This window comes from Erythrolamprus reginae, chromosome 1 (assembly GCF_031021105.1).
Source record: "Erythrolamprus reginae isolate rEryReg1 chromosome 1, rEryReg1.hap1, whole genome shotgun sequence".
Classification (NCBI taxonomy): Eukaryota; Metazoa; Chordata; class Lepidosauria; order Squamata; family Dipsadidae; genus Erythrolamprus; species Erythrolamprus reginae.
In genome coordinates this window covers 97408542-97532957 of record NC_091950.1, presented here as the reverse complement: position 1 = coordinate 97532957, position 124416 = coordinate 97408542, and the positions used below count along the sequence as shown (strand labels likewise).

At 39.8% G+C, this 124416-nt stretch overlaps 2 protein-coding genes across 2 annotated transcripts; both read right to left on the bottom strand.

Moving 5' to 3' along the window:
* Window positions 1-23488: 23488 nt before the first annotated feature.
* On the bottom strand, window positions 23489-62947 carry SYT13 (synaptotagmin 13). Its single transcript, XM_070734835.1, has 6 exons — window positions 62765-62947; window positions 50333-50555; window positions 44136-44270; window positions 42571-42884; window positions 28881-29010; window positions 23489-23793 (listed from the first exon to the last, which is right to left on the bottom strand). The coding sequence occupies exons 1-6, from the start codon at window positions 62945-62947 to the stop codon at window positions 23489-23491; spliced, it is 1290 nt and encodes a 429-aa protein (XP_070590936.1).
* A 23418-nt stretch (window positions 62948-86365) lies between these two features.
* LOC139157733 (astacin-like metalloendopeptidase) lies at window positions 86366-118311 on the bottom strand. Its single transcript, XM_070734824.1, has 11 exons — window positions 118176-118311; window positions 118029-118053; window positions 110620-110760; window positions 110039-110156; window positions 108516-108694; window positions 104512-104593; window positions 103400-103527; window positions 94564-94679; window positions 90876-91101; window positions 89569-89687; window positions 86366-86703 (listed from the first exon to the last, which is right to left on the bottom strand). Exons 1-11 carry the CDS (start codon window positions 118245-118247, stop codon window positions 86476-86478), a joined length of 1434 nt encoding a protein of 477 aa, XP_070590925.1. The 5' UTR covers window positions 118248-118311; the 3' UTR covers window positions 86366-86475.
* Between the last annotated feature and the right edge of the window lie 6105 nt (window positions 118312-124416).

Here is a 124416-nt window from a genome sequence, read left to right as displayed (position 1 = left end):
TTTCTGGCATCAATATACTGCCATAATATACATTTCTCCAATTCTTTGCTATTTCTATGGGTCAGACACACATGCACAGAAATACACAGCAAACAGTGTATGCCATCTATTCTGGTTACTGGTTGCTGGGAGACAGAGGCAGATTTGTTTTTTCCTTGTTTTCCTCCCCCAAAACTAAGGTGCTTCTTATACTCTGGTGCATCTTATACTCTGAAAAATACGGTATATAATCATGGTAATTAATACTATGCGTGATCAAAAATGGAGACATCTTATATTTTCTTTTTGGTCATAATTTTTATGCTACAAAAAGGGTTTCCATATCTGGGCTCATGAATTGTCTGTTTTTCTTAAAATCAAAGTCCGGGGTGTTAGAGTTTGGATAAATTGTATGCAGTGTTCCTTTACTGATGTTGTGTTACTTCCAAAATGTAATCATAAGTATGACAGCATCATGAAACTCCCAGTCTCCTGTTAATATCAGGTGAATGATTGTCAATTATTTTGGCTAATTAAGTGGATAAAAGAGTTTCCTAAAATAAAATAATGGTTCGGTTGCAATCAATTCTATTTCACTGCCATCATATATAAGATTTAGTAGCATGAAGATAGATGGACCAAAATATAGGATTCCTTTTCTGTCATATTAAAATTGAAAGCATAATTATTTGGCAAATGTTCTTTTGGAGGAGGATAATATAAGTGATTATTGATTTGTGTGGTGGAACGTGATACAAGGAAGTAATCATCTATCTTTAATCATAGATCATGGGGGAGGGGGGAATCCTATTTAGAATTATTGGGGAGGTGGGGCAAGGGGTGTTTCAGTATCTTTTCATTAAAAATTCTCAGTTATACAAATGTGCATGGTCACATTCTCAAACCATAATAGAGACTGAAATAAGTTGAAGTAAGAAAAAAGAACACTAGAGGGCATCCACGGTTAATATATTGGTGCTTGTCTATTGCAGCTGAAGAGCACAATAATGCTTTACCTACTGATTACAAAAACTATAGATAATGTTAGTAAAATGCTTCTTTTTTTAGTTTTCTCCCTGTAATGAGATAAAGGGATCAAGCTCAGCAAGATCTGGTTCCAAAATCTAAATAGATCTGATAACCTCTTTCGTTTTCATTTTGTGAGGTTGTGATCACATGGGGGGAATGATCAGTATGTGATGAACTAATTATAATCTCAGTGCCTCTGATTATCTTTACGTGCAGGGTGTGGTTTCAGATGTTGCAATTATTAGCCAACTTGGTCTTTTACAGAAGTGATTCCATTAGGCACAAGCATATTAAACCCACATTGATTTGGCATTGAATCCAACCCACTGGTAGTGTATAAAAGCTCCATGACCATCAAACCCGGCACAGCAGTAATGATTAAAATGAATCCAGGCAACAAATTTTCTTCCAATTTTAGAAAAGCACAATGAAGACACATGCATGGGTGATGTGAGCTTGTACTCTAAAGAGATATGATTCTACCACTCTGATTTTGTATGCCGCCCCGAGTTTTCGGAGAGGGGCGGCATACAAATCCAAATAATAAATAAAATAAAATAAATTTTTGTACTGAAGTGCCTGTTCCTTGCACTTTTTGCTCGTACTGGTTCACAAAGAACATTTACGGTATAGATTGACACCACAGCACATATGTGCCCATAACAAAGTATTTCAGGTTATACAGTATTTCTACTACGGCTAATAAACAGGTTAAACAGTATTTCTACTGTTTCTGCTAATAAATTACTGTCAAATTTGCATAGCAGAATGAAAAGGCTCAGTTAGAATCCTTCCTCGGTTTAATAAAATTCCTCTTAAGCACTAGCAATCTGTTCCATAGCCATTGTATCTTACTCCACTAAAATCTATGCAATTCTTATCAACTCTTGCAAGCAAGTAAAATGTATATGTATGAAATTTGGTATATGTCTACACTACCAATTTGTGTGAGGTGCAATCTAAATATATCGGTGGGACCTGAGTCTTGAAAATGCTCTTCTTCTTTTTTTGAGTGGGAATTCAGCGCACTCTTTTCCCTCCAAGATTGCACTCACTGGCCATGTTCCAGATAGTCAAGCACTTTAACATTGTGTTGATCTCAGTGGAAAATTTAAGAATAAGTCTTATAATTATCCGGTTCCCCCGCTGAAATCAATTAAATAAAATACTTCAAACTTTAGCTAGATAACAACAATGCTCTATAAGAGTAACAATCTTGTAACAATCAGTGTAAGAAACAAACCGTCATGCATATATATCACTATATGAATATTCTTTGTCATTCATATGCAGACACATGCGTATGAATAGTTTGTGTGTGTTTGTGAAAGTATATAAAAGCAAACTTTAAAGAGAGAAGCAGCTGCTCTGTCTGTGAGAAATACAGCACTGATCACTGTTTTCGGTCTTAGCATATCTATATTTGTTTATAGTCTTATTTTGGGGGGGGGCTCTTTCTCTTGGGATAACTATTAATTAGAAAGCATTGCTACAGTTTGGTCAGGAAAGAGAACTTTTTGCTACCATAGTTGATAATATGCTAAAGTTCATATAACAGTATCGGGACCATCTTATAATTAATGAAAATGAACCTTACCTCTCCTTGTTACATAGAGTGTACATATATATATTCTCACTTTGGCAAATATATATATATTTGATTGATTTGTGCACTTTCCCCTCTGCTTACCTTGACTTAACGAGTTCAAACATCAGGTTTTTGCTCCCTGATCGACAAAGCATGATTGTTCATTAAATTTGGAATATAGTCCTTGGATTTATCATGCCAAGCCAAATTCCACTGACTTCAGTGGTACACGCTCAGGCGGTTTAGGACAAGAACATTTGTTACCTGAGGACAAGATTAGGGAAAGAAGTGTATGGAGAAGGGATATAACATGAAAGCTTAAGTAGAAAGGCAGGGAATACATAGATAAATAAAGCTCTTGTATGAAAGGGTGAATGGGAGCGTGTGTGCGATGGGCTCACACGCTATCTTGAAGAGCCACGTTGCTTCAGAAAGACTAGTTTCTGCACATAAGGTACACCGACACAAAAACGTGTTTTGCATTGAACCAAGTGGCGTGGTAGCACTTAGAAGGGGAGGAACATTTCTCTTTGTAAAAGTGTTTCACATAAACTTTGAAGCAAAGTACCTCATTGGGGCTTTGCGTGGCTCTATAATATAGGCAAATATATTTAGCTGAGGAGTCATGCTGAAGGCCTTCTCAGTACTGGCAATTGCATTACTGTTACTTAGCTACCTACATACATTCTTTGGGGTTGTTTTTCAAAGCGCAGCTAATTTCCTCATTGCTTATTGAGCAAACTCAGTTGACCATTTAAGTGGTTTTCAAGATGGTCAGCAGGTATGGGTCATCAGACAGAAAATTCTGTATCCGGAACACTGTATTAATTTAGTAATGTTGGCTTAATGCGTCATGATTGAACCACTCCAGTAACATAATGTTAATACGACTCTTTTCGTTTTGGTATGAATGGGAAATATGGGCGGGGGGATGTTGGCAAAGGTGTGCCACCGTTTTCTTCATTGGTGTTTGGGAAACATATGCTCAGAGCTTTATGAGCTACATATCCTCTTTCCTTTGCTCAAACCTGAATAAAGCCATTTGGATTTTTGCAGCTGAAAATCCATTTCTGTTGATAAGGCAGGTATCCTAAGCATTAGTGATGTTCATATGCTCAGTTGCCACATTGAAAGAATGGGGAAATATAACATTTGGACTTCCAATCGTACTGGCACTATATATTACCTTATGCAAGTTTTATTAGTAGCATTATTAGTATTATTATTATTAGGATCTGGAAGGGAGAATGTGGGAACCATTTTTTTCTCCACCATGTGACTGCTTGCACTGGCGTTACGCAGCTTTGATGTTGAGCGAGCTTGTGCTGAACACATCTGATAAAGTTTTGTTACTTTCTTGTACTATGCCACACAACTCTGGAAACTCACCTCAGTTCCAAACCTGGCTGACCTGAAACTCTACAAGTTTCAGAACTGTAAGCCCCTACAGGAATGGCTACCTAAAATCTTTTCCTCAGGACTGAATCTCATGGATAGTTATATTTTCATGGCTACTGGACTTTCTTTCAGCCCATGTGCTGCCAATAAAGCACCCTCACTCTACACCAAAATCTCTCAACGTTGCACCTCTTCCCACCCGACTCAAGAGAGGTGCATCACCCAAACGATTGATCCATTATGGAAATGCAACAAGGAGGTCGGCCAGATCTCTCTCGGGCATTTCCACACAACTCACTTTGCAGATACACGGGGGTGCCTCAGATCTCCTCCTATTTGCCTTTGCCCCTCTTCCCCTCACAGACTCAATTCCAAACGGTTTGATCATGCACATGTATAAATGAGGGTAGGGGGGAGAAACAATCTATAAATCTATTACTGCATATGTATTAAAAATGTTAATATCACACCTTTTCTGACAATGTTTAAAAATGTTATTACTTTGCAGACTATGCTTTATAGTACCTGTGTGAGAAGGGGCTAGGACACTGGATACGAATAGAGCTATGTTGATATATAATAGTATGTACACAAGAACCTTTCATTTTGTCATACATTATACTTGTAATGTAATATGATTAATTAAAAACACTTCAGTTTATTAAAGTGAGTCAGTGTACCTTTATCTGAAGACGTGGGCTGAAGCTTACAGCATATAAATATTTTGTTAGTTTTTAAAGCTGACAAAATAGTATTATTCTTGCTATTGCAAGCTAGTTGGAATAGTGCTTATTGTTTTATAACCTGTTTGTTAAATTCTCCATTAAAATGGAAACAACATGCATTGGAAAGAGATCGCTTCGGTGAGGATTATCTGTTGTTTGCCCTTGTAAATAACTTCTTTTCAATTATGGTTTCAATAGAGCAGTGTTTCCCAACCTTGTCAACTTGAAGATATCTGGACTTCAACTCCCAGAATTCCCTAGCCAGCATTTGCTGGCTGGGGAATTCTGGGAGTTGAAGTCCAGATATCTTCAAGTTTTTTATTGATTGATTGATTGATTGATTGATTGATTGATTGATTGATTGATTGGATTTGTATGCCGCCCCTTTCCATAGACTTGAAGTTGAAAAGGTTGGGAAACACTGCAATAGAGGCACCTTCTCTATTTTCCAAACTATCAATTTTTAGTCACATTTTTGTCAGTTGAAAGCCATGGCAAATGTCAGACATGTTTTTTTCAAGCTGCTGGGCTTTATGATTTTTCTCTCAAGCTTTCAATGTTCTTTATTTTGGGTAAATTGAACATAAACATGATTTAAGATTTTGAAGACCAGAACAAACTTCCCATACTGGACTGAGGATGGAGCAGGAAGGAAAAGAGTTGTTCTATTTGGGCTTCTATCAATAGTGAAGAATAGTGCCACAGTGTTACTGTGTTCAGTTCTGGAGACCTCACCTACAAAAAGATATTGACAAAATTGAACGGGTCCAAAGACGGGCTACAAGAATGGTGGAAGGTCTTAAGCATAAAACGTATCAGGAAAGACTTAATGAACTCAATCTGTATAGTCTGGAGGACAGAAGGGAAAGGGGGGACATGATTGAAACATTTAAATATGTCAAAGGGTTAAATAAGGTTCAGGAGGGAAGTGTTTTTAATAGGAAAGTGAACACAAGAACAAGGGGACACAATCTGAAGTTAGTTGGGGGAAAGATCAAAAGCAACATGAGAAAATATTATTTTACTGAGAGTAGTAGATCCTTGGAACAAACTTCCAGCAGACGTGGTTGGTAAATCCACAGTAACTGAATTTAAACATGCTTGGGATAAACATATATACATCCTAAGATAAAATACAAAAAATAGCATGAGGGCAGACTAGATGGACCATGAGGTCTTTTTCTGCCGTCAGTCTTCTATGTTTCTATGCATCAGAATGATATTTGGTATTAATAATATGTTGTCACCCCATTCATATTAGATTGACTACAAATGTTACAGTAACTGAGGCTAAATAGCCAATTCACAAAAAATAAAATCAGAATATAGTCAAATAACATCACTTTGTAGTGAACAACACTCCTTAATGTCATGCTGGTCAGATGACAGTGGAAATGTCTTTGATCAGTGGCTTTGAAATGGAGAAATACCCCTTTGAATTGCCCCTTATAGTTGGCAGTGATTAATGGAATATATTTTTTTAACTCAATGAAGAAACACCTACTGGTAGCATCAGTCATGTTTGTTGCAAAAGATTGGAATATCAGAGACGCATGTTCTTCAAAGATTTTTTTTCCAGAAGAAAAGGAAAAATGCTTATGTTCTTATGAAAAATTGTCCTTCTTTGTCCATCTGTTCATTCCTGTATGTGTGTGCAAATATATATGATTTACTTAACAATTTGATATTGTTTTATTTATTTTTTTTATAAAAACCAAATACACTACTATGTGTGTATTTGCAGCAGTCATATTTTTTGAAGAAAAATGAAAAGTCTCTTTTGAATCAAGCTGGAATCCATATGACTTTAGAAAGTGGTTTTCCACTGCTGTATTCTGGAGTCTCAATTTAGCCTCTTGGAGCAGACTACACCCTTAGATTTTTCTAACCAAGTGCTAACTTAGTGATATAAAAAAAGATGTTGACACTCTCGAAAGTCTTCAGAAAAGAGCAACAAGATGATTAGAGAACTGGAGGATAAAACCCACAAAGACAGTTGCAGGAATTGAGTATACAGTGGTACCTCTACTTAAGAACTTAATTCGTTCCGTGACCAGGTTCTTCTGTAGAAATGTTCTTAAGTAAAAGCAATTTTCCCCATAGGAATCAATGTAAAAGCAAATAATGCATGCAAACCCATTAGGAAAGAAATAAGAGCTCGGAATTTGGGTGGGAGGAGGAGGAGGAAGAAGAGGAGGAGGAGAGTCGCTGCAGAAGGAAGAAGGTGAGGTGAGGGGAATCAAAAAAATCCAAAACTTTAAGGCTTAAAAAAAAAAGAGGGACTCTGAGGCAGCAAGGAGGAGCATGAAGGAGCTGAAGCTGCCTTGAAAGGCTCCATTCTCTGAAGGAATAAAAACCATTTCCCCCTGTTTCAAAGTACGAAACTTTGTCCCATACACTGGCTGCTGCTGCTGCTACCTGCTGCCTCTTCCTTCCCATTCTGAAGGGCTCCCTTCTCCTCTTGCTCGCTCGCTTTGTAGCCGGCGCCTTTCCTTCGCTGTGGTGACTTCTTGGCTGCTCAGAGCAAAGGGAGCGTTTCTTTTCTCTGGTGCTGGCAGAGGTTTATTCCCTGTCCAAGCGCCCAGAGAAAGGAAAATGCTTCATTTGCTCTGGACTGCCAAAGCCTCTTTAAGCATCACCAAAAGGCTCCTCTGGCAGCCCAGATGGCCAGGATTAAAGGGAAATTTCCTGGGAAATTTTTCCAGGCTTGGGTTCTTAAGTAGAAAATGGTTTTTAAGTAGAGGCAAAAAAAACCCTTGAACACCTTGTTCTTATCTAGAAAGGTTCTTAAGTAGAGGTGTTCTTAAATAGAGGTACCACTGTACTTAGTTCAGTGAAAAGAAGAATTAGGGGAAACGTGATAGCAGTCTTCCAATATTTAAGGGTATGTCCCCAAAAAAGTGGGGGTCAACTATTTTCCAAAGTACCTGAAGGCAGAACAAGGAGCAATGGGTGGAAACTGATCAAGGATATGATCAACCTAGAACTAAGGAGAAGTTTCCTGACAGAACGATTGATCAGTGGAAAGACTGAGCTCCAGAAATGGGTGCTCAATAATTGGAGGATTTTAACCATTTTGTCAGAAAGCTTGTAAGGTTTCCTGCTTGAGTTGTGGGTTGGACTAAAAGACATCCAAGGTTCTTCCAATTCTGTTTTCTGTTATTTTGTTCAGCATATTACAAATATTTGTATTCTTGATCATACAAACCAGCTGTCTGTCCAGTAAGGAGCAGAATCACAAATAATACATATGTAATGTCTTTTCCATTCAACAATTTATCTCAGTGATGACAAACCTATGGCACGGGTGCCACAGGTGGCATGCGGAGCCATATCTGCTGGCATGCAAGCCTTTGCGTAGCTCAGCTCCAACATGCATGTGTGTACTGGCCAGCTGATTTTTGGATTGGCCAGAGGCTCTGGGAGAGCATTTTTGGCTTCTAGAGAAGAGGATGGGTTTTTTTATATCCTCGCCCAGGCTCCAGAGAAGCCTTTGGAGCCTGGGTAGCGTGAAACACAAGCCTATTGGGCCCACCAGAAGTTGGGAAACAGACTGTTTCAGGCCTCCAGGGGGTGGGGGGAGCTGTTTTCACCCACCCCAGGCATTGAATTAAGAGTGATAATATGCACGCACACTCTTTTGGCACCTGAGGAAAAAGAAGTTTTGCTATCACTGATCTATCTGATCCTCACTTTGCTTCTCCTACTTAGATGCTGCTGACCAATACCCAAGATAAAACACAGCAGACTCTCATTTATTTGCTCTCCTCCTGTTCTAGTCCTTTATTCCGTCAAAGCGTTTGGCCCGCCTCCTCATGAAAGTGTCACTGAAACTGTCACACAGAAACAGCTTTTGAATTGCATGCTTCTATACTTTCCTGCTCACTCTAATTATGAGCAAATTGCCTTATGCTGAAGCTGCCTTGAAAGGCTCCATTCTCTGAAGGAATAAAAGAACCGTTTCCCCCTGTTTCAAAGTTCCATTGTGTCTGCCTGATGTGAAAACCACAATGGAAAAGAAACTGGCCTTGGGCTTTAATCAGCTTTTTTGTTTTGTTTTTTCTCGCCCTTCAGCAGTACCAGCATTCCAGTAATGGAAAAGAGGATATGCATATAAATATATATACAGTATATATATATGTATATATATATTTGTATTATTGATCATACAAACCAGCTGTCTGTCCAGTAAGGAGCAGAATCACAAATAATACATATGTAATGTCTTTTCCATTCAACAATTTATCTCAGTGATGATATGGTTTCAGAAACTACATGTTTTCGTAGATTTTCACGGGTATATGTATGTAGATTGTTCTGAGTTCGGGTTTTGCCCCGTGTAATATTTTGTAATATATATATATATATATATATCTGCTGTGAAAGAAATGGATTTTCCACATCCATTTTTATTCAGATGCACTAGTTTCTGAAACCATATAGATATAGTCATAATATCCCATGAGAAGATGTGATTTCTACTTATATTTTTAAGGGAAGTGAGGAAAAATGATTCAAAAGTATGATTTTTTTTTATACTTCTGACTGGTTTCCATGGAGATATTTGCCATCGTATCTATTTCTATTTCCCCACCTCCACTATTTTTTTCTGAAATCCCAGAAAGATAAGCAAGGGACCAGTAAAAAAGATAAAGCAAATGCTTTTATATTTTTATGTCCACCTTAAATATTTCTTAAAGAAAGCAAACATCTCCTTTGCTAGGTTGTCATTTCAGGAATGTCAGTCAATTGTCACTGATCATTTGTCTGCTTTTTTTAAATGAAAAAATACAAAATATAGACAAAAATCAGGGTAATCTTTGTACTTAAAAAGATGAAGAGAGAACAATGAATTTAAAAAATCTAAATGTTTACATATCAATATCCACTGATTTAGCAATACAATGATATCAAATACAAAATATTTTAATATATTATAAAATCTCCTCTAGAATTAAAATTAGGTCATAATTTTAGACATGAAAACTGAAATGTGGATGTTGCACAAATTCATATATTAAATTATAACTCAGTAATTGTTTACATTTAGAATTACTCTGCATCAGGTACAGTTCTTTTGATCTCCTCCTGTTTGGATTTCCAGTTGTCCAGAATTTTCATAAAGCAATCTTACAGACACCTTGAAATCCACAAACCACTTCCAATTCAAGACTGTTCAGGACCTGCTCTAGATCTCCAAAGTGGCAAAACAGGTTGGTTATTTGCATAAAGTATGTGGGGAGGAGATGAGGAGTGAAATACCTCTTTCAAAGCCCAATTTTCATATCCTAGCTTTTCTTTCTCCTAGCCCTGTTGTGTCTCAAGATAGATTTCTATTTTTACTGATTTGAGAATCAATGGAATTACATTTTTAATGTTTTTCTGTTGGACTGTTTCTGCAGCTTGTACAAAGCTCTCAGTAATCTCTGGAAATATTTGACTGAAAACTGCTCCCACCTGTATATTAAAAGATATTGCTTTTGGAATGGGTTGCTGACCAGAGCAATATTTAGAATGAAACTAGCATTTTAACAAGCCTTTAAGTATATCCCAGCTAATTCCGAAACTATTGCATGCAGCAAATCCTATGAGAATAATTTAATGGCAAAATTGCATTACAGAGCTTTTATCTCAAGCCAGGCTGAGTTGTTTATTTTCAGCCAGGAGGTAGAGAAAATAGAAGGCGGTTTCTCCAATGGGATAAAATATGCCTCCAACAGGAAGGATATTGGGGAATGTGGATTTCATCTATAATTGCAAAATGGGAAAAATGTTAACATATATGAGGAATCAAAAATTTGGGAATTTGCATCAAGTCAATAGGTAGACAATCCATGGGGATTCATTCAATCTAAGATGCAAGGAAAGCTAGCTTTTGAAAATTCTCATTGGATGAATATGGAATGCAGAATGAGAAAATGATGCCACATATATGAGATATTGGCTACGGACATTTTGTGCAAAGAGAAAGGAGATAGGAAGAAACAACAATGAGCCGCGGTGGCGCAGCAGGTAGAGTGCTGTACTGCAGGCCACTGAAGCTGACTGTAGATCTGAAGGTCAGCGGTTCAAATCTCATCACCGGCTCAAGGTTGACTCAGCCTTCCATCCTTCCGAGGTGGGTAAAATGAGGACCCGGATTGTGGGGGCAATAGCCTAGCTCTGTTAAAAAGTGCTATTGCTAACATGTTGTAACCCGCCCTGAGTCTAAGGAGAAGAGCGGCATAAAAATTGAATAAATAAATAAATGCTTTATTGACTGTAGCAAACTTTTGTCAACAGTTTTTAATATTTATTTATGAATATACAAATAACTTCAATCACCTGATTCTAAATGGTGTAAAAGAGCAACAACCAACGATAAATTAATATACTGCACAATAAAATTTAATACAACATACAGTAAAAATTCCATTGCAGGTGTCAGGATCCCTCATTCATCACATATCCCATATAACCCAGAGTTTTGATGATATCTCACCCCAACTGATGAATTATCTCTCCGGCTATTAAGTAGGATGGAGGAATAGGCTGAAATTATTTTCACCAACTTGAGCTGCCCATTCAAGAAGAACAGAACGAAGAGACTGTGCCAAATCTTGCATGCACTCCATAAATGCTTCAAAATTTACAATATCAAAGTTATCAAGAAGTCTAGCATGATAAAGCCTGACACACTTGGTTTATCCAAATTGTGCCACAAGTCACCCATGATGGTCTCAGACAGTCCCATGCCCAGACCGGATTTTGCCAAATATCCAGAACCCATCTTTCAGGGTTCTTTGTAACATTGTCTCTCAAAAAAAGGAAGTTGGATTTAGAATAATAACTCTCACATACAGCCAGATCCAAGGCAGGCTTGGATGATGGGGTGCACCAATGCTTCTTTCAAGGAATTATTTTCTCCAAATGACTATTGCCTGGATCTACTGACTAACTCTTGCTTGGCTGCTTTAGCTAACTAGTGTTGGAGGAAATTTCCCTGGTGCTTTTCTAGCTGGGAAGCAGTCACTAATGCTGAGAAGAAATAGACATGGAAGCAGCTGCCAGAAAAAGGAACCTTTTAATTCAGGAAGGCAAGAAGAGTAGTGACACAGCTCAAGGGGTCCTGGGTTGCAAGCAAATTTGGAAGTTTGACTCAGCCTCTTATACTTAATTCCCCTTTGAAGCTCCTACAGCTTGATGGGTTTTGATGTGTTTCTACTTGCCCTGGGTTAATCTTAGTCCCAGGTCACTTCCCACACTAGAAATACAGTATTTAAGTCCGCAGATGGTACAGTTAAGATTATGTAGAATAATGTTGGATAACCATTTGTCTGAAGTAGTGTAGGGTTTTCTGCCTAAGCAGGGGATTGGACTAAGAAGACCTCCAAGGTTCCTTCCAACTCTGTTATTGCTGTTGTTGTTAGAACCCCATCTATTACTTTGGGATTTGAAAGCTCTAAACCTCCTAAGGAAAGGGAAAGGTGTTTCCACTCCCGTCTTATTGGATCTTGGATTTTCACAGAACTGTGGATAAATTGAGAGGACAACAGACAAATAGCTTCAGAAAAGGAAGAGCACAAATCAACTCCCACTCTCTAAGTGATATGGAGTTGAAGAGGAAGTTCCCACTTTTTGAAGTGTTGAAAACAAGATGGAAGAAACCTTGTTTACAGACTTGGTTAAAAAAAATCAGGTGGGAAAGCAAAGGGAGGGAAGGGCTGAACAGAGATCAGGGTTGACAGATTGACAAGAAAGGGATGCTCTGTTCCTGGGAAAGAGTGAGGCAAGGCGTTTTATATCTGTGAATGTAGTTACCAGGTGTCATGAAACTGAAATGTGGGACCGCTTGGCAGAGGCCTGGCTGACTGCAAGAACAGATGGAGAGTAGGATAATGCTAGTAAAAAGCAGAGAACAGTTGCGGCCCTATCTGAACCGGGAGTCACTGCTCACAGTCACTCATGCCCTCCTCACCTCGAGGTTCAACTACTGTAATGCTCTCTACATGGGGCTACCTTTGAAAAGCGTTCGGAAACTTCAGATCGTCCAAAATGCAGCTGCGAGAGCAGTCATGGGCTTCCCCAGGTATGCCCATGTCACACCAACACTCCGCAGTCTGCATTGGTTGCCGATCAGTTTCCGGTCACAATTCAAAGTGTTGGTTATGACCTATAAAGCCCTTCATGGCATCGGACCAGAATATCTCCGAGACCGCCTTCTGTCACATGAATCCCAGCGACCGGTTAGGTCCCACAGAGTTGGCCTTCTCTGGGTCCCGTCGACTAAACAATGTCATCTGGCAGGACCCAGGGGAAGAGCCTTCTCTGTGGCGGTCCCGACCCTCTGGAACCAGCTCCCCCCGGAGATTAGGATTGCCCCCACCCTCCTTGCCTTTTGCAAACTTCTTAAAACTCACCTCTGCCATCAGGCATGGAGGAATTGAGACATTTCCCCCAGGCTTATATAGTTTTATGTATTGTATGCTTGCGTTGAACGGTTTTAAATTAATGGGTTTTTAGATACTATTTAAATATTAGATTTGTTTATTGTATACTGTTTTATTATTGTTGTGAGCCGCCCCTTGTGGATAGGGGCGGCAATCAAATCAAATCAATAAATCAATCAATCAATGGCAGAAGATGTGAGATACTGGATATTTAGTGCTAGTCTCTAATTCAGCAATAGCACTATATAGGTGGTTGATTATTAGGCATCTCAGCTCAGACTATTGCTTTTAAATACTGGGTTCTATGTGAAAACTAACCTTTATATGATTTACCATTTTTCTTATCACCTGAAGTAAAAGTATTTTGTCACCTGCTCCCCATTACATACTTAGTCTATTTTAGAGCTAGAGGTGCCCTGTTACCTCAAGGGACTGGAAAAGGAGTAAAACCCTTGAATGTATCTTTTTTTTTTAAGCTGAGGAATAATGCTAGCCAGAAAGAAAATAAAAAAAAATAGTTTTAATCAACAACCTATTAAATGCTAAACTAAGATATCAGAATAATATGCCATTTTAGATTTACCTGTAAAATGAGCTTTATTACAATGAATATTGAAAAGAAGGGGATGGGAAATGATGCTCATTATGCCTTGTTAAAGCATCTTAATGTTTTAACCCTGCAGAAATAAATGTACTGATAATGTAGCAGTAGTGACTGCGAAAGAGATCTTGGAGTCTTGGTGGATAATCAACTAAACATGAGCCAGCAATGTGCAGCAGTGGCTAAAAAAGCCAACACTATCCTAAGCTGCATCAACAGGGGGATACACTCCAAGACCAGGGAAGTATTAATACCACTCTACTACGCCCTGGTCAGACCACATCTGGAGTATTGCATCCAGTTCTGGTCACCACACTTCAAAAGAGACATTGAAACTCTGGAGAAGGTGCAGAAAAGAGCAACCAAAATGATCAGGGGTCTAGAAACCAAGACTTGCGAAGAGAGATTGCGGGAACTGGGCATGGATAGCCTAGAGAAAAGGAGGGCCAGAGGGGACATGATAGCTGTATATAGGTATATGAGGGGTTGCCACAGAGAGGAGGGGGCCACTCTATTCTCCAGAGCACCAGAGAGCCGGACGAGGAACAACGGCTGGAAGCTGACCAAGGAGAGATTCAACCTAGAAGTAAGGAAGAACTTCCTGACGGTCAGAGCGATCAAACAGTGGAACAACCTGCCTGCGGAGGTTGTGAACTCCCTAACTCTGGACACTTTCAAGGGGAGATTGGACTGCCATTTGGCTGGGGTGCTTTAGGATTCCTGCTCAGGCAGGGGGTTGGACTTGATGACCTGCATAGTCCCTTTCAATTCTAACAATAGACAGACAGACAGACAGACAGACAGACAGACAGACAGACAGATAGATAAATAAATGTTACCTAATGTGGTAATGAAACATCTTCAAGTGAACTGCCAAGCATCAGCAAATGTAATTTATGTGTTTATGTATATTGTAAATTCATTTGTAAATGTTGCTCAGTTTTGAGTACGTAAAATGTGCATATACATAGACTATGTTTAAGAAGTAAATACTGAGATATACTATTGGCAACCATTTTACTGAAAGAAAAACATGGAGAGCATAGCAGTATGAAAATTGTACCATGGGGCAATATGATAACCTGCACTCCAAGCTTAATACGATGAAAGATACTGCCAGAGTTTTTCAATCTGGATACTTTAAAATCAAGCTGACATGAGCAAGAACAGAACAACTTAAATGGTGAGCCCAGATATACCTTCAGTGGTAGAATTGAAGTTCCAAGAATCCAAAGACTGAAAGTTGCTCTGAGACACTTCAGTGAATTACATTTTATGACCTTTAGTCATAAAATGAAATGATCAGCTGCCTTATTAAAATGTAGCTTTTCCAATTTAAAACAATTGTGATATAATAAACAATACAATTCAATCTGTATTTTATTGATTAATAGTAGCTTTATTTTGGTATATGCCATGATAGTAGGTGCCAAGTCTTATATTTTATTTTGTGCTTTAAACAGTAGTAACAATAACAACAACATATACTTCATTTTGTACAATAACAATACTATTTTAAAATATTATGTCAAAATTAAATATTGCTTCTGAGCCACACTACTACATGTTTGTCTGCTATTTTCTTAGCTTGAGGCCTGGAGATAAGTATCAAGGGTTATGTACCTTTTAAAATAATCAATTCTTTATGCTTCTTTAATAGCAGATTTATCAGCAGGTTTCCTCAGAATTCTGAACTCAGTTATCTTCAGACATCTCCCAGGCAAAAATGTATAGGTAGCAATGTCACCTGGAGGCCTTAATAAAAGTAACCTGGATTGATAAATATGATCAAACTGGACTTTTCTCTCTTCTATAGATTCCAACTGGTGTCTGTGTCTTTCTTGTTGCTGTAGCAGCATATTCTGTATCATGCCCTTATTGTCATGAATGGAAATAAACTTATACAACACAGAAACAGAATAAGTACTTTATATATTGCAAACCACAAACACAAGAGACTTCACTACTGCAGATGACTTCAATTGGTCTTATAGAAGACATACCATAACTTGGCGGTAAATCTAATCACTGTCAATAATCAGAGCAAGCAGTTTACAAGGGTAGGAAGGAGGTTCTTAGGTGGAACAGGATACGATGAAGTATTAAAACGGAGCATAAACTCAGAATCTCTCAGCAGTAAACTGCAAAACTATTTGCCATGAAAGGAATGTATAATAATTTTTTGTCAAAGAGCTCATAGCTAGCATCCAAGGTTCTAAGGTCATTCAAAGCAGTGTTTCCCAACCTTGGCAACTTGGAGATATCTGGACTTCAACTCCCAGAATTCCCCAGCCAGCATTCGCTGGCTGGGGAATTCTGGGAGTTGAAGTCCAAATATCTTCAAGTTGCCAAGATTGGGAAACACTGGTTTAAAGGACTTGGAAGGAAGGGGGATGGAATTATTATATGCCCATGTTTTGGTGATTGTTTCAGATATTCCCTACAATTAGCTCAGGAGTGGTTCTAACTTACCTAGCTGCCGGCTCACTTCCTCCCGCGTCTCATGGCCATGCAATCATGTGTAGTGAGTGCAAAAAATCCAGGAAATTTTTTTTTAAATTAAAACTGCTGAAAACAAGATGGCGACCACATGCACAGTGCTGGAAACTCGGCTTCTGCACATGCTCAGAAGAACTTTTAAAAAGATGGCACTGACCAATCTGGTTCAGTGATGTCATTGTGACATCACCAGCAGCTCACTACCGGTTCAGGCGAACCGATCCGAACCGGAAGGAACTCACCCCTGGATTAGGGCTTTGCTAACTTTTCAGCAATGAATTCTCCTTTCATTCCCTAATGATAATATTCCACTTTTGAAAACATCACTGAATTTCTTTTAGGAATATTATGGAACTTGTGATGGAAAATAACATCACAAGTAATGATGTTACATTGCTATCATTATCTAAAAAATGCAAGGTTTATGTAAGCCATAGCAATAGTCCCTGGCCATTTGCTATTATATGAATTTGACACAGTTTTATTTAGTTGCCCCAGCAACTAAGCAAAACAAATTGCAATACAAATTAAGGTAATTGAGAAAGTAATTGAGAAAAAACTTTAATTGTGACTAGATAACCCATGATTAATTGTGTCAATGTTTCAGAAATATTTCTTTACCTAAGCAGGCACGCAGATGACCATGAGTAGATGAGTACTGTAACAGAATAACTTCTTATTGTTTTCCCCATTGAGTTTCCTCTTGGGAAGCTGGCAGTGAACATCAGAAATCTTCTTTCCTTCTACCCTGACCTCCCTATTCCACCCTCCTTTCTTCCCTCCTTTCTTCCCTCCTTTCTTCCCTCCCTTCCTTCTTTCTTTCCTTTTTCTTTCTTCCTTTTCTCTTTCTTCCCTCTTCCCCTCTCCTCCCTATTCTTCCCTCCCTCCCCCCTTCCTTCCTCTCCATTCTTTCCTTTCTCCCCCTCCTCCCTATTCCTCCCTCCCTTCTTTCCCCTTCTTTCTTTCATCCCTATCTCCCTTTCCTCTCTCCCTCCCTTCTTTTATCCTTCTTTCTCTTGCTTCTCTATCTCCCTCCCTCCCTGTTCCCTTCCCTTCCCTTTCCACAGACAGGTTAGTGGCAAGGCTGCATACAAATGGCCAGTGTAAAGGGATTGGTGAACATTGCATCATTTTCCTATTGACTTTCTCCCTGCAAGTTTCCCACTTTGCAATTTGGAAGGTAGTCAGGAGCCTTGGTAATCATATCAGTTCCTTCTGAGTTCCACATTGATTTGTGGAACCTGTGGGGGAACATTAAAAATGAGAATCATGTTGCTACAACTGTCTATGGTAATGTGATGATGGCACTGACTTACAGCAGCCCAACAGTACTAAAAATGGCAGGAAAAAAATTCCCCAAATTTCATTCTTTCAAGTATAATGGGTACTGGCACTCTGTAAATTAATCCATTTGAAACCCCTTTGTTGACAAAGCTTTGCGCTATGATGCAGCATTTCACCCAATTGAAGATTACAAAGTATCAAACAGACACAAGAGTTTTAGTATTTAGTCCGTAATTATTTTCTGTCGGTTAATTTTTCACTGAAATTTCCTACCTGAATGAAGCACATGAGTAGAATTTAGATTATTTCATTTCCTTTCTTATTTCCCTATCCCCAATTAGATTTTTTCAATTCCAGACACAGCCTCTCCTTTTTTGGTAAGGACATCTAGGCCTTACCTTATTTCCTCAGCTCAGAATCTTTCACAACATACTGAATTATATAACTGACCTGCTTTTTAAAGAAATTAAAAGGTAAACAATGGGGCTCAACCTATCTGGGCTCAATTCCATATTCATCTTTTTTAGGGAACGTTTTATACGTTTCTTCTTGAAATCAGATTAATGAGGCCAATTAAACTCATGTTTTAATGTTCCTAGCTAAAACAACAAAGATATGGTGCAGTATGATTATACATCATTATTGAGTGAAGAATTTACTGTATGCAGCATCAAGCTTCCAGAGAAGCTCAGTCAGGCAAGAATATGTAAATAGTTACACTAAACCTTAATAAGTCTTTCCAAATTATATGGGTTGTCTAATTTTTTTCTTGTTTTATTTTCCTTTTTGAAAGGATCAAAGCTCCAGTGAAAACTGCTGTAACAATATTTTTTTCTTCAAATTAATTCCCATCCGTTCCTATTTCTTAGAATTCTGTAATAAATGAGCATTTTTTTTAAAAAAAAAACCATAGCTCCACAGAAATGCAAATTAAATCATAATTCTATTGGAATTGGTGACTGCAATTATCTTGTGTTATTTTTTAAAATATAAACATGCAGAAGAAAGAAAAGGCACAAGGCGTTTCTTTCACCCATAAAGGCAAGGGGTAAAGAGATGATTAACTATAGAAGCAAATAATATAAAATATGGATGTAGGTTTCCACGACTGGTCTCTATGAAGCAGTGATGAGCTTTTGGGAGGGTTGGTCATAGATCAGGGTTTTTTAAAATGTTTCTCCAGCAGCTGTGGCTGGCATCTGCAAAAGCAGAGAGTGCTGCTTTGTTGTGTAACCCACAAGCAACTAAACAGGGACTGGCTACTCTATACGTACTACATAGTATGTCATCCTGGCAAGCTGATTCCTAACTGGTCCGTGCCACAGGAATTCCATGCCAGGAATCAGCTTCTTTTGACTCCATTGGCACAGTTTAATCTGCGGTCATCTTGCCAGATCATCAAATGCAAGAGCCCAGGCAACCCAGTTCAATTGCCTGTGAGCTGCCAAGAGCAGCTCACTGCCTCTATAGAGCAAGTAATCTGTTCATGGTAGATTTTACTTGTGCATGTCTGAGAGCATATGTATGCACACACTTTGAATATTCTCTCATTGGTCACTTAATGGTAGTATAAATGACATCATTAACTTACTAGTAATGATGCTATGTTATTTATAATTAATATTATAAACATGCACATGCATGTTAGTGGAATGCCTCCACTAATGAACTTTTCAAGATAAGAACTGGATGTTCAAGATTTTTTTTGCCTCTCCTCAAGAACCATTTTCCACTTACAAATCCAAACCTCCGAAACTATAACCTGAAAAGGCAGGGAGAAGCCTCCATGGGGCCTCTCTAGGAATCTCCTGGGAGGAAACAAGGCCAGAAAAGGCAGGGAGAAGCCTTTCTGGGGCCTCTCTAGGAATTTCCTGGGAGGAAACATTACAAGCCTTTAAAGGTCAGAACACTTGGTTGCAAGTACAGTGATACCTCTGCTTACGAACTTAATTTGTTCCGTGACCAGGTACATAAGTAGAAAAGTTCGTAAGAAGAAGCAATTTTCCCCATAGGAATCAATGCGAAAGCAAATAATGCGTGCAACCCCATCTCAAAAGTCACCTCTTTTGCCTTGTGCCACTGGGAATCCCCATCTCCAGACTTCCGTTGCCAGCCGAAGCGCCCGTTCTTGCATTGCTGGGATTTCCCTGAGCCTCCCCTCACTGGGATTCAAAGCAGCACTGGCAAAAATGAAGGGAATCCCAGCAACGCAAGAACAGGCACTTTGGCTGGCAGTGGAAGTCCGGAGGCAGGGTATCCCAGCAGCGGCGGCTCGGGTTCATAAGGTAAAAATAGTTCGGAAGAAGAGGCAAAAAAATCTTAAACACTGGGTTCGCATCTCAAAAAGTTCGTTAGTAGAGGCGTTCGTAAGAAGAGGTACCACTGTACTCCCATTGAATTATGGTGGTGAAAATCATTCTTGAGAGCATTTTGACTCCCAAGCAGAACAAATAATTCAGTGGTTGATGAAGTAAAAAGCAGACTGCTCAATAAAAGCACTATCATTGACAGTTTAAACTTTTTGAATGCATAATATGAAGGTTAGAAACCATTTTAAAAGATCCCAGTGTTTGAAAATAATTAATCAAAAAGAGTGAACAGGAGACAAGGAACATAGATGTTATCAATGATGACACAAGCACAACTTATAAGAACTCAAAGGAGCAACTGATGACAGATTATCATAGTGAAAAAACGTCTATCAGGTCAGAAAGAGTCAGATGCAAAGGAATTATTGAACAAAAAAACACAAGATTTTTACACTAGTCACACCTTGTCTCCTTTCCCACCCTAGATAGTTTACATATAACACTTTGAGACCATATTTCACCTTTGCTTTCCTCACTGCCTGTAATTAATGATATTAATGAAGATGTAGATGCAGGTTTTAATTCTGAATGATGACCTTCACTAATGTTTAAATTCTATGCATGTGAAAGGAGAAAAGGCAACAAAATAGTAAAAGCATGATTATGAGTAATAGCATAAAAAGTGTATCTATGTTTATACTTTAAAATTAGACATATCTAGGAAGTCAAATATTTCAGTTATCCTATTATCAAAACAATGTATATTGCAGAGATTTTTATCTGATCTAATGTATTTGAGAACATTCCAAATGTCACCAAATAACAAAAAACCCCACCCTCATTTATTTTCCAAATGTTTTTTTTAGATAGTCCAATGCTTATATGTTAATAAGCATTGACAATTCTTAATTAGTGTCACATTATAATTTTCCTTTACCAAATCTCCATTCCTGGAAGATAAGAACATATGAACAGCCATGCTGAATCAGGCCAAAGCCCATCGACTCCATCATTCTGTGTCACACAGCAGCCCACCAATTGTAACACGGGAATCATGAGCAGAAATAGAAGGCAAAACCCTCCCTTTCCCTTGACCGCCAACAAATGGAATCCTGCCTGCCTCAGCCAACATAGAGGCGGCACTTGGACATCCATTTCAATAACCACCGATACACTTGGAGTTCAAGTGTAGGTTCAAGGTTCAAGAGAAAACTGGACAATTAATACCAGCTTTAACTGGATGAAAGTTTTAGCATCATAGATAAAAGATAAAAGAATGTTCCTTTCACTTCTGGATATTGCACATAATTATTCAGATTTTTAATATCACCCAGATAAATTTTAAGGTTCTTCCATATTGCTTTTCAAATTCTACAACATCTTACCTGCAGACTTTGCTTATCCAACTTTATCACTCTCAGCTATTAATAGGTCCATTGTTTACTAAAACTATTCTTTCTTACTGGAACCTCCACTTTGAAACACTTCTGAGTCCACCTCTCTTCAAGTCCCTCTAAAAACTCATCTTTCCTATGAAACACTTAAACACTTTCTGTGATACATTCAAAATTAATTTAACTTAATGGTAGGTTTCACCTTGGTTTCCATTTGTTAACATGTCATTAAGTGCAACATCTTAGGGACTAGAAACCAAGTCATACGAAGAGAGATTGCTGGAACTGGGCATGGATAGTCTAGTGAAAAGAAGAGCCACGGGGGATGTGATAGCAGTATTGAGGGGTTGTCACAGAGAGGAATGGCTTACACTATTTTCCAGGACACCAGAGGGCCAGACGAGGAACAATGGTTGAAAGCTGACCAAGCAGAGATTCAACTTGGAAATAAGGAAGAACTTCCTCATGGTCAGAGCGATCAACCGGTGGAATGGCCTGCTGGCGGAGGTTGTGAATGCCTAAACTCTGGACATTTTCAAGAGGAGATTGGACTGCCATTTGGCTGGGGAGGTGTAGGCTTTCCTGCTTGGGCAGGGGGTTGGATTTGATGACCTGCAAGGTCCCTTTCAACTCTAATTAAAAATAAGTAAGTAAGTAAGCAAGCAAGTAAGTAAATAAACAAACAAACAAACAAACAAACAAACAAATCCTTAGACAACTTGAATTTAGCATTGTAAAAATGTAGCAAACCATTAGTTTACTGTTAAAGACCCAATAAATTTAGCCTGGTATAAATTCATGAAATTACTCAGAAGCGTGATTTAAATCTGGATGCATCCAACTGCATGTTGAACATTGGGAAAGAAGTGGGGAGGCGATTTTCTGCTGAAGATGGCAGAATAATTTGATTTATTACTGTGAATGATACTACCCACTAATTAGGACTGGGGGACACCATTTGCTACTTGCCTCAGGCAGGCAGAATGCCCTGATGAGAAATTCTATTGAAATGCAAATCCAGCTTTTGAAGTATTTTTTTCTAAGAATTCTTCAGGAAGAGGAATAAATCAATCTTACCCACCATTCCACTTATTTTCAAGTCCACTCTAGCTATGTCAACAGAAACCAAGAAAAGCCTGAAACATTGTCACCCATGCTTGTATTTGCATTCCAGAAATGACCAAGCTAACACAGCTTAATATCATATCTAATTGTACCTTATTGTAATTTGCATTTTAATCATCTGTGATTTACAGTATATTCTTTTGTTTAGCCCAGTGGTTCCCAACCTTTTTTTGGCCATTCCCCACCTAAGCATCTCTAAAATCCCAAGCCCCCCCCCGCAGGACATATAATTCTTATTATTCAAAAAGTGAACTACTCACGCGGAGGAATCCTGAAAGGCCATTAACTAGGTTTAAACAAGGTTCCAACTTCCCCCATTAAAAATGAAACCAGGGGTTTAGCCCAGGGGTCCTCAATCTTGGCAACTTTAAGACTTGTGGACTCCCAGAATTCTCCAGCCAGCTATGTCTAGAGCTATGCTAGCTGGAGAATTCTGGGAGTTGAAGTCCACAAGTCTTAAAGTTGCCAAGTTTGAAGACCTCTGGTTTAGCCCTATTGTTTTTTGAGGGTGGGGTGAGGTGGTCTGCCATTTATCTTGCCTCTGGCTGTAGACTGTAAATAGATTTGGAGAGAAAAAAGTCCTCCATTTTTTGCCACACATATAGATGACATGGTACATATCCCTGAATACATTAACAAAAACATTTAAAAATAGAGGTAGCCATCTGCTGATTGTACAGGATACAAATTGCTAGGTAAATGATATCCTAGTTTTTCATAGCTTTCCAAGATAGCCACGATTGGGTGGACAATATTGTGCCCAACACAATTGGGGCTTGGGTTCTTAAAGTCTTGAATGAAATTACTCATTATATCTCATAATATTGGTCAAATATTAAGTAGGGAAACATAAAATTAATGCTTCGTGCATGGCTAGAAATAGAAGCTGAGGAAATAATACGACACGCCAATCATTATCATGGTTCAATGAACTATTTGTCACTAGCCCATTTCATTTTCAACAATATTCATTTAGTAAAACACAGTTAAGAACAGTGTTAATAAACAAGATTTGTGCTTAATCATGTGAATGGATTCAATTCATGATGTGTGCGTGTTTGGGATGTTAAACAGAACTCAGAGACCAGGTTACTGAACATGGCAGGGTCACCATTTCCACTTCGTTATCTACATGTGAAGTTGGTGCCACATAGCAATCTGCCTCCTGGGGTTCCTCAACATCTCCTCCCAGTGGTTCCTCTCGGTTCCCACAGCATGCAGACCAAGGCTACACTTGCCCAGTAAGCGGTTCTGCCCATCAGCATCCTGGCTGAGCATCTCCAGCTCTACACTTGAAGCACAGAGCAGATCATGGGGCACCTCAAACATTATCATCTCATTCCATACTGGGTTGATCTTGTGTTTTGCATGCTTGGTCTGCTTCTTTTTCAGTTTCAAGGCCTGGTGCTTCAATGTCACTTTGACAGATATATCTGCAGGAACAGAGATAAAAATTGGTCATATGAAAGCAGTCTTCAGATGTCAGCAGTTTAATCTTGCCTCCTGACTGCAAATACCTTGAGAATTTCTTGAAAATGTCAACCATCCCCAAGGACCAAACTATGTATGACACATAGAAACAGGACTAAGAAGCTAATGAGAGACCTGAATTTAGCTTCTTCCCACATCTAATATCCTCACAAGTAGAAACATAGAAACATAGAAGATTGACGGCAGAAAAAGATCTCATGGTCCATCTAGCCCAGATGTGGCCCGAGAGCCGGATACGGCCCCCCCGCTGTCTGTGACCAGCCCGCGGAGGTCAGTCCAACTTTTCTAGATAAGAACCGGGTGTTCAAGATATAATATACAGTGGTACCTCATCACACGAACTTAATTGGTTCCAGGAGGAGGTTCGTAAGGTGAAAAGTTCGTAAGATGAAACAATGTTTCCCATAGGAATCTATGTAAAAGCAAATAATGCGTGCAAATCCTTCAGGAAAATCCCAAACTTTAGAAGGGAGGCGAACAGAGGGCAGGGAGGAGCAGCTAAAGGGGGCAGGTGGAAGAAGCAAGGCTAGGCTAAAGGGTGAGTGGGAAGGAAGAAAGGCAAGGGGGGCGCCCCTCCCTTTTCTTTTTTCAAAAGACACAGTTTCAGTGCCTTTGCAAGCATGCAAAATCTTTACTCCTCCAAGCTGCCCCTCCCTTTTCTTTCTTAAAAAGACACCGTTTCAGTGCTTTTGCAAGCATGCAAAATCTTTACTCCTCCAAGCTGCCCCTCCCTTTTCTTTCTTCAAAAAAGGGGAAAAAAAGAAACCCCTTCATCCCAGCAGCAGCTGCTTGGGTTCGTAAGGTGAAAATAGTTCGGAAGAAGAGGCAAAATAATTTTAAACACCGGGTTCGTATCTTGAAAAGTTCATTAGAAGAGGCGTTCATAAGATGAGGTACCACTGTATAATATATAATTATATATATCATATCATATCTAATTATAATTTATAATTTATAATTATAATTATAATATAAATAATACCCAATAATATACAGTATTGGCTAGAACTGAGTTAATTATATTAGTCCGGGCCTCTAATACCATCCCAATTTTTCATGTGGCCCTATGGCAAAATTAATTGCCCACTCCTGATCTAGTCTGTCCTTATATTATTTCCCGTATTTTATCTTAGTGTGGCTATATGTTTATCCCAGGCATGTTTAAATTCAGTTACTGTGGATTTACCAACTACGTCTGCTGGAAGTTTGTTTCAAGCATCTACTTCTCTTTCAGTAAAATAATATTTTCTCACATTGCTTCTGATCTTTCCCACAACTAACCTCAGATTGTGCCCCCTTCTTCTTGTGCTCACTTTCCTATTAAAACACTTCCCTCCTGAACCTTATTTAACCCTTTTAAAATGTTTCGATCATGTCCCCCCTTTCCCTTCTGTCCTTCAGACTATAAGTAGTGGATTCACAGACCACAGATAGCTTTCACAGAGTCACAGGTATACAGCTGCATATTGTGAAAACTGATATAGCATAGTTTCCTATTAATATTTGACAATGACATTTTATAACCTTAAGTGCTTTCTTTTTGAGACACTACTTATATGAATTGTCCTTTTATTGCTATTTTTTAAATTATTTATCATATTTACCCCTCCCCCCAAAAAAACAGGCCAACCAAAATTCTCCAGAATTGAAGCTAAGGCAGAAAAAAAAAAGAAAAAAAGAAAATACATCTTTGCTTTTTGTTTTAAAGTTAGCAATCCATAAAAGGATCAGCCCCCTTATCCCACATCTACCAAATTAGAGCTTCTGACATGGAATTTAGTCAGATGCTTGTTGAAAATTTAGATATATAGTATCAATAGGATCATATCTGCTGATACTCTGAAAGTCCAGAATGTTGGTAAAGCAGGATTTATCTTTGTTGAATGGTAGTTGATTTTCCTTCCTCAAAGCTTGCTCTTTTTCAATTATTGATTCTATCCATTCTACTTTTTAAAAATTCTACTATTTAAAAATTCTTGAATGGACCCCATGAGAGAGTTTATGCATAAGTTCTATGTAAGCTTTGAATTATTCACATAAGACCATGAAAAAAATACATTAAGTGCATACATGCAATTCACACATACAAATATAATCTTTTATCATATACTACAGTTTTTATTTCTAAAATCACTGCCATTTAGAATCTGATCCATTCATCTTTGTAGCCCATATAAATCATGTCACCCAAATCTGTACAGACCAACAGTGATTAAGTGCACTAATCTGTTGGATACTTTTAGAGGCATTAATCATTCTTAACATTTAGATGAAAAAAGAATAGGCAGCCATATTTGTCCTAAAGGCTGAATGTGGCAATTGATAAGAGGTCTAGGATGATTATCTCATGGGCACAGTAAGAATGGATTGATCCTGAGCCAGCAGTGCCCATGTTTACTATAAACACACACAAATACTTAAACATAGTCACTTGTGTTATTTATGGATACATTCTATCCTCTTCAGTTATGTTATGTTATGTTATGTTATGTATTAATTAATTAGACTTGGCGACATAGATGGGTCTTAAGGATCTTGCGAAAGGGGAGGAGGGTGGGGGCAGTTCAAATCTCTGGAGGGAGCTGATTCCAGAGGGCTGGGGCCGCCACAGAGAAGGCTCTTTCCCTAGGCCCTACCAGACAACATTGTTTGGTCAACGGGAACTGGAGAAGGACAACTCTGTGGGACCTGATCAGCCGCTGGGATTTGTGCGGCAGATGGCACACAAATTATAATTATAACTGAACATTTCTATAACAGTTACATAGTACATGAGTTACATGAGTAACTTCTCCAGTCCTTTCCCATGGTAGTCTCATGTTTTTTTTGAATGTGAGTACAGCTCTCTACCTGATGTGGCAAGTTAATACTGTAAATCAGACTGTTCAACTGAAGGTAATTCAATTCTCCTTCAGAAAATAGTTTAAAATATGGCCCTGAGACTGACTGACTGAGTGACATACACACACCCTCTTTCTTTCTCTGTCTTTCGTTCTCTCCCTCACTGTGAATCCATCAAACATACCCACTTGCCAAGGTGACAGGTTCTGTGAATAACTAAACATTGTGCTTTTTCATTTTGCTTTTTCATTTTGTTCAGAACATGTCCTTAGAAGAAAGCAAATAAATAGTACAGTGTCTGTACTCACAGTTTAAATTGCATATTCCCCAGCTTACCAACAGTTGTTCAACAATATGCACCGAGAGAAAGTTGATTGAATGGGAATGACTGTTTTTATGGCTATTGGGTTTTTTAGATTTTATATTTAATTAATTGGATCTGAAATGTTATACTGTACATTGTTTTAATTATATGTTGTAAGCCGCCCCTAGTCCTCAGAGAGGGGCGGCATAAAGTCCAATAGATAGATAGATAGATAGATAGATAGATAGATAGATAGATAGATAGATAGATAGATAGATAGATAGATAGATAGATAGATAGATAGATGTAAGGATGATTTATTTATTTATTGTTACATATGTACCACATCTTTCTCTCAAGCTTTCTCTCAAGCTGAATCTGTAGCCCTCTCAAGTCTTGGATACAATCCCTCCAAAAATAGCTGCTGAACTGTAGTTTTTGAAATACTAAAAGGAAAAATTGTTCAATCAGTGAACAAATCATACTGATTATATCTTTAAAACTTTAATTTAAAACTATATGAATTTGTTTCTAAATCAACCAGGTGACATGGCTTTCAAATTTAGTTGAGAGACAGGCCCAAATTTACACTGTGAGTATTGTGGTCAAGTGAGGCCTTCAGTTCTGGGTCTCCTTGATTTCACTCCAACATCTCATAAACGTTGTAATTCCAATGGTTTTCCATTTCTCAAGTGTGATGGAAAGAAACCAATAGCTGCTTGGCTGAAGAAATGCCTGGATGGGTGACATGAAGCAATTACCCCTCTCCTCTTTCAATCAACTTCTTCACCTCTTTTATTCATCCTCTATCTGCCATTGATCTTCCATAAGCAAGGCTTGTTTCAGAAGCATCCAAGACCTGAACAACTGGTTTCACAGAGGGAGTGCCTTTTCATTCAAAACAGGCTGTGTTGCCAACATTGGATGAGTTCGTTCACAATCATATCACCTCTACTCTGGACTGAATTACAAATTCTAGGTCCAACCCTTTACTTCATTGTCCAGGCAATGATTCCAGGACTGCATCTGCATAATCTTGGGAGGCTTGGCCAGTTAGGAGAATATTATTGCTTCAAAGTGACAGATGGAAACCGAGGCTCAAATACAGTCCAGTTTTTGAATCTTAGCAGAAGTATCATTTGAAATCAGAACCTCCTTATATGACATAACAAAATACAGTATACAACATAAACTGTATATTGTTTATAGCTGCCCAGCTGCCCACCACACATATGTGACTAAATAGCAGGGATGGGCAATTAATTTTGCCAGGGGGCTGCATGAGAAATTGGGATGGTTTTAGAGGGCTGGACTAATATAACTAACTGAGTTCTACCCAATACTGTATAGTATTGGGTAGAACTCAGTTAATTGTATTATAATTATAAATTATATATTATATTATATATATTACATTATATATAATGTACGGGGAGGGGTGGCATACAAATCTAATTTAAAAATAAAATAAAATATTATATTATATTATATATATATATCTCCTTCCTTCCTTCTTTGTTCATTTCTCCTTCCTTCCTTGTTCACTCCATTTCTCCTTCCTTCCTTCCATCCATCCATCCATCCTTCCTTCCTTGTTCCCTCCATTTCTCCTTTCTTCCTCCCTCCCTCTCTCCATTTTTCCTTCCTTCCTCCCTCCCTCCCTCTCTCCATTTTTCCTTCCTTCCTTCCTTCCTTCCTCCCTCATTTCTCCTTCCTGGTTGGACCAGCCTCTGCGGGCTGGTCACAGACAGAGGGCTTACCGCATGTAGCCCCTGGGCTGCCCCTTGCCCAGGTCTGCTAAATAGTGTCTTTGACATTAAAAACCCCCTAAAAGAAATATTTCAGTTAGCAGCATTGGTCAGCATGTTTTTATTTTCCCCTTACCTTTTCCAATGAGTTCTTTCAGTTGTTTGGAATGAAGGCTCTTTGCTTTTATAAGTACCACAAGGAGGCGATTTGCTGCAGGCAAATAGCTGATAGAAAGCAGAACTTCCCCATAGCCTGTGTCTGGTTCCTGCAGTTCAGGGAGGAACAAAAAAGAAATGCCCAATGTATTTTTAAATATATTTTCTACATCTCTATAAATAAGATGACTGACAGCCATAGAATGAGGTATTTGGAAAAGACAAAGATTCGTTCAATAGTGTATAAAGCGTGAATACACCTCACAAAACACTGCTTTGTTTTGTATCAAGATGTAAAGATCAATACGCATTTCATCTTTCTTCCAATGTAGGCTTCTGGATTATTATTTTTTGTTTACATTATCTTGTGGTGAGATTTTAACAGGCTATTTGCAGAACTAAAATAAATGCAGAGATAACAGTGATTGGAAAGCATGCTACAAAGCTACAAACTCTGGGTTATCTTTCAGTAGCATCTTCAAGGTATTTGAAAGCCATGTAAGCCATGAATGTGCAGCTACCTAGTAACTCTGGATGCAGGTTTCCTAGCAACCAGGCAGAACAATGAGATTTCCTTCTGAAGTTCACAGGGAATAAAAAAAGGGGGACATTTCGGATGTACTTACTGGTGGTATTTCTCTGGTCTTCTCTTTTATAAGGCAAAGTCATGAAGTGTCATTCTATATGAAGTGTCATCCTTCAGCAAGGCTACAGTTTTATTCAATCTACTCATTAAAGTTTTGATATTAAAGTTTTTTTCGTCTTATTTATTATGTTATATTGGTATATTGTATAATGTTGTATAACAATTTTGCTTCCAGCAGGAAAGAAAAGAAGTGCCAACAGAGTGTGTTTATCCTAGCATGATCCTATAATTAAAGGGTTATCAAAGAAAAGTTCTCTATCTGACAGTGTCTTCTATTGTCCAATCCAAACTTATTTTAATGAGAAATATCAGGAAGAAGTAAAACACAAACAGCTGGACTTGAGTAGTAGAACAAGCATTGAATAGTCTACTGAACAGGCATTGAATAGTCTACTGGTCATGGTCTTCAGTACAGTAATTTTTAAATCCAAATTATGATATTTCTATATTTCTAAATTTCAATCCACATTTCTTCTAATATTCTTTTTTTAGAGATCATTGTCTTCTTTTGATGATATGTTCCATCATTTTTGGAAATGTATATAACAATTTGCAGGTGTTATTCAGGATAATTATAATAGATATAAATATAAATTATAAATATAATTTAATATTTATAAATTATAAATATAATTTAATTATAAATATAATTTAAATTATAAATATAATACCAATAGATGGATGCCTGTGCTTCACTATGAAACTGAACTCCTTAAAATGGATTAGAAGGTCTAAACTCCCAGCCCGCAGGCCAGATGAGTCACACTCTGGCCAAACCCACTGGCAGTTGGAACACAGTTCTTTTCTGGTGGGAAGGGGGAGTAGAACATCTAACTCATTAGCAGATAATAATAACGTAAAAAATAATGATCTGGTGGTCATTTTGAAAATTCCTTTCTTAGTAAGCATCTACAGTGAAGGGCTACCAAAATTATTATTACCATATTCTGGGCATAGCTTATGCATTTTCTTTCAACATCTTTCAGTGCAAATTGGGTGCTCTGGGGTGGAGCTCCATTTTCGCTACCCCACTGCGTTCCCCCCCCTGTCCGGGCAGTAGCCCACCCCTGAGCATCTAGACGCCAAGAGAAACATAAGTGCCAAGTTTCAGTTTGCAGGCTTTATGGTTCTGGAGATTTCGTGATGATACATGAGTGGCATTTGGCTTTTATAGATATAGATTTTCTAGTACTGAGAAGAAAGCATTTCTCAGGTAATACATCTCGATTATGTCATATTTGTGTGAGAAACATTTACACTGATATATAGCAAAGGGAGAGAATTAAATTCCTGACTTCAAGCCCAGTCTGTCTGAAAGAGCCTCATCTTCAGCAGCAAAAATCAAACTTTCAGTCTTTCAATCAGATGACTGACAAGTACACCCTGATTCATTTGCTCCATCTCTTACTTCTGCAGAACAGACAAGGTAGATGGTCAAAGTACATTCCTGTCATTCTACCCTTCGGAGAAAGTGGTGAGCTGACAATAAATGGGGGGGAAAATGACTCCATACAGAATATAATAGGGAGTGATGATTGTCTACCTCATTTATGGTAGAGTTCTTCAGCATGGGATTTTGGTTGCCAAACCTTTAAAACGTGACATCATCTCTAAACCTGAAATCAAGTAAAATGAAGTACTGGATCTAGTTTCCCTGATTAGATTTAATTCCTCAAATTCATAGTTAGTTGCACAAATAAAAACATCTAAATTAAATTTCATTAATTGGGAATCAAATTTTGTAAGCAAATATGACTCTATGTTTGTGTATGCAGAGGGGCTTTTTACTTGAACATCTCTTTGTCCCTCTTCAGGGGCTGAGAAAATACTTAGAAGAAACACATTTGGAAAAAAATGAAAACCACTGGTGAAAACTTTCTCTCGGAATATTCCAATAGCCTTTGCTACCCATAACTATCACACAAGGCTGAAGACAAACACAATCCATTCAAACAAATTAATTAGTGACACAAATAAGCCCAATATAATGCCAATATATTGATAATGTTATTGTAATTTTAACACAATATATTAGAGGTAATAAATATGAATACAATAATAACATTAAAACATACATTAACAGTGCACACCTCTAACTTTTGGTTTGGTTTATATATTTACTAGTGAAGTGAGTCCAGATTGAAATATTGGCAATCTTAGAAAAGAATAAATGGATACCTGAGGAAAAGTATGATGTTGCACTGAATTATCATTGGATTGGCATCCTTCAGTCTCGAAAGACTATGGTATCATACTCTGGATTCCCCAGATAATACATGAATTATCATATTTAGTAAATAGTTCATCAATTCTTTTAAATTTAGCAATTCTTATAAACGTAATCTTACTCAAGTCTCTCTAATCTCAAATACATCTTTCTTGAACTTTCTGGATGGCTAAAGAATACTAATGATTATTCTAAATTTCTCTTTTGTTTCCTAATGATTTTCTAATGATTGACAAAGCAGCCTTTTCACCACCTGCATGTTATCTATCTATCTATCTATCTATCTATCTATCTATCTATCTATCTATCTATCTATCTATCTATCTATCTATCTAGCTAGCTATCTAGCTATCTAGCTATCTAGCTATCTATCTATCTATCTAGCTATCTAGCTAGCTATCTAGCTAGCTAGCTACCGTGTTTCCCCGATAGTAAGACACCCCCGATTGTAAGATGTATCGGGGATTTCAGGGGGGTCGGCTAATATAAGCCGTACCCCAAAAGTAAGACATATGTCTTACTTTCGGGGAAACACGGGGGTATTGCCGCCTCCCTCTCATCTACGGTAGCTGCGCACCGCCTCCTGCCCACGTCCCCCTCTCCATACGTCGCCGCGTCTGCAGGAACGGGTGGTGGGGCGCCACGAAGGGCGGCGCTTGAAAGCCACCACGGCGCCGTTGTTGTCCTCACGGCGCAAAGCCACACAGTCCCGGATCGCTTGCTTCCCTGGCCAGCAAGCCGGCTGCCTGGGAAAGCAGCGCGCTTTTAAAACACGCGTTTTTCAAATGCGCTGCTTTCCTAGGCAGCAGACTTTGCTAGCCGGAGAAGGGAGCGATTCAGGACTGTGTGGCTTTGCGCCGTGAGGACAACAACGGCGCCGCTTAGAAGCAACAGTGGCCGGTGCCCTCCCACCGGGGCCCCAAAAGCTCACACCGTCACCGCTAGGGAAGCTCCAATATAAGACATACCCCGAAAGGAAGACATAGTGGGGCTTTTGGGGATAAAAAGAAAGTAAGACACTGTCTTACTTTCGGGGAAACACGGTAGCTAGCTAGATAGCTAGCTAGCTAGCTAGCTAGCTAGCTAGCTAGCTAGATAGATAGATAGATAGATAGATAGATAGATAGATAGATAGATAGATAGATAGATAGATAATCTTTCTTTTAGTACAAACCCTTGAAGGCAAGTCAATCCCACTAACAATTTTTTTAAAAACATTATTCAGCAAGTTAAAACTTATTTGTTGGTTGATCTCAAAGCCATAAATTAATTTAATAAGGACTTGTCTAGTGAAAGGCAATTGGTGGATAGAAGAGTAAATCTATAAGAGGGAAAAGGAAGAGAAAAATAAAAGGAAACAGTGGAAATAAATATTCACTGTATTAATTCTATATTAAAAATGGGGCCAAGTTGCTAAAAATAAGTCCTGAGCATCTTCTTTATTTACTTACTTACCTACTTACTTACTTACTTACTACTCCCTCACTCCCTCACTCCCTCACTCCCTCATTCATTCATTTGATTTATATGTTGCCCCACTTCGAGGACTAAGGGTGGCTTACATATACGATTAGTCTTGGGACTCCCACTCCCCCTATGTAATAGCTGCAAAGTTATTTTTAGAGTACCAACTATGATGTAATCAAAATGCACAAGAGGAAAGTTTAGTTTTACACATTCTTTGGGAAATCCCCAAAGTATATGTAAGAGTATGAAGTATTTAAGAGTCAATCTGATTTCCTATAAGAGCAGATTCTCTCCAGGGCACATAAAATATCTTGCATAAATAATAAAAACTGGCAAGTCAACAAGAAAAAGCTATTTAGAGAGGTATAAATATTTCAGATTATTTTTTTTCTGGCTAGATGACCCAGATTATTAGACATGATTTTCCCTCTCTCTGAGGGTAGATGAATTCTCAAAAGTCTTTTTTACTTGGAATAGCTCCTATGACATTTTTTTAAAACTCAATTTTCTCAGGAGAATTCAGAGTGAAGAAAAAGGAACAATATATTCAGCTCAAATTATTTATACCACTGAAACATCCATCTCGTCTTGACATGCATAAATCCCCACAAAATGCAGTAAACCAGACTATAAAGAATAGAATAGAATACAATAGAATTTTATTGGCCAAGTGTGATTGGACACACAAGGAATTTGTCTTTGGTGCATATGCTCTCAGTGTACATAAAAGAAAAAGATACATTTGTCAAGAATCATGTGGTACAACACTTAATGATTGTCATAGGGGTCAAATAAGCAATGAAGAAACAATCAATATTAATAAAAAATCTTAGGATACAATGGATTCTCTTGCTTTAATCCAAAAAGAATAAATTTAAAAAATTGAAATCTATTATTTTAGTTTAGTTTTATTTTGGGAATATGGTGAAATTCTTTCAAGAGAGTTGTCATAAACAAAGATATCACTTTGGGTTTTTTTATTCCTAAAAAAGATCTGTTTGGCAGAGTTTTGTAATGCTGAAAAATGGAGAGAGGCTGCCATTGTAAAATAAAATATCTTATTTGCTGAAGATTGAATAGACAGTAATAGAATATTAACTGAATATACAATAGAACCTCTGGTCACAGCCATAATTTGTTCCATAACCTGATTTGGTTGTGACCTGAATTTAATTTTGGAAATTTGGCGCTTACAAAAAAAAATATGGCGTGAAAGGGGAAATCAGCCATGAAAAAATAAATTCTTTGGTTGGAACCCATTTTGGTCATGGACAGAAGTGTTTGTGACCAAAAGTTCTATTGTACACTACATCTGTAGTCTATGGCCTGAAATTGGATTGCACAGTTGGAGGTGAGCAACGGGTAAGGGAGTGAAACTGAATCTGTCCCCTATCTCTGGAACAGTTATCTTCCATGAAACCAGTCCCCAGTGCTAAAAAGTTTGGGGACTGCTGCATTACATAGAGTGGCTCAATTATTATTCCAACAGCTCTTTTTACTTATAGACAATATTGAGAAATAATCTGTAGCCCAATTCATGGACCTTATTGGACAGCAGAAATATGTACAGTGAAGAAATGACAAAAAGTAAGATGGATACAGAAAGGATTCACATAGTAATGGCAAACTCATGTCATGATATTGTCAATGACAGGACCTTGATAGAGGAACTAAATAACTCATATGACCTAAGTAGGCTTTAATGTTAAACTCAATTTAATGCTCTCAAACTCAAGATGCAGCATGATCGGATAAGAATTGCTATTGTATACTAGGAACAGTTTTTTGCCCTCTGCCTACATGAAATCTCAATACTAGTTGTAGTTTAAGTTCAGTGGTTCTTTATGTTACACCTCCTATTGGGATTGCGCAATGGTTGATTCTGGTAGAACTAATATTTCTTCACCCTTGAGAAACTTTGGCTCTTGACTTAAATCCCACATCTCAATATTCATTTGAATATTTTATCCAACTAACAAAATACTTCCATCTGATTTGTCCAATAATCATATAATGTATGAATAGGGGAGGGGGGGGATATACTACTCACTCTAATATAGACTTTACTTTCAATCCGTAAGTGCTAACTTAAGGAATGCATTGAATATTTGCAAAGCTGAGGTGAGAAATGTTGATGCCTGCCAGTGAACTATCTAAACATTCTTCACTTTGCATTCATTCTAGTGGTACTTCATCATTAAAAAAATGTTTTTATTACTAGGGTTAACCATAATTCTGATTACCCATTTCTAAAAGCTCTCAAAAATTTTTACATTATTGAAGCAAATGCTTTTGATGATAGATACGCTTCTAAACCAATTCCTTTAATTGGAGTCTGTCTTTAAAATGAGTGATAAATTCATGCTGAAGTCATATTATAAGGCTTTCATTCTAAGCTACTTGGTGGAATGCAGGAGATACAGTTTTATTTTTTTTGTGATACCAGCAGGTACTGTGATGTGATACATCTTTTTTGAAATCAATGAATTTACTAAGCTCATTTTTCAATCTGCAGGACAGAATTACAGTGAAGAAGAAGAATCGGGGATTTTTTAGTGAAACTGTTGAAACAACATGGAAAATTTTCAACAGGATGTTCAAATTACCCCAAATCCATTCTAAATTATCAGTTCAATTCAATTTGATTAGTTAAGTAGATTAAATATTAATCACATATTTATTTGATAGGAAAATGTATGTTTCTGTATATAGAAAGGCCAAATTAGTTCAGAGGCACTCAATTTGATTGGATGAATCAATTTGATTCAGAAATTAGAAGAGGATTCAAGTGAATTATTTTCTGATCAAAGCTTGAAACTGTCCTTATCATACAACCTTAGCTTTCAACAAACCTAACAAGCTCATCCTGGAAATATAGTACCAAATAGAGTACACTGCTTCTTATCCTCAAGCTTTTTTTAAAAAAAAAGTCTCTTTTCTGCTTCACATCTGATTAATGATTCAAGACTTCTGTCTTGGTTCACAATGTAATAGCTGCCTCTCTGAAGTCCCCTATGAGCCCCCCTTTCTTTCTATAAGTTAAATTGCAAAACAAGGACACAATTCCAAGCATGTTAATCTTCTCTTTTCAGGTTGAGTATAGCATTTCTACCTTATCACAACCTCAGAGGATGTTTGAAGAAGGCCAATCAATGAGAAATATGACTGTCAATTGCTAAATATAACTGGACAGTATATCTTGCACTTATGATGTACAAACGGTTTCTTGACATTCTTTGTATTGTATGATCCTGGAGACCATCCGTAAATTGATTGTGGCCATCTGTTTGAGAGGTACAATTAGCCACCTGCTAGGATTCTTCTAGGTTCAGAAGCAATTATTATAGACTAGTAAGACAAGTAGCAACATTTCAACTTTAGCATCTCCAAAGCATCTGTTGAAAAGCCATAGTGCTGGAATGAAACCCAGAAGGTCCCATCCTCATCGCCAGATGTTAAATCCTTGCTAGAATGAAGGACTGCAATCTTGGAATAAGTAACGGTTCTTTATTGAACAGGAGGTAATGGTTTACAGAACTAAAACAAGACAAACATGGCCGTGCCTGGCAGCTATATATATGCCGAGCTGCCAGGCTGAGCCAACCAATCACCTTGCAGTATTTTCCCGCCCAAGGAATATGGGGCGGGTACAAGGCCTAACTGTCCTCTGGACACAACAGCACCCACCCTGTTGTTTTTCTGAATAGCTATAAAGGTCTAGTTGTTTTCCTCAGGCTAAGGTGATTGATTTTCCTTTGATTTGGATATCAGTTGGTAGTGGCATGTATAATAGCTGAGGCCTTTAATCAAACATGACAGTTTAATGACAGGTCGTGCCAACAGGGCAGGTACAGGCTTGAGAGCACAAACATGAATACACAGGCTTATATACAGCACGCCTTCTGAGGCAACTACCAATGAATACAGAGGAAAGTTCCCGCTTACGAGTAACTGGGCTAACGCGCCCAATCAGCACCCTGGAGAGGGATACGCGAGCTATATTCTGACAGCCGGCTGTTACTATGCGGACACAGCACTCCTGCCCCTTCGGCTGACACAGACATAATCTTTTAAATATGACGGTCTGCGACAGATTCTCTCGGAGCGCCGGGGCTCTGTGGAATGTCCAGAACCGGTGATCTCAGCCGGGTGGATAGCTTGGGGAGCCTGAACCACCTCTGCCTCCCTGCTATTTGCCGGGGATGAATTTCCTGAACTCTCTTCTGCCGTGGGCGGTTCCTGAAAACACTCCCCCTGAAACTCATTGGTTTCCCGGTCTCCACGCATTCCTTCTCTATTAAGTCTGACCTGATCCAGTTGTCTTCTCCAAATTCGCCCGTCCCTCAACTCTATCTCGAACGAGCGAGGCCCCAGTTCCCTGCATACCGTGCCTTTCTCCCAATTCTTTTGGCCCGAATAGGCGCGGGCAAATACCGCATCTCCCACTGACACCTCTCGTCCGGCTGCTTCAGGCCATTGCACTGCTGCCGTGTACCCTGGGTGCAGCCTGTCAAGTATAATCCTCAACTTGCAACCCATTAACAGCTCCGCAGGTGTCCTTCCCGTAGTTACACATGGGGTAGTATGTTGGGCCAGAAGCACATCAGCCAACCTAGCTTTCCAAGACGTCGGAGGCAACCTTTTGAGGGACTCTTTAACTGACCGAACTGCCCGTTCTGCCTGACCATTGCTGGCCGGATGCCAAGGCGAGGTTAGGGCATGTCTAACACCTGCAGTTGCTAAAAACGACTCAAAAAGGACAGATGTAAACTGCGGCCCATTGTCCAAGACCAATAGGTCCGGAAAGCCATGTGTGGCAAAAAGGGCCATCAGAGAATCAATGATGGCCTGTGACTGAGTGGACTGTAACTGGGCCACCTCCACCCATTTGGAATATGCATCTACCGTAATTAAGAACGTTTGCCCCATGAATGGACCGGCCAAATCTATGTGTAAACGCGCCCAGGGGCCAGAGGGTGGCTCCCAAGTCAAAGGTTCAGCACGGGGAGGCATAGACCTGCTCTCCTGACACACAGCACAGTCAGCCACACGCTGCTCCACTTCCTTATCTAAGCTTGGCCACCATACGTAATCCCTGGCCAAACCCTTCATTCTCACAATGCCAGGGTGACCCTTGTGCAGCAGAGACAAAACCTGGTTCCGCAGCTTGCCTGGTATGACCACTCTGCCTCCCCTCAAAAGAACTCCCTTCTCCACTGAGAACTCAGTGCGGCAACGAAAATAAGGTATGAATAGGTCACCTGGGGCAGCGAGTGGCCATCCCCTCAAGACCCATTGCCTTACCTGGGCCAAAATTTGATCTTTTCCTGTCTCCCTAGACACATCTGGAGCAGCTAGTACTAAAGGCCCTTCTGACAGCGCCAAGACGGAGCTGGCCGGCGCAGGGTCTGCTAATTCCTCATTTACAGGGCATCTGCTGAGTGCGTCGGCGTGTGCAATGTGGCGACCCGGTTTATATATTAGGGTATAGGTGTAATTGGCCAGAAAAACAATCCAGCGCATCATGCGTGGAGACAACACAGCTGGGCTCTGGCAGTTGCCAGCTAATAACCCCAACAATGGCTGGTGGTCTGTTACTAACTCGAACCTTCTACCATACAAGTATTCGTGGAAACGGCGGACTCCCGCCACAAGGGCTAAAGCCTCCTTATCTATTTGCCCATAGTTTCTTTCTGCCGCGGCCAGGGTCCGAGAAAAAAACGCCAAAGGGGCCTCCAAACCGTTTGGCAATCTATGGCTGAGGACTGCCCCCACTCCATACCGGGAGGCGTCACAGGTAAGAACTAGTGGCAGACTTGGGGAATATTGTGCCAGGACGCTGTTTGAGGTGAGTATTCCTTTTACCCCTCTGAAAGAAGCTTCTTCCCGCTCCCCCCAGTGCCAGGTAGACCATTTGTCCAGCAGCCTATGCAACGGTTCTGCCACCGAAGCCTTATGCGGGATAAAGACCGCATAGAAATTCAAAAGCCCCAGGAAAGCCTGCAACTCCTCCCTCGACTGGGGTCTGGGGGCATCCCATATGGCTCTAGTCTTTTCCGGGGTGGGATGGATTCCCTTTTCATCCACCCTGAAGCCCAGGAAATCAACCTCTGGAACCCCAAAGACACACTTCTTTGATTTGAGTTTTAGTCCCGCCTCCTGAAACTTGACCAGTACCTTCTTTACCCTGCGAAGTAATTCGTCTTCGGAACTGCCCGAGACCAGGACATCGTCAAAGTAGGGCACCGTGCCTTCCAGCCCATACAACAAACGCTCCATTAATCCTTGAAACATTCCCAGTGCAATAGAGACCCCGAATTGTAACCTGTGGCACTTGAAAACCCCCCGATGTGTGATAATCGCCTGAGTCTCAGCAGTCATGGGGTCCATGGGGAGCTGCTGGTAAGCCTGGGAGAGGTCGAGCTTGGCAAAGAGCTTACCATTACCCAGAGTGTGGAGTAACTGCTGCACCACTGGGAGTGGGTACGAGTGGTGAGCCAGAGCCTTATTGACAGTGCATTTATAGTCCCCGCATAATCTCAACCCCCCATCCCCCTTAAAAGCGATGACCAATGGGGTCTCCCAAACAGCCTGGTCAACCGGCTCTAACACCCCTTGGGCAATCAGACGGTCTAATTCAGCATCAACCTTTGGCCTGAGGGGAATGGGCACCCTGCGGGGTTTCAGCCGCACCGCTGGCACCTTGGGGTCAAGGCTGAAAGAAATCGGGGTCCCCGTGTAACAACCCAGCTTATCATCGAAGACTGAGGGAAATTCCTTAGTAAGCTCATTAAATACAGACCCCCCCTTAACAGCGTTCACCCCCAAAACAGAGAGCCCCAGAGACTTGAACCAGTCTAAACCCAGGAGGCTGGAAAATGGCCCGTCCACCACCATAAGAGGCAATTTGCCCGTGAACGATTTGAACCTGACAGGGAATCTCCCTTCCCCCAAAACCGGAATGGGAGCCCCTTGGTAGTCCCGTAAAGTCACAGTACATGGTTGTAAGCGATTCTTGCTCAAGCAGGGCATGCATCTCTTTATCGTGGTCCAGGAAACCAAGGAATGAGCGGAGCCCGTGTCCACTTGCATGGAGCAAGTCACGCCTCCCAGGCGAACCATCACGGAGATCTTTTCCATTGAAACCGATGTCTTCCTCACATAAGTGGTTGCTGGGCGCGGGCAGCTATAAATGGCATTGCAGTCATCCCTCTTAGTGGAAGAAAATCTCCTCTGCCAGCGGGGATTGAATCCTTGGAACTCTTTCTGCTCTCTGGGGGCGGCTGGAGGGGACCTACGGGAACGGCAGACTCTCGCAATGTGGCCTCTGGCCCCACAACGCTGACAAGCCGCTTCCTTGAACGGGCAATTGGACCGATAATGGTTTCCCCCACATCCTCTGCAAGGGGATAGAGGGGGACGGGGGCGGCTAGCAGGAGGCTCACGACCCCGAGAAGCCCCCAGCCGGCAGACTTCCTCCTCCTCAGCCTCGCTGCTGTCCTCCTTCTCCGCAGCGGTTTTAGGTTTCTCCGGCACAGCTGGCCCTTTGGCCGTAGCGTTCACGGAACTGTCCATGGCTGCCAGAGATTGTGTAGAAAGTTCAAAAGCACGAGCCTCAGCTAATGCTGTTTGAAAAGTTAAATCCCGGGTGGCTAACAAGCGGCGTTTAAGGCGGCCATCCCGGACTCCGAATACTAGCCTGTCCAGCAAATAATCATTCAAGTCTGAAAACTCGCAATATAAAGCAGCCCGGCGGAGAGCGGCCACAAATTCATTAATTGATTCCCCCTCCGCCTGGTTCTTCTGATAAAAGACGTATCTCCGGGCACAGCGGGATGGGGCTGGGGCATAATGATCTTGAAGCGTTGACAGGAACGTCTGCCAAGGCACATCGTGTATGGAGACTGGAGCAAATAAAGCCCTGGCCGTCTCAAACATCTCGGGGCCGCAGAAACCGAGAAAATAAGATCTTTTGCGGTCCCCAGAAATCTCGGTATACCCATTCGAGATTAGGAAACAGTCGAACCGGGCGACATAAGAGTCCCAGGTCTCCCCTTGTGGGTTGAAAGGGGGAAAAGTAAGCTGTACAGACATTTTCACTTACTGCAGATATAGATGCGAGATGGAAAAGGCAGGGTTGAATTCTCGTCGCCAGTATAATAGCTGAGGCCTTTAATCAAACATGACAGTTTAATGACAGGTCGTGCCAACAGGGCAGGTACAGGCTTGAGAGCACAAACATGAATACACAGGCTTATATACAGCACACCTTCTGAGGCAGCTACCAATGAATACAGAGGAAAGTTCCCGCTTACAAGTAACTGGGCTAACGCGCCCAATCAGCACCCTGGAGAGGGATACGCGAGCTATATTCTGACAGCCGGCTGTTACTATGCGGACACAGCAGCATGTCTTAGAGGGAGTGAACGAGAAGCAAGGTACAGTGGTACCTCTACTTAAGAAATTAATTCGTTCCGTGACCAGGTTCTTAAGCAGAAAAGTTTGTAAGTAGAAGCAATTTTTCCCATAGGAATCAATGTAAAAGCAAATAATACATGCAAAACCATTAGGAAAGAAATACAATTTGGGTGGGATGAGGAGGAAGAAGAGGAGGAGGACAGTCGCTGTCGAAGGAAGAAGGTGAGGAAAGGGAAATAAAAAAAATCCAAAACTTTAAGGCTTAAAAAAAAGAGGGATTCTGAGGCGGTGAGGAGGAGCACGCACGTCCCATGCACCTGGCACGAAGCTGCCTCCCATACACTGCGCCAGAGAGAGAAACCCAGGGGGAATGGCAGGAAACCACTTGGGCTTTCGTGCCGCTCTCAAATTTCCTGGGAATTTTTTCTGGGCTCGGGTTCTTAAGTAGAAAATGGTTCTTAAGAAGAGGCAAAAAAATCTTGAACACCCGGTTCTTATCTAGAAAAGTTCTTAAGTAGAGGCATTCTTAGGTAGAGGTACCACTGTAATTTGGAACCTATCTCTGAGCCAATTACTTAGTATCAGGAATTAGTATCATAGTATCGGACTTCCATTTCACCTATATATCATAATATCCCTTAGTATCATAGTATTCCTTCCATTTCATCTATATATCATTCATAAAGATATTAATGAGTATTGGGCCAAGAATGGAACCCAAGGAGGTTCACATTCAACACTTCTATATACGCTCATGGTGAAACATTCAAAGAATCTAATAATGTTGTCACTGTGACCACGGGATAAAGTGAATTAAGACTCTTAAGTTTAGGAAGATTCACATGCAGAGTTCTATATCCCAGCAGGAGAATATAGTATGCAATAATCAATAAAGATGAATTGATAGAATACCTTGTCAAGGACTTTCACTTTCTCAGACTGTACTGGTCCATATTGCTCCCGTACAAAAGCCAGATTTGGTTTAACTTCACCAATAATGCTGTGTCTAGAGAACTTGTCACAGTTCCTTAAAGTGAGGGTCAATGTCGTCTCAGGCAGAATGTTCTCCTTAACCGGAAACAGTAGAGCTTCTTCCCAGACAACGTGGACTTGTTTCTTTTTCATCACAGTCTGGGCTTCTATAGTTCCAGAGTTGCTCACCAAAGTGCCCAAGATGTAGCAATCATTTCCATTGTTTTGGTCTCCTGATATGGTTCCATATAGAACTAGTAGAAGGGGAAAATTCAGGCAGCGTTTAACATTCAATTTTTTTCAAGAGACCACTACCATTTGACACATCAAGGTTTTAATGTATTCTATTAAAAAAGCAAACTTCTATTTCTGCAAACTTGATTGGACATGGTCAAATGACAGACTTCTGTCACCTGTCATCTTGACTTACAAATATGTAATCTATATATAGATTACATATTTGCTCTTTTGACAACAGAGTTGAATTCTGAAATAAATGAATGGCAACAGAAAACATATCTGTTTTTCTTTAATTGTAATGAATGCCATTCAGATATTAGTTTTATGGTGATTTAGAGATATCTCGAGAGAAAGGAAATGAGAGAATAACAATGTATTCTGGTAAACTCTGTTATGTTTGGATTTTTGATGGATTTTTGAATTAAAATAATAAATGATGGTACCTCTACTTACGAACTTAATTGGTTCCATGACCAGATTCTTAAGTAGAAACATTTGAAAGAAAAGCATTTTTCCCCATACAAATCAATGTAAATGCAAATTTACATTGCAAATAAAATGCAAATAACATGTGCGATTGGGGAAACCACAGGGAGGGTGGAGGCCCTGTTTCCTCCCAGGAGATTCCTAGTTACAGTTTCGGAGGCTCGAGTTTGTAAGTGGAAAATGGTTCTTGAGAAGAGGCAAAAAAATCTTGAACATACTTTATACCTTTTTTAATGCTTTATACCTTTAAATCAAGCCCTGAATCCTGATGATTGTACAGATAAGTCCCTACCATTTTCTAGGCAACATTTTTCAGAATTTTTCTTCCTGAGAAATTCACCCAACTGGCTTAGTACCTGAGGCAGGACTTGAAATAACAGTCGTCCAATTTCTAGCCTTTAACCACTAGGCCAGTGATGGTGAACCTTTTTTTCCTAAGGTGCATGTGCGAGTACTCGCACCCATAAATCAATGCCTAAGGAGGGGGAAAACAGCTTCCCACACACACACCAGAGGTCCTCTGGAGGCCAGAAACAGCCTGTTTCCCAACTTCCGGTGGGCCCAATAGGCTCGTGTTTCACCCTCCCCAGGCTCCAAAGGCTTTCCTGGAGCCAGGGGAGAATAATCATTTCATCATTTATTTTTACTTTTACATTTTATTGAATACATTGTAATTTCTTTGATTATTCTGAGCTGCCTGCAAACCTAGAAGTTTAATAAGTTATAATTATCTATATTATCATTTTCAATCACCAGCTTGCAAAACTGGAGGTCTTTACCTTCAAGGAAAGCAACGGACAGAGCTTCTTTCTGTCGATTGTAGCCCAGACAATAATGAAGTTCTGGGACTTGATTGCAGCCTGCAGCATTTTCAGGACTGAGGCGCTCAGTGACACAAACATCCTTCACACCACCTAAAACTCAAAAAGAATGTTAATTAGAAATTGTGTTCTATTCCAGTTAAGATGAACACTGATGACTGTTGTTGTTTCTTTCCGCTTGAAGCCATGATATAAAATGAATGGAGGGCTTTTTGGTAGGAGACTTCAGGGAATAGCTAGAAGCTATACTTCAGGACAAAGAAATAGATGTAATTAGGGTCAGAGCTAAATTTGATTTGACCAAAATTGAACTTAAATTAAAATTAATATGAAAAAATATACATCCCTGGGTGAAGAAATGTTCCTCTGTTATCATATTGAAATGCATTTGGGTACTTTTGGAAAGTATTGGGCTGCCCCGGTACACCTGGGATCGCCAATCCGGTGGTGGAAACAGCGATCCGTGCGCATGTGTGTAACCCTACTAGGCATAATATTTACTTCTGAAATTCAATCATGTGCACTTAAAACTGGCTTTACTATATAGATGTACGTTTTGGACATTAAACAGGGAGATTATGGACTGAACTATGCTTCTCCAGAATTTCTGAGGGTGCCCTGCATATATTGATCATTTCTCTATAATTTTTGAAAGCAAGCCATCAAAGAGTCGGTGGAGAGAGACATGGAGATGAACTAAGCAGAAGCAGTTGTTATACACTGCTCAAAAAAAATAAAGGGGACACTTAAACAACACAATATAACTCCAAGCAGCGTTCCCCATAAGCTGTGCGCGTGCGGGGGGCGGGGAGGTGCTGCAGTAGGAGGAAAGGGAGCCGCGGCCGCCCCTGCCTCCCCACGGTGCCTCCGGATCCCTCGTGCCCCTGGCCTCTCGGCCCTGCTCCCCACCTGCCCGATCTGCCCCCACTCCTCCTCCGCCACCTCCTACCTCCGCCGCCTCCTACCTTCTCCCATGGCGGTGGCGGCTGCGGGATGAAAGCGCTGCCAGCCAGGGGGCTGTGAGAGAGGGCTTTCTCTGCAGGCTTTGGGAATGCCTGCCCCGCCCCTCTCACAGCCCCTTCGCTGGGAGCGCTTTCGTCCCGGACTTCCAGCAAGGGGGCTGCAGTAGAGGCAGGGCAGGCGTTCCTGAAGCGCTCGGAGAAAGCGCTCTTGCAGCCCCCTCGCTGACAGAGAGGGAGAGAGAAAGTAAGTGAGAAAGAGAGAGAGAAAGGGGGGAGAGAGATAGCAAGAGAGAGAAGGGAAAGAAAGCAAGAGAGATAGAAAGAAAGAGTGAGAGAGAGAGAGAAAGCAAGAGAGAGAGAGAGCGCAAGAGGGGGAGAGAGAAAGAGAGATAAATGACTCTTGATTTAAAGCATAATAAATAATAACAGCTCACCTCTAATTGGAAATGGTTCAAGAGTTCACACACACACACACAAGAGGGGAGGAGACAGGGATGGAAAAAGAGGAGAAGATAATAATAGTAATAGATTTTGGTTTTGTTTTATTATTAATTTTTTTTAATAAAAAAGAAGGGAATTTTTTCTTATTCATTCATTCATTCATTCATTCATTCATTCATTCATTCATTCATTCATTTATTTATTTATTTATTTATTTATTTATTTATTTATTTATTTATTTATACTTTTATGCCGCCCAGTCCCAAAGGGACTGTCGCTCAGACACTATACTTTCCTGCCCACACCGAAAAAAATTAGAGGGAACATTAACTCCAAGTAAAACAAACTTCTTGGAAATCAAACTGTCCACTTAGGAAGCAACAATCAATTTCACACACTGTTGTGCACATTCAACTTTGTGCAGAACAAAGTATTCAATGAGAATATTTCATTCATTCAGATCTAGGATGTGTTATTTGAGTGTTTCCTTTATTTTTTTTGAGCAGTATTTAATCTTTAAACTCATAGAAGAGCAAAAATAGAAGAAACTCAGATTGACTCCTCCCTAATTCAGAATATGATAAGAGGAAGGGAAGAATTCATACTGATTTTTACCAGTCTTTCTTACTATAATCTATATCAATAACATATAGTTCCCTGAAGATCTCCATCTCCATCCTGATCTTGTTTATACTTGCAGGGTCAAAGGCTCAGTGATTTTATTCACATATCCAGTGTAGTTAAGTGCTCCAAGGGTGAAGAAAGATATTCTTGATGCTGTATTTGAATCACACAAACATTTGGGAAATGCCAAGTTAAAATAATGCAGTCGGATTCAGAATTGCATAGGAAGGAGTTGGATGCCAAAATTGCTTCCAATAGCTGGGGAACACAGATGCCTGAGTTTAATTATTTTTTCAGATGGATGTGCTGATCTGCTATGCCATTTCATAAGTCGGTGCTAGTAATAAGGTTGTAAGCTATAACAGGTCCTTTTGGGGGCATGGGCAAGTCTACTGGGCCACTTGGCAAACCCATCTTTTAGAAAGACACCTATATTAACTGAGCAGTCCTAGAACCAGGAAAAGAAAGTCCCACTGTTCCTCCTAAATTTCATTTCCCAGAAGTTCTTTGTGGGTACCCCTCATATTAGAAGGAGAGGAAAAGAAAGCCCCTTCAGCATCCTCCATACTCTGATCAGTCAATCTCTTCCCATATGCAGAGGCCAAATGTATCACATGAGAATGACAATATATAGAAGGCAACATTTATTTCTGTTCCTGCCCATAACTTTATGGCAGCGAAGGCCTGCATTCTTTGGTGCTATCAGTGTGCCCTCCGTGCCCCTCGAAGATGCACATGTGCCCGTCGGCCTGAGATTTGGCTTCTGCGCATGCGCATTAAGTGAACTCTCACATGAAAACATTCACACGAGCAAGATTTCAGTGATTTTTGCTGATATTTTTGCTTCCGTGCATGCGCAGAAGCAAAAAATAGGTGAAAATCACCAAAATCTCACTCGTGTGAATGTTTTCAAGTGAGATTTCACTTAATGCGCATGCGCAGAAGCCAAATCTCGCATGGAGTCATGTAATTGCACATTGGGGGTGTGCAGCTGCACACACATCCTGAAAATCGCTACCGGAACGTAGCACTTTAGCATTCTGGAAGCAGGCCATCACTGCTTTAGGGTAATATTTCTATTATCGGTGCAAAAATTTGTTTCTTGATTCCATCCAAGATAGCTTTACTTACACACTCATCACAAGACAGCCTGTTATATCTTCTTAGAAAATAGCGGCAATAAGGAGCTTGCCTATCTGCAACATGGTTGCCATGGTAGACCTAAGCAAGCACAAAACATAGAAGGAGAGTGGGCGACACTGTTCCTCCTAAACTTCATGTTCCACAAGTTCTTTGTGGTTACCCTTGATATTTGAAAGGGAGACAAATAGACATTCCAAGCAAACACTGGGTTAAAGTCATTGGCTTTTGATATTTTTCAGAAAGGTGTTTTGGGCAAGTGTTGATTTCAGAAATATTCCTGAATCATTTATAGTATGGAGTGGTGAGCTACGAGTCGGAATGCTAAATTGTGCTCGCCGCCATGGCTTGTAAGTTCTTGCAGGACCAGCGCATGGAACCACAGGTGTGCCCGTGTTTCAGCATGTACCTTGCCGAAACATGGGTGCACCTACTGCTACACCTGCGGTTCCGTGCACAATTTTGCTTCCTCCACAGGTGCAGCAGCAAAATCGAGCTGGTCCCGCAAGATCTTATGAGCTGCCGTGGTGAGCGCAATTTAGCATTCCAGCTTGTAGCCCAGTGATAATAGTATATCTATCTGTCTGACTGTCTATTAAAAGGAATAGAGTTTCCGACAAGAGCCAGGATATCTCCCACTGAATGGCTCATTGCTAGAGATGAAATCGGAGTAGCCGGAGAAAATGATCCGTTTACAACTCTAAAGTTAAAACTGGACAAACCCCTAAAAATTTCAGAATCTTCTTCTACCTCACTCCGAGGAACATTTCCAATTTGCCATCTGACATGAATCTTTTAAGGTTCTTGTCTTTCTTTATTCACAACCATCGTAGTGCATGCATCCATGAGCAAGCAATCACTGTTCTTTAAAAGGATGAGTTATGATAGTAAGTTAAATTGTTTAAAGGAAATAAAAGTATCAATTTCAATTTCTGTGTGAAATGTTCAGGAAAACAGAACTGGATTTTTATTTATTGTCATTAAAATATATATTATTAGAATATATATTAAGAGATTCACAATGCCATACTGAGCTGTCAACATCTGTTGTGTAGTCAAAGGTTTTCTCTATATAAGCTTTTCCCATGGTACTCTCTGTTTGGGTTGAATTATAAATTACTGTATTCTTTGGAGTATAAGATGCACCCTACCTAAAAGAAGCTGAAAATTCAGGTGCATCTTATACTCTGAATGCAGCTTCCCCCCCCCCCCAGCCCTAACTAGGTGCTAACAATCTTCCCAGCTCTTATCTTGCAGGTTCTTTCATTGTTACTGTCTGTGAAGAATGTTTTCCAAGCTCTAAGTCTTTGCAGAGTTTTTTCATTACTCTAACTTGCTCCAAGTAAGTTTCTTTCCAACCCTAACCAGGTGCTAACCATGTTCCCAGCTCTTACCCAGTTGCAAGCTCTTTCACTCTCTTTTACTCTCTGTGAATAACGTTTTCCAAACCCTGTCTTTGTAGGTTTTTTAAATTGTTCTTCTTGCTCCTACTGTTTCTTTCCATCCCTAAGGTGCTAACAATGTTCCCAGCTCTTACAAGCTTGCAGGAGCTTTCATATGCGGTGCACCAAGACAAATTCCTTGTATATCCAATCACACTTGGCCAATAAAGAATTCTATTCTATTGTTACTGCCAAGAATGTTTTCCAAGCCCTAAGTCTTTGCAGGTTTTTTTTCATTGCTCTAACTTGGTCTAAATGTTTATTTCCATCCCTAATCAGGTGCTAACAATGTTTCCAGCTCTTACCATCTTGCAAGCTCTTTCATTGTTATTCTCTGAGAATAATGTTTTCCAAGCCCTAAGTCTTTGAATTTTTTTTCATTGCTCTACTTGCTCAGAATTTTTCTTTCCAGTCCTAACAATGGTTCTAACAATGTCCCCTGCTCTTACTGGCTTGCAAGCTCTTTCATTGTTACTCTCTCCAAATAAGGTTTTTTCAAAGCCCCAACAGGGGATAAAATAATGTGCTGAAACTGACCAGACTAAGAATGCTAGCCAGTTGAGTACCTGGTAAGCAGATTCTTTTCCCTATTTTCCTCCCCCAAAACTAAGGTGCGTCTTATACTCCGGTGCGTTTTATACTCCAAAAGATATGGTAAGTGCACCTGCTCTCTGGAATAATCTGCACCCTAAGAACTGTAAGGTATTCATAATGTTATAGCATTCAGGTGCTTCTTGAATTTCTTCACTCAAGGCTTCTTTTTGGACAAATGATTCAGTTTCATTTTTCTTCTCCTACAACATTTGGAGTCACTTAAAAAAACATTATTATAACCATTCTTTTAATGTATAGCTGGTATTATAATTTAATTTAAATCACTTTGAAATGCAGTTGCATAGAAAATCATTTAAAAATAACAAAAGTAAATTAAATTACCTTCAGCCACTATGGCTATTGATCATATTCTCTGAGGAGGTTGTAGACCATAAAAGGGGAAGCTGACCTATTAACATCCAAATTAAATCTCCTAGCTTACCCAAAATAATTACTGTTTCTTTTATTCTTTCATTAGTATAATAGGCAGATTTCTCTGTCCTCAAGAAATTGAAAATAATTAAGGGCAAATGATTTTTCCATTCAAAATATTTCTTTATATGCTTCTAGAAGTTTTGTCATGCCTGCTAGCAAATCCCTAGAAAATTGAATAGCTGCTGTCATCTTAAGAATAAAATGCGTTTTTTAAAATAATGCTATGAAAAAGAGAAAATCATAGGGGTATTGAACAATAGGATGGAATTTGCCAGGTGTGAACAATTACATAGATAATTTGCTGCAAGCAGAGATAATATTAACATTGTTAAAAGCCTTGGTGCATTTCACCTTTTATATGGTACACTTTTGTGCAGCGTAAGCCTGACCCTTAACTGCATACTTTTACTATGTTGATCATGTGCACTGGGATAATATTCTATAATTAGAAGGAAAATCCATTGTGACTCCTCATTCAAAGAACAAACAATCATAAGCAGTTTAACAAAGGGCCCACCATTTTGAGGGAGAAGAAATAGTTCTTCGTTGACTTGTATGGTCATCCTTTTCTTATCCAGAGCTTCAGGTTTTCCCTTGCTTGGTTCTTCTACTGTCTTCAAGTTGTAATCTACATAGTTAACAATTTCCGAGGTGGTCACGATGGGCTTTGGGCCATAGATGTGAGGAAAGCCGAGGATTGTCCGGGGTTGTACTGGCTCTGCTGTCTTCTCAACATTAAACTGAAACAAAAAGACCCCAGATTTTATTTTTATTGCATTCATTTAAAATTTATTATAGCAAAATTGGCTTCTTCGACTGTGAACTTACATGAGAGGAATGGTACATTGCTGTCACTATTCATCATATTTTGGAAATCAAGGAATTTTGCTCTTAAAGAAACACACTGGCGCCAATTTTTAATCAGTCATTCCAATCCCTACTTCCAATTCTCATGTAACATTTTTATTCTCCTTTTCTTATACCATGTGGATTAGAAATCATTTAAGCAGAAAATGCAATTGCTTCTATATTTTGCGGTACATACATGCAGGTCCCTAGAGTAAACAACAGGAAAAGTCACAATAAACTCCTCCCTCCAACCCCAGCAATCATGCTTTATATATGAACCTTGAATTCCTAATAGATAGGTCAAGCTTTCCTGAAATAAATGCAGATTTATTCACATTTGTTGTGATTCTGTCTGAGGCCCCTCAGGGAACGGCTGATCCTCTGCCGGCTTCCTGCTCAGAGGGGGAGGATGAGGAACAGGAGGTTCAGGCAGACGGGGAGGAGGAATCTCAGGCTGAGGGAGAGGGAGGACAGCCAGAGTCCCCAGAGAGGGAGCTCTCCCCAGCAAGCAGCCTGGATTCCTTAGATGAAAATGCACAAGCAATAATCGATCTCCGGCAGAGAAGAGCAACACAACGAAGGGGACAATTAGCCAGGTACTTTCAGCACTAAAGAGGCAACAGTTGGGTTTGGGTGTGGTGCTCTCTGGAAAGGCTGAAAAGGCAGACCCACCCTTCCTGGCTTGTGGAGTATTATCTTTGGGAGTCCTGGGATCTGGCTGTGATCTTTGGCGTCTTGGAATTCTGGTTTGTGCCTTTGAATACTGAAACCTTGGGGGGAAAAGGTGTGGGTCTTATTCTCTACAGTGGTGGGTGTGCCAGCAAGAAGTCTGCTGTATTGTCTGGCCATCAGGACTCTGCTGTGAAGTCTCATAGCCTGCCTGTTGGGAAGAACAGGTTTTTCTCTGTGTTTATTTTTCAAACTATAAAGTGCTTTTGCTTTTACCAGCGTGTCTGGCTGCTTTTTCCAGTTGGTGTTGAAGTCTGGGGGCACCCAGACAGAACAACATTGCATATATTTTAAGTTCTGAAAATATTTTTCATCTGTGTGCACACGTAGGTATAAGCAAATAAAGGGGAAAAATTAAAGTCTTGATAAATTTAAATGGTATTTTCTTCCCTCACAAATGTTTCTAGATAAATTCTAAAATGCTGAGGATTGCTCTTTTCTTGAGAAAAAGCTAAGCCTACTGACTGCACTACAGCGGCTCTCTTTCAAGCCAAAGTAGAGGGAATGAAAGTATATGCTGAAGTGTAATTAATGTTTTTTCATTCTTTTTAAAAAAATTCTTGTCCTGTTAATAATGCATGTAGACCGCATCCAAGAGGAAGCATTCAGTGCAGCCAAGTCCTTTCCTTGGCAATCAGCTTGTCTGCGGGGAAGCTGCCTAATTCATAATGCATTGTATTGTAGCATCTTTTGCAGCCACGATCAGCTCCAGATCCTACAGTTCTAAACATAGCCAAACAGAGCCAAGAATAAAGACGACGGGAGATGTAGCCAAACAGCTATGAATGGCTGGATAACATTCAAATCAATATTTTAGTTTATTCCTTGCATGCCACTTGTAAGATCCACAAATTAAGTTCCTGCGCAAATTAAATTAAATAAATATTTAAGGAAATAATAATTTGTTATTTAGTCCATTAGAAAACCTAACTAAGAATTAGACCATTCTGTTCCTTTTTTCCCTTGTTTTGCTTTTCATTCTATACTTCCATCCTGTAAGCCCCCATAGTGAATTTAAAGCAAATATAATTTCCTTAAACTGGCTCTCTCAATTGAGCTTTACAGTATGTTTCATTTTTTTTATTGCTGAGATTCCCATCAGTAGATAGGGAGCCATATAAATTTGCTGAATAAATTAATGGTAATAGGCCTAGTATTATTGCCCATGTTTTAAAACAAAGCACAAGGTTGACAAATATTTTAAAAGTCGCATGTTCTTCAAACATTAGGATAAAAAAGCCAAAGGGAAGAACATCTTATAATAAATACAAGAGGCCATAATACACTTAATCGCTCTATCTATCTATTTATCTATCTATCTATCTATCTATCTATCTATCTATCTATCTATCTATCTATCTATCTATCTATGAAAGAAAGAAAGAAAGAAATAAAGAAAGAAATAAAGAAAGAAAGAAAGAAAGAAAGAAAGAAAGAAAGAAAGAAAGTGAGTTCTTAACTCTAAGGGATTGTTGTAAAATTATCTCTCTCCATATAGGTAGCATGCATGAAATTATTTAATTTTTCCTTTCTTTGGAGGACAAAATTTGGGCTTCAAATTTTGGAGGGAGAAATCAGAAAATCTAGTTTCTCTCTCTTGTCTGTCTTCCAGCCTCTGCAAGCCAGGATTTTTCTAGAATCTTATAGAATTTCCAAAGAGGGTGAGGGAGTAATTATTAGGGAGGTGGGGTAGAGAAGAAGCACCAAAGAATAGCGCCGGCGGACTTACCCGCCGCCGGCGTTTGCGGGAGGGGCCGGGAAGACACCGGACCCCATGGCGGCCGCCATCTTTGTTCTCGGGCGAAGTCTCGCGATCGGAGACTTCGCCCGAGAGTTGGGCCTGCTGATTGGTCCGGGCGGGGCCTGCTCGCCCTATTTAAGGGCGAGCGGGCCCGAGGCTCTGCCTTTTCGCCCGGACCATTGCCACGAGCAGACACCCGCCCGCCCTCCCTATTTTACAGTGTGCTAAGGTGGGTCGCCCCTAGGGGGGCCGAATGGGATTTTTTTGCGGCTCTGCCTGTTTCGCAGGGCCGTTTTTTCACCCATTCCACACTGGGATGATGGATGTGCAGTTAGGGGGTGCTTGCATTTATTAGGCTGATTGGCTTACCTTTGGTCATTTGGGTAGGCAGGTTAGGGGCGGAAAACTGGGTGGTGGTCTAGCAACTGGTGTTCTCCCTTGGGCATCTTTGGGGATGATTGACAGGTTCTCTCCAAGCTTGTGGTGGAAGCGACCTGAGCAGTTGGGGGGAACCTGTCTTTGGGTCACGCACCTTTAAGTCCCCTGTTAGGGGTTAGCCGGTGTGACCCCCCTCATGCAAGACATGGCAGGGTCTCAGGTGAGGGAGGGGTCCCTCATCTGGACTAGCATCGAGCTACGCCCATAAGTTGCCCAGGAAGTTTATGTGACGTAACTTTTCCGCCCCGGAAGCAATTGTTTGACCCTGCAGGTCCATTGTTTGGGTCATAGTGGTTATGCAAATTTTATGCTAATTTATGCTAATTTATTTGAATAAATTATGCTAATTTAATTTAATAAAAATGACCCAGTTAAATCCAGCTCTTGTGTCCGTGTCGTTACTGCGCCTCTCCCGCAATGTAGTGATCCAAAAAATTGTTATGATAGTCACTTCTTACTCCCCATAATGGGCCCTGGTTTGGCATTAAGCAATCATATCTCTCATTATAGGTAATAAAATGAGAAACCCCTTTTTTTGGGGTGGGGGGAAATGGCTCGTTTCTTTCCTTCTACTACAGGTAGCAGGAAATTGACGGCACCAGAATTTGTTACCTCACGGTACAATATTCTGACAACTACTCAGAATTGTCCTGTCCATAAAATACTATTCAAACAAGGTTTTGTACATGAACAAAACTTCACTACTGACATGTGTTTCTATTCTATCTTTACTAATGCCCAAATGGCCATTTTAGACCATCACAAAGTTTATGTATCTATATATTATGGAGTACTTTGTCTTACTTAAGTAACAGTGGATTTATAAATATGAGGCACTTTATTGAAACCATCATGCCAAAATCAGACACTCTAGTGGCACTCTGTCATCATGTAACAAGAGACCATCCCTTTGGGAGCCATGAAGAACTACAGTGGGGAATGATCGACTGCATTGCATCTGTTCCAGTTTATTGTGTGTATGACCTACTCTGTCAGTCATTAAAAAGTGATCTCCGTTTCCTTTGACAGATAGGTTTCGTGTTAAATAAAATTATGTGAAACCAAAGTTTGAATAAGAACAAACTGTAAAATACTAAGACTTTAAATAACACTTTGGATCCCCCCTCCCCTTTGGCATGAGTAAAATTGGCAATAAATCACTGCTAGGCTGAACAAACACCAGCTGCTGGCTTAGAGTATTCTGCTGTAAGGCAGACCCATTGCAAATTAAAAATATGCAAATACTATAATATGCTTAGGTTTTAGATCTAGTAAGACTGCATTTATTAACTAGATGTTAATTACCTGCTAGTTTATTAACTGCATCCCAAACTTGATTGCTTCCATTTGGGTTTAGGGTTTGAAAAGTTTAAGACCAATACATTTGGAAACCATCAATTTGAAAAAGATTAGTCTCAATTTGTGGCATCTCAAATACAGTCAGGCAATAATAATGCATGGGAATATCTGTGGCTCCTACGAAGCCATGGTTACAATTAGCCAAACACAGTTAACTGTGGTTTACAAAATACAAAGATGGGCTCACATGCCCAATTCAAGCAAACCAAGAATATCATTCAAACATGAACCTATGTGCTCAGCATAATTATAGTTTTTAATGGATTAAAACCCATTGCAATTATTATTCTGTATGTGCAAGACAACGTACAGAATATGAATGGATACAAGAGACATGAAAATACATCTCCCACCCAATAAAGCAAATTACGTTTCAGAATTGAAAGGAAGAGACTTCTATTTTGTAAAACACATTTGGGAAGGAATTATTTTCCTGGCAGTTTTTTAAACAAAGAAGCAATAATCAGGATTAGGCAGGCTGCTCCTTTAATCTTGTAATTTTAGCACCAATTCACACTAGGTGTGATCCTTGCTCATTGGCAGATAGTGAATATGTCTAGAGAAACAGACACTAGAGATTCACATTCAAGGGACACAGAGGTGAAATCCAATGGGGGTTTTTGCTACCAGTTCTGTGGGTGTGGCTTGGTGGTTGTGATGTAGCTTGGTGGGCATGGCTTAATAAGCATGGCAGGGGAAGGATACTGCAAAATCCCCATTTCCTCCCCACTCCTGGGGGAAGCATATTGCAAAAATCTCCATTCCCACCCCACTCTGGGGCCAAACTGAGGTGCAATTTGCAGGTTCTCCAAACTACTCAAAATTTCCGCTACAGGTTCTCTGAACTAAGAAAGAACCTGCTGGATGAAGGGACAGATTTCCTATCATTCCATTACAATTGAAACCTAAGAATAAGAAAATTGATTCTGAATAGGCAGAGTAATTGTGATTTTAACTTCACTTGCTTCACATTTCAATGGTGTGATCAATCCCTTGTCCTGATTTATTGGGCATTAAGTATCTCAAAAGCTATTTCATTTAAAGGTAAAATCTCAAGGCTTTCATGGAACCTCTGTAGCACAGGAAAAACAGAAAAGAAAGCCTAAGAGAGTTTGCATATACCATGATCTCTATATTACAAGTAAAATCTGGTATCAGATTAAATTGCTGAATTGTCATTACATGGAAGGAATAGTTTTTTCAATGCTTCTTTTAATGTAACCCCACCAGTGATGGGTTGTAAATGGTTTTGCTACCAGTTTGCTCACTTGCTCACACAATTTCTCTGCGCATACGCATAAGTGTCCTGAGCAGGTGCGTGGAGCATCCCACCGCCAGAGCTACCAATTCTAAGAACTGGTCCAAACTGGGAGCAACCCACTGCTGAACCCCATCCCCACCCAAAGCAGTGTAATGTATGCTATATGTTAGAAACATAGAAACATAGAAGTCTGACGGCAGAAAAAGACCTCATGATCCATCTAGTCTGCCCTTATATTATTTCCTGTATTTTACCTTAGGATGGATATATGTTTATCCCAGGCATGTTTAAATTCAGTTACTGTGGATTTATCTACCACGTCTGCTGGAAGTTTGTCCCAAGGATCTACTACTCTTTCAGTAAAATAATATTTTCTCATGTTGCTTTTGATCTTTCCCCCAACTAACTTCAGATTGTGTCCCCTTGTTCTTGTGTTCACTTTCCTATTAAAAACACTCCCCTCCTGGACCTTATTTAGCCCTTTAACATATTTAAATGTTTCGATCATGTCCCCCCTTTCCCTTCTGTCCTCCAGACTATACAGATTGAGTTCATTGTTTCTATGTTTTTATTGTTATTGTTGTTTTCCTGCTTCTGCTGTTGTTTTAAAATAATGAACATCCCATAGAGTCACTTTGGCAATTGGGGTGGCTCATAAATGGAGAAACTATGCTGTATATAAATAGATCATCCTACACATCCCAGGCTCAACTTCCCTAAGCAGAGGTCTCTCATTTTACAGCAGAGCAGAGAATGCAATAGGTCTTTTTAAAAAACATGCAAGAAGTATAGTACATGTTTATTTGGACCCCCTAGTTGCTAAGCAACATGAGTCAGATCTATTAATTAGGGCTGCGCCCCAAAGGATCCAATTTAATACTTTTTATAGTAATAAACAAATTATTCTTTCATGTAAACTACCCCCATCTCCTGCCTCACTGTCATTCCAACTCAACAATCCAGAACTATCTATTGTGAGTGGTACCAACTACCCAAGTATCCAGATAGTTTTGCTGTTGGAGACCCTCTTTTTAATTGGTCTTCCTGGAGACTAAACCTAAGTCTCTTCCCAGTACTTCATCATCACATTATGCCCTTTCCTTTTCAAGATCTTTTTTTCCACTTCTTCCCCCCTCCCCCCCCCCCCGGCTCTGTCTGTCCCACACACATTCCCAGTGAACTAACTAACACATATAGTAACAATAGACTATGGTATATAATGCAATAACTAGACTCTTTCCGTCTCTGGGGTCCTTGGTCTCTGTGGTTTTGTTGCAAACATTTCATTGTTGCAAACATTTGTTGCAAACATTTCATTAGCAAACTAGATAACATCATCACTGCACCAAGTTCATGCAGCACAAGGACTCTATGGTACAAATATTCTCTTTTATCAGTATCTTTCTATCTAGATGTTCTATTAGTATATTATATTTCATAGTCCATTATTGTTCTATGCAAAGATATCCATATTCAACCCCGAGGATCACTAAATGGTCCTGTTCCCATTACTCTCTTGCACTCTAACCTAAGTTGCAGAAATGTTTAGGGCTAAAATGTTATTGCAAATTATTGCAACTTTGATTTAGTCAAGTGAGAAATCCATGGGCTATAATCTATGGGCCCTTGGTATAAGCTCTTTTGAAGGATGGAAACAAACTGCAACTGGATTAATGTTCTACATTTGTTTAACTAAAATATTATTGGTGTGTACCATAATCTTATCCTATAGGGTAAAGATATATGATGAAAAGGGACATTAGATAAGGAAAAGGCATATGAAAGGCAGTATGATTAAAGGTGATTTATTATCCCCCTCTAAGAAATGCAATTGTTTACTTCAACTACACACTATACATACAGTATACAGCAAAAAGAGATCATAGCTAAACCACAATTGAGCTCAGAGATGTTGCTATTCATTCACCTTTTTTCACCTTTGATAGAAAAGTAAACATTTCCAAATCATTTTGGAAACAGAATGGCTTAGAGAAGGGATTAAAGCCCTTCATGGCACTGGACCAGAATATCTCCGAGACCGCCTTCTGCCGCACGAATCCCAGCGACCGATTAGGTCCCACAGAGTGGGCCTTCTCCGGGTCCCGTCAACTAAACAATGTCGGTTGGCGGGCCCCAGGGGAAGAGCCTTCTCTGTGGCGGCCCCGACTCTCTGGAACCAACTCCCCCCTGAGATTAGAACTGCCCCTACTCTCCCTGCCTTCTGTAAACTCCTTAAAAGCCACCTTTGCCGTCAGGCATGGGGGAACTGAAACACCTCCCCCGGGCATGTTCAATTTATGCATGGTATGTTTGTGTGTGTGTTTGTTAGTAAATGGGGTTCTTTTTAAATATTTTAAATTTATTTGGATTTGTCATGATTTGCTGTATCTTGCTGTGAGCCGCCCCGAGTCTGCGGAGAGGGGCGGCATACAAATCTAAATAATAAATAAATAAATAATAAATTAATTAATTAATTAATAATCTCCTAGCACTGCGTGTATGTCTTATATGATATATGTTGTGTGGAATGCTATATGCATGCCAGTTGTAGCTTTCACTTACCTTTGCTATCGGTTCGGGAATGGGAGCATGCAGGCACTTTGCACATGTGCAATGCATCTGCACATGCACAGAGCATTTTTGATGACATTGGGTGGAATGTGGGTGGAGTCTCCACTACTGGTTTACTGAACTGGTGTGAATTGATAGCAACCTACTAGTGATGAATTGCATTATGGGTTTCATTTATGACTTCGAGAACTATCTCTCCTTGATATTATTTTTTCTGCATTCTTTCATGTTTTGGGTTTGGTAGATAAACACAGTCTTGGAGGAAGGGGTTCTGCTGGGCCTCAAAAAAGGTTGAATCCTGGGCCCTGAGCTTTCTATAAGGCTATAAAGCCAGGAGTTATAAAAAAAATTGTCCCTTTCCCAAAAGAATTGGAAAGCAGTTGGCTTTTCTATATCTTTCCCCCCCTCTTTTGTTTGCCTTTGAAAATGAATTGACAATGATTGGGAAACAGTCCTTTTTGTCATTTCATGGTTTTTAATATATGGCTTATATACATTTTTAAACAGCAGAAGTAGCAGAATATTTATCTCATGAAGATCAAGATCGAGTCTACGGAGAGGGGCGGCATACAAATCTAATAGATGATGATGATAATGATAATGATAATGATAATGATAATGATAATGATAATGATAATAATAATAATAATAATAATAATAATAATAATAATAATAATAATAATTAAAAAAACATCTATTTCAAGCAAATGGATATATGTATCTGTCTTTCTGTTATTTCCAGTATCTATAGATATAATTCTAAGGTGAAGGAGTGTGGGGGCTCACATGGTTAGAATATTGGGCTGACAATCAGCAAACTCTTGTTTGCAACTTGAGTGCTGCTGTGTGATGGGAGAAGCTCCTGGCATTCGCTCCAGCTTAGCAATTTGAAAGCATGCAAATGCAAGCAGATAAATAGGTACCACTTTAGTGGGCATATCATGGGGATATGAAAGGAGCCTCCAACCATTGTTTTTGGGCAACAATGATATCACTGACTAATCATTTCAACCTGCAAGTATCTTGGTGTTTCCAACATGAGTGGGATGAGGTTCTAATATGTATGCTCTATGTATGTGTGGAAAGGAGGTTAAAGCTACACACACACACACATACACACACTAGGTTGTTCAGTGATTTAGATTCAGTTTGGAAGAAATGGTAAGGATCAGGAGTGTGGATGCAGCAGAGAGGGGCAGCATATAAATCAATCAATCGATCAATCGATCAATTGATTGATGAATTAATTAATTAATTAATTTGACTACAAATCATTAAAACAGTTGCATCATGCAAATCCTAACCATATTTGTGTGTGTGCATTTTTTCAAGGTAAAAAACAGGAACAAATCTTTATATTTGTAAGCAATATTTTAAATTTAAATTCAGATACTTGAGTTGAATATTGTGATCAGTTATCAAATTAATTTTTTCTCTCTGCTGGAACAAGATATGATTTTATTAGTTAAATTGTTGATTCATGATAGGAAGGATCAGTGTCTTCCATTGATCAAAAAAGGGCAAAAGGGTAGCAGGAGACCATTCAGAGTTTTATGGAGTGAAATATCATTAAGGGTTAAAATCTTTTCTTAACTTTTCCCCAATGTGAAAAAAAGGGTTCAAATTCAGGAGTCCATCAATCTGAGAAGATCTGGGACTCAGGGGTGGGTTCTGGATCCTTCTGCTTCTGGTTTGTTCAGGGTTGTGCCGTTTGCACGCAGCAATCAAAATATAGCTTCTGCCTGTATGCAGAAGAAAAATTAGCTTCTGTGCATGCACAAAAGCAAAATAGAAGATGGTGGCACCCATGGATACATCGACAGAACCAGCTCTGTGACATCATTGGGGTAGGGGGGATCAGGCTGTTTTCCAAAGCACCAGAAGACCACACAAGGAATAATGGATGGAAGTTGACCAAAGAGAGACTCAACCTGGAAATAAGGAGGAATTTCTGATGGTGAGAGTGATCAACCAGTGGAACAGCTTGCCTGCGGAGGTTGTGAGATCTTCAACCCTTGAGATTTTCAAAGGGAGACTAGACTGCCATTTATCTGAAATGGTGTTGGGACTCCTGCTTGAATGGGGGGTTGGACTAAATGACCTACAAAATCCCTTCCAACTCTAATATTTTTTTTAAAAAAAGAACTACTAACAGTTCTAAAGAACTACTTTTTGCACAAGCAATCAAGCGGGCACACACAGCACAATCCCAGAATCAATTCGTGTGTGTATATATGTATGCATGCATTCATTCATTCATTCATTCATTCATTCATTCATTCATTCATTCATTGAATTGAACTTATATGCCATCCTTCTCTGAAGATTCAGGACAGCTCACAACATATAAAAGCAATACAAAAAACATACATTATAAAACTAATTAAATTATAAAACTAATCTAAAAAAAACAAATCATGAAAATCATACAACCATACTCCTCCATGTCAAAGTCATGCTAACAGCTGGAGCAGAGTGTTAAAGCTCAATGGCTCCAGGCTTGCTAGCAAAGGTGAGTTTTGAGAGCCTTCCGGAAGGCCAGGAGACTGGGGTTAGTGTGAATCTCCAGGGGGAGTTGGTTCCAGAGGGTCGGAGCTGCCACAGAGAAGTCCCTTCCCCTAGGGCCCGCCAGACAGCATTTCTTGGCTGACGGGACCTGGAGAAGGCCGACTCTGTGGGCTCTGACCATTGTTGGGATAAATGAGGCTGGAGACGGTCCCATGAGTAATTTGGTCCTAAGTTATTTATTAATATCTTTTGATACAACAAAGAATGGCTTTGAATTTCACACCTTTTAATATCTAATTTGAATTTTGGATACATTCTATTTATCTCTTGAAAGAAAACCAATGAACAGAGTGGTTCACCATTTTCCAAATAAATAGCTAAACTTAGGAATGAATGGATGCATTCATACATAATTCTAACCAATAATATTTTTAAACATAGTTTATTGAACAAGCTATAAGGGGAGGATTTTCACATCATGTTAAAGCAAAAGCAAATAGCACACATTATGCTTGATCAGAATATACTAGAAAACTATTTTACCATATCCATGAATAGGGAACTTGAATCCTCATTCCATACAATTGACACCTTTGCTTAATTAGTCTTGTCATTCTCACCTATTATTGATATGTTAGCATAAATGTTCACAGTTTATTTATTTATTTATTAGATTTGTATGCCGCCCCTCTCCGTAGACCAGTATCACATCAAAATGATGATGCTACATAGTGATGTCATAGTGTAAACTCCACTTTTACTTATGTAAATCGCGGGATTGTATCATGACACACATTTTGTCATTTTTCCTCTCCCTCTTTTGTGAATCCTATGTATGACAATTTTCAATATGCTGCATTATTCAAATCCTGAAATGATTCAAGAAGATTAACCTACCACATCTGATCTGTGTTATGGACAATTAAATGTATATTATGCAATAACATTATATTCACCATAGCTGTCTTAATATCTTTCATTAGTATCTGTTCATTGCAAACTAGATGTTATTGTCTGTCTGAAATTTTAACCAGCGTATATATTACTATGCCTGACACTTGCCCAGAATTTAGCATACTAGTTACACACAAGACTTTCCTGTGTTGCAAAAGACATAGGTGTTTGTAGATAAAAGAATGATAATTATATCATCTGGCATCTAAGCTTGTTATTATCTGGCATCTAAGCTTCAGTATTCCATCAATTAGACCTTGACCAGCTATTAGACAGACTGAAGTCACTGTATCTTTGTTATTCCATCTTTCTCTTTCATAACAAAAGCTGTCTGGCTGTTGCTTTCGTAATCCCATATGCCACCTGAGCCCCCTTCCTCTCCCCCCTCCTTTGTATAGACTCTGAAATTCTGCAAACACAGACAATTGCTATAAATCTTAAATGATCACAGACACTAAGTGACCTTGCTCAAAATCTACACTTGTTAAGCGACAGCATCTCCGAAAGCAGAAGAAAACAAAATCAATGCACTGCTTTACCTGATGGAGTGTCTGAAGCACACTAGGTTTGACATTTTCCTTCTCCAGATCCCGTTCCTTGTCTGAGCCTCCTTTCCCAAGTCGCTTATATTTGCAGAAGCAGGTAAGACCACATAAGGCAAGGAGGCTAGTAGCAGTCCCCAATGTAGCTCCAAGGGCAATCACTGGGACAGAAAAAACCATTATCTCAGACTAGGAAGCCACAACTTTTATTTAGCCAGGGTAATCCTCATTCCTTGCTCTGCAGAACTGAGCCTTCTTTCAAAGCGTGCAGGAGATCCTCTCAAGCTGTTGATAGAGAAGAAACTAATGGATTACTTCTGCTCTGCGAGATGATCCCAGGCACTCACCATCCCTCCTGATAGTGTTGCTGCCAAGCAGAAGCAGAGGAAATAGTAATTCAAATGCCTGCAGCCCTTTAAGACTGCAAGCAGACAGCTTTCATTGAACTCATTCTCCAGCTCCACTGGGAAAAGTCTGATATGCAATAGAATCAGACGTCAGCAAGAAAGGGGATGGGCCATGCTGGCCAACTCACCAAAGTATTTCTAAATCTATGAATGACCCTTTAAAGGAACAAGCAACAAGCCTGCTTTAAAAAATGTCAAGGCTACTACTATTGCTATCTTAATGTAAAATTACATCATGATGTAAAACCAAAACAACAAAGTTTTTGGATCGACACCTGTATACAGATGGGGTTTTTTTTTTAGGCATGACAAGTGAGTCCAATATGCATATAAAAATAGCAATATTGGGATCTCTTCATATTAGGGACATCAAAATGACAGGTGTCATTCAACATGACAAGTGTAAAATGATGCATATTAATGTCAACACTTCTAACTACTCACACAGCCAAAGGGGTGTGTGTGTGTGCAGAACTCACAGTGAATAATGAGGAAAGGCACTTTGGAATAATGAGTCAATGAAGGTGTATATCCACCGTAAAAAAGGCCAGAAACATATTAGGGATAATATATTTTTTAAAAAAAACATAGTACTGGAAATAGAGATGCCAACATTTTAATGATTAATATAAATCAATGGTGCAATCCCTTTTAATTAAATTTTAATGTACTTTATTATCCCACCTTTATTATTTTTATTAATAATTCAAGGCAACAAACATAACCAATATTTTCTCCTCCTATTTTCCTCACAACAACTCTGCAAGGTGAATTGACCTGGCCCAAAATCATGGAGGCTTTCATGGTTAAGGCAGAACTCATTATAACTCATTATGTCCTGGCTTCTAGACTAGTTCCTTAATCACTAAACCAAATTGGCATCTGGAATACAGTGTTCCCTCGATTTTCGTGGGTTCGAACTTCACGAATAGCCTATACCACGGTTTTTCAAAAAATATTAATTAAAAAATACTTTGCAGCTTTTTTTCCTATACCACGGTTTTTCCCACCCAATGACGTCATATGTCATCGCCAAACTAATAATGTTTGCAAATAAATAACAAAATAATAATAATTATTGTTAATAAATAATGTTTATAAATATCAGGATCACTAAGTGTCTTATTCAATGGTAAGTACCAGTAATAATGGTGAGTAAATGGTTGTTAAGGGAATGGGAAATGGTAATTTAGGGGTTTAAAGTGTTAAGGGATGGCTTGTGATACTGTTCATAGCCAAAAATAGTGTATTTACTTCCGCATCTCTACTTCGCGGAAATTCGACTTTCGCGGGCGGTCTCGGAACGCATTTCCCGTGGAAATCGAGGGAACACTGTATTATGTGCAGTTCTGGTTACTGCACCTTTAAAAAGATGTAGTGAAACTAGACACAGTTCTAAGGAAGGCAATTAAGAAGACTGAGGAAAGATTGTGACATTTGGGGCTTTTTAGTCTAGGAAAGAGATAAATGAGAGCGGTGTAATTGACATGTACAAAATTGTCCGTGAAGTGGATAAAGTAGCAAGGAGGAGTAATGGTCCCATTCCCCAAATGCTAAATCAAAAGGTTAGTCCCTGGAATTGAATCCTGGAAGAATCAGGACAGAAAAAAAATTGAAACAATTATCAAATGTTGGAATTTGCTACCATAAATTGTGATGCTTGCTACCATCTGGGTTGACTTCAAAAAAGAGGTGGACCGATTCATGGAGATCATGGGGATGAAGGGCTATTAGCTTCAAAGACAATATGGTTGCTTCAAAAGTTCATCTATTGGGAGACTAGTTGGTTTCCTTATGCAGTTGGTTACTGCAAGGGTGGATTCTGACTTACCTTGTTTCCGGTTCGCTTCCTCCCAGGCTGCATGGCTGCACCTTATAGCAAGGGGGAATGTGGAGTGACCAAAAATCCAAAAAATATCCTTCCCATAAAAGTCAAAAACAAGATGGCGACCACATGCACAGTGCCAGAAACTCAGCTTCTGCACATGTGCAGAACAAAAAAAAATCCAGATTTTTTTTTTTAAAATATTTTAAAAATTCTGAATTTTTTAAATAAAAAGATGGTGGTACTCATGAACCAGCACCGACTGAACCAGTTCTGTGATGTCATCATGACATTAACAGCGGGTCACTACTGGTTCCAGTGAACTGGTCCAAACCAGGAGGAATGCACATCTGGGTTACTGTGACTGCTGGATTAGATGGGGTAAGCATTCGATCCAGCAAGGCACTGCTTAACAGAGAGAAAAAGAAAAGGTATGAAATCATATTTATTTTATTTATTTATTTTGTCCAATACATAATACACATTGACGAGAATAGATATGTAATAATATAAATAAAGAAAAGAATAGAAGAAAAGATATAAAAGTATAGGTGAACATATTTGAAAGGAAGAAAAGATAAATGAGATAAGGAGAGACAATTGGACAGGGGACGGAAGGCACACTGGTGCACTTAAGCACACCCCTTACTGACCTCTAAGGAACCTGGAGAGGTCAATCGTGGATAGTCTAAGGGAAAAATGTTGGGGGTTAGGGGTTGTCACTACTGAGTCAGGTAATGAGTTCCATGCTTCGACAACTTGGTTGCTGAAGTCATATTTTTTACAGTCAAGTTTGGAGTGGTTAATATTAAGTTTGAATCTGTTGTGTGCTCTTGTGTTGTTGTGATTGAAGCTGAAGTAGTCATTGACAGGTAGAATGTTGCAGCATATAATCTTGTGGGCAATACTTAGATCGTGTTTTAGGCGACGTAGTTCTAAGCTTTCTAGACCTAGGATTGATAGTCTGCTTTTGTAGGGTATTCTGTTTCGAGTGGAGGAGTGAAGGGCTCTTCTGGTGAAGTATCTTTGGACATTTTCTTTTTCTTTTCTTTTTTTTCCAATCTTTTTATTGTTTTATAGATACATATATCACAATTTGTTTATACAGTTTATAAACTTTGGACATTTTCAAGGGTGTTGATGTCCGAGATGTGGTATGGGTTCCAGACAGATGAACTGTATTCAAGGATGGGTCTGGCAAAAGTTTTTTAGGCTCTGGTGAGTAGTGTGAGATTGCCAGAGCAGAAGCTGCGTAGGATCAAGTTAACAACTCTAGAAGCTTTTTTGGCGATATTGTTGTAGTGGGCTTTGGCATATGTCTTGAACATAAGAGCAAAATCCCAATGGCCGGTTAGGTCCCACAGAGTTGGCCTTCTCGAGGTCCCATCGGCCAAACAATGTCATCTGGCGGGGCCTAGGAGAAGAACCTTCTCTATGGCAGCCCTGGCTCTCTGGAATGAACTCCCTCAAAAGATGTGCACTGCCCCCTCCCTCCTGGTCTTTTATAACGCTCTGAAGACCTACCTCTGTCGGCGGGCGTGGGGACTGTTAGCCACGAGATTGTCCCTGGCCGATATGAATGATTGAATTGGATGGATGTGGATGATTGCATAAGGGATTTTAGATTTTTGATAATTTTGTATATCTTTCAAAAATAATTAGATTTCTCACATATATTGTTTGCATTTACAATGTTGCATGCTACCCTGAGTTTTTTTGAGAAGGGCAGCATAGAAGTCAAATAAATAAACAAACAAACAAACAAACAAACAAATAAATAAATAAATAAAACTGATTTAGGAAATGAGATCAGTCTGAACTGAAGCTGTTGTGAACTGTTGTCAAACTGAAGCTAGTTTTCTTTCAGGATTCTGCCTGTGGAATTGTGGCAGAATTGTCAATATTAAAGGAGCTGTACTTTTTCCTGGGCTTACTGAGTAACCATAAAGAAGAAATTATGAGTTAAACTTCATCTGTCACTTCACCAATTCTCCAGGATTTCTCAGAGATGATATATGAAATTTACAGATTAGATTATTATTAGAGTTGGAAGAGACCTTGTAGGCCATCTACTCCAACTCCCTACTCTATCTTTTCTTATATTATCAGCAAACACTGTCCTTGCTTTAAAGGATGTGATTTGAACTCCTCTTTGTCAACCTTTTATATGCAGCAGCTGAACACTGTTTAAACTATCCTAGCTTAACCCCATCTCCTGTCAGAAATCCATAATGCTGATAATTCAGACCATCATTCCAGAAGCCAAATATCTCTGTTGATGCCACATCTAAAGTCAATCATTCTCCAATTCACATATATATTTTCCTATAGCTGTGAATCATCAACTACCATTTCAATTATTATTCTCCTTTTGCAAATATCAGCCTTCGGATATCTGGTCTCTGTTTCCTGTTCCACAGAGCCATTCACAACTCCTCTGTAAAGATTCCTAACTTCATCCAAGGTCTCCTCACAGCACCTGAGTCTTACAGTCACTTGTTTTTAATTGTCTCTTTTATTCACTAGGCTTGTCCTTTGTTCTGTCAGCTTCTGTTGTAATCCCTTCTATGCTTGCTCTGATAAGCATTCATCTTTCCTAATGTATTTCCGTGTGGCTCCTCCTGTTCCAATCCTTGTTCTTTTTTTGCAGGTACTTTTATTTATTTATTAAATCTATATGCTGCCCAACTCCCGACTCTGCAACTCTGGGCAGAATACAACAAAAAAACCTAAACATCAAAAACAATTTAAAAACCATAAAATCATGCATCCCTTCTGTGGCTGGATCCAGAAGATAAATCGCCTGATTAGCGGCCCCATTACTCTTGCAAAATACTATACAGCAGATAGGTGGGCTTCAAAATTTTTAGAAAGGGGTTCTCTGCCTGGTTGCTGGGTGTGTGTGGCCCTGACATGCATGGCCTCCGGCACCACAGTGTAGGGGTCTGTTTTTGCCTTCCCCAGGCTTCAGAGGCTTTCATTGGGTCTCCGGAAGGGTGAAAACTGTCTCCCCAGGCTCCAGAGGCCCGCTGGAGGCTGGAAATGGGCCCATTTTTGGCCTTCCTGAACTTCCAATAGGAAGCCCTACTGAGCCTCTGTGCCCTCCACTTACCTGTATCCAAAACAGGCCATGTGGGGACTCCCGGGAGGGGCAGATGGGAGGCAGCCAGGAGTGAGATTTGTGGGTTCTCCAAACTGCATAGAATTTTAGCTAGAGGTTCTCCCAAACCCCTGAGAACCCCCAGCAGCCCACCCCTGACTGCTAATGTGTTCCAAATACATTTCATTTGCTTTCAAGGATAGATATAAACTTGCCGGACTGAGGTGCTTGCCTTAATTTCTGGTTTTTAAGGCATTAAGACATAATATTTTAAAATTTCCTCTATTATCCTTTCTTAGGTTAATCGATTTCCATTGAGAGAGACTATGTTGCAATAGAAACCTATGCTTAAACACTCCTGCCAAGTTCCTCTTCTTTCTATTTAATCAATAGTGTCTTCATTAAAAAGGAATTAGCATAGATGAACCAGCTACTTGTACCTTTCAGTATGTCTCTTCAAATAATTTTATCTAGAGTGTCATGATCTACTTCTCAAAACGGAAGGAGAGATGGTAAGCTTTTAGCTTGCATTTATCATTTAAAACTGAAGATAGAACACTTGTGGTGTCATGCTCCCTCTAATACATATGTGCCGTTCACAGAACTAAAAAATAAGCTTGTCAGATTGTCAACTGATAATAGTTTTCATATATAGAAATTGATTAATTGGTTGGTTGGGGAAGCATTGTTTGTTTGTTTGTTTGTTTGTTTGTTTATTTATTTATTTATTTATCATTTTGTGATATTTATATGCCACTCAACTCTAGCAGGACTCTGGGTGGCTCACAATAATCACAACAACTAAAAAACAATATAACAACAATAAAAACATCAAATAGCATCAAATTCATAAATAACCCTTAAAAAACATGCATATGAATCCCCACTTGCATTCTGAAGTAGGATTTCATTACGGGTAGTCCCCGGGTTACGTTGTCCCCGACGTATGATGTTTCATCGTTACAATGACCTAGGGACAGTTTCGAAGCCACCGTTGCTGCCTCCATTTGGGCAAAGGGATCTCCGTGGTGGCCGGCAGCTTTGGAGACCCTGCGGAGATCCTCTCGCCCAAATGGAGGTGGCGGCGGCTTCAAGGGACCAACAGCCGGTCCTTCTCGGAGCTGCGTTGCTGTAGCCTCCGAGGCCGCCCACCGCAGAGATCCCCTCACCCGAACATTCAGCCGGAGGCTTCGCCGGCTGTTGGTTCCTTGAAGAAGCTGCCGCCGCTGCCACCGCCATGTAAGTCGGAATATTCGTGTAAATCAGAATATTCTGACTTACACCAAACTCGGCTTACGACGGTCCATGGGAACAGATCCCGTCGTAAGTCAGGGACTACCTGTATTATAAAAACATAGAAACATAGAAGATTGACGGCAGAAAAAGAACTCATGGTCCATCTAGTCTGCTCGTATACTATTTCCTGTATTTTATCTTAGATTGGATATATGTTTATCCCAGGCATGTTTAAATTCAGTTACCAACCATGTCTGCTGGAAGTTTCTTCCAAGCATCTACTACTCTTTCAGTAAAATAATATTTTCTCACGTTGCTTCTGATCTATCACAATCTTCTCCATCATCTTCATCATCTTTATACTGTACTATTTAATAAGATGCATAATGAGCAATAGTTCAAAATACAGTTATGATAATTGGAATAGTAAAGTCAATAGGTATTTATAAAATTTTACACACTGTAATAATATTACAAAAGCAGGAAAACATAGTAAAAAAATCCCTAATTTATAGCAATTAAAAAAGCAAAACCATTTAAGACAGACGCAGCAGCATATTGCCCAAAAATTGTCAGTGAAACAATCCAATTTAACTTCTAAAATTTACATATTGTCTAATAAATTAATGATCAGATTTACACTATGGCTAAAAATGCACTCAGCTGCTTCTGCACTCTCATCTGAAATAGATACGTTTTTAAACAATTACTACATACATTACCATCCCTCCAAAGAAAATTCAGATAACACCAATCCTGTTATTCTTTTGAAAGACACTGAAGACTGGGCTGTTTCTCCAGACACTTGGATCAGGGAGTTGGTGAGCTTTGTTTCTATTGAGGATGAGTGGGATTAACAGTTTATCTTTAGGCAGTAGGGATTTACGTTTGGTGGCTGTTTTGTTTTAATCTTCTAAAATGGCCAGAGTCACTTGTGTGAGATGGGTGGCTATATAAATCACATAAATAATAAGCTGTTCAAAGAGTAACCAGAGGGGAAGTGATCCCATAATCCAAGTAACAGATACTAGAAGCTCTTTGGCATGAAGAGACTCAGGGGGAAAAGGCTCAAGCAAAATGCCAGTGAGACTGGATAAGTAACCCAAGTGGGAATCCATCAAGAAATAAGAGAAAAATGGAAGATGGAGTGTTGCAAAAAACCACTTGAAGTGCTCCCTGCTCTACAACATCTGCCAGACTAAGAAACCAATACCATGTAGGTCAATACTACTTTTACCCTAACAGCTATTATAAGAGAATCTTGGAAGTCTAAATAAGGTTCCCCCACCTCCCTTTATCTTCATGTGAACTGAGGAGGGACTTGTCCAACTCTTTCTGTCAAATTACTTATTTTGCCCAGGACTCAAATCCCTTTTATGTAATTGTTGGCCTGGCCATTGTTGTTCCTGTCCTGTCCTTCAAGGCCATTCTCTTTTACCTTTACAAGAGTATACAGAAACCTTTATGAGGAAAGGTAAGAGAGATTTCAAAGAAATCAGCTTCAGCCTGAACAAGATGATGAGTTGAAAAAGGATTTCAAGCTCCCCCACTTATGATTTTCTTTGGTATTGGGAAAGAGAGATCCTGTCAGGCTTTCATGTTTGTTTGTTTGTTTAGATTTATAGGCCGCCTGACTCCTTCCGGACTCTGGGCAGCATACAACAATTAAAAACAATACAAAAATAATTAAAGTTTAAGTTTAAATTAACTTTAAGTTTATTGGATTTATATGCCGCCTCTCTCCGAGGACTCCGGGCAGTTTATAACATATAAAAAAGACAATATATACTGCTCAAAAAATTAAAGGGAACACTCAAATAACACATCCTAGATCTGAATGAATGAAATATTCTCATTGAATACTTTGTTCTGTAGAAAGTTGAATGTGCACAACAGCATGTGAAATTGATTGTCAGTCAGTGTTGCTTCCTAAGTGGACAGTTTGATTTCACAGAAGTTTGATTTACTTGGAGTTATATTGTGTTGTTTAAGTGTCCCCTTTATTTTTTTTGAGGAGTGTATATCGAAATCCAAATATTTAAAATTCAGTTACAACTAAAAAACTAAAGAACCAATTAAAATACTTAACCATTCAATCAATAAACACATTATACATTCATTGTCCAGGGTGGAGAATAACTCCAAGCTTGGCAGCATAGATGTCTTTAGACTCTTCAAAAAGGCAAGGAGGGTGGGGGCAGTACGAATCTCTGGGGGGAGCTGATTCCAGAGGGCCGGGGCCCTCACAGAGAAGGCTCTTCCCCTAGGTCTCACCAAATGACATTATCTAGTTGACAGGACCTGGAGAAGGCTGACTCTGTGGGACCTGACCGGTCACTGAGATTCATTCATAAAACCCCTAAGAATAAAATCATTCATTTTTTCTTGGCTAGAGCTAGATGGTATTGCTCAATGGCCCCAGTCCTGTTGGCAGAGTCAAGTTTTCATAGCTTTCCGGAATGTCAGGAGGGTGGGGGCAGTGCAGATCTCTGGGGTCAGCTGTTTCCAGAGAGCTGGCACCACCACCGAGAAGGCCCTCCCAAACGGCCCCACCAACCAACACTGTCCAGCCGACGGGACTCAGAGAAGACCAACCTTGTGGGTCCTTATCTGTTGCTGGGAGGTATGTGACGGTCCAAGTTCTTGTCATTATTTGCTCTACAATCATTTCTTGGGATTCCATATACATAGAAAAATAGGAGAAGGTCAAATAACATGAGACAGACTCAGAAGAAGATGAAGAGACAATATCAAAGACACATTACAACAGCATCAAATAACAAAGTTTGAGATCTTCAGAAGAGCAAGAACCAGAACATTTTTCCTCCCTCAACACCTGAAGCAGTAAAAGAGGACGTAAAGAAAAAGAATGAAATAAAGTTTCAACAGTTCATGTGATGCTCCCTGACCTAACTACCTAGAAGATTATCAGGATTTGAAGGGCCTTGGAATGGGGTGAAATGCTACCGGTTCAGGCCGGTTCACCTGAACTGATAGTAAAAATTGCTACCGGTTTGCAGAACCGGTAGTAAAAAATTGTACCAATAGTAAGAACCGGTAGTAAAACAAATGGTATTAAAAAAGTTTAATTTTTTCCCCCGACAACCGCATGTTGCACAGCAAAAAAACAGTGTGTGTGTGTGTGTATAAAGAGAGAGGGAGAGGGAGAGAGAAAAAAAGGAAAGATAGAAAAAGAAAGGGAGATAGGGAAAAAAGAGAAGAAGGAATGACTACAAACCTGGCACTAGATGGAGTTTCAGTGGATAATATAGAGCTGGAAGGGACGTGGAGGTCACCTACATCATTTTTATGCCCTGTGGATATAAAAAAATATGGAGAACTAGAAGTTTCAAGGCAAATTGAATATCACTGCATATTTTGGAGCCTATACCCAGAATAAGAGAGAAAAGGCCAAAGTGAGAAGATCTGACACAGGTTCACCAGTCCAGGTACTGCTTCTGGGAAATAAAACATTTAAAGCAGAAATTTCTGGGGGTTTTTTTCCATTCTACAGACCAAATATCCAAGTATCCTCTATGTATGTGAGGGTCTTCCCAAATAGGCCATTGGCATTTGCATTGCCATTTGCACCAGGTGTGGGTTCCACTTATCTTCGCCATCGGTTCGTGTCGCAACATTTTGCGCGCATCCCCTTGTGCCATTCTGCTTCTGCGCATGCTCAGTAGCTATAATCAGCCTGAAACACAGCTGAGGAGCTCATCATTTGGGCAAAGGAATAAAGATAAGTATAAACCCAGGGGCAGGTGGAAGGACCCTTTTTCAAGCAGCAGCAGGAAAAGAAACCCTTCAAAACAATTAAAAAAAATCAGAAAAAAAATCTTTAAAAAAAATGCCGGCACCCACGGGCTGGCACCGACAATTGAGATCCATGGCACCATCATGACATCACCAGCGAGTCATTATTGGTTCGGGCGATCCAGTCTGAACCAGGAGAAACCCACCCCTGATTGGCAAAGCATTTTCATGAAATATTCATCTACTGTATAATAATAGTCAGTCATCTTTCTTAGGCTGAAGTCAGTTATTAGGAGTACAAGGATGGAGTGGTACTTTGAAGAACAGGGAGTTAGAATAAAGATTTGAGGCAGCAACTCTAAAGCTGCAACTAGAAATAGAGGGATGAATCTATAGGTGGACAGCTGAGGGGAGAGGAAAGTTATTAGGGTTGGAGCAGCTTGCTTTGCCAGCAGAGAAATTCTGCTTTTGTGTCTTTGAAGGATAACAAAGTCAATCAGTGCCTGAGTGCTTCCGATCAAGCATCTATTCAAAACATTTTGCTGACTGGCATGGAACCAAATATATAACTTGATGTATTTGTAGAAACATTTATTTGCTACCTATGATTTTCCAAATGAATTTTCCAAATGAATTTACAGCAACAGTGACAACAAAAACACAATTCAATACTATAGGGACAAAAAGATAAAACACCCACAAAATGTCATCATTCATAGTTTGGTGACAAAGAGTTTTAATTGCTATCCCCCTAAGAACATAATAAAGGACCAGCATAACTACTCTTGAGAATTTGCTAATAGAATCTGACCTTTAGAAAATCTTGTCCGGCAATACTGCCTTTGTTGAGAGATGTTCAGGAAGGTCTTTGATGATGATGGAGAGGTTCATACAAAAGGAGACACTCTTAAAATATACCAACCCCAAGCTATTTTAGGGGTTGAATTGGCACTGGAAATAAAGTGGAAGCACTGTGCTGCTGATACAAAATCAGTGTAATTTGATTAACAATAGCAATAGCAATAAGAGCGGCATAGAAATCAAATAAATAAATAAATAAATAAATAAATACATAAATACATAAATACATAAATATATAAATACATAAATAAATAAATACATAAATACATAAATACATAAATACATAAATAACACCTAGAGTAATATACCCTCTCTAAGTTTTGCTGCTGTTACAAAATCAGTGCAATTTGATTAACAATAGCAATATCAAGAAGGGCGGCATAGAAATCGAATGAATGAATGAATGAAGGAAGGAAGGAAGGAAGGAAGGAAGGAAGGAAGGAACCAACCAACCAACCAACCAACCAACCAACCAACCAACCAACCAACCAACCAACCAACCAACCACCCACCCACCCACCCACCCACCCAATCAATAGAACTTAGAGTAATACACCCACTCTAACTTGTGGACAAAATCGGCAGATTGCTTCCAACAATCTGGGTTCTCATTTTACCAACCTTGGAAGGAGGAATCCACTGTGAACCATTCAAAATTGATCTCCTGGAATGAGCAGTGAGTTAGTCTGCAGTACTGCATTCTAACCACTGCACCACTATGGCTCTGTAGATTAGAAAAGTAATTGGCTTAGAGTATCATCATCACTGCTTAATAGTGTATCAGTTTTACTTTATGGAAAACATTGAAGGCAGCTATATGATAAATTATAATAAAATGGCAATAAGAGAGCTCATTTAATCTGGTGTTTAAGGTAGGTGGACTAGTGGGGGGGGGGAACCTGAATGCTAATCTTGCCTTAGGCACAAGGTCAGTTTGGTGACTTTGAACTAGACTTCTCTTTCAGCCTTAGGAAAAAAACCAGTGGCAAATCACTAGTGAAAATGTTGCCAAGAAAATTGCAGCAGCATCTTTATTTGGTTGCCAAGGTTCAACATTGACTTGAAGACGCGTGCGCACACACAAACACACACACAGACACAGGGGAAAACCCCATATCATATTCACACCCGGGAATAGGAAAGGGAAAAATAAAGTGCAAATAAAATGAAAGGGGGAGGAGAAAAAGGAAAGAAAGGGAAAGAGAAAACAAAAGTGATTGTGGAAGGGGAAAAGAGAAAGGACAAGAAAAGAACATAAACAGTATGGGGTTGCCCTCGGTACGCCTGGGATCGCTGATCCAGTAGCAGAAATGGTGATGCATGCACATCTGTGCATCCCCACCACACCTCACACACCACCATGCAAGAATTTGCTTCCACGCATGTACAGAAGCAAACAAATCGGCAAAAATCACCTTTTTTTTTTTGGTGATTTTCAGCTTTTCTTTGATTCTGCGCATCCACAGAAGCAAAGAAATCAGCAAAAATCACAGAAATCTCGCATGGGCAAATGTCCTTGCACGAGATTTCAGCAATTTTCACTGATTTCTTTGCTTCTGTGCATGCAAATTCTCAGGGGTGCACATGCCCATGCCAGCCTCCGGGACTGATCCAGTAGGGAAAGGTACATGTGGCCCTTCACTGAACATAAAAATTTGTAACAGTCTACCAGAAATGAGACAGAGTTTTTTTCCCTTTCTTGTAAATCCTTCCTCCCCTGTTTTTATCAGTTTACCCCAGAAAGACATCCATCATATCAATATTGTCCTTTTCCACAGTGTGCTTAAAGTACAGTGATACCTTGTCTTACGAACTTAATTGGTTCCAGGACAAGGTTCGTAAGGTGAAAAGCTCGTAAGACGAAACAATGTTTCCCATAGGAATCAATGTAAAAGCAAATAATGCGTGCAAATCCTTCAGGAAAATCCCAAACTTTGGAAGGGAGGCGAACAGAGGGCAGGGAGGAGCAGCGAAAGGGGGCGGGTGGAAGAAGCAAGGCTAGGCTAAAGGGTGAGTGGGAAGGAAGAAAGGCAAGGGGGGGCGCCCCTCCCCTTTTTTTAGACACCCTTTCATTGCCTTTGCAAGCATGCCATTCTCCTACTTTTGTTAATGCAAACTCTTTCCCCCTCCAAGCCACCTCTCCCTTTTCTTTCTTCAAAAAAAAAAGGGGGGGGAAGAAACCCCTTCATCCCAGCTTGGGTTCGTAAGGCTTGGGTTCGTAAGGTGAAAACAGTTCAGAAGAAGAGGCAAAAAAATCTTAAAAACCGGGTTCCTATCTCAAAAAATTTGTTAGAAGAGGCGTTCGTAAGACGAGGTACCACTGTATTTGGAGAACGGATCTTTTCAATTCAATTCTATCTTATGCCCCTATTTGCCATTAATTGCATTGCATTTTTTTTCCTGAATTTCCCCATTTTACAAATAAGATACCCAGAATTCAGGATGAACGTGTCCAGCAAGGTGCATGAGTCACAAGAAGGAAGCATGCTGGAATATCTTGGGATAATTCCTTTCCTCACTCTTTAGGAAGAATATGAAAGAATCATGGATCAGGAAACAGTGCAGAATCTTAATGCCAAAAATGTTTTCTGCTTAAAGGGAAAAAAAGGCAGAAAAACCTCTTCTGAGCTTCCCAAGGTCAATGGGGAGAAGTCTGAATTCATCACATTTCATTGTTTTCTGCCTTCATATACCCATTACTGCCATCTGCCTGCTCTTCATATACGTAATGCTTCAAACCATGACAGGTATCACACGCCTCCCATCACTTCATGGTTTCTGAAAGGCTGAATTGCAGCCTGTAATACAAATTACCGAGAGAAATTTCAATAAGGAAGCGTAGGTACCTTAAGCTGTTTGGCTTTTGCCCATGAACTCAGCAGAGGTCTCATATTGCATTAAATCCAAATGTGGTTTCAGTGGTTTGCTTCTTGCTGTGAACCCAGCTAACATTAGTTTAGTCAATACATTGTGAATAAGCCAGTCTGTGAAGCCAACAGTAGCAGCATAGAGAAACTGTCATGAAATCTCCAGAATCGTAAAGTGTACAAATTTGAGATTTGCCACATATGTTCCACTTGGCTTCTTGGTGCTCACTAAGAAAGGATTTTTCAAAATTACCATCAGAGCATGAGTATTTCTTATATTATTATTAATGAGCTCTGATGCTAAGGAGTTCTACTCCCCCTCCCCACCAGAAAAGAAATATGATCCAAATGCAAAACACAAACAGAGGAGTTTCAGTTTCAGTTTTGCTTTCACAGCAGCAAGCAGCTTTGCTACAGAACAGTTGAGCTAAGCCAGGCTAGCCAGATGAATACCAATGAATGCTGATAGGCAGAGACAGATTCTCTACCCCCATATTATTTTCCTCCTCAGTTCAGATGAATTTGTAACATTAAGGGAAAAGAGGCAAAAACACAAGAAAAGATTTACAGATGTGATTAGGAAAACACAAGTAAGGGAAGCTGCTTGTTTCTCTCATGGCTAGTTGTATGTGGCATGCTCCAGAGTCAGTTCACCTGACAGCCTGGTCATCCCCCAGCCAGAGAGCAAAATCAGGAATATTATTTATATGGAGGTCCTTAGCAATTAATCTGAGGGAACAAATTGAAAGTCTATGCTATTCAAATAATGTCTTCATCTGTAACAGAAACCTAGCTTATCATATCTAACTAAAAAAAAAGTCCCTTTTGTTGTGATTGGCTCTGGCCCAGCTCCTGCCCCAAGGAATGTGGAGGTGGATGCAGGGGAAACATCAACATGTCATAAACCTGTTTTATTGCCGACAGAGTCAGGTAGTGCAGTTTCCTTGGACGAAGAAGAAGGTGGGGGGGTGACTTGGAAGAGGGGGGCTTGGCACACAGCCCAGGAAGCCAATATCCATTATCTTCGGTCGATTCAGATGCAGAAGTCTTGGACCCACGCAGGTGCAGAGTTATGCATAGAAGAGACCAATTGAGGACATATTACAGGAGATAAGAGAGGCCACCTGTGTTTGGGTGGGGCTCCAGTAATTAGAGCTGCTGATACAAATAGCAGCGTGTTGGTTTGGCCACTGTGGAAGATTAACTGATTGCAGTTCTTCAGGACCATGTTTTGCTGTTTTCCGGACTTTGTTTATTGATTTTTCACACCTTTGAAACCAAAGCAGAGCAAAGTGTGTGTGTCTCACTTCGTTGGAAGAAGGAGGGCTGTGACGTTTCTTCACAGCTGCTAGCTAAGAACTTAAGGACTGATTAAGTGAATTGTACAGCCTACAAGGTTGTTTTGGGACGAGTGCTCTTTGCAATACAAAAAGGGTGCTTTGTTTCTTTTGAATTTTGTGATAAAGAACTTTGTTTTGAATTTTCAAACATGTGTGTGTCTGAAATATGTATCCTTGAATTTTCGGGAGGCTCATACCAGAGAGCCCAGCAGAACACCTTTTTTAACCACTCATTAATTTTCAAGCTTTAAATATCAATTTATCAAGCCCCATCACATAATTTCATAGCGAAGCATGGATATTTAGCTAGTTATTTATGAAACTAAGAGCCCTGGTGGCTGAGTGTTTAGAATGCAGTATTACATTCTACTTCTTGCTGATTGCCAGCTGCTAGCAGTTTGGCAGTTCAAGTCTCACCATCTCAAGGTTGACTCAACCTTCTATCCTTCCAAGGTGGGTAAAATGAGGATCCAGATTGTTGGGGACAATATGCTGACTCTGTAAAATGACTTAGAGAGGGCTATAAAACACTGTGAAGCTCTATATAAGCCTAGGTCGTATTGCTATTTAAGCATCTAGAGTAGCCTCAACTCAGTGAGCATTGTGCAAAAACATTCTCTGAACTGTTAATCTAGGCACAATGCTAGACTAGATTCCTTCCTACCTCTCCAGTCCCTCTATGGGTCAGATTACAGCTTCTACTATTCCCAGCCAGCATAGCTCTGAGGTGATGGGGAATTGCAATCTGAAACATTTGGAAGATGTATGGTTGGGGAAAGGCTGGACCCAAGACACACAGTGAGACATGAGAAGGGATTCAAGTCAGCTGATGTCAAATTAATATCCTCCCTATAAATGTACAGATAGTTCTTGACTTTTGATCCCAATTGGGGCAAGAATTTCCAATGCTGACCAGGTGCAGTTGTTAAGTGATTTGAGCCTGATTCTATAACACCTTTTTATTAATTGGACTTGTATGCCACCACTCTCCGTAGACTCGGGGTGGCTTTTTGCCACAATTGTTAAGCAAACAGGGGCGAGTACAAGTGCACTAGAGTGCCTTCCATCCCCTGTCCTATTGCTCTCCTATATCTCCTATACCTTTCTTCTATTCCTATATCTCTTCTTCTATTCTTTCATTGATATGTTCTATTACTATATCTTCTGTTCTATTCTTTCTTAGATATATTTTACTATGAGTATCTCCTCTATAAACTTCATCATGTATTTTACTATGTGTATATAGATATACTCACTAAAACCCTCATTGTGTATTGGACAAAATAAATAAATAAAAATAAAAAATCATTGCAGTTGTTAAGGCAACAATGTGGTCAGTAAGCAAATTCAGCTTCCACATTGTCCTTGCTTATTAGAAGCTGGTTGGTAAGGTACCAAGTGCTTCCCACATGATGCCAGGACACTGTAAATGTTGTACTGTAAATACATCCCATTTACCTGGTGCCCAAATTTTGATCATGGATGCTACAATGGTTATAAATGCAAGGACTGGTTTTAAGTCATTTCCCCCCCAATGCTGCTATAACTTCAAACAGTGCCAAAACACATGGTTGTAAGTAGAAGATTCCTTACATGTGCCATTCCTGTAGGAATGCTATTCAGCGTTTGCCAAATGATTTACACTCTTTCTCAGCTGCAGCCTTTCAGGGGTTTTTCCCTCTCAAACTCAAACACCCTTGTGGGGTGCCTCAGGGGTTGGTCCTCTCCCCCCTGCTATTTAATATCTACATTAAACCACTGGGTGAGATCATCCAAGGGCGTGGGGTGAGGTATCATCAGTACGCTGATGATTCCCAGCTTTACATCTCCACCCCATGTCCAGTCAACAAAGCAGTGGAAGTGATGTGCCGGTGTCTGGAGGCTGTTGGGGCCTGGATGGGTGTCAACAGACTCAAACTCAACCCTGATAAGACGGAGTGGCTGTGGGTTTTTCCTCCCAAGGACAATTCCATCTGCCCATCCATCACCCTTGGGGGGGAACTACTGACCCCCTCAGAGAGGGTCCGCAACTTGGGCATCCTCCTTGATCCACAGCTCACATTAGAGAAACATCTTTCGGCTGTGGCGAGGGGGGCATTTGCCCAGGTTCACCTGGTGCACCAGTTGCGGCCCTATTTGGACTGGGACTCACTGCTCACAGTCACTCATGCCCTCATCACCTCGAGGCTCAACTACTGTAATGCTCTCTACATGGGGCTACCTTTGAAAAGTATTCGGAAACTTGCATTCCTAAGTATGCCCATGTTACACCAACACTCCGCAGTCTGCATTGGTTGCCGATCAGTTTCTGGTCACAATTCAAAGTGTTGGTTATGACCTATAAAGCCATTCATGGCACCAGACCAGACTATCTCATGGAGAGGGGCGGCATACAAATCCAATAAAATAAAATAAAATAAAATCAAACTCACATATCTGTCCGGAGATGTCCACAAATCATAGCATCTGTACAAGTTTACCTTTAATGAATGTCTTGAGTTCAATATTTGAATTAAGTGAAATGCACCCCAATTCCTCATTTTCTGTTAAATGGGTGTTGTGAAAAATTGGTGATATACAGTATATCCAAAAATAATATTCAGGATAGTATGATTAAATTGCTAGCTTAAAGGCTGTTGCTGTTCTTAGAATATTGGCAAGTTATTATGATGCCTCTAAAAATGTTGCAGTTGCTTTGCCCTGAAAAGGACTTATTTCAATTTCAATCATAAGTCTGAGCAAAATAGCTCATGCATATATATAACTCTAGATGGTACTGGAATTTAAAATAGATGGGATAAACACAATTGATCCTTTAGAATGACAACACTATATCAAAACCACCATGAAGTTTTCTTCCTTAAACACAAAATTCTGGGCAACTATGGGCAAAGCTCCCTGCTGAGCAAAGGGATGAAGCCTTGACCTTGAATCTGGCCATGAAGTTGGCCTTGACCTTGACCTTCCCTGCTCTTAGTCATGCCCAAGGTATGTGGGAAGGCTCCACCTGACCTGTCGCCCGTAGGCTTGCATGGGTGAGTCCCAAGAGCATCCCCCCTCCTTCACCCTGGATGGGTCGGCACTTGAGTTTCCGGAGAGGGGCAGTCCTTCACCTTCCAAAAGGTTCTCCAAAGGAGATCACATGGTTGCTGTTAGCCCCTTTCCCCACCCCATACATGCCTGCCATCGTGCTGACGAGCTGAAGGGAAAAGAGGGTGTGAGATGGCAAGCCTGCCTCTATTTGCGGCTCGCCGCCCTGCCCTCAAGCTTCGTCTTGGCCCTGCACTAAGTGTGGGGCACGATGGGGTGATCATGCCATGGCGTGATCACCCAGCAATCCCTTGTGGCGCCGGCGGTGATCCATGTTGCCCAACCCTGCCGCAACCGCTGTCCAGCCACAAGCGGCTGGCCCTCTTTTGACTGAAGTAGCATAGGGTCTCCTGTCCAAGCAGGGGGTTGGACTAGATCTTCTAGGACCTCCAAGGTCCTTTCCAACTCTGTTGTTATTAAATAAATGTTTTTTTCATTTTCACAATTTCTGTCTGCGCTCAGGCTGAAATACAAGCAATTTCTGAGGCTTTTAGTGATCCCTTTATTACTATATATTTGGACAGAAAATCTGGCAAAAACTGAATTGCAAAGATGTGCAGAAATAGGAAAAGCTCAGGTACAACAATTGCTGCTGCTAAGAACATTTGCTTTTAGATATCATTTGTCTTCTTCTGCCACCAAGAGGTGATAAACCATCTTGCATTTGCTTATTAGTAAGCCCCCTCTAGAATCTATTAAGACCAATGTCTGCACGTGTAATGCAAGTTTGGATATAGATTTTAGATGACTTACACTATAAAAGCATAATGACAACTATTAATTAGGAATGATTGAGTGTGTATATGGCTTACTTTAGGGTTATTTATGTATTTTATGCTATTTGCTGTTTTATTGTTGTTACATTTTATATTGCTTTTTAGTTGTTGTCATTGTTGTGAGCTACCCAGAGTCCTGCTGGAGTTGGGCAGCATATAAATATCACCAAACCAACCAACCAACCAACCAACCAACCAATTAATCAATAAATAAATAAATAGCTCACAATACCTAATCGATGTTTTCCACTAAAACCCTGTGGAAGAGCATCATTTTTATAACTTTTCCTAAGGTCAATAGGGAGGGAAGCTTTTTTACAGTGAGGAATTTTCACCAAAGCAGCTATCGTTTACATATTACTCCAAATCCCCAAATTTAGGCACCCCACCATGCAGTTCCCCACTAACATATATTGAGTAGGCAGATTGCTATAAGAAGGAGATGGAACTAAAGATAGTTGCAGATTAAACTTTAGAATAACTTTATAAATAAGAACTGGAATTTGGAATTGGGCCAGGAAGCCTTCCAACAATCATTGCAACTCCCTGGAGAGGTGTTATTCTGAGAAAACTCTTAGTATCAATCAGCAGATGTGAAACTACATTTTGTTCCAGCTGTGTGGTTTTCAGGTTGTGTTCAAGAGCTAAACATTTAATGCAAATTGCTGTAGTCATTTTATTTTGAATGATTCACAGACAAACCTCCTTAAATGACATGCTATTAATCAAAGTCTTTCTAGATTGTATTGAACAGCTTGTAATCAAATTATTTCCTTCTATACAAATGTCCATTTGGGTAACAATATTGGATATGAATATTTAAAACTGCTTATCTTTAGAATTACAGATGTATTTATATTAATCCCAAAGTGTGTGTGCGTGTGTATGCATGTATGTACTTGCTTTTGTGTGGTTTCTGTTTTTAGAGATTTTTCCTCTAGTTGTGTTGAACATTGTAGATTTAAATAAAAATTTAAAATAAAAAAAGATGAAGGCACTTTTATATTATTGCAGTTAATGCAATTAATAATGCCCTGCTGGTTATGAATATTGTTGAGCGATGCGTAAAAATTTCTTTCTTAGCTGGAAATAAATATTCATAAATGTATTTCTGACTATGGTTAGCACTTAATTGGATCTCTATTACATTCATTAGAATGCTAATAATTAAACCTTGCTGAAGAAATACCTCTCAAGCCATTCTAAAGATAAAACCAGGAAATAAAAATATCTGGCAAATGATTAAAAGCCAAATTCTATTTCTACTCAGAAATAGATTCACATATTATTTACAGCTACTTGTAAATCTTCTATTGTTCCATTTCTCTAGTGTTAATTTTACAAGCTGAACTCATGCCACCCATAATTAATGAGATCTAGCTTTACTGTTTTTTAAAAAAATGCATTTCTATCATCCATAGTGGTTGTTTTGGCCCTCCTCTTCCAAAAAAGCAATGTACATATAATGAGGTTATACTTTAATTTTTGTGTCCCTCTGTTATTCACATATACAACCTTGTTGCGTAGTTCTTTCTATCCAGGGGTGGGTTACTGCCCAAAGTGGGGGGAACGCAGTGGGATAGCAAAAATGGAGCTCCACCCCAGAGCACCCAATTTTCACTGGAAGATGTTGAAAGAAAATGCAGGGGGTCCTGCATAAGCCATGCCCACAGTGTGGTAGTAAAATTTTTGGTAGCCCTTCACTGCTTCTATCATTCTGTTGGGTCCCATAGCAAATATCTGCAGTGAATGGGAATACTGTTTTGTTTCCACATAAAATGAGCGCATATTTTGGTGTGCCTTTTCACATACCATATTTTTGGAGTATAAGATGTACCGTTTTCCCGTTTAAAAGAGGCTGAATATTTGGGTCCGTCCTATACGCTAAATGTAGCTTTTCCGAAGCTGTTTTCCTAGCCCAAATGAGATGCTAACACTCTTCCCAGCTTACAGGCTTGTTTTCAATGCTACTTCCCCCGAAGATTATTTTTCAACCCTAATCAGGGGATAAATTAATATACTGAAGCTGACCAGACTAAGGATGCTAGCCATATGAATACCTAGTAGGTAGATTTTCCCCCTCCCCATTTTCCTCCCATGTCTTATATAACGGTTCATCTAATACTCAAAAAAATATTGAATTTTTATACTTGTTTAATAGTAATATGTTACTTAATGCCGATTTAATTTCAGTCAGTTTAAGAGTGTTTTTAAAGATAATAGAGTTGGAAAAAATGTATGCTTTAAATAAATAATTCTGACTCGAGTTAGAATTTGTTAATACATGATGAATTATAGATGTATTAAAACGAGGAGAGGCACTTTAAAAGATTACTCTTCGGTGTTGGAAAGAAAGTGCAATCCCAGATTTACAACTTTATATTTCTGATAATTTTTCAAAGGTAGTGAAAACGTGGCTGGGTAGCCTTGCATAGGAGACACAGGGTCCCACAAAACCATGGGACTGATTGGACCCATAAGAATTTCCCCCCACACTGTCTCTATTAACAACTTCTGTGCTAACTTTCTTGTCTTGGAAATCTCCATCTTTTGAAATTTTATAATGTTTTATATATTTTTTATTTTTCAATCGTAAATTATTCTATTTTCTAATGCTTAATTTTATTGCTTAAATTGTACACCACCCCATATCCTGTCTCTGAGAAAGATAGGTAGTAAAGACGTGTGAAATATAAACAAACAAACAAACAAACAAATAAAAATTTGGTAATCTAATTATCTAGCAGTGCAAATGAAAGTCTTTAAAACTATTTCATGTAGGAGGAAGAAAATAGAATGAGTAAAAGCATACTTTGTTATATATAAGAAATCATTCAATCAAAATTTTAAATAGATCATTAGTTGAATGATCTGTTTAAAATTTTGTTTGAATGATTTTTTGTATATAACAAAATATGCTTTTCCTCTTTCAATTTTTTCTTCTAATATTCATTCATTCATTCATTCATTCTCTATAGCTGCCCATTTTAGCCAAGTGACTCTTGATAGCTTACAATTCTAAAAGTATAAAACAACTGAAAATATTCAAAAGAAAAAATACATACAGCATCCAAGATCAACCAATAGTAAACCCAAGAAATGGGGCAATTACTTATGCAGTGCTTCAGATCTGGATACCCAGTCAGGTCATTAAAGTTTTGTGGAAGGCTAACAAGATTAGGAGCCATTCTAATCTCCCAGGAGAGAATATTCCACAAAACAGGCCTGTCTTCAATTTCCCACCAGTCAACACACTTTGGCTGCAGTATGCCCAGTCTGCTAGATTGAAGTAGACTTGTAGAGGTTCTTGAAGAAAGACAGTTTAAAAAAAATAGTTTTCCATCCAGGGACAAATAATAATAATTATTATTAATAATAATTTATTAGAATTGTATGCCGCTCTTCTCGGAAGACTCGGGGCAGCTCACAACAGCATGGTTTTTTTACTATGCAAAGGGATAGAATGAAATAGTGGGAGAGTGATGGACAGGACCTGCTGAGATCAGCTTTGAGAATGATGTATCATGCAGTAAGGGGTACAAGACACAGAGATGAAAAGAAACAATGTTAGAGAAGGTAAGAAGAAAAGTTTGTGCTCTCTTTCTTTCTCTCTCCCTCCCTCCCTCTCCCTCTCTTATTCTCTCTCTCTCTTTCTTTCCATCCCTCTCCCTCTCTGTTCCCCTTTCTATTCTTCTAGCAGTTGACAGCTTCTGCTTTTTAGGATCAACCATCAACAGGAAAGGAATAGGCAATATAAAAATGTGCCATAGACTCTCATTTGATAGAATAGACACAAAGGCCTGGAAAATCTCACCAGGTGTCTACACCTACAAAAATCAGAACTGTCAAGCTGTGCCTTTCTATGAAATTGGGATTTGGATTTTGAAGAAGCAGGATAAGAAGAATATTAATGGCTTTGAACTTTGGTATCCAAAATGATGCCTGTTTTTTTAATTGTTTTCTATAATGACCAACCGGATGATTCCAGGGTACAAATCAGAATGAAATGAAGTCATGCTCTCCTGCCATTTTCCCCTGAAAATGTTTTTGCAGACATACAGTCTTCAGCCCAGTAGCAATACTGAGTCTCGAGATAAATAATCCTTGAAAGATTTGTCCTTCACAACTTTATCCAATTACTTTTTAAAGCTATTCAAATTAGGAGCTATCACCACTTCTTGGGTTGATCAATTTCACAAGTTAAATATAATAAAATGTGTGGTTTTTCTTTTAATAAGCTTTGCATAAGCAAACTCTTGAAATTGTTTTAAATTAATGTTAACTATCCAGCCATTTAATCTCTAATGCTTTGCAAGCGCAGAATCGAGTAAAACCTCCGATTTCATAAGTAATTCAATTATTTATTAAGCTAACTATGTAGCATACATACATTATTTGATAATTTTTCATAGCACACCCCACAAATTGATGTTCAGAAATTCAAGATGTTCTACTTAATTGAGTACTCCATTTTGAATCCCAAAAGCTGAAAAGCAAAGTCAGTGTAAAACTCTATACGAAGAAAATTTCCAGTAGAAGTATAAGGAGGAACTTCCATTTTCCCACAGAAAGTGCCAATCAGTGAAGAACTGCTTTGACTGCCATCATAAAGCACAAGTCTGTCATATCTGCAGCCATCAATGTCTTCCAGTTCAAAAGAGGTCATGGTCAAAGTTATCTGAGGAAAAAGGTACAGTACATCTTTTTTGTGGGTGCATTTTGTATAACAGAACACTTACTCTAAATTCAGCATCATAATATACAATGAGAATCAGGATTTGTATTTGTTTTTTTATAAATCAGTTTTGTGAATTGAGCCACCATGTCTTTTTTTTTTTTTTAAATGGCTTATGATTTAGCATACTGTACAAAACCATAAATTATTTGGGAATAACCTGTTGCTTTACATTCTGTTCCAGGTTATGTGTACATGTGCATGCATGCTTGAGTGATGCTTCTACTGTTACTACCAGAGAAGCTCTAAAGATGCTTTTTCAAGAGGCAGCTGGACCTTCTGTTTTTTCTTTGAAGACATTTTGCTTCTCTTCCAAGAAGCTTCTTCAGTTGGCTGGCTGAGAATATCAATAGAAATTTACCAGAGAAGCATATGCATGAACCGATCTATACTGAAGCCAAAGTACAGTGATACCTCATCTTACAAACCCTTCGTCATACAAACTTTTTGAGATACAAACCCAGGGTTTAAGATTTTTTTGCCTCTTCTTCCAAGCTATTTTCACCTTTCAAACCGAAGCCGCTGCCACTGGGATGCCCCACCTCCGGACTTCTGTTGCCAGCAAAGTGCCTGTTTTTGCACTGCTGGGATTCCACTGAGGCTCCCCTGCATGGGAAACACCACCTCCATACTTCTGTGTTTTTGCGATGCTGCAGGGGAATCCCAGCAGCACAAAAAACGGTACTTTGCTGGCAATGGAAGTCTGGAGGTGGGGTTTCTCAGCGAGGGGAGCTTCAGTGAAATCACAGCATCACAAAAACACGGAAGTCTGGAGATGGGGTTTCGAGGACTTCTGTGTTTTTGCAATGCTGCAATTTCGCTGAGGCTCCCCTCACTGGAAACCCCACCTCCAGACTTCCATTGCCAGCGAAGCACCCATTTTTGCACTGCTGGGATTCTCCTGCTGGGATTTCCCTGCAGCATCACAAAAACACAGAAGTCCAGAGGTGGGGTTTCCCATGGAGGGGAGCCTCAGGGGAATCCCAGCAGCGCAAAACCGGGCGCTTCGGCTGGCAAAAGAGGTGAGTTTTGGGCTTGCATGCATTAATCGCTTTTCCATTGATTCCTATGGGAAACATTGCTTCGTCTTACAAACTTTTCACCTTACAAACCTCATCCTGGAACCAATTAAGTTTGTAAGACGAGGTATCACTGTACATCAATGTTTCAAATATTTTACTAGCTCTAAGATACACTGCAAAGTGCCCCTTTCAAATACTTTTCAGAGTTTTCATACCCAGTTTCTTTGGTTGATCCCCTTGTAATGTTACCACTGACTGGAGAAAAAATAACATCCAAGGCTTTGACATAAAGTAGAATATTCTTTAATAATCTGCAGATTCTATGATACTTTCTCTTCAGAATCCTATTAGAGACGTAGAATTTCTCTAATTGGAATATACTGTAATAAAGGTCATGCAATAGCAAGACTAAAGACAATTTTGTTTATTTATTAATTAATTTATTAATTTTGATCAACCATTGGCTATTTTTATCATTAGTAGTAAATAATCACAAAAAATGCTATCAAGAATCTTCTGGCTTTACACTTGAAGGGTAGATTTAGATAGTTAAAAGCAAAAGACTGGCATCAATTAAAAATGTAATGATGATTCTCTTTCAAAACATTAAGACAGAGCTGATGTCATGACAACATGATTCCTTATCTACGCTTGGCAGAATAGCTGAAATTAATCTTTATCCTAATTTTTGTATCTACTTAAAATCCCCTTATCTCTTATTTGGGCTTACATATGGAAAATACTTTTTAATGCATAATTATGGTAAATAAGTTTACATAAACCATATAAGGAAATGCATGATGTCAGTTAATCTGAAATGTTATTTTGATGTTTTTCAATTTAAACAATTCATGCTCTTTGGAACTTAAAAGATACTACAAGCTGAGTTAATATTGCACTCTCAATATCTCAGAGTAAAAATGCTATTTACTATCATAAATCCATATTTACAAAGCTTTATAAAAATGAATAGAGATTCTGGCCTTTGATCCTTTCCCTTTTCTCTCATAATTTATCCTTCGTCACGGTTCAATAGGATCAGTAAGAAGTAATGGCAAGATCAAGGTCTCTCTACTATTATTGACTTGAGCATGAATAAAAATACTTATTTCTGCTGAGGATACACAGGGCGAAAAATTGATTGCAAATTCTGAGTTGCTTTGATTATAATACTTTCTTCTTAAACTCATGACAATTCACCAGTGAAGAATATCAACAATGTTTAAAAATGCTTCAAATCTAATTCATTTAGCGTCAAAGAAATATATATTGAACATCAGTCAGTATTTCTATATCACAACAGGCTCTTTTGAAAGACTAAACAATATGGAAGAGGACTTAAAATGGGAACATGATTGCAATATGGAAAATTTGATGATATAAAATTCTTTAAAAACTGTTCAGGTTTGACTATAAATATATTTTATAACTGATACTACATTTTCTTTAACTATATTATATACATAAATATTTTTTTCTATATGATGTTGGTAGAACCATCTTGGTGTAGTGAAAAGAGCCACAGTGGCGCAGTGGTTAGAGTGCAGTATTGCAGACTAATTCTGCTGATCACTGGCTGCCAGTAGTTTGGCAGATCGAATCTAATCAGACTCAGACTTCAATCCTTCTGAGGTGGATAAAATGAAGACCCAGATTGTTACGGGCAATAGGCAGATTCTGTAAACCGCTTAGAGAGGGCTGTAAAGCACTGTGTAATGATATATAAATCTAAGTGCTATTGCTATTGATTAAGGTATCCATTTTCCTTTGGACCATTGTGTCTTACCTTTTTTCCTGGGGGAGCACTGATAATCCATAGGCAAGCTTGATTTGGAGGGTATCTTTTAGGAAAGTTTGGAGTAGTAATGGCTCCCGAAGTATTAGTGAATGTTCCTCCACACTTTACTTCATGTAAATAAATAAATAAATAAATAAATAAATAAATAAATAAATAAATAAATAAATAAATAAATAAATAAATAAATAAATGAATGAATGAATGAATGAATGAATGAATGAATGAATGAAATAATAATAATAATAATAATAATAATAATAATAATAATAATAATAATAATAAAATATAAAATATAATAATAATAAAATAGATTAGATTAATCGAGACTAAACAGAAATAAAATAATAAAATGGGATATTTTATTTTAAAAATATTTTCCTTTTCTTTCTTTTTTTAGTTGTGTGTTTCTTGAGACTCTAAGCAGGAATGCAAGACTTTGCCAAATAATCATTGTAAAGCATTGGAAATTCTTATTCCTTTTTCATTTTTTTTCTTGTTGGTGTAGAAATATGAGCTCGAAGAAGCCAAGAGTGAAAGAAAAAGTGGCTGCTGACATGTGAAATATCTGCCAATTATTGATCTATAACATGCTTTACAATTGGCAGACAATGTCAAAATCTGAAATCCTGTGTCAATTCCTAGCTCAGAAATACATGACAAAGGACAAAGCAGATCACATCATCCTAGGGCTATCATCCTCCTATTGATGGAAGAGTTGAAGATATTGGGATGCTTTGAACTCAGTGGAACCAGTATTTACTGGAATTGCATAAACTGGTTCTCAGATAAGCACCAAATTAGAAATCATACAGTTTGATGAATCATAAAGTTGCATTTAGAAAACTTAATGAGATTCTCTAATGCAGTGGTTCTCAACCTTTCTAATGCCGCGACCCCTTAATACAGTTCCTCATCTTGTGGTGACCCCCAACTATACGTTTAGCGCCAATTCTTCCAACAGATCTTTAAGCTGATTGTCAAGACGTCAGAGGGACACCACCCTGTAAACGCCTGATTGGTTGGATTGTAAAAATATGTTCCGAGATGCCAGAATAGAAGCTTTAGTTGCTAACACCATTGGAAATTTGTCTTTTCCCATGGTCTTGGGCGACCCCTGTGAAATGGTCGTTTGACCAGGGGTCCCGACCCCAAGGCTGAGAACCACTGCTCTAATGGAAGGTATAAAATAAACTTACGTTACAGATATATTTAACCATTGAAAGTGATTTGTTTTGTGCGTATCTGCTTTGTCATTTCACAAGTAACTTGTAATGAGACTTGAATACCATTCATACCATGTGTGTAGGAGGCCATAAACCCTGTTGCAGTCTCATCTTCATCACTTACAAATTCTATAAGCATTGTGTTCCCAGAAGCCACCACAGCAGGCAATTGCCCTGCCCCGCAACACTTGTCAATGAGAATCCGACCTTTTCTACTGCTTCCATCATAAATTCGGATGTAATCAGAGGAACAGTTTGGAGAACTCTGGAGATCAAGAACTTGAAAACTCAGGAAGGCCTGAGAATAAGAATAAGGAAAAGAAAAAAAATAAGCAGCTTTAAGTTATTTAAACCTTTCTTATTAAGTGTATCTTGATTTTGGTTACATTTATTTTCTTACATTGACTGTACCTTAATTGATATAGTACATGCTACATACCACAAGGAAGCTGGGACGAAAAAAATACTTGTCTTTTATAGTTGAGTAGGGGTTCTTTTGGGCTATGTTTTTAATATGTTTTATTCTGCATCAGAATTAAGAACTGATTGATACAGAAATGCTGAACATGATGCAATGAATATGTTTAATAATTAATTCTGTATTTCATTTATCTAACTTTTCTATTTAAAAAAACTTTTTCTAAAGGCTCTCCCACTTTTAATCTGCATTTAACTAAAGTTCTCTGTTCTATTTTATATTCTGGGCATAAAAGAATATTGCTTATTTCTAATTACAACATATTCTTTCTAAAAGGTTTTCCACTGTTAGCTATCTTCTATCTAGTATATTAGTGGCTGAAATAGAAATATTTTAACTAAATATTTCTATTTCAGTATTTTAATATAACTAAATACTAAATGCATGGAGCTGAAATAGAAATACTTTAACTAAAACTTCCCATTTCTTTTATAAGATTCGTTTAAGAAGATGCTATGTATTAGATATTATTCACTGCAAAAATTACAGCAAAATCAGCACTCATAATGAATATGGTTGGGTACACAATTGGAAGTGACCTTGGTGACTTGGTCTTCTAGTCCAGCCTTTGCTCAAGCAGAAAACCTATATCATTTCAGACAAATGGTTGGTCTCAAGCAGCCCTTGTTAAATCTGAGCAATAGCCTCTTGAATGGTTCATAGTTCTGACACATGAAACATGATGAAGATTTATTAACTTCATATGCAAAACTGTATAAGCAAAATGCACCAACCCAAGGATAGAAATGAAAATCAGATAAATGCAACAGACTTCTTAATTTAGAATATATTAACCTTTCCCAGCCCATCACCTTATAATCTTTGGAAATTATAGTGGTTTGGTGAACTTGTCAAGTTGGAGAAAGATGATTCAAGATGTTTGTTTTCTTTCTTAACTGTCACAGTTTGTATTAATCTAAAGATTGGCAAATGACCTTCTGCTCCTTGATACTTTGAAGTATATTTCCTCAGCCAACATGGAGTAAAACTGTAAAAATTCATTAGGGTATCTTTTGGAAACTTCACAGTTTATTTTATTTAGAAAACTCCTCTCTATCTCACTTTGACCACTATTCCAATGGTTTTGCAAATATTTATCTTGCCCAGAAATGATGAGGAAGGATCCACATTTTTGCAGATGTTGTTGCTTAATACACATTTTAAAGCAAAAATAGGCATAGGCATTAATGCTGTATAATGTTGGAGTTTGATCTAATTGAAGATTTTTTAATGCTACACAATTAAAAATCAACCTATTCTGAAGCATCCCATCATTTCAAGAATGCAGAACAGTTAGAATTCTACAAAGCCTTGGAGAAATGGTTCACCTGTCTTGACCAGAAAAAGAATCTCAAAACCTGACTGAATGACAAAAGAACTTAGAAACTTTCACATACGACGTTGAAACTGTACATAAATGATTTTCTGGACAACTCTAACGGGATAAAACTTTAATCTTAGAAATTGAACTTTCTCCTATTCAAACCTACGGCCACAAAAACTTTAATAATCAACCGAAACGCAACAAGACTATAATGTGAGAAATGGAAGACAATAAAGAGGTTGTATATGTCCCTGTCGTATATATGTACAGTTGCTTTTCACCTTTTTTTCTTTTCTTTTTTCCCTCCTCTTGTTTTCCTTATTCTTTCTTTTTCTATTCTTCCTTTTTACGTTTTCCCTTCTTATTATATTAAGACCTAATTCAAAAATGAAATATCTGTATGTTTGCTTGTTGTCATATGCTCTCCATGTTTAATTTTTTCCTTTATGACTTCTACTTGTAGACACATTTGTACTGTGATGTTGTTCTTTCTTTAATAAATAAAATTTTATTTAAAAAAAGCAGAACAGTTAGATTTGGGGATGTTTCTGCTTAGCTCTAAGAAAGATTATTTTAAAATATAAATATCATGGTTGGAGGATATTTGATGAGAAACACTCTTTTCAATTATTGTAAGGTATTTTTATAAAACACAGATAATATTATTTGAAAGTCCAAGTAGTACTTTCTATTACAGTGGTAATTATAATGTGTTGACTAGAGAGTAACCCTCCAGACTAAGTAAATATTTAAAGATGTTTAAAGGACAAAAGTTGAAATAAAATCTTAAATTAAATGAAATCTCCTTTCCCCTTGTTTTGTTACTCACCTCATCTAAGAAAATCAACACCTGAAAAAGTAGATGTGAACACAACATTCAAAGTTATGCTTGCATGGATATATATGAATCCAAAGGATGTGTTTTTGTGTGACTATCTCGTCCCTGTATATGCATGTAAATGAGTGAAAATGTGTTGTGGCCTTGGTTGCTTTTACTTCAACTCTGCCTACATTTTACTTCATTCCCATTCACCCTGATCAGAGGGCCGATGGAAGGACAATCATGAAAAAATGTGGAACTGTGACTGAAATAAATATTTCTATTCTGATATGGGAAATATTATATATCATTTGAGATTTCTGCCTAGACTTGGGACTGATGAACTAGAAGAAATCTACTTTCAAAGATTGTTAGAAAGCACATCTCTAAAGCTTACAAGTAATAAGGAGACATGGCTTCTCTGTATTATCCATGGCTGCATTTTATGTCGTATCTATTTTTATTTATTTATTTATTTTATCCAATACACAATAAGGGGTTTTAGTGGGTATATATCTATATACACATAGTAAAATACATGATGAAGGTTATAGAGGAGATACTCATAGTAAAATATATCTAAGAAATAATAGAAAAGAAGGTATAGTAATAGAACATATCAATGAAAGAATAGAAGAAGAGATATAGGAACAGAAGAAAGATCTAGGAGATCTAGGAGAGCAATAGGACAGGGGACAGAAGGCACTCTAGTGCACTTGTACTCGCCCCTTACTGACCTCTTAGGAATCTGGATATTGACCTCTTAGGAACCATAAATAATCTAAGGGGGTGTTTCGGGGTGTTGGGGGTTTGAGGATGACATTATGGAGTCCGGTAATGAGTTCCATGCTTCGACAACTTGGTTACTGAAGTCATATTTTTTACAGTCAAGTTTGGAGCGGTTAATATTAAGTTTAAATCTGTTGTGTGCTCTTGTGTTGTTGTGGTTGAAGCTGAAGTAGTCGCCGACAGGCAGGACATTACAGCATATGATCTTGTGGGCAATACTTAGATCTTTTTAAAGGCGTCTTAGTTCTAAACTTTCTAGGCCCAGGATTGAAAGTCTAGTCTCATAGGGTATTCTTATTGTATTACTGACCCCCCCACCCCAATATATCTACTGGTTTGAACATCTTACCTTTCCTTGTAGAGTTTGGATGAGCCACAAGCAGGTGATGTTTCTGGGATATGAATGGGGATAATTATAAGACCAGAAATGACCGTCTGGTTTACGTAGCACAGTGCTACAAGCATCTAAAGGACAGAACAACACATTGGCAAGGAAGAGGAGACATTTAAACAGAAAATTCAATTAAGCCATCTAGATTCGCAATGGAAAAATCATGTTTATTAAATATCTTCCAATGTAGTTTAATAGAAATGTAGTTTTTTGAAAAAAAATGTAGTAATTAAATTCCACATCAGAGAAACACCTTTCAATGACAAATAGTTTCACAACTCAACATATATTTATTTATTTATTCGATTTTTATGCCACCCTTCTCCTTAGACTCGCGGCAGCTTACAACATGTTAGCAATAGCACTTTTTAACAGAGCCAGCATATTGCTCCCACAATCCGGGTCCTATTTTACCCACCTCGGAAGGATGGAAGGCTGAGTCAACCTTGAGCCGGTGATGAGATTTGAAACACTGACCTGCAGATCTACAGTCAGCTTCAGTGGCCTGCAGTACAGCACTCTACGTGCTGCACTATCGGGGCTCTTGTGACATGAAAGAAGACTCCAACTGGGCATCCCTCAGGCAATGGTGATGTTACTGGCTAATCCTTTCACTATGGAAGAGCCTCAGGGCTTCCAACCACTGACAGGTGCGCAGCTCCGGTAGGAAAATCCCAGATGTGTGCATAGCTGCATGCCCCCAGCATGCCCCTGTGTGTAATTTGGCTTTTGGGCATGTGCAGCAAGCCAAATCTTGCATAAAGATGTGCATGAGAGAGTGAGATTTTGGCTATTTTTGTCTATTTTTTGCTTCCGCGCATGCGCTGAAGCAAAAGTATAGGCAGAAATAGCCAAAATCTTGCTCTCACATGAATCCTCGTACAAGATTTGCACAGAAGCCAAATCTCACACCAACGGGTGTGTGCGCGACTTATGGGCACGCTTTCACCTGCGACGGCTTCCGAGGGAGCTCCGGTGGCAGGTAAAAAGAGAGGCCCTTCACTGCTTCCAACATGAAAATAGAATCCATGGCGAATGCATTGGAAGCATCATATGAGGTTCTTCTATCTGGAACTTCCATAATTAAAGGCAAATGATGAGGAGAATTGAATTACAGATTATCAGTAGATATTTTCTCACTTTATGTTTTATGGCACCAAATCTATAGGTACAGTTAGGTACAAATGCACCCCAGCTTTCTTCTATTCCAGAGATCCCTTGTTTTTCCCAGCTACTTCAAGCCACTGAATGTCTCCCAAAGAATCAGTTGGATTACACCACACACCTATAACTATTTTCAGATTGGAAATCTATAGTAACTATGTAGTGCAATAATCAGTGTAATAGGCATCTCAGATTTCATAGGTAGGGATATCTATAAGATACATGGTTTGTCTTTTACAAATCAGAAGTGCTATGCAATACGTTGAATAACTTTATGTAAATAAGCACATTTTGTCTCCATCATCACCATACCCTATTTCATACAAAGCCCTTTATTCCTTAAAATCCCTCACCCTTCTTTTCTCGGGATCTCTTCATCTTCATTGAATTATCCAGATTGTGGGGGCAATATGCTGGCTCTGTTAAAAAGTGCTATTGCTAACATGTCGTAAGCCGCCCTGAGTCTAAGGAGAAGAGCGGCATTTTTAAAAAGAAAATTGAACAAACAAACAAATAAATAAACAAATAAACAAATAAACAAATAAACAAATAAACAAATAAACAAATAAACAAATAAACAAATAAACAAATAAACAAATAAACAAATAAACAAATAAACAAATAAACAAATAAACAAATAAACAAATAAACAAATAAACAAATAAACAAATAAACAAATAAACAAATAAAATTATCACTTTCTCAGTGTTCCCATCTTTTCAATTTGCTCACTCTTAGTTTATACATTTGTTTTAAGATTTGATAGAATAGAATAGAATTTTATTGGCCGAGTGTGATTGGACACATGAGGAATTTGTCTTGGTGCACATGCTCTCAGCGTACATAAAAGAAAAAGATACATTTGTCAAGAATCTTATGTGAATTTATGTGAACAAAATAAGTCTTGTGAACAAATGTGAACAAATTCAGTCTTGTGTTCCATTCACGTTCATTTATTACTCATTCATTCTTGATCCATTTTTCTTTTTTATCATGTGCTTTTCTTAAATAACCCATTCCTGTTACATCAGATTTAATTTTACATGTTTGTGACATAGCCATTACTCATTTCCATATATCAAAATGGACAGAATCATGTTTTAATACCAAGCTGTTTTTATTTTTCAATAAGCATTAATTCTTTATAACAAATCACTGTTTTCCTACCAATATTTGCATGTTGTATCATTTCTCCTTTCATTTCCCCATCTTTGGTAAACATTCTCCCTAGGTACAGCAATTTATCTACTCAACCTAATTTTTCACCTATTTTATCTTCAATGCACACTGTACATTTTCAGATCCATATTTTCCCTTGCATTTGCTATAAATTATTTGATATCTCAAGTATATAAATATTCATGTCCTTGACTAAGTCACCAGAAACATTCTCTATACATTTCTTTAATCATAAGCATATTAAATAATCAAGATGATATTATGCATCCTTATTTTGCTTCCAGAATCACTCCCTAAGATGGGATACATTCTTTGCTGGAGAGACGGAGTAACGACACGGACACAAGAGCTGGATTTAAACTGGGTCATTTTTAGTAACATAAATTTGCATAATTTATTCATTAAATTTGCATAAATTAGCATAATCAACTATGACCCGGAAATGGACCTGCAGGGTCAAACAAATACTTCCGGGGCGGAAATGACGTTATGACAAAAAACTTCCTGGGCAACTCATGGGCGTATCTCGATGCAAGTCCAGGTGAGGGACCAGTCCATCACCTGCGACCCTGCCATGCTTTGCATGAGGGGGGTCCCACCGGCTACCCCGAATCCGGGAATTAAAGGTGCAGGACCCAAAGACAGGTTCCCCCCAGCTGCTCAGGCAGGCACTCCCTCCATGAGCTTGCGGAGAACCTGTCAATCATCCCCAAAGATGCCCAAGGGAGAACGCGCGGTTGCTAAACCACCCCAGTTTTCCGCCCCTAACCTGCCACGGAGCGGGGGTCAGATCTCTATCTTGGCCCCCCGACTCCCCCCTCTAGCTGCGCCAGCTCACGCAGAGACCGCTGCAGGTCCTGTAAGAAAATGGCGTTCCCCTGTTCTGACAGGTGAACGCCGTTGGCCCGGTAAAGCCATGGCCGGTCTATTGTGATAAGGGGATGGGCCACTACAACCCCACCTAGTTCCCTAACTGTTTTACCCAGAGCCCTATTCACCCTACGTCTCGCCCGGTGAATGGCCCTAAGGGAAGAGGCGTCCCTCCACACGATCCTAGGTAGGATCTCTGACCACACCACTTGCGTGGTGGGCCACACCTCACGAAGCCTTTGCAGGTCTTCGCGTGCCTGGATGATCAGCGCCAGGCCTCCCAGCATGCACAGGTCATTGCCTCCTAAGTGCAATACCAGCCACCTGGGTGCGGCCACAGGACGCTGCCCACCCAAACCCACCTGGGCATGACCCCGAGGAGCCGCCCCAGCCATACTGCCGGGCACAGCCACAGAATGCTGACCGCCCAGCAACGCCGGTAGGAGACCCTCCCACCGCATACCTCTCCGGCCCATCCAGGCAACCTTGACCCACTGCCCCAGGGACAGCTGGGTCCCGATGGCGCTCCTGGCTGCTGAGCGGCTGGCCCAAAATATCATGCTGTGGCCACACAGCAGCGCCGTCGGTTTCATGTTAGCCTGGGGACCTGCAAGAGGACACACACAAAGAGGTTACCCAGCCTAAGCCCTGCCTAGGATCCTCAGTGGGCCTAACATAACCCAAATATGCCGCTGACCACCAGCGGCCGATCTCCCGAATCCGATGGGCCGGGAAACCAGAAAGTGCCGCGCTAGTGGCGGCGCCGATGCGGAACGAATGCGTTCCATAACCGGCGGGATCCATGCCTACCCGGGCCATTGCCCTGGACACTAGCACCCAAAATTGGTAACGGGTCAGAGGGGTACCGTCCCAATGCCTAAACAGGTACCCTTGCCCTGACCCCCGCAGACCACAATAAAGCTGTAGGGCGGCCACCGGACACACCGACTGGTCGGCGGCCGCACTAAGCTGGATAACCCCTCTGTGTAGCTGATCCGTCTTAGACTACCTTACTACAAGGGATACCCCCCCTTGTCTAAAGGCCAGATCAGCGTATTGGAAGGCCCGGAGCAGAATGTCAGCCTGAGACGACGCATGGCCACGCTGACCCTGAGGGCCCCAAAAAACATGACACAAGTCGCTGCCCTAAAAAGACGGGCCTCGTACAATGAGGCACACAGACTGTCAAAAACCCCGTTAATTAAAGACAGCTGCTCCACCGTCAGAGCCCGACGAGTGTCACCAGGGGCCCCCGCTTGCTCCCTCAGCCAGACTTCCAGCATCTTCCGGATGCGAAAGTCACCCGAAAAATCTGCAAACCCCCCCGCCTTGGACAGAAAGGCGAGGCCGGCTAACCCAGACCGGATCATCCTAACTGACAGGCCACGCTGCCTAAGCTGGATGCAAAAGTCGGCCAGGTGCTCTACAGGGACAGGCCAACTAAGTTGGTAACCCCTGCCCTGCCTGAAATCCCCAAACTCCTACCTGCACGCTGGTATGCCCTGAGGGTGCCGGGCGCTACAGACAAGGAGATTGCCCTGGATGCCTCATCTCTCCACCACTCTGGATCCCCCCCAGACTCCAGAGGTGGCCGGGGAACGCTTCTGGCAACTCTCGGGCCCACGGGGCCAGGGTCCGAAACCTGGACAACTGACCACGGGACAAGGCATCAGCGACCCCGTTATCCAACCCGGGGACATGCCTAGCCAAAAACAATGCGTTTAGGGACAAGGACCTGTGCACAAAATGGCGGACAAGCCGCATGACCCTGTCGCTCTTAGAGGACAGGGCATTCACCACATGGACAACCGCTAGGTTGTCACACCAAAAGTACACGATCTTGTCCCTAAACTGCTCCCCCCAAAGCTCTAAGGCCACTATTAAGGGGAAGAGCTCCAAGAACGTCAGGTCCTTAACCAACGAAGAGGCACTCCATTCCGGAGGCCATGCCGACCAGCACCACTGGTCACCTAACACTACCCCGAAACCACAAGTCCCCGCGGCATCAGAGCAGAGCTGCAACTCAGCTTCCAAAAGAAGCCCGTGCCTCCAGAAAGACAAACCATTAAACCTGACCAAGAAATCCCGCCACACGCCGAGGTCAGCCCTGACCCCAGCGCAGAGGCGGGTACGATGATGGGTCAAACGGAGCCCCTTCATCGCGTTGTATAACCTCCTGGAAAAAGCCCTACCAGGAACAACTACCCGACAGGCAAATTAAGAATGCCCGCCAATTCCTGAAGCTGCCGTAGGATAACCTTCCGGCAGTCCAGCACCTCATCAAGCTTCCTTCGGATTTTGAGCAACTTCTCCAGGGGCAATCTGGAAGATTGCTCCTCTGAGTCCAATTCAATACCCAGAAAAGTAATCCTGGTGGCGGGGCCTTCGGTCTTCTCAGAGGCTAAAGGCACCCCTAAGTGAGCACAAAGGGCTTCGAAGTCCCGCATTAGAGCAAAGCATTGCTCCGAATGCGCAGGCCCCGCCAACAAGAAATCACCAAGGTAGTGAACGACAGTACCCAGACCACTTTGCCTCCTGAGCGCCCATTCCAAAAAGGTGCTAAAACCCTCGAACAGAGAGCACGAGACAGAGCAACCCATAGGTAAAGCCCTGTCCACGTAATAACCACCCTCGAAACGGAAGCCCAACAGCTCAAAGTCGTCGGGGTGTATGGGGAGGAGCCGAAATGCCGACTTAATGTCGCATTTACCCATAAGGGCTCCTGTCCCACACTTCCTAACCATAGTCACAGCCGCATCAAAGGATGCATACCGGACCGAACAAAGCTCGTCAGGAATGAAGTCATTCACTGACTCCCCTTTTGGAAAAGACAAATGGTGAATCAACCTAAATTCACCACTCGCCTTTTTGGGGACCACACCTAAGGGAGACACACGAAGATTCGGGAAGGGCGGTTCCGGGAAGGGCCCGAGGACCCTGCCCTCGGCCACCTCCTTCCGAATCTTCTCCCTAACAATGTCTTCATGACCAACAACCGACCTAAGGTTGTCAGACATGAAGGCCCTCCTAACACCCATGTAAGGGATCCTAAATTCCTCCGAAAATCCTAGCAAGAGAGCGTCCGCTCTCGAGCGAGGGTGGTAGTCGCCCAACCAACCCTCAAGCACTTGCAAATTGATTGGACTGGGCCCCTTTACCCCCAACAGGTGGGGGAGGCTTTGGGGGACCCCCGCCCTTCCTTTCCGCCCCCTTCTTGGGGCGGGGACACACGGCTGCGGAATGGTTCCCCCCACAAGTCCCGCATGCGTGACGAAACCTGCAAAAGGGACGAAAACACGCCCCTTTTGCGGCGAACTCGTGGCACACCAGAGAGGCCCCTTTTCCCACTCCAACCGCCGCGGCCTTGGCCGGCGCGGGCGTCACGGGTTCCTCTTCCATAAAGTGACCGCTGTCGGTCCTATCATATCCTTCCTTCCCGGACATATGCGTGGCCTGGAACCAAAGGTCCGGGACCACCATATCCCAGGGCAAGTAGGGGTCATGGGTGATACGCATCCTAAACCCCTTATCGTAGTGCCTCCAGATCGTACCTGCGTACTCAAAGTGGGCTCTCGCTATTAGGTCTATGTATTTCAGCAGTGCAGCGGCCCTACCCGGCTGCCTCTGAATTACTACCAAAGCGAAGGTCAAAAAAGCGTACAGCCAAGAGCTGAAACACTTTGTGACCGTTTTTTTAACCTTCTCCCCAGGCACCACCTCCTTGTCCTGCTTGGGGACCTCCCTATTTAAAAGGGAGAAAAGGTCGACATATTCCCCCCGCCAGATTGCTTCCTTCACAGACGGGTGGAGATGATAGCCCAATGGTGTTGCGGGCAACCCACAAGGGATGGCCCCAGGCTTGATGCTGGCGAATGGGTCCCACACCGTGGTGGCCCCCATCCCTAGCACACCAAGCCCCGGTGGATACACCAAAGGGGGCGGTGGCATAATGGCCGACGGAGGAGGGATCCAACCCCCCACCCCTGCCCCAGGTGGGAAAGATACCCCTGCCGCCCCTACCGGCAGAGCCGGCGGGGACCGAACCTGCCCACATGTGCCCGCAGTGGCCCCCAGGAAGCTATTGCCACTCCCCAATGCAGGCGGGATAAACCCGGGACCCTGCACGGGAAGGAGCGGTGTAGTTCCTGCGTGTGGTGCAACCTCACCTGCCCCGTAAGGGGTGGAAGCCATCCACGGGGGGCCCATCCTCGCCGGGCCCTGGAACGATGACCACTGCCCCGACTGGGCCATCTGCCCGGTCTGGGCCGTCTGCCCGGTATGGGCCGTCTGCCCGGTATGGGCCAGCTGCGCGGTGTGGGCCATCTGTCCCTCCTGGGCTGGTTCCTCTTCGGGGTCATTACCCCATGCTGCGGAGGCAGTCATGGGAAGCCCCTCCGGGCCTGCCCCAGACCGCCACCGCTCCAGCTCATCGAGCCTCTCCAGGACCCTGGCCCAAGAGAGAGAAGGAGAAACCTCGGTTTGAGGGACCGTGGGCATGAATCCCACCCCCCTGCTGCCGGGACCACCCCCGGGGGCCCTTCCGCACTGGCACGAGCCCGAGCAGAAGGCCTCGCCACCCTCCTAGGCCGAACCACAGGTTGGGCCGGAAGGGCCTGGGCTTGCCTCTTTTTAGAGGCCATGGGCCTGCCTCAAACTATTTTTATGTTAAACAGAATAAAGAAGGGGGTGGGAGAGAACTACCCCCAAGGAGGCTGCACCCACGAGGCAAGGCCTGCTTATGCTGCAGGCCTCCCAATGCACCCCCTGGAGGTGAAAACCTCCCCCCTCCCCAGCGGTTGCAGCAAGGCCTCGCTGCACCGCTTTATAGGGGCCTTTATTCCCAAGGCCTCACCCCCCCCCAGGGACCCTGTACACCCCAGGAGGCCCCGGAGGAGAGCACCCCCACACCCCGAACCCAGGAAACTGGGGGGCAAACCAGGGCGGAGCACAGCTGCTGCTGGCTCCGCAATAAATCCTCTTCGCCTGAAGGCAAAAGGAGGCTTTCTCGCCCACCACAGGCTGCACAAAATGGCGGCCGCCGCACGAGGCTCCTCCAAAATGGCTGCCACGAGCAGAACTGACAAGTGTCTGCTCGTGGCTTGCTGTCCGGGCGAAAAGGAAGAGCCCCGGGCCTGCTCGCCCTTATATAGGGCAAGCAGGCCCCGCCTGGACCAATCAGCAGCCGGGCCAGACAGACCCGAACTCCCGAGCGAAGTCTCATCTCACGAGACTTCACTCGGGATTCAAGATGGCTGATGCCATGAGGGTCCGGTGTCTCCCGGTCCCTCCAGCAAAGCCTGCTGCCGGGTAAGTCCGGTGCTGCAATTTCCATCACATATTGCTCTTATCACATTCAGCAGCTATTCTTCAACTTTATAGAAAATACTCCATACTTTGAGCCAATTTACGCTGTATTAAACTTTCTCTTAATTAACAGGTGTACAGTAAATTATTCCCTACTTTCTTGAATAATGTCATGCAATGTCCAATTATTTTATTAAATTTGGCTGCCTTGTAATTCAACGTTATAAAAGTTCACAGCGTTAAGATGAAAAGTGTGATATATGACTTTATTACTTACTGCAGCTGTAGAGCTTATTGATTTTTTTCACATCTAAGTTGCTCAGCCCTACTCTTTGACCAATTGGTACAGATTCATTAGGAATAGGGATAATGGTTGGTTTTCCAGCAGTATTAGAAAAATCATATCTGCAAAACAGCAACAACCACAACAATTGGTCGAGTGTTCCTTTTCCCCCCCTTTCTTTCTTTGGTGGCGGTAGTGGTAGATTTGTTGAATTAGATTATAAACTATTGGATTCTGGGGTTTTTTCCTTTTCCTTAATTTGGGGCAAATTATTCCTAATGCCATTGATTAACAATCAAAGAACTATTCAGCCGCCCCGAGTCTGCGGAGAGGGGCGGCATACAAATCAAATCAAATCAATCAATCAATAAATGGATAGATAAATAGATAGATAGATAGATAGATAGATAGATAAATAGATAAATAGATAAATAGATAAATAGATAAATAGATAAATAGATAAATAGATAAATAGATAAATAGATAAATAAATAGATAAATAGATAAATAGATAAATAAATAAATAAATAAATTCAGCTAAAAAAAATTCCATAAAGCCTGTATAGGTTTGTTTATGGATTTCTTCCTGAAGTGACAATTGTGCTATTGGTTCTCATAGGCTGTTAACCCTATACCCACGAGTGGTAACAAACCACAGGTGTTCAGACACTTAACTCTTAACTGAATTCTTGGAATAAGGTTGCAGAAGTTTCACAGTCATGACTCTGCTGCATTAGAGTTTTGTTACAAAAAGAACGAAGCCCCAAACATGACAGTTGAATGGTTGAGCGAGGAGAGAATTACATATCGATGTTTCAGATTTCAACCAGATCTAGCCTTCTCTCTGGTTCCTTACTTTTTAGAAATTAAACACTGCTCTCAAAAGAAGTAAACAGAAAGAATATTTTTTCTGATTTTAAAAGGAGGATTTTTATTTGAAAACAATGTAGATTCCTCCTCCTACAATTGCAAAGGAGTCAAGTCTTGGATTTCAACTGAAACTGTTCATTCTGTTTTGCTTAACATCTGTTATATATGCCAGTAGTTATGGTACTGAAATCAGGTGACTATATAAATTAAGTCAACTACTCAGTCAATAAACTTACGCGCCATAATGCATAACTGAATCATAGTCATATGGAAGACCCAGATTGGTGGTGTTCCTTTTTTCAAAATTCCCCTGTTCTCCTGAAACATATTAAAGTAAACAATAAACAGATTTGCAAACACAAATTAATGCAAGTGCAAAGGGAAAAAATGAATAAGGCTGGTTTTCATCCAGCTATTTTAGATTTAAGGATTTGTGTGTGTAGCAATATTTTAACTGTCACTTTGTGAATTCCTGATTGCTTTTATATTTTATCCTGTAAGAATATTTTGTTTAATGAAATCTAATTCAATCTTAGCATATTAGCACTGCAGACTCACAGCAGACAATTAGCCATTAAAGCTGTTAATAAAACATAGAATTAATACTCGTAGAGGGGCGGCATACAAATGTAATAAATAAATAAAAATAAATATATATCAGCAAAAAAATGTGATTATATATAGCCCCTCCCTGGTACAAAGCTGAAGGGATTAGATCTGGTGGCCTAGAGGTTAATTCTCTGCCTTACAAGGCAGAAGCCCCAGGATCAAATCCCAGTAAGGGTATGGCTAGCTGATGAGGCCAGAACAAGGCCAAAATAGTGCTATCCTAGTCTCCCTTATATATATGAGAGAATTCAGTCATTATGATAAAGATAATAGATGGCACTTAACTTATGCTATAGAATCATAGGGATAGAAAAGAGATTTTGGAGATCTTTTAGTCCAGTGGTTCTTAACCTTTCTAATGCTGTGACTCCTTAATTCAGTTCCTCATGTTGTAGTGACCCCCAACCATAAGTCTAGCACCAATTCTCCCAACAGAGCTTTAAGCTGATTGGAAGAAAGGTCAGAGGGACACACCCACTGTAAATGCTTGATTGGACAGATTGTAAAAATATGTTCCAAGGCATCAGAACAGAAGCTTTAGTTCCTAATACCATGGGAAATTTGTCTTTTCCCAGGTCTTAGGTAATCCCTGTGAAATGGTCGTTCGACCCCCAAAGGTTTCCTGACCCCCAGGCTGAGAACCATTGTTCTAGTCCAAACCCTTGCTCAAGGCAGGAGCCTTATGCCACCTTAGTCAAATGTTTGTCCAGTTACTCAGTGATAATTTGAAGTTACCATAAACCCCATCCCCCCGGGGCTACTTACAACCCAGATTTGAAATCCCAAAGGGCCCCAAATGGTCATGTGATCATATTTGGGATACAGGCAACTGATTCACATTTATGGTTGTTTGCAGCATCTGATAGACACATGACTGCAGTGTATAGTACAAATATTTTCTCTGAAACATGTGTTACTTTTGGTTTCAAGCAAAAAGTAAGTCAGTACAAACAATGGATTTGTTTAATGACTGCCACATTCAGTTTATTACCATTACATGCTCTTTACAAGTTCTGTCATGTTTGCTTTATTATAGCTTTGTTTGCTTCTCATGGGTAATTTGCAAGACAAAGTAATCATTTAATAATAAAATAAAAAGAAAGAAAAATATCTAAATTCTGGAGCCTGGAACTGAATCTTTAGATTCAAACATCAGAGTAGTTTTTATTCTATAAAAATTTAAAAAGATCAGGAGAGGTTTCATCCATGCTTTAAGGAGCTTTATCCCTGAAGACATCTGAAAACGTCTTTGTCTTTATTATGAAATCAGAAGTACTATTAATTTGCATTGTATTTTCTCACCACAACTGAAGGTCTAATTTTTATCTACCTTTTGGATATTATTCAGTATTAGTTACTGACCAATAGATGCATCCCATGTCCAATTTTGTCCTTATTGGACCTCTTCAAGCTAGGTATCCTCCATACTACTGTAGGTTAAAATCTCACTAAAGAATTGAAAATGGAGCTTCTAGTATATCTAGCTCTGAAAACTCCCAATAAACATAAAGCAGGTTATGCAGTGCCTCCTACTGATCCATAGCTAATGTAGAATCTAAAGGTTCATTTAAGAAGCAACCTTGAAGTTTCTAGGAGGCTCAGACCAATATAATATTGACTGAGATGACAGGGGCAAGTCTTAGTCCCAGTATGTGGAACGAGTTTGAACTTGTGACTCCTGATGAAGGGGACAAGGCCATGGGAGCAATGAGCTCCTCCACCTGTTTATTGACCCGTGCCCCTCCTGGCTGATTTCGGCCAGCAGAGAGGTGACATGAGGCTGGATCCAGGCATTGATCAATGCCTCCTTTCTGCAGTGACCTCAAGAAGGCTTCCCTGGATCCAGCTAATTAAAAAAAAACCCTATTTTCCAGTCTCCAATCTTTTTTTGTATAGGGAAGGTTATTGAGAAAGTGGTGGCACTACAGCTCCTACAGTTGTTGGATGAAGCTGATTATCTAGACCAGTGGTTACATACAATTATTTTAGCCATGCCCAATCTCTAAAACCCTGAGGCCTCCCCCCCAGTGACATATAATTCTTATTACTCAAAAAGTGAACTACTCATATGGAGGAAGCCTAAAAGTCCAATTGCCCCCATTAAAAATTAAATTGCCCCCCTGTGGGGCATAGGCCCCACGTTGGGAACCACTGATCTAGACCCTTATCAGTTGGGTTTCAGGATCGGTTACAGTACTGAAACTACTTTGGTCATGCTGATGGATAATCTCTGTCAAGCCCAAGATAGGGCGCACTCCTCTATCTTGGTGCTCCTTCACCTCTCAACAGCTTTCAATACCATTGACCACGGTATCCTTCTGCAATGACTGGAGGGATTGGGAGGGAGAGGCACCGTTTTGCAGTGGTTCTCCTCCTATCTCTTTGGTTTGTCACAGTTGGTGTTGGTAGGGGGGGGACATAGGTCACTCCCCTTTGTGGTGTGCCTCAGGGGTCAGTCCTATCCCCTTGAAAAGCATTCAGGGAGTACAGTTAGTCCAGAACACAGCTGCACAAGCTGTTATGGGTGTACCTAGGTACACCCACATTACTCCAACACTTTGTGAGCTGCACAGGCTTCCAATCGATTTCCGGATGCAATTTAAGGTGTTGGTTATCAGCTATAAAGCCCTGCATCTCATAGGGCCAGATTATTTATGGGATTGTCTTCTTCCACATACCTCCCAGCGGCCAGTAAGAGCCCAGGTCTCATCAGTCAAACAATGCTGATTGGTGGGGCAGTGTTAGAGGGCCTTCTCTGTGGTGGCTCTGGCTCTCTGGAACCAACTATCCCTGGAGACTTGTACCACCCCCACCCTCCTAGCATTACAGAAGGCTGTGAAAACCTGGCTCTGCCATCAGACCTTGGGTCATTGAGTAAGACCATCCAGCCCCTACCAAGAAGAAGTAAATATTTGTTGAATGATTGTTTTATTTTGGGGGTTTTAACTGTTTTTTATATTGGTTTATTGTTGTATCGCCACCCAGAATCTGAAAGGAGTTGGGCGGCTTATAAATTTAATAAATTAAATTAAATTAAATAAGTCAAGGTAGTTTCTAGTATAAAATGGTATAGAAACAAAGAAAAGCATAGTTGCATAACTTCTACAGTACATTTTAACAAAATTGTTAATTGTATTTATTGTTTGCAGATACCTGAAAAAACTACAGGCTGTCCTCTGTTACTGACAATTTGTTTAGTATCTGTTCAAAATTACACTGGGGTTCAAAAAAAGATTACTTACAGCCTGTTCTTGTACATAAGATTCAGGCACTTGGTCCTGGCATGCATTTAGCATAATTGTAGCATCCCAAGGGCCATTTGATCACCGTTTCTGGTCACCCCAGGCAGCTTTCAACAAGCAAAATCAATAAGAAATTTTGATTTGTTTAATTACTGTGTGATTGACTTAATAACCATGACAAAAAAGTTGTAAAACCAGGGATGACTAACTTAACAATAACTTCATTTAATGACAGAAGTTCTGGTCCCAGTTATGGTCCTAAGTCAAGAACTACGATCAGAGGAAGATTCATTTTGAAGTCCCACTCTGGCTGTTTTGAAAACTTTGGCATCTCAGACTAGTTTGAACTTTCCCCCCAAAAAAGATTATCTGAGTGCTAACATGCCTACCTTTGGTAATATATTCCAAGTTAATTATAACATAATTATCTCGGTCACTGCGGGTTTGTTCATGTAGAAAACCTAGTGCGTGGTTGAGTTCATGCTGAATTAATCCTTTATACATGCAGCCATTTTTCAACAAACCAAGTTGCTGTCTTCCTCCAATCTTTCCAAAGTAGGACCAGCATCTGATAATATAGAAAGGGAAAGCAGTCATTATGTAAACTATATTCTAAATAATAGAAAATTATTGTCTATTAAAAGTAAGGTGATGTGCTGGTTTAGCGGCTAAGACGCTGAGGTGATGTGCTGGTTTAGCGGCTAAGACGCTGAGCTTGTCAATCGGAAAGTTTGGCGGTTTGAATCTTTAGCACCATGTAACAGAGTGAACTTACTTGCCCCAGGTTCTGCCAACCTACCAGTTGAAAAGCATGTAAAAATGTAAGTAGAAATATTGGTGAGAAGGTAACAGCATTCTGTGTGCTTTGGCGTGTATTCATGCCGGTCACACGACCACCGAATCATTATTAGACAGCTCTGGTTCTTCAGCTTAGAAATGAAGATGAGCAACGCCCCCTAGAGTCAGGAACAACTAGCACATATGTGCGAGGGGAACCTTTACTTTTTATAAAATGTAAGACTATGGACATCTGAGAGCCACTTTGTGTTCTAGTTAAAGTGTCATGTAGATGGTTGAGTGGTTCAGGGTGGGTAATTTTGTAGTGGGTGGGACATTTTATTCTATTTTTTAATTCTATTTTTTATTCTATTTTTAAATTTACCTACGGTATTCTGATTTTATGTACGGTGGGACTGGTCTCTGGGTGTCACACGACTTTCATTGCCAATGACAATTTGTTGCTTTGACAATGACAATAAATTTATTATTATTATTATTATTATTATTATTATTATTATTATTATTATTATTATATGCAATATCATTGCAGTTTTCACAAGTGGGGGTGGGTCTGTAATTTAAAAGTAAATATCCCATTTGTGCTCTAGGAAATGGGTTGAAGAATTTTTATCTTTGTTAAGAAATACATTGAGCTTAATCAGTGATGGGCTACCAAATTTTTTACTACCACACTGTGGGCGTGGCTTATGCATTTTGTTTCAACATCTTTCAGTGCAAATTGGGTGTTCTGGGGTGGAGCTCCATTTTCGCTATATAAACTGTATAGTAGATACACTTTACACACAAACACACACACAGCTCTTCTAAAATTACATACATTCAACCTCATTTACTGTGATAGGAAAAACATACCCGGAGCCCAGAAGGGAAAAAAAATAAAAAAAATAATCAAAATTTTGCTATTGGTACTGTGTACCTGACCATACCCGTAGGAGCCTATCACTGAGCTTAATCCACATATGTGCTCATATCTTATACCTCAAATCTTTGTTTTCATATAGAAACATACCAGCAGAAATAATTCAAGGAATATGTTGTTAATTCTAAAGGATAAATGTTCCTTATTATTATTTTTATATTATTATTTATTGGATTTATTGGATTTCCTTACCTGTCTGTAGGGACAATGTTTATGTAGTCGTATTCTATGGTGTGTCTGATAAACTGGATGCATGTCAGGGTTACAAACTCTTCCATTGCTTTAATTATCACATCTTTGTGTTTCATTGCTGAAACAAAAGATTATAGAAGAGATAAATGAATGCACTCATATACAGTACTTTATGTTAAGTTCTAAGAAAATCTTTTTTCGCTGGAAAATCTGCTCACTTCTGGGAATTATTCTAATAGTAAATACTTATTAAAAATAAAGTTAATATTTGATAAAAGATTGCTGTAATATTATTATTATTTAAATAACTTCCACAATAGCAGGGCTTTTAAAAACGTCTCTATTATTGCTCAGCTATGAAATCGAAGTCTTATAAATTGAATAAATTAAACTAAATTATTGATTGAATAAGAATTCTATTTTATTATTAATGACTCATATCATGATCAGGACCTTGGTCAGCAGGGATAGGAAAATAACCTCAATACATCAGTAGCATTTTCTAGTTGTTGCTGTCTATTGAAAATGGTCCTTTCATTCTCTTGTATGAAAGGATGCCCATTGAAGAGATCTAGACGTACAAAACTCAGGAGAGATATTAACTGGGATCTTGACCAGGCCATCTTCTGATCTGGGCCAGTAGCAATTTCCACCACATCTCATGGCACTTCTCTGTGTTCTTCTTTTATAAACGATATCATCTTGGTGAAAGTCAGTTTCCCCTGCAAAGAAAAATGAGAGAAACAACTGAAAAATGTTATCAGCTCCTGAGCAATTATATTATTAGCCCTTGGAGGTAGGCAGAGTCAAGAAGCAAGCAGGGCATAGATTCCAAAGACGTTCCTTTTTTCATAGTCAGATACAATAATGAAATCTGGAAAATCTGACCATTTTTTTTCCTGCCCCATTGTCATTCCTGCTACAAGGAGTTATTTTAATTTTTTTTTCATACTTTCCTCTTTCTTAGTACCAAAGTAACTTTTTCTAGAAGTCCACCCTTAATGGCTTTCTCACCCTCTGTTCATGAAGCCAAGTCTATATTATTTCATTTATTTTATTTATTTATTTACTTACTTACTTACTTACTTACTTACTTACTTACTTACTTACTTACTTACTTATTCAATTTTTATGCCGCCCTTCTCCTTAGACTCAGGGCGGCTTACAACATGTTAGCAATAGCACTTTTTTAACAGAGCCAGCCTATTGCCCCCACAATCCTGCTCCTCATTTTACCCACCTCGGAAGGATGGAAGGCTGAGTCAACCTTGAGCCGGTGATGAGATTTGAACTGCTGACCTTCAGATCTACAAGTCAGCTTCAGTGGCCTGCAGTACAGCACTCTACCTGCTGCACCACCCCGGCTCATTCATATCGCCTTCCCAATCAGAATCCCTGCCCTTTCCCATCTATGAAAATGGGAATTCATCAATGGCAATGGATACATTCCTGACTAACTCCGCGTTCCAGCTTGCCAAAGTCAGCAGGTAAGTCCAGAACAGAAGAGTAAATAGAGCTCGTAAGTACCCATTCCCTCCTGTTGTACAGCACCTACAACTGGAGGATCCAATATGGCAAGAAACAAAGACTCTCCTTTCGTTTGGAGATTGGATGATTTGGAAGATAGTTTGTGGGAATAGAACTTGTGTAATAATTTCAGAGGGAATTGGCAGACAATATAAACATCTTTAACCCCTTCCCACAACTTCTCTAATTCAGAGGAACTCTTCCGGTAAATATGATATTCTAAGAATTCCATTCTGAGTTTATAGTCTGGAACAGTGATGGTGAACCTTTTTTGGTTTGCCTGCCAAAAGGGTGTGGGTGGGTGTACTAGCATGCATGTATGTGCCTCCACACTGCCTCCACACATATGCACAATCCCTCCCATCCCTACGCATGAGCACAGGCCTCACTGAAGCCTGGGATGTAAAAAATTGGCCAAACCGGAAGTTTGGAAAAATGCCATTGTGCTGTTTTTTGCACTTTGGCTTCCCTGAACCCTCTGGAGTGCAAAAACCAGCACAACAGACAAACCCGAAGTGCATTCCGAACTTCCGATTTGTCTGTTGGGTGGTTATTTTGTACTCTGGGGCTTCAGGGAAATGGCCTTTCCCTAGACTGAAAATCAGCTGGCCAGAATGCACTCTGGAGCTGACATAGGGCAACATTTCGTGTGGTCTCCAATATGGGTCCACATGCCACCTGTAGCAGATGTGCCTTAGGTTCACCATCACGGGTCTAGAATATATTCCACCTTGTAATAATAATAATAATAATAATAATAATAATAATAATAATAATAATAATAATTATTATTATTATTATTATTATTATTTATTAGATTTGTATGCCGTCCCTCTCCGCAGACTCTTGAAGAGCTGTGGTGATGTAGGGGTTAGAATGCGGAATTGCAGGCTAATTTTGCTGACTGCCAGCAGTTCAATTCTTACCAGCTCAAAGTTGAGTCAACCTTCCATGTTTCCATGGTTAATAAAATGAGGACGTAGATTGTTTGAGGCAATATATTGACTGCAAACTGCTTAGAGAGGGCTGTAAAGCACTCTGAAACAGTATATAAGCCTAAGTGCTATTGCTCTTCCCTCATCTATCAGAAACACTGGGGGTCAGATGGGGGAACAGGTACAAAATGCAAGCGACAGGCTAATTCCCCTTGAACAAGGAAAGGAATCTTGAGTGAAAACTACAGACAACTATAGACACAAGGCCACTGAGCTAATTTGATACATAATAGGGACATAATAAATTTTGTGTCTGGTTTCTTAGGTAAGAAGAATATAGAAAACTTAGAGGGAAATAGTCCAAATCCCCCATCACAATATTGATGCACTCTTGTCTTTTAAGTTTTATTACATTTGTTTATATTCCTCAGGCTAAATCTAGCTTTTCCTTTAAGAAGAGTTGAGCAGCCTATCTCTCTGAAAAAAACTGCTCACAGAACAATGGAGGAAGGAACCCCGGACATCAATATGTGGAGATTGTAGCTATAAATTGCTTGAAATGGAGGCATGATGAGAAAGGAGTGCAGCAAGATGTTATAGGGAAATTCTGCAAGATGCAATACTGAAATTCAATCCAATTTTCCTGCTGGTAAGAGACATAGCAATGCAAACATTAATCAAGTGTTTATTTGATCTGATCGCCCAATAAATGCAGGGTGATGAGAGGATGATAAATGAATACAAATGTCCAGGAAGTGGAGAAGAGCCTTCTAAAACATGGATGTAAATTGAGTACTGAGGTCTGAGGTCACACAATTGAATCAGCTTCTATATCTAAAAACGTGGCCTAGAAAAAGTTATGTATCCTCTTTAGTTACCTTTTCTTTTTTGAAGTATAATACACACCAGAATACAGTATAAGACATGCCTTAGTTTTGGGGGAGGAAAACAAAGGGATAAAAATCTGCCTTTGCCTCCCAGCAATTTGCCTCCCAGCAAAAGCAATCAGTACAGATAATATACACCCTTTGCTGTGTATTTCTGTGCACATGTGCCTGACCCACTGAAATAGCAAAAAAGAAGGAGGAGGAGGAGGAGGAGGAGGAGGAGGAGGAGGAGAAGAAGAAGAAGATACAATAGCACTGGCCTCTTTAGTTCAAGCATTTATTTTAAAAAGCTTCTTCATTTTGTTAAGTTGTTTAGAACAGTCTTTAAAAAGTAAATCTAATAATTTGACATTTATAGTTATTGACTTACCTCCTTGCATCCAGTTTCAGCAACTGATTTGCACAAGAAAATAAAATTCTGCCTCTGCCTCTCCCTCCCAGCAATTTGCCTCCTTGCAACTTTAGTTTCACTTTCATTTTAGCACATGGGTCTTCATGCAGCCTCAATCAGCTGCTGGTTGGGAAGCTGTTAATCAGTTGCTTGTGCTAATCAGGCTCTGTGCTATTTGCTACAAGGAGGTAAATTGCTGGGATGTAGAAGCCAAAGGGTAGAGGTGGCCAGGCGGGACTACATTCGGTGTATGAGACACACCCAAATTTTCACCCCCTTCTGGGGGGTAAAAATTTGCATCTTATACTCTGAAAAATATGGTATTAGTAACTCCTTGCAGAGATTAAAATAAGTCACCTTGGTTAACAAATATACCACTAAAATAGTGGTATACATTTGTACAGCTGGAAGATTAATAATAACATACAGGCAGACTGGAATCCGTAGTCGAAGCAGGGAAGGGAGTAGTTGGACTAATTTGATTAATTTCATCATGAAGTCTTAGCCCTATGACAGATAGACAATATGAAACTTAGTCCTTGACACCAGCTCTCACTCTTGGCCCTGGTGTATGGATCTTGTTCTTGTTGCAAGCACATCTAATCAACAAATCTATTGTCTCTCCCTTCTTAGTTTTTTGGGGAGTTCCTTTTAGGCAGTTGTGATGCTAGTTGTATTACTCTGCTTAAAGAAATATTATATTCAGGCTTGTGTGGCAATGGATCTATAGCAACACAAACAATATAAAAATGAACATAGGAGAAAAATTGTGCCCATATGAACTAATGTAGAATGATGCTATGCACCAGTTCCAGGTATTCCAAAGTAAAGGTACTGTAGATACTTTTGAGATTAAAATATACTCCTTTGCTTCCAGTATATGATATTAGGCCTATGATTTCATAGCCAATCTATGCCCAGCATTATTGGGACAGAGAAAGAAGCTGTGGTCTGGAGTGGCAAGAATTGTTCAGATCATTTCTTTTTTCTCGTAGAGTTTTTACATTACAAAATAGGACAAGATCAAAGCAAATTTTTTTGTCAGTTATTTCAATTAGTAGGATTATCTGATAACCCAAATGCACCATAATGTCATCTGTGAAATTAGCTGCTGCACCAGAATCTAAAGCAGCTGTATTTTTGCACTTGAGGAGATATGAAGAGTAACAGGAATAATAAAATGCATTTGCCGGCTGTCAGCTGTCTGAGCTCCTCTTAATTGTCTGAAGGCTCTCCTGCAGAGCTCTTGAGAGGGAGCCTGTGAAATTTTTTGAAACATGGCTTTGAGGTGATTTGTGCCTTTACTTATGAGGTAATGTGCAGTCCTCCTAAAGCTGTGATGCTTTCCAGCCACCTCAGAAGAAGGGATCTTAGAAGATCAAGCTATGGCCAGGTGTCCTGGAGATCCACGTTAAAAATAAAAACTAAGATCTCTCTTTCACTTCATTTATCTCCTGTAGACAAGGATCTTTTTATTGTTTGCATGGATTGTATGATGCTGCAGCCTGAAGAGGCCACAAGGAAGGAGGATGGGGAAGACAAAGACTTTAAAACCCCTCACCTCATTATGCCACAACTCTACAAATTGTCCATTAATTGACACAGGATGCCAAAACAGCATAGCAGGATGTTTTTTATTCTTGTTTAGGTAGAATGTGCAACTCTTGAAAGTCAATCAAGATCAGTGATGGGATACCAAAATTTTTACTACCACACTGTGCCCGTGGCTTATGCATCGGACCAGAATATCTCCGGGACCGCCTTCAGCCGCACAAATCCCAGTGACCAGTTAGGTCCCACAGAGTTGGCCTTCTCCGGGTCCTGTTGACTAAACAATGTCATCTGGTGGGACCCAGGGGAAGAGCCTACTCTGTGGCGGCCCTGACCCTCTGGAACCAGCTCCCCCCGGAGATTAGAACTGCCCCCACCCTCCTTGCCTTTTGTAAACTCCTAAAAACCCAACTCTGCTGTCAGGCATGGGGGAATTGAGATATCTCCCCTGGGCCTATACAGTATATGCATGGTATGTTTGTTTTTAATTATGGGTTTTTTAGTGTTTTTAAATTATTAGATTTGTTGTACATTGTTTTATTGTTGCTGTGTGTTGCCCCGAGTCTACGGAGAGGGGTGGCATACAAATCTAATTAATAATAATAATAATAATAATAATAATAATAATAATAATAATTTTGTTTGAACATCTTTCGGTGCAAATTGGGTGCTCTGGGGTGGAACTCCAAATTTTGCCACCGGAACTGCGTTCCTGACTATTCCCGTAGGAGTCCATCACTGATCAAGATTGACTTGATTGACTTTCAATTCTCTACCAAAGAGAATTGAAGTGGATTTGTTTGGGGGTTCCTTCTCATGCCATCTACTTTCTCAGCTCTGAATAATATTTTCCGAAAGTGTTCACTCATTCCTACCTCTGAATAATATTTTCTTAAAGGCTCACTCATTCCTACCTTTTTTCCAAGGCCAGGTCTATAATCCTTCACTAATATTGAAAATGCATGTTTCACAAAGGATTGCTACTGAAGATTGTACTAGGGCAGGCGAATAGTCTTAGGAAAAAAGTAAAATTGTGATATCAATTTTGATGTTACACATAGGAAATGCAGCATTGTTATAAATAATAAACCGGTTATATGGGAAAGCATTTTTGGAAATATATAGTATTGGATCCCAAGCTTATCATTTACTCTGGGAAGAAGGGTTATAATAATAATAATTATTATTTATTAGATTTGTATGCCACCCCTCTCCGCAGACTCGGGGCGGGTCACAACAGTGATAAAAACAATATACAATAACAAATCTAATATTAAAATCTAAAATAACAATTTTACATTAAAAAACCTAAAAAAACCCTTATATGAAAGCATACACACAAACATTCCATACATAAAATTACATAGGCAAGGGGAGATGTCTCAGTTTTAAGAAGTTTACAAAAGGCAAGGAGGGTGGGGGCAGTCCTGATCTCCGGGGGAGCTGGTTCCATAGGATCGGGGCTGCCACAGAGAAGGCTCTTCCCCTGGGTCCCTCCAGATGACATTGTTTAGTTGACGGGACCCGGAGAAGGCCAACTCTGTGGGACCTAACCAGTCGCTGAACCGAACTAACCAGTTCTTCTATAAGTATTTGTAACATGGTGAACCTTTTCCTGGTTGTGTCCGAAAAGTGTGTGTGTTCATGCATGATAATGCACACACATACCTACATCCACAATGAAGTGCGCCCCCCACCTGCGTATGCACGCATGCTCCCCCTCACCCATGCATGCATCCCGCACCGCACATGAGCACCAAGCTTTGCCAGCATGAACGGTCTGTTGCTGCCACTCCTTCTTCTCCTGCCAGCCTTGCGCTCCATGCAGGGAAAATGCATCCCAGTGTTCCTGCTGCCCTCACACCCTTGTGCTTGGTGGTGGCTGTTCTCCCACTGCCATTTTCTTTCTTTCTTTTTTTAATAAACTTTATTAATTTTCAATTAAAAAGACATACAAACTTACAAACATTTAAACACATATTAGGGGTTACAATTACCCCTCTTTTCTTGAAGTCAATTTTTAATACAGAAAAAAGGATAAAATCTTAAATCTTTAAATCAAACTAATATTCTAATTGAAAAGAAGAACTTTGTTTACATATTCTAATAGACATAAAGTTAAATTGATAAAAAAGAGAAGCCAACAACACTATAAACAACAAAAAATATCAATAACATTTAATTATATTCATACTGTTTTCGTTACCTTATTTTCAACTTTATTCTTATCTATCCATGTATAAACTTTATCCCAAACAATATAAAAATCAGATTCTTCTTGATCATTCAGCCTTCTCGTCATCATATCCATCTCTGCACAATCCAGAATTTTTTAAACTACATCCTCTTTTTTGGGGATATCTTCCCCTTTCCAATTTTGTGCATAAACTATCCTAGCGGCTGTTAAAATATGTACAACCAGAAAAAAAAATATTTTTTATATTTCTGTTTAGCTATGCCTAGGAGATAAAATTCAGGGGATTTTTCTATTTCATATAATGTAATCTCTTTTATCATTTCTCTCACACTGCCATTTTCATGGCAGCTGCAGAAACACAGGTTGGTGCTTCCCTCTCTACTTGCCAAAGGCTTGGAGCCACAGCAGAAGTCTGCTTGGGCAGGGAGGCAGGGAAGTCCCAGCCCGCCCGTCCTTGCAGCCACCTCCCCCACAAACAGTTACAAGTATAAATAAAACTTACCTGACTCCTTGATTTCCAGAATTCCCTGCAAAAGAGAGATACATCTTTTTAATGTATATATTGTATTACTGTGACAGAGATTCCCAAAAAAATGAGTTCTTCAAAGCAGAAGTCAAGATAGTTGTCTTCAGTTGATTGAGGACGCACCTGGACAGGTTTACTTGTTGTAAGCCTAAGGAAGGATAACATTAAGGTGCTCAAGAGTGCTAGAAGATTCATTTTTGAATTATTTTTTCCCCACAGGTTTTTGTAAGTTACAAGCAGCTCCACTTCTTCCGATCTAGTGACTGTATTTGTTCATTGGATTCCAACTTTCAGTGAAAACTCATTGTATAATAGTTAAATGGAAAGATTTATTTTTGCAGTAAGAAACAAGCTGTGAGAATTCCCAGTAGAATTGGACAGAGATCATTTTGTGCTACTTTACCTTAAAAAACAAAAAATAAGGAATGTTGCAATATGAGCAAGACTAACTGTTGGGTAACTAATAATGAGACGTGTGAGTAATCGGTACATAAGTGAGAAGGGGAAAAATGTTAAGAACCTGAGCCTGCTCTTCAGCTATGCACCAGTAGCAGTGTGCTTTTCTCCTGGTACCTGGCGATATTTCACCCAAACAGAATTCGTCATGGGGATAAAAATGTGCAGATTACTACAAGAACTGTGATAAAAATCTAGTGCCAGACAAGGAGTTAAAGTGATAATAAATAAACACCATGTGAAAGTGGCCCCCAACCAAAGATGATTCCATGGATGGTTATTTTTCCACAAAGTGGAGGTATGGTCTTATGCACTGCCTGAAACCCATGTGTGTGCAGATAGCGTTTTGTTAGTTAGTGTGGCTTTATGGACTGGTGCCACCCCTTGGGATTGGGACCCTCTAATATAAGACAAGTATCTGTCATATATTGTTCTTATCTGACAATATCTGCACATATTACTGCAGTTAACAAGAGCTAAAGATGATAAATGTGAGGGCCTTTTGAGTCAAATTGCAGCTTCAGAATTAGGTATTCACTTCTATTTTTTTTTATTGGGCAATAGTTGATGGTTAGACAAATGAGTTGTTGCACCAAAAAGACAACTTTGCCAGCCTTGCTTTCTGTGTGTGGAATCTTTAATTTCATCTAATGTCTAATTGCTAAAATTACAAAGTTTCAAATGTATGTTTTGCATTTAATTTGAAAAGCCAAAAAATGGCATAAAAAGGCCAATGTGTGCTTCAATGATTACAGAAAACCCCTCAATTTTGTTGACTGTGTCAAGTTGAGATATATCTCTAGAGGGAAAAAATTGAAATCCCTGAACATCTCATTCTCCTAATGCAAAATCTATTCTGACCCAGAGCCAGAAGGCACAATCTGGATGAAACATGATGAAATGGAGGGGTTCCAGTCTACAATGGAGTAAAACAAAGCTATATAAAATATGAAGATTCTCAGGTCATGGTGTTTCAAAGGTGCTTTTCCAAAAAGCAACAGGAGTTTCTTGAAAATAGTTTGCTTCTCATCCAGACTGAAGCCAGGACTGAAGAGGCTTCTTGGATTAGAGGTGAAACATTTTCAAGGAAAAAGCAAGAAAGTCCAGTTGCCCCTTGGATAAGCATCTTTACGACAAAACTATGCACTTTCTCCTTAATTAATCAGCCTATAAACTGAATGTGTACTAAGGAAGGTTAGGGTGGTAAAAGATATGTCTATTTTTAAATTAGAGAATTATAACTTCTGCTTATAATTTCAGATTAATTATAATCTGAAAACTGAAAGTGATAAAAGTCAGAGTGCGTGGAAAAGGTGTGACCACAACTTAACAAAAAGAAAACCAAACTATAAAAAAAAACATTGAATTAATAGATAACTTCTTACTCTTCCAGTTCAACTATTAAAGAAGAAATATGCCACAGACTAACTCTTGGTAGGTAGCAATAAAGGGCTGGGGGAGGGGGAAGAATACTCATATGCTGTAATTTGTTTCTACCTACAAAGTTTCTTGCTGGCAATGCTTTTCCTGGTAGCCCTCTATGGAAGTGAAAGATGGACTTTGAGAAGCAGGATGGAGATACCATTGAAGCTTTTGAATGCTAGTACTGAAGAAGTCTCTTGAGAATACCATGAATAGTCAAGAAAATTAATAAATAGATCTTTGAACAAATTAAACTAGAATTTCACTTAAGGAACTAAAATGAATAAAATATTTTGGGCATATTCTATTAAGGCCATTCTCTCTTGAGAAGTCCATAGTACTGGGTAAAGATAAAGGAAAGGGAACAAGAGAACAACCAGCAACAAGGTGGATGGATTTGATTGCAGCTATGATAAGTGCATCATTCAAAAATTTGAAGGACAATTTTGGGGACACACTCTTCTAGAGAAAATCCATCTACTGTATATAGTTGACTATTTGATGACACATAGTTGACCAACCAACCAACCAATCAACCAACCAATCAACCAACCAATCAATCAATCAATCAATCAATCAATCAATCAATCAATCAATCAATCACTTTGTAATGTTTTAAATTCTATTTATTATAATTGTCTCTATTTTATTCTTGTAAGCGGCCCTGACTCTGTGAGGAGGAGGTTGGCCTATAAATCTAATAAACCTAGTCTAAACCTAAACTTTCTACTTAATTGTCATGATTCATCTCCTACTGTCTACCATTCAATCAAGTCTCTATCTGGCATTGTTGCATGTCATTTGTGTTGTGGAAAACAGATGATATCACTTTGAATCATACTGAGGTCAAATAATAACAGTTACTAATTTGTTCCCTACAAAACAATGATTTTTCAGGTTCCATTTAAATGGATATATTTCTATGTGAACTTTAATAGGCAGTTAATTGTATTACATTTTAGCTAGCATTATCTCCAATTCTTAAAGTAACAAGAATGATAGGTAGTATGTATTTACTCTCCCTGTACTATTACTATCCAATTCAACTCTGTATGTAAATTTTAAGTTCAAAATGATAACCAAATAATTAAGATTCTGGTTATTTTGATAGCTGTAAGAATGTCCAGCTCAGTACTCCATTCTGAATCACATTAAAAGGAAACAGGGAATATTATTTCTACAGCTGCAGGTTATAAAATAGCAGATTAGCCAATTGCAAATTTATCTGGCAAGGAAAAAGCAAAAAAACAAGGAGGTCACTGCACTGAACCTAGATGACTCTTTCCAGCTGTGGGAATAAGGGAAAAGGAATTCCAGACTCCTGCCTTGGAGGAATCTGTGAATCTTGGAGACTTCTATTGTCTCCGTTTGACTGGGGAGGTGGTGGTGGAATGCAATCTGAACAAACAATTGGAATTACATAAGCAGTTTAATCAGTGCATGAAATAACTTCAAAACAATGGAGTTATCTAATTGGACGACAGCAACTCTAAACCTGTTATAATAATAATAATAATAATAATAATAATAATAATAATAATAATAATAATAATAAATCATAATCATAATCATTTATTAGATTTGTATGCCGCCCCTCTCCGAAGACTTGGGGCGGCTCACAACAATAATAAAAACAATGTTACAGTTGAACAAATCTAATATTAAAAGAGAAAAAGACATATAAAACCCTATCATTTAAAACAAAACGACACATACATACCGAACATAAAGTATAAAAGTCTGGGGAAGGTGTCTCAGTTCCCCCATGCCTGGTGATATAGGTGGGTCTTGAGTAGCTTACAAAATACAAGGAGGGTGGGGGAAGTTCTAATCTCTGGGGGGAGTTGATTCCAGAGGGCTGGGGCCGCCACAGGGAAGGCTCTTCCCCTGGGGCCTGCCAAACAACATTGTTTAGTCGACGGGACCCAGAGAAGGCCAACTCTGTGGGACCTTATCGGTCGCTGGGATTCATGCGGTAGCAGGCAGTTCCGGAGGTACTCTGGTCCAGTACCATGTAGGGCTTTAAAGGTCATAACCAACACTTTGAATTGTGACCGGAAACTGATCGGCAACCAGTGCAGGCCACGGAGTGTTGTAGAAACGTGGGTGAATCTGGGAAGCCCCATGATGGCTCTCATGGCCGCATTCTGCACAATCTGAAGTTTACGAACACTTTTCAAAGGTAGCCCCATGTAGAGAGTGTTGCAGTAATCGAACCTCGAGGTAATGAGGGCATGAGCGACTGTGAGCAATGACTCCCTGTCCAAATAGAGTCTTATAAATAAAATAGATTTTCCCCAAACAACCTTCCTTGCATAATTTTCTTTTGCTTGTTTAATTATCACAGGTAGTTCTCAGGGAGGGATTTGATAAGTTGTTAAAACAGTGTTGAATTTACTTCAAATCTAACTCAAGATAATGGCTGTCAATGGTCTCATTCTTCATGTAGTTATATCCTCTCCTCTAAAGATGCCCACATTGATGGCTATTGTTATGTCCCAGCATAACAATCTTCTTTTTAAAAAAATCTATCCATTAGGAACAATCTATCTGTCTACTTTCTCCACAGAAATCATAATTGCACATGACCTCCTTTTCCTAAGCTAAAAATCCAGACATTAAGGATATGTTCTCAAGTGTATCATTTTCTGTTTTGCAATGTCCTTTTTGAGACATAATGACCACAGTTTTCCAGAGTATTCCAGCTCTAATTGCAGGAATCGGTGTGTATAGTATAATGTTTGTTTTATTCTTTACTCTACCTGTACAGTTTTCATTCTTTTCACTGTGACACACCATTTATCAATAGTGTTAATCCCTGGGGCAATATTTCCACCAAGATTCCTTTCCTTAATAGATATTTCTACCTTAAATCCTATAAGCATATAGAGTATGAAGTTGAAATCTTTCACCCAATTCTGCATAATTATATATTTGCTTATAGGAGGTTTGATACCTCCTCAAATTTGTCAAACTACCAACAGGGACAATCTGGAACTCAACACACTCAAAACCATAGAAGTGGTGGTAGACTTTAGCAGAAGCCCTCCCATACTATCACCTCTTACAATACTAGACAAATTTCTAGGTTCTATCATATTGCAAGATCTAAAATGGAGACTGAACATCAAAACATCATCAAAAAAGCACCACAAAGAATGGTCTTTCCAACTCAGAAAGCTCAAACTGACCAAGAAGCTGGTGATACAGTTCTACATAAGAATTACTGAGTCTGTCATCTGCACCTCTATAACTGTCTGGTTTGGTTCTGCAAGCCAACAAGACAGGCACAGATTTCAGAGGATAGTTGGAACCAAAGAAAAAACCATTGCTACCAACCTGCCTTCCATTGAGGACCTGTATACTGCATGAGTCAAAAAGAGGGCTGTGAAATATTTACAGACCATTCACATCCTGGACATAAACTGTATCAACTATTATCCTCAAAATGATGCTATAGACCACTGAACAAAAGAACAACTAGGCACAAGAACAATTTCTTCCTCTGAACACCATCAATCTGTTAAATAAATAATTCCCTTAATACTGTCAAACTATTTACTAAGTCTGCACTAATATTAATTTTCTCATTGTTCCTATCAACCATCTCCTCCCACTAATGACTGTATGACTGTAACTTTGTTGCTTTTATCCTTACAATTTATATTGACTGGTTCCTGATATGGTTTAATTGCTTATTTGTACCTGGAATATCATTAAACTTTGCAAATTATGATTAATGATGAAGGTATCTTTACTTTTATATGCACTGAGGGCAGTGAAGGGCTACCAAAATTTTTACTACCACACTGTGGGTGTGGCTTATGCATTTTCTTTCAACATCTTTCAGTGCAAATTGGGTGCTCTGGGGTAGAGCTCCATTTTCACTACCCCACTGTGTTCCCCCCTGTCTGGGCAGTAGCCCACCCCTGACTGAGAGCATATGCACCAAGACAAATTCCAGTATGTTCAATCGCACTTAGCCAATAAAATTCTGTTCAATTCTATTCTATCTCTGAAGTTAGGAACTGTTTATACAGTGAAGGAAGCTCCCTCACTTTAGCCGGTATCATCTTACAGCTGTTCAGCAGGTTTGTTTTCACAGCAGGTTAATTTATGAAGCGATAAATCTGGCTATCTACTTATTTCTGTCTTTAGATCACTAGGGTAGAAAGCATGGAACCCAAACCAATTTTTTGCATATTTATTTCACATGTGTAAAAAGCTAGAGACAATAGTTTCAATGATTCCAAAATATGCCAGCAGATATTTTTGAAAGAGAGGCTAAGACGAGCAATGCTAAATATATTTAGCATCCAATTTAATTCTATCTGTTGCCAGTCACCAAATTACATTTTGTAATGGCAATAGTCAGTAAATAAAGAGATCTTTATTTATAATTAGCTATCCTGGTATTGTAATTCAGTCAAATTCCAGAGAAGGTTAGAATCAGAAAAAGTAAACAAATAAAATAAGTCTTATCAGT

Coding starts and splice junctions, on each gene's coding strand:
- LOC139157733 (XM_070734824.1), bottom strand. CDS start 118,247: ATGAATCTTCTAGCACTCTTGAGCACCTTAATGTTATCCTTCCTTAGG. Junction 110,157..110,619: donor TAATATCTCTCCTGAGTTTT/GTACGTCTAGAT, acceptor CTTTTGTTTCAG/CAATGAAACACAAAGATGTG. Junction 104,594..108,515: donor CTTGGAATATATTACCAAAG/GTAGGCATGTTA, acceptor AATATGTTTCAG/GAGAACAGGGGAATTTTGAA.
- SYT13 (XM_070734835.1), bottom strand. CDS start 62,947: ATGGTTTTTTCTGTCCCAGTGATTGCCCTTGGAGCTACATTGGGGACT. Junction 50,556..62,764: donor TGCTTCAGACACTCCATCAG/GTAAAGCAGTGC, acceptor TTTTTGTTTCAG/TTTAATGTTGAGAAGACAGC. Junction 44,271..50,332: donor ATTTCTTCTCCCTCAAAATG/GTGGGCCCTTTG, acceptor TTTGAGTTTTAG/GTGGTGTGAAGGATGTTTGT.